This window comes from Falco rusticolus, chromosome 7 (genome assembly GCF_015220075.1).
Source record: "Falco rusticolus isolate bFalRus1 chromosome 7, bFalRus1.pri, whole genome shotgun sequence".
NCBI lineage: Eukaryota > Metazoa > Chordata > Aves > Falconiformes > Falconidae > Falco > Falco rusticolus.
In genome coordinates, this window is record NC_051193.1 from 33,508,156 (window position 1) to 33,652,334 (window position 144,179).

A 144,179-nucleotide genomic window follows, 5' to 3' on the forward strand; every position below is an offset into this window, starting at 1 on the left:
GCCTGGACAGGTGTCTCTGGACCATGGTCTCCAAAGATGACATCTCTGCAGTGTGCACTGAGACCCCAGGAGGAGAGGCAGCCACAGAAGGGATGGGGATCCCTACTCCATTCCCCTTTGAGCTCCAGCTCTCCATCACACCCCTCTGCTCCTTGGCTGGTTGGTGAGTGAACTCTCCATAACCCTTTTCAGGTATGTCCTACACAGCTCGCCCCATGCACAGCAGCACCATGTCATGACCCCAGGTCCCAGTGCCAGCCTGACGGCCAGCAAGAAGGTCATGTCCCCAGGGCCACTTGGAGGGAGAAGGGTGCCCCATCTTGGCCTCCGATGCTGATGGCAGCCCATCTCCTTGTCCTCCCTCTGTCCCCATCAGCAATTTCAGGGTGGTATGACACCCAGCGCCAGCAGGGCGAGGACGTGTTGGTGGCGTCGGGCAGTGACGAGGTGTTTTTGCCAAGTGCTTAGCACGGTGATTTCTCGCTGCCTGCCTTGCCATGAAGGGCAGCTTTCTGCCTGGCATTGTTCTGCTCCCTAATCTCGGTCATGTGCTCTTTGGCATCCAGATTCACAGTTGTAACCATCCATGCTTTGATATTTATTCTGTGTCATTTGATCAGTTGAGTAGGGGGTAGCTTCCCACCACCCCACCCCCACCCCACCCCCCTTTCTGTTCAGCAGCGAGGTGGCAAATAGGCTGGATACAAGGAGCCAATCACAAATATGCTGCCAGGAGGAAAACAGGAAAAAAAAAATCCCAAACCCAGAGAGTAACACATACAGCTATATTTTATTGAATGGACAGATACATCTCTCTCCCAACAAAGCCCTAGAAGGGTTCAGACAGAGCCCCTGCCTGTCACAGGTACCCCTGTGCCCTGCGGATGCCACCCCACACTCCACTCCCCAAGCGATGCTCGTGCAGGCAACCCCATCCCTCAGACAAAAACTTTTGCTGTCATATCACAGGACACAATAATCTCCTGTATCCCATCTCTGTAACCCAGAAGCCACTTCCCCCTAATATTTTACATATTGCCTAAATTCGTTTGCAAGGGGGCAGGAGAGGAGATAACGGTGGTGAGTTGAGCCGAGTGGGAACTGCTGACTGACAAAGTGTGTAGTGCAGTACGGGTGCTTTCTGGCTCTCTAATTATCCTTTTCCTTCTTGACTCCAGTATCACATGTAGCCATGTGTAGAATCATAAAATAATTATGCAGTGTACAAGCTTTCTGGGAGCATGTACCACTGTTTTCCTAATTCTTTATCGCTCCCATTGATCGTGGCGTGTGTGCATTGATCCAAGTCGGCCATCTGGTTGGGGAAGATAAGCGTGCGAGTGTCTTTGCATTGCACTGTCACTCAGGGAGGGGGGTACATTTTGGCTGTAGGGAATTACAGGGGCAGGATTAGCCCTCTTCCTAGGAGTAAACTGAATTTTAAATGTAGTGTTGCAGCTGCATGGACCATGTTGCTAACTTCTGTTTTTGCCCATAGACTGGGTAGATTTATCATTATTATTATTATTATTATCACCATTATTATTATTACTACTATTACTACTACTATTAATATTAATTTCTCTTTCCTGCTCAGACTGTATTTGGAGATAGAGAAATGGCTTGCATTAAATGGAGGGAAGGGAAAAAGAGGAATGTCCTTCTCTGCACATACTAGACTTGTGAGTGGCTGCTGTGTTACAGGATTTTGAAATGGCAAAACCAGCTTTTAAATGCAGGCAAGAACCTGCTGGATTGAATGCATTTCACAATAAGTATCATTGGTCCAAAAAAAAAAAAAAAAAAAAAAGGATGAAGTTATCAGCCCATGACAGGAAATTAAAGAGTAGATATTAATCAGCTCTCTTAACTTTGGCTAATCAAGACAAATAACCCTTATCCAACGTTATCACAATGTGTATGTTTAATAATCAGTGACAAAACAATGGAGATTTTTTATATATAATTTATTTATTTTTTCTTGCCTGCCAGCTTTCCCCCTAACAATGGGCATATCCTGCAACTGCTTGAACTTAGCTGCAATATTTTATCGAAATGGCTGTTGTGCATGCATGTGTGTGCGCTCACACCCCTGGTCGTCCTTTTGTAAAATGTGATGGTGGCCATTGTTGTCTCATATTCTGCAAATGTATGAAAGGTGCCTCAAAAGCCTTTCCTCTAAAATTGAACAATTCTGTCAAAAAAGATTAGTTCTATTTTGTCTGCTGCTTGCTGACTATTCATGAATGTAAAGAGAGAGGGCTTGGGTGTCATACTAAGTTGCTAAGGTGGCTGGCTTTCGGCTATTGACTTGAGGATACCAAACCAGAGCCTACAAAAGAGCAGCCAGAAGGAGAGGAGAGAACTAGTCTGCCATGTGTTTCAGCCATACCTTCTTTAGCTGCCCATTTATTTCTTTTGTTGCCACAACTTTTATTGTCATACAGTTGAAAAAAATGTTAGACACAGGCTTCAGGCTGCACCAAGCAGAAAAAAGGATTAGCATATCACTAGGATCATCTTACACTGAACCAAATTCTTTTCAGGATGTATAATTAGTGAATACAGTCTCCCCCCCCCCCCCCTTTTTTTTTTTTGAGGGTGTGGGGGGAGCCTATGGATAGGAAAAATTAGCTCAGATCTCTGCATAGAAACAAGAAGAAAGGAAAAGAAAAAGTTCCCTGGTTTCAGGGAGGATTTTATACAGGCTATTTCCTCATCTCAGCCTCCTGCATCATGTTTAAGAAGCTTTTTGCACATTCACAAAATGTGTGGGAGATGCTTCTTAAGGAAAAACTATTTTATTATTTTTTTTGTACAAGAGTATGCACAATCACTTTCCCCAAAGGGGACCAGGAGGAGAAAAATTGTTTTCAGAGCTGGCCCCAGACCTGAGCAGCTGGAGATGGGCAGCATTTCTGTGCCCACTCTCTCTGACAAGGGCTCAGCATAAGATATGATCCTGGAGGATGTATTACTTTTTTCTCCTCCTATGTGCTCCCAGCTCCCTTCTGCCATCTGGGAACCACAGACCTCTCCGTGTACTACAATTGAAAAATGCTGTTTCTCCTAATGCTTGGATCTGTATGACTCGGTCATAAAACTGGGGCTACTACTGAACTATAATGTATGGTATATGCATTTTTTTAAAACAGGAAAGAGCTGAATGGGAGAATTAATTTTTTAAAATAGTATAGGCCATTTTGTTGATGACAGAAATAGGCATGCACCAAGCAGCAGGACTGTGCGCTTAACATGTTCCTTATACAGAAAGCAGAAGAGCTCCCAAATGTGGCTGATATTGATGAAAACCACATAGCCTTTGCCATTTACCCGGACCGTTAGACTCCCAGATACTTGGCCCTAAAAATCTTTGATCCAAATTACATTTGCATCACAGTGTGCTTGCAAGATGTGCGTTGCGCTGCCTGGGGTAGAAGTGTGGTTACGCGTGAGGTTCAGGGGTGAAGAGGAGGCATTTGACTTTCTGCACCCATGTCAAAGCTCCCACACATGTCCCACTCCATGCTGCCTCCAAAACTCAGCTGCACCTTGCCCTGATAAGATCTGGGTGTTTCCTGCTCCCATCAGAGCAAAATTTGACAGCAGAATTACCCTGGGAAGGAAACAGAGCTTCTTTTTCAGCTCATTGCTGCGTTTAATCACTCCACACATTTGACATCATTGCCTTTTCAAACTGTTCAAACCAATTGTTCCACCGAAGTAGCAATTGGACGTGAATATTCAGGAGCTGCTCTGGGGTGCTCAGTGGTAATTGGTCACATCACTCACATGGTCTGGTTCCCATTCTAATGAGAAGAGGGTAGAAATTTGCTTCACGCGGATACTTGAACACCCACACATAAATATCTCATTTAGCACAACTGGTTGTTGTGGTGGTGTTTGTGGGTTTTTTTTTTTCCTGGGGGTTACAACAGCCGCTTGAGCGCTTATAATCAGAGGGCACAGAAGGGGAACAAATGAAAGAAGTCAATTAAAAAGGTGAACGCAGACACCAAAAAATGTTTTTCTTCACCCAGTTTGGTCCCCGCTGTTGGCCCTGGTGAGACGGGGCATTTTTGTTGGTTGGCTGTGATGTGATGCAATACACCATGGCCGGTGAAAGGGAGGAGGTTCAGGTGTCGATCCTGACTGCAGCCATACTGACGCTGCCAAGGACCCCCAGCTCATACTGGGAGGTGGTGGTGGCAACCCAGGTGTGAAGTTTAAGAGAGCGAGCATGGTGAATAATGAGTAGCCCTTTGTGTCTGTGTAACTCCTACACCATGGGGCTAAGAGAAAACACTGAAGAGCCAAGAAATATTTGAGGAGGAATTATCTGTATCATTAAGGGAAATTATACCAGCTATTTTAAGACTGGTGGGTCACACCAGTAGAGCAGGCATCTATTGTCCACATGGGGCTCCTCTTGACTTGGTAAGGGATGTCTGCAGAGCAGACCGTGGTGTAAAGCAGCCACGTCAGGCGCTGTGGCTTGTGATATTCTTCATTTCACTCTGGTACACTGAAGAGCAAGTGAAGTGATGAACGTGGGCGACTTGAAAGCTACTGTTTATTTAGAGTGCAAAATAGAAAGCCTAGTGTGATGTCCTTCATTCAAAAAAATTACTCCTGATGGCCGTTTTTTATTAGGAAGAAGGAGATAACCCAGGATGGATGGGTGGAGGAATCCCAAGGGTGTTATTTTTAGAGATTGATAAAGGTTCCTGGGTAGCTACTTGCTGAGAAAAAACAGTTCATCTTAATGCAGCTGTCCTCTTTCCCTTTCCTTCCAGTAAAACCTAACTGAAGTAGTAGCAGAAAAAGTAAATAAAAATCAGAGAACATTAAGGACAGAACCGCAGATATTGGGATGACTGTAACCTACCTTCTGTCATTTTGCAATTGCACTAAAAATGCAGTTAGCTTGCAAATGACCTAATTTACCCATACCTGGGCTTGGCTCCTTGTAGCACATACTAAAAACACGTTTACACCATTCACCTTGGGGTGGTTCGGTTGGGGCTGGAGCTGTGTCTTGGTGCTACGTCAGCCAGCAGGTGTGTCTCTCTGAAGCTTGCAGGATATATTTTCTGTAAATAAATGCTGTTTATTATGTATTCCATGTGCATTTTGTCATTAGTCTGATACTATGGAGCCGTGCGGACCCAACCTTGATTTATAAAGCTGTTAAAATGTTTGACCTTGTTTAAATAAAAGCCTCAAGGTTAATTACAACAAGCATTCTATATATACTCTCTCTGTTCCGGTCACCCTGATGATTTGTAGGAGGAAAGGGTAATAAATTCTCATCTTTTAAAAGTGGCTGCAGTGCAAAACTGTAAGAGTTTGCTTTTCTGACATTTTCATGTTTTACCACACTTTGATATGTGATATATTGAAGGATGCTGAACTGTCTCTTCGTAGGGAGCACTGGAAATTTGATATTTTTACTTAAAGTATAATAAGAAGCATGTGAGAATGGAAAGAAAAAAAAAAAAGATTGTTGGGAATAAAGAGTTGGAGCTTTGCTCCTGGATAGGATGTATCCATAATGAGGTAAACAAAGACATTGGTTTGTGGGGTTTTTTTCTCATTGCACAGAAAACAAATTTCACAAAATAAAAACTAATTTAAGTTTCTTTTAAAAGAACTGGGAAATATTGAGGAAAGTTAATTGAAGCACATTCAAATTACAATAAACACATACAGGCACAATTATCTTCTTTTGACTAGTGTGTGGCTTAGAGATGTTTTTATCTTTTGTTTATTGCACTATTAAAAATATGGAGAGGCATCAAGAAAGGGTAGATAGCCACCATATGGAATTATATATTTTCCCTATTTATATTTAAATAACTATCCATGAGAAATTATGCACAAATCATGCAATAATTCCCAACTGAAATGACTGTTTAGAAAATAAAAATTCTGAGGCACAATATTCTTTTCATATTAAATTGCCCATTTTCTGTACATCATATATGTTCGTACAATACCAAAAAAACACTGCATTACAGCCCAATACAATTTGTTCACAATGCTAATGAAGATGGATAGAGGACATTGTAATGTACTGTAGTAATTCATAAGCAGTGTGGGAAAACAAGACAAACAGGCTCAGAAAGCTGGAGCATAATTTTTTGTTCCCATTTTCAGAGTGAATAGTGGTAATTTTAATAACCTGCTGGTCTGACAGATTTAATGATGCTGATTAACTTTTATTGCTTGATTCATGCCATGCTCACATTTGGGGTGAATATTTGTGCTTGCAAAGTTTGAGTGGCCAGGTTTAGGCAACTAAAAAGAAGCTCCTAATACCCTGCAGAGAACTTGGCAAGGCTGACAGCCTTGTGCTTGGGATGCCACCCTTTCCCCGAAGAGGTATGCTTTAAGCCTGCACCTCACTTTGCAGTAGAGCCATCCCCCTTGTTTAGGGACAGAAGGTCCATCTGCCCACCAAAAGGACCCTAGACCACGCAGGGATATTAACTCTGACTTCACTTGCAGGCAGAAATACAATGTGATGTCTCCGATGGCAAGTTCTGATGAACTGGGACTAAGCTGTAAACACTGAGATCATTTTCAGTTGTGGTAGAGCCCCAAAGAGAGAATAATTTATCAGCAAAATATCCAGCTTTAATTTATACCTCCCTCAAAACAGAAAACTATGAAATCTTCTGACTTTCTAGAACAGGAGTGAAAACTTCCAAATTAGCTAATGTGTCCTTATGTGCTCAGAACATGCCAAATTTTGCTTGTCTGTCTGTCTCTCCGATAGTTCCAGTAATTTTAAGTTCTGTAATTCATTTAACATCTCTTACCCAAGTCCTTAGATGAATAGGTTTTAATCAGGCTTCTCTTTTCACATCCTCTAATCAAAGAGAAGAGGTAAAAAGGCAGAAAGCCCCATTCCCCAAAATGAGCCCTTCCTCCTCTTAAGATGCAAAACTACAAGTGTGGGGGTCCCATGAGAGGCATCATTCCACGAGGAGGCTGAAAAGCGCTGTACACCCTGCAAACGGTAAGGTATAAAGATCTGCAGCATCTGCTTACCTCCATCTAACCACTGTGCACGCCTAACGATGGTCCTGGCCTTGAAGGCACACACCCAACAGACAGCAGCAAACAAAGTAAAAAGTTTCTTCCCATTTCACTGGACTTCAGTTTTTCTCTAAAACCTGATATAATTTTAACAGGGTGTTCAGGGTCCGAGCATGCCTTGCATCAGCTGCCACATACCAACCTGCCTGGCCCTCCATGTGCCCCATCTCGCTGTGCCAGCTGTGCCTCCTCATTTTGGTCAGCCAGACATTGGGGGTCTCCCTCCCACCACAGTCCTGCAGGTACCCTGGGACGCCTCCTCATCAGGACATCCTCATCAGGGTCTTGCAGAATCATGTCTTGCAAACTGATTTACTGTAGGCATTTTGTTTGTGTATGCAAGTGAGTGTGTGTTTGTGTGTACGAGTACATAGAGCGAGGGAGTCCTGCTCTAGGGTTAAGATGGTGATTTATTTATTCATTTTAGAGAAAGCTCTTCCAAGAAATGTTCAGGACTGTCAGAAATAGGCAAAAATATGCACAGAGTTTGATCTGAGTTTTATTGCTTGTTTCTTTTTAAAATTTGATTAAATCCCCTCTTTGATACTGCCCTGTAGATCAAAAGGCTCAATTGTTGCATAAACTTCACTTTGTTTCCAAAGGGTGTTGCTGACTGGTATTTTGGGAATTATAAGGACTCTTTAGTATGCGAGGACTAGGGAAAAGATTTTTCAGTCCAGTCAAAAGTGGCCTTCATGGAGTGCTTCTGTCACACCCTTGTGGCAAAATACATCACTGTGGCCTTAGTACTGCTGATAGAGGTGTCTGCTCCACGCTAAACTCTTGGTTTTCATCCTTTCCTTATGCTCCCTACTCTCATTCATCTAATTCATATCCTGGGTCTCCATCTGTTCACATCAGCTTGAATGTGAAGTCAAGGAAAAGCTGGAATTGTAGTTAAACACTTGTGTGAAGGGCTGCAAGGAGGGATAGTGGCACCAGACCAGGAGGTGGGACATATGTTCTCGTGTGCCACCAGGCAACACCACATCCAACAACCATCTCCTCACACAGGTGTGGGTATATGGCACCACATTACTGAGAATTATACAGAAGGATCTATGGAAAAATTAATTTCTCATCTCACCCCTACTGCCTGATACTGACATCACATTGAGTTGTTCCCAATTTCCATCTGTAAAAATGCCTCACAGCCTTCTTTCCTCCCACATTTAATTAGCAGTTAGCATCAGTGTCACTGTAACCATGATGGTCTAAAGATATAAATGAAACAAGGTTGGCATGGAGGAATAACACCATTTAATAGGGTGACTGATACCAATTTTCATTTTTTTAAAATTGCCATGGACCACTGTAGCATTTATTTTAAGAAATGGTACCTCAAAGGGCAAAAGAATTTGGCCACAAGCCTTCTTATTTCACCCTTTTTTAAAAAATCTATTTTATTTTATTATTTTTTGTTTAATTTAATTTCTATTCCAACAAAACCCAGAGTTTTTTCCGCTACAGAACTAGTTTACTGGGGAAAACAAATTTTAGTTGAAAACTTTCAGCCAATCTATACCAAAATTGGGGAGAAGAACCGCCAAAATGTTGCCCAGATGTCACCATACTAAAATAACCCGGTGTTTTCATCTGCCCTGAATGGCAATGAATGTCAGAGGTGGAGGAGTGAAATGTGGACAGTCCAGAGTTGTGGCATGACAAAGAGTCCTGCCATGAAGCTGGCTGCAGGCTGGCGCCTAACGCTGCGTTGCTGGCACAGGCGGTTCTCTCCCACTCCATCTTTCTTCTCCTTCCTTCTCTCGCATTCCCTGATAATGCTGATGGAGATCCCTCCTGGCACTGGTGGAGGCAACGTAGTTTGGTTGGAGCCTGAACAAGTCCAAGTACGGTATATCTGCATATGCAGCCAAAGAGCATTTTGGTACCTGCTCTGCTCCTCGCTGCTCTCTTCCCCTCCCTGTTCTTTGGTTTCTCCTGAGGAGAATCAGTAGAGAAGAACTCTGCACCAGAAGCCTGGTTTAGCACTTACGGTTTATCTGGGAATGGACCTTCAGTACTAATGCTGGTTTGCTCAGTCTGTTGCCTTTGGTGATCTTTGAGCCAGGTGTGAAGGGAGATTATTTTGACCCTCAGTCCTTACCATCTCTTCTGGTTTCTCCACTGTTTTCTGGCAAGAGGGCAGGTGAGGACAATTTGGGTGGGAAATGGTGGTGCGGCACCTTCTCCCGACTTCCACCATGGGAAGGACAACAGCAGAGTCTGTAACACATTGCTTTCAGTTCTTTGCTAGATGCACACTCTAGCTCAGCTTGGGAAAAGCATATGAGAGGCAAGAGGTGTTGGCATGGCATCAGTGTTGGCATGGCATTGGCATTGGCATCATGAGTTCTCAGAACTGTATTTTCCAAGCAACTCCAGCTAAAAAGTTGCCCATGTCCTCTTTTGGGTTGCAGCCACGTACCACCATTTTGGCTGTGCATCTTTCCCCAGGGGAAGGGGATACGTCTGAGTGCCATTCAGGCAGTGGGGTGCAAAGGGATTCCCTTTGGCACTGCCCAGTAGAGCCTGTAACTGAGAAACACGGTGGGGTGAGCAGCCCCAGTGTCCACACACCCCCTCTTCATCCCATCCCTGCCAAAGAGATGCAAGTTTTATGGGGTTTATTTAGCAATTTATTTTATGTAACAATTACCATTTATTTCTCTCCCCCAGGGTAAGTTTTGCCTTTTTGTCTGCGACACTGTTAGGGGAAGACCCGGGTGCAGTGTTCCCTGAACTAAAATAAATCCAGGAATCTGCCCTGCGGGGCATGGAGCGTGGCGTTGTCCTGGGCCCTGGCCTCTGAGATGGTCAATACAAATAAATAATACGAAGCCTCGGAATGACTTATTTGTTGGGAGCACACCTGCATAACTCATCCCACAGCTGTAGGGCTGGAAAGGCAAATAAAACAGCTGTAACCCAAGCCTGGAGGGTGCTGGGGACTCAGGGGAGGGAAGCCAGTCTTTCAAATCACTGTAACCCAAGGAAGAAAATCATCAGCCTATATGCCTTTCACAGCATTTGATGACAAAATGGTTTGTGGCTTAGCCATTGTTTAAAGGCCATTCCTCAAATTCCGTGTTTACTGTCAGCAGGGTGAGTTGTGGACTCTGTGACTTTAGCTGTTAATGGGCCTAAACACTTCTGCCAACAGATTAAGCTTTGCTGAAACGTTAAGAAAATTGGCCCAAACAGAGATAGGGAGGACTCTTGTTTAGCTGTTGTTTCATTTGCATGAGAATCATTGTCTGCAGACAATAGCACTTCCATATCGCCCAAAAAGCGGGCAATTGGGTGAAACTCATTCAATTTATGTTAAATGACAGAAATTGTTTGTTTGTTTGTTTCTAGACAGAAAGAAAAATTCTCATTTTAAGCTGGGAGGATGAGTAGATCAGAAGTGAAATCCAACCCCCAAACACCTCCAGCTCATGATGGACTGGGAGCTAACAAGTTGGGATGATGCTGAAAGAAAACAAGAATATGAAGTCGTAAGTCTGTTAAAAACAATTACTGTCTGTGGAAGAAAAGGAATAAGTAAAATTAGTCTATTTACGGAAGGCGAAGAAAAAGTTCACTTTAAAAAAAGTGAGATGTGTTTTTACTATGACTTGTGCTACTGAATTTCCCAGATGATAGATATTCTCATATTGTTGCCATATAAATGCTGTCCTAACAGGTACTGCTGTCAGCTGAACTCCTCCCAAGTTCAGTGTTCAGAGAAGGGTTAATTTGATGGTCATATGACATATATTCTTTCAATTTCCATCTCCGTTGTTAAAAATAATAGCCTGGATCACAAGTATTATTTGAATTATAGCAGCACCTGGAGTCATCAGCCAAGATTGCAACCCCCTTGCAGGAGGCACTGGCCAGGAAAATGGCAGTGTTTCTCCGGTGAGCTCCCACCTCCCATGGGCATGGGCAGCAGAGAAGGACTGTCATGGGGATGGAGAGTGGCTCCAGGCCACCATCAGAACTGGGACAGAGGGAGGAACATTTGTGCACTGCCCTAAGCCCAGACACATCTGGGACCAGGCGTGACTGTATGCTCACAGCCAACGTCTACCACTTATTGGTGCAAGGAAGGATGAACCAGCTCAATCAATACCTTAGAGGTTATTTTCTGTCTTTATTGCTGATTAGTGACATGAGATTTAATTCAAACACCATTTGACATTTCCTTGTTTCAGGAGATCCTGCTGTTTTCTTTTATATTTTTTTCCTCTAGACCTAATACTTCTGGCCATCACTGCTATATTGGCAGTTACCTGTGGCTGCTTTAAATGCCACCAGATGAGAGGGGATGTTTACATTTCCCCAATTACATTGTCTTTGAACGGTTCTAAACTTGACTTTGATTATACACGCTAATAACAAGAGAGGTTCCTTTTTTTTTATGAATGTCACTTGCTTGAGTTGAAAAGACATGCTCTTAATACTCGCTTTTCATCTAAATCAAGAAAGCAACACTAAGCAAAAAAGTATTTAACTGTAGCATATAGGATTGTAAAGATGGTAATCAGGGACACTGGTAATTGAAGCTTTTGGGGTAGAACCTTTCTTCTGAATCCTTCAGTCTGTTTAATAGGATAAAATTAGCTTGAGTGGCTTGGTGTTTGAAGAGGTTATGATATAATTGGAGCTGCCTCCTGGGTTTGCTGCTGGACAAGGCGATCAGGTGGAGACATGGGAGGGCATGGGAACCTCTGAAGTACAAGACTCAGCTTCTGCCATACTAATTAGCCTAAATTAGCTATGCCAGTTTTCTGCTTGCTTTTGAATTTCCCTGATAATGCTTTTATCAGGAGTGTAAAGAAAAGGAATATGAAAACGCGCACAAAGTTCACTGCAGAATGGCAGAAGTGGTGGCGACTGCCGACGCAAGTCTCAGGCTTATTGCTGCAAGCTTTAAAAAAACAGGGGGAAAAAAAGATCGACTAGCATTAAGAAATAACAAACAGATATCAAGTACAACCCCTAGGGATTTAAAAAGTACTATGGCTTGCGCTCTTGAACACGAAAGTTTACAAAGCATCTGTAAGAAATTGATTATCTTGAGGATTATATACACATTATTTTCAGGACAACCCCCTCCCTCCAAAAGCCATCTCTGCTCTTGAGTGTTTAACCTAAGGTGAAGGAGGTGGTCCTCCTCAAGGCAGAATCAGCTCAGGCATCTCGGTTTGTGCTCCATCATCTGCAAGGCCCAAGAGAGGCTATTTGTATTTTGTTAACTGCTGCCGTTTTTTAATTTTCACTTCCAACCCCAATTAATCAACTTTAACCATGCAAAGAGATTTGCAGTGCATTCAGTATAGCTTGCACAAAGCTATTTCAATTGAAAATGTGCAAAGAAGAAAGAAAAAAAGGAGGGGGTTCTGTTTTTCTTTCTATCCTGGAAAGGATGTCTTCTGTTGCCAGTGGATGAAGCAAGCAGGAGAGGACTCCGGCTTTCAAAAGCATTTTAGGATGCATTTCCACAGGTAAAGACAGCTCCATCCCTGAGGAAGGCTTGAGGCCATGGGGAGATACAGATTTTTCCTTCCCAAGTAGTACCAGCCTTGGTTTGGAGAGAGCTATTTGGGGCCAGAATTGTTCATGCCTCTAATTGCACATATGGCCATTAAGACACTGCAGGAACAAGCCCCCCACACCAGTGTTCTGCTCTACTAATCGCCATCAGGGTCCACTGGCTCCAGGAGGCCTCCAGCCACTGGATGAGAGGGTAGAATCAGGTCCTGGGAGATCTGCTGGACGAGTTCAGAGGATTTCATGGCCCAGGAGCCATCAGGCAGGAGTATTCTTGTATTTCCCACCAGTCCTTCTTCCACCCAATGCCCTTGATGTCTCCCCATCAGGCTGTCCCAGGAATGTTTTGCAAAGACTTGTGTGACATTAGGAGAGGATCTCAACCTCATTCAAAGAGCAGACTTGTCAAGACTCACTGAACCTTTGGCCCGGACATGGTTTTCCACGATGTGTCCTGGATCACATCACAGGTTGTTAATTAGACTTGCATCAACTCCATACTTAGAGCCGTGATGGAGAGGGTAATGAGGCAGTGAGCTAATCTGAAGGACCATGATGAACAGGGTTGATGTGCTCCAGAGGACAGTTTCTAGTAAGACTGGACTTGTTCAGACACTTCCTATATCTCAGCACAAGAAGACCGACCTGAGGGCACTGCATTGTTACTATCCACCACTGTCCACTTTCCATGGCATATAGATAGCGATATCAGAGTTTAAAAACTCTGCTAAGCCATTTTATTGTATTTTACCTTCTTCTTTATGGAGGCATAGGTAACTGGCTGAGCTCACATGTCTAGCAATTGCTTGAGAACAAGTTCAGAAGGACCTCAGAAAATTACTTTGCTTCAGTCCCCTTCGTTCCCGTGTACAGGGGAAATGCTCTTGGGGCTCTCTCTTAGCTGGGGGAACCTGGTCCTTAATGAAAAATACAGTTCACATTCTGTTTTTTAGGGCAATGAATCATTCAGGGAAAGAGACTGAGTCTTGACTTGTCCTCTTCAGACTCCCTCACTCCCACAACACTTGTCCTGGCTTTTTATCAGGTGCAAACACCTGAGTCCTGTAAGCCCTTCAGCATTGGCACACACGCTTTATATGTTCACTCGAGTGCCTGCACACAGACAAGTGTTCGAACAGCTCCATCTCCCATCCCGGTGGGCCCCAAGGCACAACACAGGGTAATACCTGTTCTGCTCCTCCGTGTGCTATACTGGGAACTGGTGCCTGAAAATGCTTCTTCGCAGGAACAGCACTACTCCTGTGACCAAGTCCTCTCAGCACAGATCTTGCAGAATTGGATTTATATCAGTCCACTCAGTCTCTTTACATTCACAGGGTTTTCTTTTGCATGTCTTATCGGCTCCTCCAACTACAAAAGAGATACAGTGGAATTGTTTTCAAACACCTCTATCCAAAACCTGGATTTTGAAGCTTGCTGCTCTAAACTCTGCAAGGGAAGCATTCTCTTCTTGAAAGGTATTACACCCAGATTAGAGCTTTGAGTGCTGAAGGGAGTAATTTTTAATTAGAGAAATAAGAACCAGGAACTCTGTGGTTTTTTTCTGTCAGACTTTCCTCTTTGGAGCACTATCCTCGTTTGGTAGAAATATTTCACTGGTAGGAACCGTGAGGCAAACTCCTGAATGACAGCTGAAGAAGGGACCTCAAGCTGTTGTCCTTGAAACCAGTGATGACTTTGCCCTCACAGGGAAAACACAGGGCACAGCATCCAGCATAGCACAACTCCAGACATTTTTATTCTGCAGCCAGCTGTGGTTCCTGTTCAGAAAAGGCAGATCATTCCCTGGAGGAGATGTGCAGCATATAAAAAAACTTATACAGAGTAAAGGCTAGACCAAAGCCCCATCAGAGCCAGTCTGAAGCCTCTCAGGGGTCCCAGTGAAATGGGAGTCAACCATCAGTGGCCAGACGGACCACACTAGTGTCTGCTGCAAATCTAGGAAAAATGTGGTTGAGCACAATTCAGGTCTGACCTAGCCTTGCACCTATTTGAACACAGCGGGCTTTTGATCGATCTATGGCACAAAAAGGTTTGTCCCTTCAGCCCTTCTTTGCTCTTGCTCCTGTACCCAGCAGAGAGAGGAGCTGCAGAGCACAGCCAGCTTTTCAGGAGAGCACCCCTTCTGTGTTGGCAGTGTCTCCAGCTCCTGTAACAACACAGAACCACTTCTCTTGTCCTTTCAATGACTCCTGCAAACCAGATTAGCTTCTGTTCAGACCACATGACACATGACAAAGCAATAGTCATTTCAGCAGCTTTTGTTTATGCTTAACCTGAACCCAAATCACCCCACAGACCTGCCTGGTGTCTCATCTACAAGCAGCATATGCACTTTTGCCTGGGATGTCCCAGGAGCGTGATGATGTGAAGTCAGGACTTTTTCTCATCGGTAGGGAGTGTTTGAACCCGTACTGAAGGCTAGACCATAGCTGCAGAATGGCAGGAGAGGTGGGGCTCTGTGCGACAGGCACAGCAGCTTCCCCTGCTCCCGGCAAGACAGCTGGAGGAGAAGCCCCCCAGGCCGCCCTTCTCCCTTCCCTCAAAAACCCACAAGGCAAAGCCATATGAAACTGGTTTCCGTCTTCCACAAGGTGTTTTCTGACTCATGTCCCCGTTGCTCGATGTCATCGCACCCAAGACCTTTGGGAGACGGAGGTGATGCATGACCCTGCTGCAGATTGCTTCCTGCTCCCTTCCAGGGGCAAAAGGTTCCAAGCACAGCACACTGAACCTGTTGGGTGGGGTGCGGGGAAATCCCCTCTGCTTAAACCAATTCCCCCCAAGCCTCTGAGGAGAAGTAAACCACAGCAGTCTCAAAGCGTGTGCAGCATTCAAGAAGCTTTCAGCTCTGCATAGCACAAGGGAGGGCTGTCTCAGCGAGAGCCAGCAATGAGAGTCTCTCTTTGGCTCCATCAGGCAATACGGCAAACAAGTCATGTCTCTTAGAAGAGGAAAAATCTATTTTAGAGCGCTCTCTTTTTCTGTGTGGGTGCTTATCTCTGGTCACTGCTGTTCACCATGTAGAGAAGTCTCTGTGGCATGCATTTCTAAGAGGGCAAACTGTCTAAAATTAGCTGTTAGTTTAAAATAAGAGACTGCAGTTCTCCAGGGAGGGGCATTCATCCTCCAAAGAAAACTGTCAAGGATTGTTCAGGATTACTCTCCAGCTGTTCAGAACTGCTGCATCCTTTTAAATTATAATGTCAACATGTCGCAAATAATATGGAATGACAATGTCTAATTTCTGTCCTGTGAGGAATGAAAAGGAAGGAAAATTGCTAGCATACTAGATACATACCAGATTTAAGAGACCAGGTAACCTTTCTACATGGCTGTAGGAGAATAATTAGTCAAAACATTAATGAAAATGTAATTTTCTAGCTCGCCTCTGAAATCTAGATGCTTTGCATTATGAATTCCAGGCTAATGCTCTCCAGAATAGATTGTGTTATCTCTGGGGCCAAGGGATGTAGCAACTTCTCCACGGATTAGATCCTTTATGTTGAGTAGCTGGAGTTTTTTCCCAAAAAACATTTGTTACCAACATTACTGGCTTTGAGGAAGGAATTTCAAAGTCAAATTGCATGAGTGTGTAAGAGGCCAGACCAGCATCATAGTTATTGCTAACTTAACACCCATGGGCAGCCCACAGTGAGTTTATCCCCCCCAAAAAAAAAGACTGAAATAGCCAACTTGACTACATGGGCATACGAGTGGAAGCCATGAGGTTGTAGCTGCTCGTAGGCAACTTGCACCACGTACATGCATATCCCAATCAAATTTTAGAGTAGATTATCAAGAGGAGGGAGTTTTTTGACAGATAAAGGTTATTTGTTATTTGAGGTAGTTGTAGCTCTGAGGACTGAAGCAGACACCTACTTTGGGTTGTGAGATAGCAGTGAGTTTCTGGGACTCAGCTGATGAACAGTAACTCAGGAAGTTCTGGTAATGTGATCACTTCAATCAGATGCTCACATCCAGAGGTTAAATATTCTCATAAGCTCTCAGGGTGGCTGCCTAAAAAATATAAACAACACATTATGAACAAGAAGTGTCCCAAGGTATAGATTTTAATGCTCAGATTCCATGCAGCTCTGTATATTTTTCACATTAAGTTAAAGAAGTAAATGAAACAGAAAAAATCCAACATTCTCTTGCAACAGGAAACTATTTTGATAAAACCTACAAATGATCCATACTGATATTAACTTTTTTTTTTTTTTGTAAACTTAATTTGAATTTAGAAAGTCTCTAAATGATAATTGAATCACAAGTCTGGATTAGGATTCTAGCAGCAACACTTGACTTGGTCAAAATCACTGTTATGAAGAGATGCAATTTTTACACAGTACTTCACATTGATTAAGTAATGTGCGAAAATGGAAAAAAAGCATTCGAATCTTAATCATAGTAATTTCCATGAAATAAAAGTCTCTGTCAAGGGACTGCACAGTATAATAACTCCTGGGTGTTTTGGTTGCATCAGTGAGCAAAGAAGTTGTGTGCATTTTTTTTGTCCTGATATGCAAGAATTTCCTCTATTTTTAGTGTACCTTTGATTATATGAGAATTTAGAAATATGGCATTGTAGTTAGTGAGAGGCTGTGAGACAAACAGGCATTTTAAGAGAAGCCAGAGTTCACAGATGATTGACAATATATATACCTGAATTAAGTACAGAACTATAAACCAGTATGTTGTAAACATGGAAACTCAGTTTGAAGCTAATTAAGGTTCATTTGGTTTTGACCTTCATCAAACAATAGCACTAAAGCAGAAAAGCAGATGCATTTTGGATGCTACTGAATTGAAGAACCTTATCTGGAGCCCAGTGGAGTCAACAGAAACCTCACTGACTTCAGTCAATCAAGCCTTGGAAACACTTGTGTTTGTTTACACAAATTGGTCTGAAGTCTAAAGGGTTTTTAGATGCAGTCCCTGCTCCATTGCATGCACACGTCAATGATGCTAAATGCCGTGGTGGTGTCACTGTTATCTGTCACTGAAGCAGACCCAGGAGCTCAGACGCATTTTTCTGGGCCAGCATGACCATTGTGCAACCTGTTTTATTTTAAAGAGTTGCTATTTCAAAAATCAATGGGCATCAGCTGCTAATTACAGAAAATCTATGTCTTGTCCCTTCAGCAGGTTTTGCATTTTTCCCACTTGCCATGCTACCTTCGCTATGGGTTGACAGCAGGGCTCCATACCAATAAGCCATGGCCACCCCCATCCCCCTTTTGCATCTGTTCCAGCTTCCTCCAGGGTGGGCTTTGCCATGTGAAGTTTCTGGTGAATTGCCTTTACCACACCACACCCGGATCCCCCCACTGACCTTGAAATTAACTTGATGCTGTATTTTCTGAGAATGTAAGAATACAGAGGCAAGCTTTCTTTGGATATTTATAACACTTCTTGTGTGGAAGCTCATTTGTCCCAGAAATGTGATTTTGTGGAAGGGAGGCATCTGTTTTGAATGAGTATCTGAGAGCCGTGATCCCGTTCTCCATCTTCCAATGGCCATGAAGTAGGACAGGGACTCCTAGACATTTGTGAACAGTCAGAATAGCTGACCGTTTTACCTCCCTTAGAGGGCAGCAATTGGTCTGAATGCTCCTGGGCAAGGAACTGAGTTTCCTAGGCATGAATTTTTGCCATTCCCTCTTTCATTTCTGCAAGATGTGCTTATAATGGAGGACAGATTCAAAGACCCCTTTGGAGGAGGACCCTTTTTTTGAGGCACGCTGTGTTAAATCCATTGAGACCTGCAGAAGTTGCCATGATATCACTGCACTGTATCAGGAGGGATATTAAGTTATCCCCAGCCACAATATCATTTGGATAATTGCTTCTTGCAGGAGATCGAAGCAGGTACAGGAGGGGAGAAAAAGTGTTGAACAACTAAGCTTGGAAAGGAAACACAGGTTGAAGTTTATCTCTTGTTGCTGAAGCTGTCAGTAAAGCTAGGCACAAGAGGGGTGTTTGTTTGGGATTTATTCTGGGGGAGAAAGTCCCTGCTGTCTTCAGAGTGAGATGAGATCAAGTTCTGCTTGCAATACCTTTTACATGTTGTAGTTGCAGGCCAGGAGATTTTTTCACATCAAAATAAAGGAATGGATGGGCCTGCACTTATAAGAGAGTTGGCATTCCTACAACAAGCGTGTAGGTTGATAAGGATTTTCTTTATTCTTTTCAAAAATAACCTTTCCTGTGAAATGCAAGCTCAAGAACGTTATCGGTTACATAGAGAAATCACATGAAAGGCTGTATTACAATAATGAAGAAAAGAGATTCTGAGACGAGAGCAGCAGCAAAGGTATTCAGTGCCTCCTTGGTTTGAGCTGCTCCTTCACCACACAACTGATCTTTTCAAACCTTGGGTTTTGGCAAAATCCTACTTGAAGGGGAAAGTTAGTGCACACAAACCATCCTCCAGGCACGATGCTGGGATCCCATCTTGCTTCCCCCGGGGAATATCAAATGGGGGGGGGGGCGGGGATTCTCAATGTGTGAGAGATGTGGTATATTAGTGAAAGTATCTCCATGCACAAGCTGAAGGGAACAGTAATATGCTGTCCCGTGTTTCTCCTAATTTGAGGATGTGCCCCATATCAGATGATACTAAAGGGGCAGCGATAGCTATCGTCCCATCCCTAGCCCTGCAAAACCACCCCTGGCATTTTACTGAAGGCAAGCCAAACCTACCACTACTCGTAAAACAGCCTACGGAAAAGGGAAGAAGGAATTCATAAGAAATAATCCTATTAATTAATGCCCAAATCCTGGTCCCTGTGCACAGCCTGCAGAAACGCTATGCGTGCAAGGGAGCGAACAGCAGAAGGGAAAGAAACACAACCCTCCTCCTTGGCCGGAGCAGCATTCCTGCTTCCCGAGCTGCTGGCTCTGCTCTGCCTGGTGTATCCCCAGCTGCTCCCACCAAGCGCCACCCAGCACAGAGCTTCATGGCCAACTCCAGGTTGTCCAAGCAGGAACGTTGCCAGGAGCCCACAAGAAACTGTGATGAGAAAATAGTGCTTTCTTTTCCCAAAGTAGTGATGAATTTTGAGTGTCCTTAGAGAGAGGGGCAGCTGCAGTCCATACTCTCCCACTCTCATGTTCTCATTTTGCATTAAGAACAGTGCTGAACTGACGGGACTGCTGAGCAGAGTGTCCAAGGACCTCGTGGGTGGCTTTTAAGATCAGATTAGACAAAAATCTGTCAGGAGTAGTAAACTAGCCCTAATCTTGCCTTAAGGCAGAGGATGGGTGAGGTGGCTTCATGAAACCCTCCTGGCCCTACATCCCAGTGTCCCCTGGCTTTGAGCACTGAGATCCTTTCATGACAAACAGAGGAAGTTACTATAAAGAAGAGCCTGTGGTTATTGCTTCAATGACCCTTAAGACTGCTGCTAAGACTTATGTCTTCTTTGGACATATTTCAAGGGATGGTCCATATGCCTAGTAAGGAGCTATGGACCACAAAATGCTTGTATGCCTGAGATACTCTGATTACCAGAGGACATTGTGTGTGCCTGGAGTAGGAACAGTTCTGGTTTTGCAATACCCAGTTAGACTCCTGGGGGCAACAGGTCCAGCAGAAATATATCAAACTGGCTAGGACTCACTCTACAACTGCTCCCCAAAACCTGAAGAGTGGGGAAAGCTTTCTAAGTGTAGAGTCCTCTGCTTTGAAAATGGTATCTCCTGGTGGGTCTTCAAAAGTCACCTCCAACCCCACGTACAAGTCTTGTTTCCAAAAACAATGCTGACCCATGTCTTCTCCCTCCATGACTTGCAATTTTAAAATCTGCAGCCCAGTTTCAATAGAACTGATGGAGGGGCAAAAGATCTCAAAGACACTCAATTCCTATAAATGTTGTGGAATTTGCCAACTGGAAATGTCTGTGCTGAGCTCATGGGGAACACAAAAGGAAGGTTCAGCACAGAATGTGCGTGAGGAAGGGGCTGGGGACTTGGGGCAGCAATCTGTAGGAATCCCAATTTCATTAGTTCCCAGGCTGGGAAAAGAGCTTCTTTGAATGGTTTTCCTTTAATTGCAGAGGATTTCCACAAGTCCTAATCTGTTGGCAGCTCAGAGCATGATCTTTAACCATCAGGAACCATTCCCATGCAAGGAAAATTGTGCTCTTTAGATCCCAACTCTGCAATGCTGCCCTGTTAAGGAAATATGTTAAGTACAGCAATAAGCAATGTTGGTAATAAATAAATTACCCAGAGAATTTAAAGTCAGAGTGGCTACAAAACAGGAGAAATTTAGCTTCCCTGTGCATAAATGTAAACATGCTGTGAGAGCAGCTGCCCTTGCACAGACATACATATGGGGAACAATACTTGCCCATGGCATAAAAAGCAAACGCAGACAGTGCCAGGTAATATTTGGCTTCCCAGCATATATTTAGGAGGGCTGCACTTTGCATTCATAGGAGCCATCTTTCTTTTTGTCCTCCCTTTTCTGTTCTTCTTAATCCACAGATTCCTGCCTTTGTTAAACCAGGAATCTGAAGCAGATCTCCAGAGAATTGCCTGAGTCTTGGATCCTCAAGCAAATTCAAGCTGTAGTATGCCACAAGGGCAGTGTTATGCCTACAAAGTTTTTAGAAGCATGCCTTCTAACCCTGTTTAAGCAGCTCTGGTTTTAAGTGATGCAGCTACTGGTATTAAGATATTCTGAACCATCATTAGCTCTATTTACTGAGCCTTTAGATGTGTGAATCACTGCAAACATCTGGAATGAACAGGTGGAATTCAACCGCACTTAGTGTACTTTTCTATTTTAATGGTGTTTGGCTTCTCTTTTAATTGAACACCTATTCTTCCTGGAGACCCAAATGTTACTACAGGCATGTATGAATTTAATTTAATTGGCAATGAGTTAAAAATTATTATTTCACAGGAATTTTTGATGTTAACTAATGAGGTATCATATTCCCTACATATTCCTGCCATTCCAGCCTGCTTCCTGAAGGAAGCACAGGCTCTGCAGTTGCATCGTCTATCTGGCAGATTGCCCTAGAAAATTTTGACCTTGTTGGTGAGCAGACTGGGGCCAGGGTGCCATGGAGCAAGAGGGCGGTGGGCTGGTGGGAGATGCATAACTACTTGCAGGGTGCTTGCTGCTGAGCTGGGGTGCAAGCCCAAGCACCTTGTGTCAGTGCCTGGCATGCATAGTCAGCCACGTCAACAAACCAGGCTCTGGACATAGGAATCTCATCTGAGTGACTGACCCAGTCCAGCTCCACAACAGGGTTTTCTGGTCGGAGGAGACCTCTGGTTCTGTAGCTCTTTCACCTGGTACAAAATGTTGAGCTCTTGGCAGGGCCTGGAGCCTGATGTTTATCCCAAGATGAAAGCCCTGGTCCTGTGTCTGTTGTTCCTTCTTCACTTGACTTCACCTCAGTGAGGAAGAGGACTGATTCCCTGCTCCATGCTGGAGCAAGCATGTCCAAGCTGTTGTCTCTTTCATCATCACTCCATAGCTAGAGCATAGCACTTCTGGACCCAACCACATTCAGGCAAGTCAGCAATGAGAAGAGAAATATTATTTTTAACTTAAACTGGAAGAGAGCAGCAATCTTCAGTCTCTTTGGTGTGAATTATTCAAGCTGCCTCCTGCCTTTTGAGGCATGTTCTCCAAGCACCTATAGCAATGCTGCAGGAACAGGAGTTGTCTTATTTATACCACTCACCTTTGCTGATTTTTTTGAGATATGCCAGTCTTCAAAATACTGTCTCAGATACATTCATTTTTACCACGTAATTGTTTTCTTTTTTCATCATAACTAGCAAAACATCTGAAATCAAGAAAATTACCAGTGTCCACACATATGTAATGACTGTTCCCCACCACCACCTTTTCCCCATGTACAGGCAACATTGGGCTACTCAACACTAACCAATAAATGTGTACAATGGCCAAAACCTATTTCTGAAGGCAGACATTGGACAGGAAGAAGGAAGAGGAATGCAGCTATTGCACCAGTGTTTTGTAATATCCCTCCTGTAAAATTATGGTTAAATGTGTAGCACATATGATGAAGCCGTTGGGAGGGTGCTGCCCATCATGCTGACGGGATGTCATACATGATCTCTGGGAATCCTTTTCCCCTTCTTGCAAAGTGTGCCTGCTAATATTGACACACACACACCCTGAGGTGCTGCGATGCCTGATTAATTCATCTTTGTAAGTTATCTTCAGGAGATATACAAAATATTAATTGCTGGTGTGATAACAAGACGTTCAGATGCAAGGGGAAAAGCGCAAATCTCTGCACCTGTTTGCTTAGTTGGATTTCCATGTTCAGTGAAAATCACCCATATGTTCTGGAGAAAGCACAAGTTTTCTCACTACAGATAACTCGCTCCAGTCATTTTTGACATTTCAAGGAAACAATTATTTCTCATTACAATTTCTTATTGATTTTATTTTTCCTTAAATTGCGAGGTTTGCCATAAACTGTGAGTTTATTTATTTTGTGATGATAGATTCTTAAAATGGATTGTGTCCTTCCAGCATCACTTTTCTTTTTCCACCCCTGCATACCTAGTTCAGTTACTATTTCTTGCATCAAGGTAATACCAGCCCTGGTTCACAGTTCAAGTTTGCTCCTCACTTCACTCAAAGGACTGGACTGTAATGCCTCACATGGTGGTACCAAAATAATTAATTGGTGGTCTTCAGAGGTGGGTCCTGCTCAGGTTCTCCTTGACCTCCTCAGCCTAAAGCATCTCTCACATCTAGTGAATATTGAATTACTCATACAAAATAAATGGCACTTCTCAGCTGGGTTGGGAGAGCTCTGTGTCCAAGGTAGTAGTTCAGCAATCAGCATGCTGAGCTGCTTGGAGAGACACAGACTTGTGTCTTTCTGCTGCCTGAATCCGGCTGGGTATTTAAGCCTGCCCCTTCCTTAGCTGTAACTGAGGGATGCCTGTCTCATGATTAACTTCTGAAGGTCTCAGTTTCTCTCTGGAGCAAAACAGCAAAACCATTACATACACCAAAACATTTAAAAAAAAATTAAAATGTGAAAGAAAGGTCTGGAGCATGACTTTACTGTGCTGAATATGGTACAAACATGGCGTGAGATGACAGTCGAAGTGTGGAAGAGTTTGAGTTCTAAAGAATTTCTCTAAACAGAAAGTGCTTCTTTGACTGCCAGGCTGATCGGAGCGGGCTGGGCTGGGCTGTGGGTCCCTCCTTTCCCACGCTGCAATCACACCGGGGCCCCACCAACATCCACACCTGCTCCCGCACACATCAGTACTTCCCAAGCAACCTGGCCGGGGTGGTATTTTGGTGTTTGCACAAAAAAGGTGAGCAATTACTAAGCCACACCTCCGCAACTTCTCATGCCTCTAAAGTTTCTAAAACTCTGAGTATCAGGTTCCTGAAATCGCTGCTGCCCAGGAGGGAAGTGTTGCCCAGGCTGGGGGGCTTTCTCCCAGGCTGGCGGAGTTGGGCTGCTCTACACTATACACTACTTTTGGACTATCATATTATTCATACTTCTTTTCCTTCTAGCCTAGCTTTTAAAGAATATTTCTGGTTTAAAGAATATCTTTGGGTTTAGGGGTATTAACTAGGTGCTTTTTGCCTGCCCTTTCAGTGCAATGCCATGTCAGGGCTTGCTTGCTGGCTTTTATTTCTTTTTACCCATGTTTTCATGCAAACACACCCTTTCCTAGTAATAGGACTTGGCATCTGGTTTTCCATCTCTCTGAACCCAGCAGTGTTGCTGCTCCAAGACTCAGCTGCTTGGAAACATATAGACAGCAAACATTTACATTCAGCATGTCTAACATCATCTGGGACTTAAACCCAGAACGTTGGTGATGCATAGAGATAGATATTTAGTCACATCAAAGCTATTTGCTAATTGCAGACACTTCATTCTTGTTTAATGTTTCATGTGCAAGATTAGTTGGTTGATTTAATTGGTTCAACAAAACTTATGTTTTAAGGCAAAACACTAGTTAAGACATAATGTATTCCCTTATGGAAAAATCCCATAAAACTGAATACATCAGAAGTCAGTTTTTGCTTTGTAATTTTGTTTTTGATTCCATAGCCAGTCTGCCTACAGAATTGCACAGAAAACTACACTCTCCTATTGGAAAGTCTATCATTTAATAGCAATCCAGCAAAGTATTAAATCATATAGGATTGTTATAGATGCAAAAAGCATAGAGTAGGGCTATAATTGTCTTCAACAGTCTGTTTTAGTTGGGTTTGTAATATATGAATGTGTTTGTAATAAAAATTGATACAGAAAAGGAATAAAAAGGGATGTCAGGGCAAAATGCATATAGTTCTTATGTATATATGTCCAGGACTGCATATCTACATGAATATATAGAATTTATGTGCAAATATATCCATTCAAACATGTCTCTGTGCGACACACATCTAATGTAAACATGTACACTATGCGTGTACATGTGTATTCCTGTATTTATATTTACATACAACCTAAAACCTGCTAGTACAGTACAGACTGCACAGGACATTGATCAGACATCTCGCAGTGCCTCAGTACTTCACCAGAAAAGAGCCCAAATCTTTGCCAAGGTTTCCAGCAGCAGCAGAGCAGCGCTGCCCAACACACCTCCAGGGAGGAGCCGAATTGCAGATCCTGGTTCCACGTGACAGAGGATGGGCAATTTGACCCCAGCACAGGAGTCAACCATGAGCACTGAAACCCACAGCTTAACTGCCCTAAAATGTTTGGAGATGTCCATTATGAATTTTTTCCAGAAAAGCTTTGAGAGGTTTTGAACCCAGTTTGCTGCTAAAGGCACATTTTTGAAGCCCAAACCCTCTGTATGTTTGCATGTCTATATATGAATATTAAAACGTTGAGTACATGGACCACCAAAAGTTTGTTTAGCTTGAAGTTAGGGATTTGTTTTGCTTAGAATTTAGTCTCTTGATATTTGGCTGATCTCTTTGTACTGGCTTTTATCTTAATTGCTTTTTAAACTATAATTATGGTGCCACATCCACATGGCTATAACACCACTGTAGTTTAAGTTGAGCATGTTTATATTACAACTTCTATTTTTAAGAGTGTTTTTTTCAATTCAGATATAAAATTTACATACTGCAGCCATGAAACTTAGTAAATAAAGTCTAAGTCAGGGAGAAAATCCTTTTTTACAATATTTGAGAAAATAAAATAGTTTGCTGAATATTAAATTAGAGGCAAAAAATAATTAAATTAGTTCTCTCCCATTCTGCAATTACAAGAGAGGAAATATGCTCCATTTTAATACCCAGCTGAAATTTTGCATGCCATTACCCCATAAATAGAGACTCATGCATACAAGCACTTTAATGTGTGTATACTAAAGCCATGTTGACACTGCAGACTATCATTACTCCTTAAGGAAATGACATGGGCTTTCCTTTCTTATTTGAACCAGCTGTAAATTTATAAATTTTTCAGCCAGTTAGTTTTAATAAGGTATTGCTCAGTTATTCTCATTTAAACCGTTCTCTAAATACCTATTTGAAGACTAAACCACATCAATCAATTAGGCCAGTAACACAGCCCAGCTTTTAAACAGTCCACATAGGGCTGTTAGCATGGTGTCCTACCAACCCTATTCCCCCTCCCTGCAGAAACATTTCTTCTTTTTCTTCATCGGAGACTAACATTTTAGGGAAAGAAAAATGCAAGCCACTCTTTTGTAGCATCCCTTTCTCCACGCAAACACAGGCAAATAACATTAGGACTATGACCGGCGTGGATGAAAGAGGGAGACAGCACATTTCACCTGCCCGCTTCATCCTCTGTTATTAATCCCGCTGGTGCATATGCCATACAATTTCTGCAGAATTCCGGGGTAAATTGAGGTTTAGCCATCTATAGGGCTTGGGGGTGGGGGGTGGGGTTCTTACCACCTTACCATGTGAGTATAATGCTATATTATGCAAAACATTGTACAGCATCGGACCTGGCATTGAGTAGATCCTCTACATACGAGCACACAATATTGCATTTCCATGGGTGAGTGTGCTCCTGCCGCAATGTTATTGAAAAAGGGAGAGCTGTTGGGCTCATGTCATGTTAGGGGCCAGATCAGTTTTGAGCAAACAAAAGCTGTTCTTATTTTCAGTTTTCCCACTGCACTAATTTAAGGTCATTCTACGAGGTCCAAATGTTACAGACGAACTCCCTGGTAAAGCTTTTATTATTTTTTTTTTAAAACCATTTAAAAAAAGGAATGACAACAAATATTGCAGAATGCAAAAAGGAATGGGAAAACTCTCGTTGCGCACAATCTATTCAGGGTGAGATGAGAGAAAATATAGCACTCTTCTGTTTTCCTTCCATCAGAAAATTACTCTGAGCAGCTATTACTTCCCCAGCCATCATTTTCTCTTCCTTTTCTGTGTAAATAATGTGACTTTCTGGAAAGGGAAAAGGTGCCCTTCCTGGAAACACAGCTCTCGGCGAAGTGAAAACCTCCCCTCCCGACCCCCCCATTGCTGGAGACACTTTCCCCAGCTCCTCACGCTGCCGAAACAGCAGATGACGAAGACCTGAAACCTTCACCAACAATGTATTTCTCGAGATCGCTGTCACTCCATAACTCTCCCAGCCATTTCCAGCTCCGCGATATTCCCCCTCCTCAGCACCTCTTTTGTGCTCCATTCAAGGTTTTTCTGAAGTGAGACAATCTTTCCCATTTTTTTGTCTTCTGTCTGCATCAAAGTTAGGACTTTGTTAGGGATTCTTGCTATCGGCATCTGTTACCTCTTTTTCTCAGGGGCTAAGGAGGAGGCTGCTGTATGGCTGAAAAAGGCTCTCATTCAGCCTGCAATTGCTTCTCTTTGCTTTCCTGTCACACTGTCAACCTCAATCAGAAGGCAATGAAAGTGATACAGAAGCAAAGCTTTGCTGCCTCCTCCTAGAACAAAGAGCGTCCCATAGCCTAGTACAGATTTCACATCCAATTTAACTCTTTGGAAAAGGATTTCAGGAAATACATAGTCAAGAGTTGAAAAAATGGAGTTGGGTCTACTATAAAGGCTAAAAGTATTATCCTGGCTTAGATAAGCTACAAAGATAGGTTGATACTATTTTCTAGCATAAACCACATTAGCTGGCATTACACATTGAGCTTTCTTTACTCGTTAAGTTGCAAGGAGATTTGAGAGGAATTTAGCAGCTACATAAAATGACTCTTTCATGATTCTAGCTTTAACAGTCATTTTAGTTGTACAAGGTGCATGAATAGCAAGGACCTAAATCATGTTGTTTAACAAATCTGGTATTAGAGGGTTAGTCTCAGTTTACTTATTAAGAATTTAGTTGAGTAAAGGATTTTAGGACTCAGTTCTTTGTGTGGATGACAATGAAACAGGCCAGTACTTGTATTTTTGGGAACCTAAATCAGCTACACATGTTTGAACTATGCTTTTGGGCCTATAATTGCTCTTTTGCCTGGAGAATATTTTTCTATTAGGATTCACACTAAAAATAAGGCTCATTGCGCAGGTTGTAGAGCTACGAGGTATTTCATTGGGTTATCGCAAGACAGCATTTCTCAGGTTTACAATTAGCTTAAGGTCCATCTACTCCCTTTTGCTTGCAAACACAGAGCCCCAAGCACAATGATAAACTTTTTTTTACACTGCTCCCACTGGGGAAAAAAAAAAGAATTGTTATTTCAATGCATTTTTTTTATCATTAAAAGCAGTCTTCCTTTACAGAGGCAAGGTCCGCTCTAAATACTGATATTACCACTTTCTCCAAGGCAGTATTTCCAACAGACAACCTTGATCAGCGTGTCTTAGCATAATAACGTCGCTGCTAATAACACAGTCCAGAGCAACTTTTAATGAACTCAGACTGAAAAAAACCACAACTTTCCTAGCTAATGAAACATTTTTGCTGCAAAAGGGCAGGAAGGGGAAGCTGTCTTTTTATATTTCCATATAAAAACAGCTCAGCGTGTTCTCTGCTTCTGCAGCTCGGCAATAAGTAAAATGTTTAAGGAATGCTGACATCTCCTCTCTGAATAACTGCGAGAGGTTTCATATGTTATGATACTGATGGAAATGCCTCTTAACAGCTTCTAAAAGTCATCTTGCTAGGAGAGAACACATCTCTTTAGAAATTCCCCATGAACAAGAGATGATTACAAGGAAGCAATATGACAGACACCAACATTTCATCTCTGCATACAATTATGGTACAAATTAGAAATGCTATTATGTTAGTGCTCCATAATTAAGTAAGCAATTAAAAACAAAAACAGTTCATTAACAAATTGTCATAGCTATGCAGACAAGTGCCCAGCAAGGTCATGATAGGCAATTGCCTGAGACAACTAAATGCTGGGAGTAAACAGCAGAAAACTGAGCACAGTAACATTTGTGGGGGAGAACACACTATTTTGCAAATTACTCTTCCTTGGGAAGCATGACATATGACAATAAATATCATTATTCCTTGAGAGACTGCAGTAAAAAATCCAAATACAGATTGTTTCAGAAAGTTAGAAAAGCAACTGGTAACAAACTCTTTTCCCTACTAATTATACGCTATCTGGGTAGGGGGACCTAGGAGGAAGCTGAAATTAGTATGAACCTGTTTTTCATAACACCTCACTGTAATATTATGGTTATCTGACAATTTATTAGGTTTATCTGCTTTGCTGTATTCCAATAAAAGTTCCCAATGATATTAATTTCAGTGGCTGGTTGAATAAATGTAGTGGTCAGGGTTGGAAGGTCTAATTTTTTACCTTCTGCAACATCAGTCTAATGTTTTTTCTCATCTGCATCACATTTATTCCCCAGTTCCTTTTAAAAATATTTTTAGCTATGTCAACAAAGGGACTTAAAAAAAGCCCTATCACTGCTAAGTAGATTTGGTAAAGAAGGACAATAAAACAGCGAAACAGTTAATCGCCGTGCTAATTATTTGTCCTATTTTTCTTAATACAAATTAAATGTTTCACTTGGTTAATGACAAGTTTGATCAAACAGTTTCATAAACTGATGGATTGACTTTGAAATGAATTCAGGGGGAAAAAAATGACATGATGCAGATTTGGCAGAGGGCCGTCTCTAGTGGGAACAGATGCCCAACAAATTTGGCGACTAGTTTTGTTCTCTTCTATCTGTTGCAGTTCACAATCCTAATGAATGTTATGTTTAAATAACATGAATAAAGATAAAGTGAAAATGAATTCAACTCCAGTTTGAGCAGCAGAATAGAAATGAGCAAACTGTATTATCTTCTGCCACCTAATCTGGGTTGAATTTCCTCTGTATCTTTTTTTGTTTGTTGAAGAATCCTTTTCTTGAGTCTCCTTGGCCATTGACAAGGTCTTTTGAGATGAATATGAAAAGATAGATTTAAAGGTTAAGGCCAGGGTCAGATGGTTGCAGATGTTTTGTGAGAGATTGTTCGGTTCAGTTGTGGTACTTCTCCTGACTAAGGTATTTCAAACAGGCAGAGTCATGGCCAGCAACTGTCAATGATTTTTGTTTGTTTCACAAATGATCCATGCAAACACAAACACAGACGAGATGAAGCGTTTGGAGGTTTTAGGTTGTGGTTTTTTGGGGTTTTTTTTTCCACAGGCAGTCAATGTTTTCTTTTTTGTTTTCTTTTTTTCTTTTCCTCAAGGAGTCGCCTGAATCCAGAGACCTTGCTCACGTTTTGTTTGTTGGAGGAAAGGGAGGGGCAATGCCCTGCTACCCATCTGCACATCTGTGAAGATGTAGTTATAAGATGCAATGCGTGCTTTTGAAAGGAATTTAGCAGAGATGCTGGGCAGCCCCAGTCAAGGTAGGAACAGGAGGCACAAAAAAGATGCACACATGCTATACCCTCCCAAATTTGCTCAGGTGAGCAAATACTGTTTCTATCAATATATGCCTCTGTACAGGAGTAAAAGTCTGCAGGGTCAGGCTGGATGTGTTTGAGCCCGTAGGAACCAGGTCTGTAATTCCCACCCAGCAGCAGCAGAGCCCATTCACTGCTGCTTCCCTTCGCATTACACAAGCTGGCGGTTTCTTTGACCCTGGAGACCCAGGCAGAAATTTAGGCCTTGCTGACAGCCCATGATCCCACCATTTGAGAAAAGAAATTACACTGAAATGCTGTTTCATAACTGTCTTAACAGAAGAAAAAAAGAAAGCAAAAAAAAAAAAAAAAGGCTCTGTGATGCTTTATTTTGACTAACCGTGCTGAGCTATATTCCTCTGAGACCGTGGTTCTTACTCAGCAGAGCTTGTGGTGAAGTTGAGGGGAATCTGTGCTAACATCCTGACCCACCGGTCCAACATTTAAATGGTACAGAAATAGATGCATTTTCGCTGCCCTGGAAATGTGCAGCCTACCTGCTTCCTACTGGGTTTTAAATGAATTCGTCAAAAAAGCATACATAAAGTCTTCTGTAATACTCAAGGACTAAAATTCTCCCCCAAAACTGCCTTCAAGACTTCATGTCTTGTTCATCCCTTCAGCATCAGTTGTGTAATAATAAAGATTATTTTGAAACCCAAGCAATTGATTATCCCTGTGAATTTCTCTTAAAGAGGCTATCCTTTTCTGCCATTGTACCCAAAATTTTGTTTTCTATTTGAGTTGCCTGATGCAGAAGACAGAATGAAGATTTGGTACCAAAAGATTCTGTTTTCTCTACAGCTCCTTATAATACCTTGTTCATTGTAATTGATTTTAACTCCAGGGCTGACAGTCCTCCTCGCCTTCACGACAGAGGCAGTAGATCGTAGGAGAAACCTCTGCCACACTGGGTAGCTACTCTCATTTTCTCCAAAAGGCTAAAAAAGCTTGAATGGGCAGAAAAATACTTAAGTGGTTTCAATATACTTTCATAGCATGCCGATGTCCAGCATATTGGCAGTAAGGGAAATATATTTAAGATATGCTTTAGTCTAACTGGGTATCTCCTGGCTTTACAGGTTGGAAACGAAAACTCAGCCTGTCCTATATAACTTTCCCCTTCTCATTCAGGCATAACCCCACCCGTGATGTGAAACACAGTTTTCAGCTCTTAGCTGATTAAATACTGTTGCATAGTTTCTGTGTGGAAATGCAACATCACTTGAAGTAGCTGGTTTGGATTTTTTGTGCTGTGCTAGATGCATAAAATGTATGGGTTTTAATCTATAGCTCAAGTAGTCAACTGCTTGAAAAAAATGTCACTGACAGTTGTGGATTTTATGCAAGTGCCAGCATTAAATAGTATTATTTAAATTTGCCTCTAAATACTTGTTTGATAAGTAGGGATATGTATGATTTATTCATATCACAATTTACTGAAGCGTGTTAGCTGGGCTGGTTTTTTTCCTAATTTATACCCTACTGTCACTCTGTTTTTATATATATTAGTTTAAAAAGATTTGCCCAACTTAAATAAGAACAATTACAGAATTACAGAGCGGGATTACTTCTGAAGGGAAAAAAAAATAACCATGGCTTGTATTCTCAGTGGCTATTCTATTTGACTTCATCATTAAGAAAAGTATTCAGAGCATCTAAAGGGTAAAGAGTGGAGGAGTGTGTTTTCTTTTCGATATGATAGCTGCATTCAAGTTATTCTTTCCTTTACAATAGATTTTACCTAGCTTTATCTTCATAGGAAGCTGCTTTCAGTTGAAAAGCAGAAGTGAATAGGAGTGTCATGACATAGGATTAACAGTACAACTGGATAGTAAATCAAATGTTTGAGATGAAAAAATGTAGAATGTGACATGCATCAGGAGAATGAACCAGCAGCGTTTCACCGAGACGAGTGAACAGATAATGTATAATTATCTGTGGAGGTTCTTGAGACCTGGACTTTAATTCAACTTCCAGAAACACACGGCCCATTTTAACCAGTCAATCTCTGTAATGAATCTAATCACAATGTAAAACATTCCCAGGAACTGCGGGCCTTACAGAGTGCTAATTACAGATGAAACTAGCCTCAGCCTTCAAATAAAAAAAAAGGCATAAAGAAGGAAAGGCACAGTGTTTTAGCTGGACCTGTGACTGCAGTTTGGAGCAAGCAACACAACTAAAGAGAGATCTAACAAGTGCCAAAATGAAAGAACAAAATCAAGATTTAAAGTCTTGCATATTTTTTTGTTTGACAAAACAATAAGCAGGAATGGTGACCTCTTGCTCTGATCAACAATATTTATCAGAAAACACATATTGCCTTCAGTTTCTTCCGCAACATGGCACTACTATCACAGTAACAAACCTACACCAAAGATAAATGCATTTGATCTTGCTACATGATTTGAATGCATTTGCGACTCTGTACTTATGGCTTAAATTCACTTTAGAGAGCAACTTGCAATACTTTTAACAGGCTCTAATCTCTCTGGTTTCAGTTTGAGACCAAGAGGCATTTCATACCATCAGCAGTGGATTTATATTGTATGCTTAGAAAATAGAAATGGATTTCCAGGGGGTTTAATTTATCAATATCTAGTCTTTATGGGAAACATTAGTTTGCATAGGAAAAGGGGTTAAAAGAAGGTTTAAATTATGTCTCTAATATTTCCTGAAAACTTTGTACAAAAATATTCTATGCCACAAAAGCCCATTAAATATTCAAACTTTAATATACATTCCTCAGTAACAAATGTACAGTTAGATAACACATAAAGAATTATGAATGACTAATTATATTTTGCATATTTACAGCAAAGACAATTAGCAAATAGCTTTTATATGCAAAATAAATGAAAAAGTAATTAAGATGCACTAACTAGAGCAGCAATATCAAGTCTGTTGTCTTGTGATTCATTCCTAACAAACATAATAATTATGCATTCATTGTCATATAATTAAAACAGCTCTGTCCTTTAGAAAACTGGTTATTTACTGTATAATAACCTGAAGAGTGGCAGAAGTTCCTCATAATGGTGAGAAGGATAATTAAATATTTCTTCCTGGTGTCTGCTCACTCAGTTGAGTTTATTATCTTAAACTTGTTCAAGAAAACATTTCCTCTGCAGTTCCCAAAGCTCATCTATTCACTGCTGGGAAAGTTTATGCCTTTGCCATGCCCCACTCACAAGCCAGCTCTCCAAAACCTCTCTGGGTGCTGCCAGAAAGGGCATGACATTAAAGCCCATTCCAGGATGAGAAAGCTCAGGGGTCCAGCCTAGGGAGGATGGGGATGCTCTGGTTAGAGCCTGGACGTCCTTTCTCCTCCATGCTATGACCTGGGTTGAACTTCTTCAGTGTCATTGCCGGAGACGGCCACATGCTTCATTTTTTGCATTGAGAATATCCCCCCAACATGAATGCATGGGCACAGCAGTATCCTTGTAGTACCAGGAACTTACTCGCCCCACACCTCAGCTCCCCAGCTGTAGCACAGGCACCACCGCACCTCCGCTCTCTGTCCTTCCCTATTTCCTTCATTTCCCAGCTCTTATTATATCTCAATAAAACATAATAAATTGTCCAGTCTCGACTGGAACCCTTAATCACTACTGAACAGAACAGTAATATCCAGTGCTGTAAGCCGTCTTTATAATATTAATATCATCAAGCACTTTTTTTTTGTCTTAGAATTCTGTTTTCCTATAAACCTCCACTGCAGAGCCCACAGAGCTGCAGTGGAGGAAAAACAATGTAATTGCTTGGCTGCACGTACGGCTGGCCTGGATCAGTAATCGGATTTCCAGGGACTCAGTAGGTAAGGAGCAGGGCAGAGGGAGCCAGGTTCACCTACACAAGCTGGGACAGATGGACTTAGTTCATGCTGCAGGACAGACCTCATCCTCCTCTCCAAGACCTTGACATCAGTTCTTGCTCCTGTCCCAGCCACTCGCCTTGCCACGAAGGGAAGGGATGGCCATTCCTTTTAATGTTTCTCTGCCAGATGGGTTTTCCTTTTATTATTTGGGCAAAACTAGGTATGTTTTGCTGGTGGAGGGAGAACACCCAGATGTCAAAGGACATGAGGACCAGAGAGGTCCCCACGGGCAGAAGAGGACTCAGGATCAGCCTGGCATAGCCCTGTGCAGGGGGATCCAGGATAGCTTTAATTGCCTTCAGTCCCTATCGCCTCACTCCCATTGCTAGGAATATTTGGGATACCCTGATATTCGGTCTGAAGGGATGGGTCAGCTAGTCCCTGCTGCAATACACGCAGAAGGAAAGACTCAAAGGACCTCAGCTCCCAGACACACTGGAAATAGCACTGTGCTTTTCACACAGTGGCCTCTGGAAGACAAGGGAGCTTTGCACAGATTTCTTAATACTCCAAGGGGAAAAACTCCCATAGAGCCCCTTTGGGCTTTGTTACACAATTCATTTACTCAGACTTTCTCGTCTGCTTGTTTCCATGTCAGGAATGCAGTGGCATTTCACCTGACCTACATGGAGGGACCCCTCTGGCTGCACCCCTGCAGTGTAAAAAAGTTTCTTTTAAGAGAATTATGCATCCTATGAAACTCAAGTCCCAAAGGGTCGCCATCCCACCCCATTTCTAATTCAGCACTTAGTGTTTAGAACAGAAAAAGGGGAGAGGTCATATTTTCTATTAAATCTTACAGAGCAGGTCTTTGCTGCTGCAGAGATTTCAGTATCTTTAGGCCACACTTACACTCCATAAGGCTGACCTGTTGCTTAGGTGGATTTCTCGACAGCTCTGTCTTCCTTTTACCCCCTTCAAACCGATCTCAGGAATGATTTGTACATCTGCCGAGCAACCAGACTTACTTGCTTCTTGCATAACGAATACCTAGCCCATTGCCCGAGTCAGATGAGGATGAAGGGGAGGTTTGTGTAAGTACAGGCAATTCAGCTGTGATCCCTTTGAGATCCTGACCCATTTTCCCAGTCCTGCAAACCATCTCCACCACATATGGAAGAACAGGGAGCATTAGCCATCCTATGGGGAGTATTAGACCTCCTACAGGAACCGCGAGCTCCCTAGAGCCTACAAGGTGTCAGGATACAGTGGGTCTGTGCCCGGCTCTGCACAGAGCTGTCAGGATGATAGACTTAACCTCCCTCTGTCCCTGTTTACCCAAAGTAAGAAGATTGTAAGGCTTAGTTAATGTTTGTAAGTGCCTCAGGGTTCTTATACGATAGGCGTTATGTACATGCAAGTGTATTATAATACATGTCATAAGGAGAATTAATAAACCATAATGTATTAATTTTAAGGTAGCAGACACTCTTGCATGATAGCCTTTCCAGCTGCTTCTTTAAAGGCACGCAGAAAATGACATTTAAGTTAAAATCGGGTTAAATAAAAAGAATTCAGTCAATCACTACTGGGTACTGAGTCAGTAAATATCAATTATATAAAATGAGTCACTGATAAGAACTTTGATAAAATCAGGTATTAGGGAAAGGACACTTGGAGAGACAGATGTGACACATGCATTCATTTCAGAAGTCACGCTGCTCTTTTTGGAAACCGGGCTTTTATTTTGGGCACCTCTATTTTCTTCATGGCTTTTCAAAATACTGGGGACCCCAGCAAGAGCTGGGCATAAAACCAGAAGGATTGCTCTTTTGCCTCAAAATTCCGATGGCAGACAATATGAGCCCCCAGGAAAGAACCAGGAGGTCCTCTATGACCTTATCTGACATCAGGGTGAGAACCAAAAGCCCTTTAAGCATTCCCAAATGTAGAGGCATACCTGTGCTGTAGGTACTGGAAGGAAGTAAAGTGTAGGCAAAGCAGGGTGAGCAGGGTTGCCATGTAACCGTGGCTACTCCTAGATCTGTTAAATGAGGGATGACACTGAAGTAATACTGGCTTCAAGAAGTAGAATGGACTAAGATTTGCCTCTGGCCCGGATTCAGGAAGGCGGTGATGTACAAGCAGAGCTTCGAGTGGTGGAGGATCCCGTGGAGAGCTCCAGGACCTCACTGGTGCCTACAGAGGCATGTGTTAACAGAAGCAGTCTCTGTATTTCAGCTTTTTCTTTAATCTTAGATCAAAAGCTGGTTTCTTTTACCTTTCCAAGGTGCTGCACCACTCGCATTTCTCCTTTTGCTGGAGAAGTCACCCCCAGCCACATCCCCCTGGGCACAACCTCAGCATGGCGATGGGCCAGCCACTGGGCACTACCTACACTATAGGTACATATATCCCTAATTATGGGTAGGGATAAGAGGCCTTTGGTAAAAGAAAAATGAGCCCTTTCTCTCTCTCTGCGTAAAAGAAAGAGAGTAAATAAAATTCCAGCAGCTACAAGCTGGCGACATTATACTGTCATAATCCAGAAATGAACATTGATTCTGAAGAAGTCGCTTCTTCAAACTTTAACGCAACAATTAAGTATTCCATTGTCATGGCTCAATTAAATGGTATGGCCTGAGAAAATTGGGGATTGTAAAGTGAGGATGGAATGTGCTTTGATCCTCTTTCCAGGGTTATTGTTTCATTAATAAATGAACATGTCATTTGTCTCACCAGAGGGAGCTCCTGCCCTCCAGGCTTTTTCCCTTTTTTGTTCAGGTTTTATAAAGATGAATTTCCAGTGCTCTGAAATACCATGGATTAGTAGTTAAGCCTGACAGCACTTCGGGGAGTAGTGGGCTTAAAGTGCCTCACACAGGTCTCCAAAGCACTTGTTTACTAATAGAGGAAATCAGCGACCGTCTGCAGCTGCTGATATCGCATTACCATTTGGAAAGACAGTAGCTGAGATAACAAATCACACAGTTTTAATAATTACTCCTGCATTCCAGTTTTTTGTTTCCTGCGTAACTGCAAAGGCTGGATTTCTTCCAAATAAACAGATAAAAACAGTATGGAACTTTTATCTTTTAATGATAATGACAACACATCATGTTTCACTAAAAGTTTCCTGCTGAATTTTTTTCTGATTTCTAGAGTTTCAATAAAATGTAATTATACTTTATAATTCCACTCTTTTAATCTTCACTTCAAAAACTATTCACAGTTAGCAAGTTTGCTAGGCACGGAGAGGGGGTGAGGAGCAGAAGCGGTCTTCCCCCACATTGGGCTGTTCATAAATTCTGTCTGGGGGTAAACCTGTCATTGAAACGGCACAAACCGAGCTGCTTTGCATTCAAATTAATACCTAGTTTAATTTGAATATAAAATAGCTCCATTTATGTGGTTATTAAGAAAAAGTAACAAAACCGTTTGGCAATGAATGGATGTTTAAGATAGGATACACTTGCAACCTATTTCTTTTCCGTGCTTGGGGTTTTTTTCTTCTTTTCTAATCCTTTGGATACTTTGGTATCAGAATCTTCTCCTACCGATAGATTAGGCTTTAAAATGAAACAATACCTATGATATCCGAATGGTTAATTTTTGACTCTGGGAGTCAAAAAGTTCCCATTATCCCAATACTAAATCAGACTTCACAGGTTTTGTTCGAGTACATCTTCCCATCTTGTCCTTTGCAATGGTCAGAGAAAAGCCAGCGATTTCATAACCACTTTTCTTGCTAAATATTTTCATAGACTTAGGAGGGCAGAGAAGAGGAAGAAGAGAAGAACACCACAATTATGCCTTCCTCTTCCAACTGAAAATGTCCAGACTTAAAGGTAAGGTAAACTTTTCTCACAGCTTTTAGTTTGCTTACCACCAGCCCATGTTCCACTGGGTGATTAAAGAAAGCTTTTTTAAAGCATTACTTCAGAATGATCTTAATTGGTGCAAGGTTGAGCCCTTTCTAGGAGGGGAGGGAAAAGGTTGAATAGCCTTTTCAAGTCACATGAAAGTTTCTAGGATGAATGTACGATAATTAGATTAATAAGTAGCTTAATTTATCACAGCTAAGGATTTCAACAGCCACACATTAGAGCAAGAAAAAAAAGATTAGTGTGATTCCAGTTTGTAAAAAATTGTACTGAAACTCGATTAACCTTAAATACAAAGTGCCTTTCTTTTTGTGTGTAAATTCAGTAGTTAAGGAGGAAAAAAAACCACTAAAATAATCAGAAAAGTCCTGTTCTGTTCCTTTGTGTTGGCTAGCTAATGAGAGATATTGGGCTTGTACAAAACAACTTTTCCCTGCGAGGTTATTCTTCCTAGAACATGGATTTATTTAAATGAAATCTGCAAACCCTACCACTGTTGTGAACCCTGAAGATCTGCGTGAGGTGTGAGATGATGTGTGCAGGGGTTGAAATTAGCTCTAGCATCATCTATTGTCATCTTAAAATAAAAGTGAAGCAGCAAAAAAATAGGTGAAGTATATATTCTAGCATAATGCAAAGTTATAGCCACCTTAGTCCTGGCAATGAAAAAAGGGGTGAGCAGAAGCCTGCGTGCTGGGCAAAGATATGGAAAAAAAAAAAACCTGTAGCCAAAGCTAACGTGGAGCGTGCAATTAGGGATGACAATTAGCCGTGCAATATTTGTTCATGCCAAGCATGAGGTCTACAACACAGCGTCATTTCAACAGTGCTCCCCGTTGCTGGTATCAGCCTAAAATCAAATGTGGCAAACACAGGAGCAGAGCAGCAACTTGGTGCAAAAAAATCTCACTCGCTGATGGGAGATTTGTGTAAAATATTGCCAGACCATCCAGCTTTCCCCTTGCCACCGTCTCTGCTTCCTTACAGGACAATCCCTCAATAGAGAGTGAAATCTGCTGTGCTTTCTGATGTTGCCATCCACCACCAAGGTTGTTTTCGGTGGTGTCATTATTTATCAGTGCTAACGTCAGATTTCATTAATCTAACTCCTTAACACTTGTATCACAGCAGACAAAAATTCCCAATGCTTTTTATTAAGACAGCTGGCACTGGGGCTAGCAAAGCCCATGGAAGATTCTGGAGAGTGGTGGTATTGTTCCTGTCAACGCTCGACAGCTATCATCATTTTGAGGAGGCCTAATGCAAACCCAGCGGCAGCGAGATGTGAGATGCTGCTGGGTTTGTGACTCACTCCCTGTCCTGAATTCCTCTTTGAAAGGGGACGATAAGGGGGACGATCGGTTCATATTTGTAGGAAACTGCAAATGAAACTACAGAGCCTAAAAAAAAACAAAAAAAAAAGAAGAAGAAAAAAGAACAAAACCCCATAATGAAATGAGAAAGGAGGACGGTTTCTTTAATTTTATCTCGCACTTAAGAGATGACTAAGAGCGCTAATGAAAGGGAGCGTAATTATAGCCCAGATAGTGCATATTGCACACGCCGTAACGTCAGAAAGGTTAACTCTGGCAAAGAGAGATCATACAAATCAAAGTGGCTGAGGGCACTCATGCATCGGCCTGTTTGATAAGATTGATAACTGTAACCAGTAGCTTAGGAGAATCGATTTCCACTGCCGGGGATCTCTCTGGATGTTCTCATCTTTTCTTCTGTTTACATGAAAGTGAAGCTTTAAAGATGTTTTATCATCTAATGGTGAATATGACACACAGTTACAAACAGAATCTTTTTTTAATCTCAGAATGGAAAATTTAAGCGGGGCAGTGATTCGCTTTAATTATGTATATTGAACAAATTTGAAGAGATGAGAAGAAACTTGTTTTTCAGCCCACTGAACCCAAGTGCTTGCCTGTAATCTAAAATGGATATCTAATTATTGTTTAACATTATTTATTTAGGAGGAGTTACGACCTCTAATTTGCCTTTAAATGATTAATTTAGTGTTTAAATAAAGCTCCTTTTATTTAATAATGTTTCCTTTAACCAATCTTCACTAATGTCAATAAACTCTTTGTTTAACCTTCTTAAAGGAAACATTTTCTCAGCTCTGAGACAATTATGAATTACCAAAACCCATATAGAAAATGAGCTAAGTAATTATCTAATATTATTGCAGTGTGCTTAAGAAAAGAATATTCCACACCAATAACATAAGGCAGGAGACAGGAAACAAGCTTTTTCTAAATATTGAGCATTTTAAGCAATCTGCCTCTTTTTGAAGTGACAGGGCAGCATGGAAATACCAAAAAATACTAATAGCTTGGCTAAATAAACTTATCCACTTCTAGCAGCATCCTTAAGTGGTGCTTAGTTCAGGTCCCAGGCACAAACCAAGCAGCACAAATATCCCCACTCCATATGTAGAGAGATGGTCCGATGAAATGCTGGTGCCCTCATCCTGTCCCCTGCCCTCAGCAGGGTACCCTCCCCCACAGCCAGGGTGACTCTGCACCACCACGGTGCTCCCTCAGTGCCCAGGACCAGGCAAGGGAGCACCAGTCACTGCCCAAAAACTCCACTCCAGACCTTCGGCTGTTTTCTGAAGCTGACTCTCACATATAGATATAGTGGCATGTGTATATCATAGTAGAGTATATACTGGCCACTGATTTTGAAAGTGAGCAAGCACCTTTTGGGAGTCCAAGTGGTACTGCTGTGTTTTGACTATTGAACACCATTTCTATGCAATAAATCATGTTTGTGGTAATGCATAGGCTTTCCTGGTCTTGCTTAGATCCTCCGTACTTTGCTCCAAGTACACCGGAGCTGGGAAGACCACAGGAAATAATAGGTAATACCAGGGCAAATTGATGTCCAAGAGGCCAGAAAGTGGCAGGAGGTAAGGAGGGGAGGAGAAAGAGGCAGAGCTTCCAGCAGAAGCCAGATGAAACAGAAAAGCCAGGAGTGGGGGCAAGTGGTGAGAAGGAGTAAAGAGACTTTAAGAGTCTACAAAAAAATCCAAGGAGTGAGGCTCACAGGATCACAGAAGTGTTGAGATGGCAGGGTCGTTCAAGAGCAGCTCAGGCAGGGCCAGCTACAGCAGGCTGCCCCAGACCATGGCCAGCTGGGGTTCAAGTATCTCCAGATGCAGACTCCATAGCCTCTCTGGGCAGCCTGATCCAGTGGTCAAACATCCTCATGGCAAAACCAGGTTTTCTAATGTTCAGATTGAGTTTTCTGTGCTCATGCATGGGATGAGGTCCCAGTCTTGGGCTTCTCTTATTCCTGACCCAAAATCTCACTGTGGGTACCAAGGAACGTCCCCCACAAGTGAACACAAGGCAAGTTCATTTTTATAGTGGGAGAAAAGCCTGAAGCTGCTCGGTAGTGGGAAAGCACTGGGATGGAAACACCTGTCTCCTGAAGGTGAGTCAGGATGATGGTCCTAATAGTCTGGGAAAAGAAAGGATGGATAGATGGACCACAAACTGGGAAAGGGAAATAATTGCAGCAAGTTCTCAGAAGAGAGTAACGAATGTTGAGAGAGCGTGTAAGTCCCAACCAAGCATTAGCAGCAGAGCTACAGGACATACTGAGAAATGTCTGGCCTCCCCTTAACCACGTGGGCTACTGTCTGGAGCTTGAGTGATGGAGGTCTGAACAAAAGTTGTGATAATTTCTAACCTGGGAAACGTGCTGTCCTTATTATAGGCAGAGTTGAAAAGTTCCTCACATTGACAGCTGTACCCTTGAACCACAAAAGCAGCAGCAGAGCATGGGGGTTTTCTGTGCCATTACTCCTTCCAGGTCTTGTTGAAGACCCCAGGCAAAAGAAGGAGAGCAAGTGTCCAAATTTGAATGAAGGGGGCTGAGCAACAGGGAAGGGCAGAATGAAACCCATAGCACCTCAGATGTACAGGGAGAAGGAAGGGCAGGAAAATAGGTGTGCAATAAGCATTTATACAAACTCTTGGGAGTAATAAAGGAGGTACCTGGTCCCAGGGGCCAGATCATGGCTCCAAGCTGATGGTGAGGTGCACAGAGATGTGTGCTGGCACTAATCTGGGATCCAGGAGGAGCAAAGCTACATTGGTGTGGCTCCAAGCTCAGCTAGTATTAGGCAACTTTCACAGCATCTTGCTCTTTCTCTCCCTTTTGGGATGCTAGGAGCTCGGGAGCAACGTGATGGGACTGGCACACCCAGCCAGAGGCAGAGCTCCCTGCCCACCTGAGACTGAGGAGTCACCCAGGGGCATCAGCACTGCTGCTCCCGAAATCCTGAAAACACCCACAGAGTCCCTGCTCTGCTCTTAGTTTCTCCTTTCCCTAACACAAAAGATTCCCCTTTGGCCTTTTTCGGGTTTTTTTTTTTTTCAAACTGGCAAAAAGCTTTTGACCATTTATTTTCTGAAGTTTTGACATTACCATTTCAATATTTTCTTTCCCAACCAGATGGGCTAAGTAAGACCTTATCCAAGTTGTAGATCTCTAAACCAAGAAAAATCTCTAAACCCTGGTCCTTAGTTCTTCACAGTCTATAACTGGGATGACACACTGGGATGCCAATTTGCAGCCGGTTTGGTAAGAGGAGTATCTGTGCTCAGCTTATTCATTCTCTCCCATCTTTGTCCTGACACTTGTGAAACCCCATTCCCTGAAAAGTCAGAGTATCTGAGGCCACACAACAACAGAGTCCAGCCAATGCCACCAATACAACCAGGAGTGTATTTTAACACTCACCTGCAAGCTGACTTCTGTGTAAGTGATGATTTGGATCCACAAAATTAACAAGGAGTTGCTAGGAGAGCCCCAAACTCCTTTCCAAAGTGAGCAGACTTGGGATGAGCTGCCGCCATGACATCCCTTCGATGCTGGACCAGCACGTATGGAGTAAAGAAGATTTGAATCCCACCTCCAGCTTTGCCCATTGTTCTCCATGTGGGCTTCTCTTTCCAGGGAATGCATCTGTGCAGTCGAGATATTCAAGGAGGGACAAGACTCCCACAGCCCCTATGTGAAAGGTGAATGAAAGGATGGTGAGCAATTACCTGCCTTAATTCAGACTGCAACCCACCATGAACTGTTGTCCCCTGACATGTGGTAGGAAGCAAAGTACAATCTTAGCTGGGTTACAGGTAAATGGGCAGACGTGTTTGCCCTCAGACAGCCTGAGGACACACCACCCTCCTCTGAACACAGAGTGTTAAAAGAGGGACCTTCTTTTAAATAGCTGTTTACCTGCAGGCTGCTAACGCCATGAATAGCCAGCTGCTCATTAAGGGTCAAGAAGGGCCTGGTTAAAAGGTCCTGCCCCACCTTTGATGCAGCATGGAGAAGTCCCTTGGGACTTGCTTGGCAGTGCAACAACATACAGAGCTGACCCACAATACACACTGGAGCCCTCCTAACATTAGGTGACATGGCTTGCCCTAGCAGACATGGAAGGAATTTTCCCAAGAAACACCCAAAAAACCCTGCTGTGATATAAAGGAGACAAATTCTCTCTGTCAGCCTATGTGCATCCCCAAACAGGGATAGGACACATCCAACCTTTTTTATTCTTATTTTAAAACCATGGTATTGTGACTTTTTTTGAATCCCAGACAGGTAAGAATAAAGTGAAGGATTTCTTGCATCCATCACTTCTTTAAAGAGGACTTGCTCTGCACTCTGAGCTGCTAGAGAGCCTTACTAACCTAAAATAAGTAAAAATTTACACATCTGATTAGCAAAGAAATAATTTTGCTTTTTTAACTTCTGCTTGCTTTGAATCAGCCCTGTAAAATTCCCCCTGCCTTCATAGACGGGAATAAATAATACTGTTTGATGAATGAATAAAATATCAGGTAGGAAGTGTCTTGTTTGTCTGTGTCTTCATTATCTCCTTCCCTGTCCTGCTGAGTTAGTGCACGGACTGTGTGTCTGGACCAGCGTGTTCTTCTTTACTGGTCATTCACTGTTTGGTTTGTACTAGCAGCTACCAGCTGGGAGCCCTGGACATAGGTTAAGATCGAAGGTGTTCAATGCTGTACAAATAACAAATAAAAAGATAATCCCTCCAGAATAAGTGCAGAGTTTTGCCAGATTTTGGGTTTCCCTGGACGTTTTTCCTTGCTAGAACCTTCATACAAATGTTAAATATGAAGCAGGGAATGGTTCAGATGATAAATCATCATTTTTCTCTTTTTTCCTTTTGTAATTATTTAAAATGACAACATTATGTATGGATTTTTCTTTGAGCTGCCCGTCATTTAGATTATGTTGGTCAACTTTTACAGCCAAGTGCAGAATTTGGAGTTGTTCGGGGAGGGAGGGGAGGTGGGGGAAAGGCCAATTCCAGTCACAGGAGAGGAAAAATTGAGAAAAAATTTCAAAATAGAAGGCTTTTTTTAAGGACATGCAAAACCCCTAAAGAGATGTAACCACTCTTACTGGAAGAGGTGTGCAAGACTCCTTTCTTTCAATTCCCCATTTATTTCTCTCCTTTTCTAGTGAAGGCAGGTAATCTCAGATTATTTACTAGCATCTCATTTCCAACCCACAAGAAACCCCTCAAAGCCAGAAAAAAATACTCTCTGTCAGCCTGTTTTTGTTTTGCTCTCGTGTTTATTTTCATCTTAACATTAATTGCCCCATAATGTCTGCTTGGTTTTATCAATTAGCCTTTGCAGTGGGAAAATATTTTAGCGCCTAATACAGCGTAATGATTTTTTTCCCTATTTGCCAAGGGGGTTATTAATAAATGTCCCCACTGGGGTTACAACTCTGGTGCTCTGGTGTTTGCTTTAGGGGAAATGAGGGATTGGAGGAAAATCCTAACCAAACGGAGCTATAATTAGAGCGAAAGCAGCTGCAATTAGAAGTATATGTTCAACGACACCCACGGCACTCGGGGACAAACCTCCCCTCAACTCGGGCAGGGGTGGCAGCAGAAAGTCTGCCACTGCAAAAAGGAGAAAGCTCTTGGTTTTCCGGCTTTTCCAGGTGCTGCAGCAAAGATTTGCACCGGCTTCCCAGTGCATTTCTCCAAGGTTTTTTCAGCAGAGGAGTGCTGGCCCAGCAAAGCCAACAGCAGACTCCTCCGAGCCGGGATTTTACCCTGATCTCTCACTCCTCACTATTTATTTAGCCTGAACCACTGCCACCAGCGCTGCTGGGCTCTCTGGTTAGCTGCCAGCCCTGAGCAGGCCCTTCAAATGGCACATCTCGGTGCACATCAGACATCCACACTATTTCCCATGGAGTCCTCTCCTGTGGCTGCAGGTACTCCAAGGTTGGACAGCAAAGCCTGGCAGACCTTGTTCTCCTCCCTGCTGCCACAACAGACTTTGTTTGCGGAGAGAAAAAAAACAGGCGCCGTCCCTTTGGCTTTTCTGTCTGTACAAATCTAAATTCTCCATCACCAGGAAATGAGGCAGCTAATAGGCTGTCCTAGCAAAATTCAGTCCTGTCATCAGATACGGGTTTCTGGAAAGCCAAACTGGAAGAAGTTCTGCAGCCTGTCAAGAATTCAGGCTGAGTTAAGTATTAGGGTTTGATTTAATCAATTAGCTGAACAACAAGTTTAATAATAAACACTTTCATACAGCAAGGACACATACAGAATTAAAAAATGCAGCAGATGTGCAATTCTGCTTAATATGGCTTTTAGCTTAATTCATCTTATTGCAGAAATCTGTAATTCTCATGGTTTGGTTTCTGAACAACAGCTACTGATGTAACCTTTTGTCTTTCCCTGGCTTTTTTTGACCAAAAAACCTCCAAAACAAAACAAAAACAATTACTATTATAGCACTTTTAGCTCTGAGGATTTACAGCTTTGCTTCTTTCACAGCAGAGCTCAGAAGTAATAGAATTTACTCTGGGAAAACCTGATCGTGTCCTTGTGAGTCTCTCTAGACCTTCTCATATTGGGGTCCCATATAGGCACCCCATATAGCCCTTTGTAGGAAACAGGTTATTGCCAACATAAGCTGGCTGGCTATGGAAGCCTATGTTTGAATGACACCTCCCATTCCACCACACTTTAAAAAAAAGATACTTTTAAAAAATCCTGTTCTGTGTTAGACTCCAGATAAATGCCAACCCAACAACATCAACTAAAAGTAAATCATGGTCACTGGAATGGATCCAGTATTTACACCTGCAGAAAGCAGACAGAAAGCAGCAGTAAAATGCAAGGATGTGCCACACGCCTGTCCACCACCTATATGTGATACAGGTGGTACATCACGGTGCTGGGACCACAAGAAAGCAGATTTCCCTAAACACCCAAAAAGATGCAACCTCATTCCTGCAGATTGCTGAACACCAGAAAAGTCACCTGAATGAGGACAGGGCTTGTTGCCTGATTTGCCTCTTCCTCCAGATCCTGGATCTCTGTTTTAACCAGAAGAAGAGCTCTGGTGGACCTTGGGACTACTGATTTTCCAGTGTGAATGAACAGAGATTAAAGGTAACCAAATGAAGAATCCAGTGATTATTTGTGTTGCAAACCGGCCTGAGAACCATGCACAATGGCCACCGTGGCACAGCAAGAGACAGCCCTGCCCTGCTGAACAGCCACTCTGAACACGCGGTCCATAGGGCTGTGTGGGAGAAGCAGGTATCCACCAGCATTTCTGCAGCAAGGAGCACTGTTCCCAGAAGGTGCGCGTATTTTATACCCTATTTGTACTTCAAGCAAAGCATCCAGGAGCTGCACAGAGGAGTTGGGAACTGAGCCTGCAGGACAACATCAGAGCACCTTTTGCTATAAACCAAACATTTCTGTCCTGAGAAAACCAAAGACATCATTTCCACCAACTTCAGGAGGGCCCAGGCCCAGCTGGTGGCTGCTCTGATTCCTGGCCAGGCATTCACCACAACTAAATATTTCTTCTAAACCAGAACCTTTCCAAATTGCCCTCAAAGTACCAGTTCTGCTTTTCTAATTCTGCAGGACCAAGTGCAAGGTCCCACACGTGGGTGGGGGCAATCCCAAGCACAGACACAGGCTGGGCAGAGAACGGATCGAGAGCAGCCCTGAGGAAGGCTCGGGGGTGTTGGTGGACGAGGAGCTCAGCATGGCCCAGCCCGGAAAGCCAACCGTACCCTGCGCTGCATCACCAGCGGCGTGGCCAGCGGGTCGAGGGAGGGGATTCTGCCCCTCTGCTCCGCTCTGGTGAGACCCCTCCTGCAGTGCTGTGTCCAGTGTGGGGCCCCCGGCATCAGGGGAACACGGACCTGCTGGAGCGAGTCCAGAGACCACGGAGATGCTCAGAGGGCTGGAGCCCCTCTGCTGTGGAGACAGGCTGAGGGAGTTGGGGCTGTTCAGCCTGGAGAAGAGAAGGCTCCGGGGAGACCCTATAGCAGACTGCCAGTAGCTAAAGGAGCCTTATAAGAAAGGTGAGGATAGACCTTTTGTTAGGGCCTATAGCAATAGGACAAGGGGGAATGGTTTTAAACTAAAAGAGGACAGACATAGATGAGATATGAGGAAGAAGTTCTTTACTGTGAGGGCGGCGAGGCGCTGGCACAGGCTGCCCAGAGCAGCTGTGGATGCCCCATCCCTGGGAGTGCTCAGGGCCAGGCTGGATGGGGCTGGGAGCAACCTGGGCTGGTGGAAGGTGTCCCTGCCCGTGGCCGGGAGTTGGAACTGGATGGTCTTTAAGGTCCCTTCCAACCCAAACCATTCTACAATTCTGTGAATTCTAGAGACATCCAACAATTTTGTTTCTTCTATTTCCTTCTCCTTTGAGTGGAGGGGTAATTACGTGTCTCCCCGTGCATATCTTTAATCACACAGTATTTGCACACTATATATGTGTATTGTGGACCTTTAATACTCAAAGAAGCTTATAATTGATTTTAAATGTTGTTTTAAAGGGATACACATTACACTAGGGATATGTGTATGTATACATGTGTATTAGTACACCTATAGGTATACATATACAATAAACATGAGACCCTCTGCAGCTAACCGTAGAGCTCAGCACTGTACCCCTTCCCCACTATGCTTAAGGGTCTAAAATAACCACCAGGCTTTTAAAGTTACTTTTATTACCTTACCACCACCAGAAACAGCACAACCTTGTGCAGCTGCTTTGACACAGACGTTAATTTTCACTTGCAGCTGTGGCAATTAGAAAGTGTACTTAATAGAGTGTCATGTTAATTGTTGCAGAGTTAACCAATTTCTCCATTTAATTGTCGATTGATTAACCTATTGAAATGGTAAGTGACTCAGTTTCCTTCCAGAACAAACAGCAGCCACATATTGTAGCTTCATCCAGCTGGAGGGGGTACTCTGTGATTTGCTCAGCCTCAGTGTGCTGGTATTTTTCTACACCTCCCTGAGCTTTTAATTAGATGAGCCAATTTTACATGTATTTGTCTGCTGGAAAGGTTATCTGTGCCTGAGTTGACCTGCAGAGACAAGGTTGAGCCTAGCAGTCTTAACAGAAAAGGATTTCAGCTATGACTGCTGTACTTGATTGCATTGTAATGGTAATTAACTTAAGACTTTGCCTCCCTCAATGTTTTTTGTAGCTAACTATGCAATGAGATGTTTCCTCTGTCATATATATGCACTTATTAAGCTCTCATTGGATTCTAATATGCATGCAAATAGTCAAGAGTTTCTTAAGGCTAATACTACACTGTGTAGATTGTAGTGTCATTAAGTCACTACAAAGATGTAGCCTGCAGCAAAACTTCTAAGTTTTTTTTTCTTTTTCTGCTAGTGCATGTGAGGATTTGATTTTCCATTTTTGTGCTTTTTTTTCAACCTAAAAGAGGAAAAATTCCCTCTACACACTCTTGCTCCTTTTTATCTGAAGGATTCTGTGTGAGAGTGCCCGTTTTAACAACTTTCCCAGCGAGCCCCAAAATGTACTTGTGTTTTTAAAGGAAGATCCCGATGTCCTTAATTCCATTTTTTCAAGTTGGTTTGTAATCCACCCCCATTCCTACTCCTTTCTCTGGGTGGCTCGTTTGAAAGCCCTCGGTATCTCCTGTGTTTCTGCATGTTCTTTTACAGTACGGCGCTGTCATTTAATTACGAGACAATCCCCCACAACTGAGCAAGCATTTTCATCATTGATAATGTTGGTAGCAGGCAAATGAGACAAAATGATTACAAACCTATGTTGCGCTCAATAGTCCTTTAGAGGATTTCTCTCTTAATAGTCCTGGCTCATTCATGTTTGGTCCAGTACATTTGTTCTTTAAAAAAGGCATAGATTAGAAGAGTTTCAGGGTAGGTTAATAACTCAACTGAAAATGGCTGCTTGCATTGTCAAAGTCTGTTCCTGCAGTTGCCTGGTGCTTTCTTCAGTTCTTCCACACTGCAGCTTTGGCCCAGTTGGTAAACAGCTTAAGTCCAGACATCTTTTCATTCTCGGCGAAGCAGATTGAAATAAAAATGCATATAAGTGGCGACTGACTGGCGCTGGCCTGACAATAGCCTGTAACATTATGCAAGGGTATTTACATAGGAATAAGGCCTTGGTAAAGAAGACGGGGGCAATTAATGACTAGGGCCACACATATAACGAAAGTTTGTCCAATCTTTTCTTCAATAAAGATCTTTTGTAAAGTACTATGGAAACTCATGGAGGCCCCCAAACAGAGGAGAGGGACTTTTGTGGTGGTTTTTTTTTTTTTTTGTTGGATAGGTGTTTTTGTTTCAACTTTGAGTTAAAAGGGCCAAATTTTGTAAAGATAAAATGTAATTCTTCTGTGGTTTTGGATTTTTACTATTATGACTTTTTTTTCCCTCCTTTTTTTTTTTTCCATAGGAATTGGGTTTGTGTGGCTTTCTCCCTAGGAGCATGAGTGGAATAAAGAAATAAAGTGAATGATGTGCCTCAGCCAGGCAGGGTGGTGGAGGTGAAGTGTTCCAAGGACTCCTGTTACAACGCTTGACTTCTCCTGCGAGCACAGGTTTGGAATTTTAGCTAATTTGTAAGCATTTAGAGCCTGATTCTGATCTCTCTTACACCTCAGCAGTTCTGCTGGTGTTGTCAAACCGCTTCCCAGCAGATGCAAGATAGGCAGCTCCGCCTTCCAAATTTGGCTTTTTCCTTCATTTTGTCCTGGTGGATTTGGGCATGAGTGATTTTGACAAACCGAGGAAGCCCCATACTCTGGCTCCCGGCTTCGGTGCCAAAGGCGGAGCAGTGTCAGCAGTGGGTGTTGCGGGGACATAGCCCAGGGCAGAATCTAACCCCAAGGCTTCATCCTGCCAGATGGGATGCTCTCCCCCAGGCTCAAAGACACAAATAATGAGCCCATTTCTCTGGGAGAGACCAGTAATCTCCCGGGGCAAGGACAGCACAAAAGAGTCACAGCTGATGATGCCACCCCCAGCGGACCTGAGTCAGTGGGTTTGCATGTTTTGGCGCAGTGTAGACACACCACTTTGGATCTGAAGCTATTGCCACCATGATGAGGCTCCTGAAAGGCTCTTCATCAACTCTGTATCCTCCTTCAATGTCTCTTTTTCCTTCTCAACAAATTTAAGCCACTGTCCTCTTAAGTCTCACCTGTCCCCATGGAAGTGTCGATATTTTTTTCCGTGGGCTGCCACGGCATGTCTGTTGATGGCAGTTTGATTATGACCACACCAGCTAGGCGATTTTAATTTCAGGCTCATCCATTGGTCTTTGAAGACTTTGCTATTATTCTAACGACTGTGGAGGGCTCCTTGGTTTGGGTTGATGCTGTAACTTTTTTAACATGCTGTTCAGCACACCATTAGTCTCTTTCTTGAAAGCAGAGCAGGGATCCTACTGCTCAACCCGTGTTATGTGTTCAGTAAGTCAATCCTTAGGCAGGCATGAATGAGAAAAGCCCCACTGATTTCTCTACAGTTCTGCCAAGATTTACATCATTTCATGATCTACTACGGAACCCTTTTCCTCTTAGATAGAGATTTTTATAGCAGCATATAACTCAAAGAAGACAGAATTACATTTCTCAAGACACCCTATCATGTCACTTTCTTTCTCCAAAATAATTCTAAAAATCAACTCTCCCATGGGAATTAACTCCTAAAATGCTTGCTGGACATTGCAGAGGGGAAAATAAATGTTAATAGCACAAACACATGGTTCATATGACAGAAGTGTGCATGGAGCACAGAATGTGTTTCTGTTGCAGCCCTGGAAATGTGTTTCTGCTGCAGAAATCAATGTTTCATTCAAGGCTATTGATCAGTACTAAATTAATTAGACTTCAAGGCTTATGGCAGTTGATAAGACAACTTGTTAATTTAGTCAATGATAGTGTTTTCCCTAAAGCAGCAAATACCCTCTTTCTCAGAAAAGACATTTCTGGCACTTGCTACCCGACTTTCCCCCCCTCCTCTTTTATTAAAAAAAAATCACTTTACATTTAAATTAAGATAAGAATTGGATGGGGAGATACTTCTGTTTACCCCTATTTGCCTTCTTTTGCGCTAGCGTCAAAGTAAGGTGTCGATAACATCTGATGTAATTTAATAGGACAGCAGCATAACATTTAGCTTCTCCGACCCTGGCCCATTGACAGCAACGTTCATTTGGAAAAGCTGGTGGGGAGAGGACAGAGGAGGGAGAAAAACTACTTTCTAAATACAGCGTGGGTTTTTTGTTTTCTTAACTGGCAAACCCAGAGCTTTTGCTTCCCTGTCGAGAAGGATGCTCGTGGCCACTGACAAAGGCATGGGCACTGCCGGTGCTGCGAGCGGTGAATGAGACGAAGGTATCCCAGAATACCCCGGCCATGGGGCCGTACTTCCTGCTGGCTGGGAAGGACAAAAGGACAAAACCGAAGGAGTGCCGGGGTCCCACCACCAGCTCTTGGAGGCACCAGTCTGCTACCAGCAGCACTCCAACCCTCGGAGAATGCTAATAAGCCACTGAAGAGCTCAGCTTTCCTGCCATAATTCTATAGCGCTGTTGAGGACCCCATAGTGTTCACTAAATAAAGACAACTAATTGAGAATTTTTTGCACATTTTGCTCAGTGGACTTGTTGTTCAGGCGGTTGGTTGGGGAGAATGTCCCCCTACTGACAACAGGGGCTGATTGTTTTGGCAGCCGCCGGGTTAGCGCCATTTCCCGGGTCTGAGGCTGACTTTTGAAGTATGACAAAAATGTTTAATTTGGGATATTTTTTTTTTTTAATTATGTGGCTGGGAATTATTTGGGCTTCACGAAGAATAGGCTGTCCGGTGTTCATGTGAAAAAAAATATTAAAAATAATTGCTGGCAGAGTTTCTCAAAATAAAACCTTTGGTCTTGCTCTCTCTTTTTTCTCCTCACTCTCTCTTTCCCCCCTCTCTCCTGCTTTTTTTTTTTTTTTTTTACTGTATTTTCTGTGGCAAGGCCTACATTTTTGTGTCTGCAGGTGACACTTTGATTGAAACTAAAATTAATAAATCAACTGAAAAGCTCACACCTACAGCTCACAGCAGGGCCTTGAAAACACGGTTATAAAGGGAGCTTTATGCCCTTGTGTAAAGAAGGAATAAATTACAGAAGCACTTGTTGCCCTTGGACTCGATTTTGCTTTGCAGGCTGGTATCTTATTTTTGGAGCTTATTGTTAATCAACAGGTTCCTTGTAGGTTTAGCAGGTGACTTTGCTATTAATCTCCTATTTGACCACTATAGCATATTAATGAGGTAGGCTTCTGGATGTGGCTATGTCTCCAGCACAAGGAATTAGTTTAAAAGGTGCACTCTTTACTCAATTGCTCGCAGTTAACGATGCTGCAGCCCAAATGCAAAGTAGCATTTTCTACAGCTTGTGTAGCATTAAGAGTGTTTTACTAACATTATGTTCCTCACTGTGCTTTTCTTCTGTTGTATACTTATTTCTTCTCCATGGAGAGCTATTATCATGCTTACTGGTCCTTCCTTCTCTTTATATTTTTGGGGGCTTTCTTCATTTTTTATTCCCCTAACAAAATAAAGAAATTATGTATAAATGACAAAATGATATCCTTTCTTATTAATGTGCACCTTGGTTTTAATTAAACAATTCCAGAGCGCTTTGGAGGTACCATTGGATTTAAATGAAATGCTCAGCTCAACATTTCTCTTCAAAACTAGCTTAATAAATATCATTATAAAGTGCAGGAATTCAACCAGCCCTATTTCACCTTGTATTTTGGGTCTGATTTAAGCTTGGAGTGAGGATACCTATAGGGGTACTTTAAGAACATAAAGAAAAGCCAAGGATTTAAGACTTAAATTTGTAATTACAAGGATCTGCTGAAATACATAATATTATGAGCCAGGCTACAAAACACCCTGGTGGAAACAACAGCTTTGTTGTAATACAGTAATTTCCACATTCCAAGGAACGTGCTCTGCCATAGACGGTTATTATTGGCGTTTCCTTTCATAACTTTCAGATGTGTGGTCTACCTCCCAAACAGATACATTTTCCTATTTAAATTAGCGCTGTCAGGCTTATCCCTGCAGATTCCCAGCATTTTTTTCAACAAGGACTCTTACACACAACAGCATATTTGTGTCAGGTTAGATGTCAGCCTTGAGTTTTAGCCTGAACCGTAAAATATCTGTCTTTTATGGATTAAGGTCAAAGTTATCACATTACTTTAGCTTGGTATTTTGGTATTTCTCTTCTTTCTCCTCTTTTAATTGGGATATATATTTTTTTAAAAAAAAAAAAAAGGTAGAAGAAACAAAATCTGCTAGAGGGGTATGTTGAAAACCAAAGATATTTAAGGTATTAGTAACACCTTTACCACAGGCAGCAAGGGTTAGGTGTGAGCCCCCTCCACCTCTGACAAAAAAGCATCTGGAAGGAGATGTACAGCTCATATTCAAAGTTACATTCAAAATTATATCTATATTTCTAGAAATTAAAGTCAGTTTCAGCTGCAGTCATTGCAGGATGCTTAGTCTGAGCCTCTGATAAGGGCTGGGGGCTCAGCTGGGTTGGGGTAGATGCCCCAAAATGATGCACTGGAGTGAAGCATCCCCACGGGCAGCCACGCATCCCCAGTCACAGGGGAACAAACTATGGGGAAAAGATTAATTTCATCTGCAGACCTCACAGCACCCTGGCCTTGGAGCAGATACATTGAACAGTCATGGTGAAAAAGCCAGAAACAGGATCACAAGCTTGGATCTGACCCAAGGTGCTTCCAGTGCAGGACGCGTCCAGCTCATGCTTGTACTTCTATGTCTGCCCAGGACAAGTTAACTGTGCTTATTTTCAGATATCCACAACTCGATCTGTCAGTCTGTTAAAACCAAAGTAAGATCTTCCCTATCTCAGGCTAACAAATTACCTAACTCCACTTGGGGGGGAGAAGAAAGGGAAATAGGTGTTTTTCAGCTCTGAGGAGGCACACAGTAATTACCACTGACTTTATGTTGGTTGCTGTGGATTTTTTAAGGAACCACCATTTAAACGGTTTTGTCAGATTTTTGTTCAGAGGTTTTGTGTTGTGGTCTTGTTTGTCAGGGTTCAAGGAAGAGTGAATTTTTACCGCACAGGCACAAACCCCTATAAATCAGGGTTCGTCGTTAAAACACTGGCAAACTCTTCACTGAAGTGGTGTTAGCAGGGGCTGCTCTACAGCGTATTTCTAAGGAGGAATAGTTAATGTAACACAGTCTGGGAGCCCTTCCCATCCCCAGCCCCCATCTCCCCCGAACTACTTACAGCACAAGGAGGTTTGAGCTTATTTTGTCTTTTCACAACTTAGCAAGATCAGACACATTTCTGCAATGCATATGCAGATTTTACCTCTTGTTACTTTCTCTAATGAGCTTTCACTTAATCAATTTGACAGTAGCCTTTCTTCCTTTTTGCTTCATATCCACTAGGAAAGTATTCAGGAAAAAGTGTTAACAGTTTCAAGGGGTATTAGCAAAATGAAATGGTGGCACAGCCAAATTTAGGAAGATCGCAAGACCGCTTTACGAAAAGAAAAAAAAAAAAGAAGTTAAAATGGGGGATGTGGATTTAACAAGAATGTTTGTCTAGGAAATTAGCAGGGCTGCAGACACCACTTTTACGTCCCTGTAAATAATTTAAAAATAATGTTAATGATGAGTAGAGAAATTGTTTTTATGTAATTATAAGGGTATAGAAACAAGCATTTTCCTTCATAATGTGTAACTCTTTTGAAAATAAAAATATCCTCTTTAATGAGCTATTGAATGGGGGCTCTAGCCACAGCCAGTCATCCAGGACAGGGAAGCTGGAAGTCCCAGTGACCTGCAGAGCCATGGGAAGGGATCCGCAGAGCCATATCAATCCTACACGCCCAGGTTATCAAAGCCAGCTACATCTTTAATTCCTGCGTGCAGAAATTATGCAGGGGTTAACGCAGAAACCCCTCTGAGGACCAGGCACTGCTATTTTCAACAATGCGGATGGATCAGAGTAAGGGTGATCCCTAGGAAAGGACAAGGGGTGAGGATGGCCCAACAGCTCTGCGTTCCCTGGGCCCAAGGTATGTCTGTAGAGGATATTTGATACTTCATGATACTCTGTAATTTATTACTTGTGGAGTTGAATGGACAATGCTGCAGTCTGGGACCCCCAGGAGGGAGCAAAGGTGCCCAGGACTGGTACTGCCTTGGCTTGCAGAGGGATGCTGCACCCCAGTGCCCAGCCAGCCAAGCTGCACTTGTGCCTTCTCTTAAATTTGCAGGCTTTGCCAACCCTTCATGGAAAGGACCTTCCCTCCTGGGGTGGGTGTCCTTGAGCGTGGCAGTGGATTTCTCCAAGAAACTGCCAGCTCCAAATGCATCCCTCATTTAAGGGTCTCACTGGCCAAGGAGAAGCCAGGGCACACTGGATTTCACAGCATTTATGGGCACTTGACCCCTAAAATGTACATGCAGAAACAGAAGGCAGTGCTCTGCACAGTATGAAAAGCAAAACCAGGCAAAGGAATTACCCCCAAAGTGGAGGTGTTACATCTCTCTGAGTCAGCGCTTATGCGCTCAGTGTCAACACTAAGCTGTGTCATCGCTGAGGACATCACTTAGCCATTAAGTTCATAACAGTGAAGTGGCAAAGGACTGCTGACGCGTCCTTACTGGCAAAGAGCACAAAGCTTTAGCTGGGGCTTTCATGAGAGCAGGAAGGTGGCATGGGCAGAAGGAAAACACTCATGGGCAAATGCTTTGGGATGCTCCCCAGTCAATAAACCCACTGGAGACTCCTAACCTGCTCTGGTTTCAGAACCCAGTTCCTGCTAACCACGTCCTTCATGTGAAGTTACCAAGTTACTTCACAAATGCTGGCTCATGGGATCAAGCCCAGTTTGCAGGATCAGACCACATGCAAGGAGTGGGGCTGCACCTAAGGAAAAGGTTTTCCTTTCCTTTCATGGAAAATTTGTATCTTGATGCAATAGAAGATGTAGCCTTTATTCATGGGTTTCATCCTTGGTTACCAGCACCACAATGATCATATTCAACAGTTTGCTGTGAGCCAGTTCAGGACAGCACTAAGGAGCACGGAGTGCTTGACACGAGAAAATCAGCTTCTTGGCTGAAAAAAAAACCTCACCCCAAATCATTACTGAGGTGGTAAAATAGAGAATCATATTGCCAAGTAGAAAGTCTCCTTTGAACTCAATATGAAGTCTACACTAGCTTCGCATTACTCTTACGAGGGATTTGAGCATCATGGAATGTCCTTTGCTAAACAAAGCCATGGTTATGTGATATGGGTATTACTAGGTGTGAGCTACAGCTGTGGTTAAGGGACATGCCTAAGGATGTGGGGGACATGGGTCCTGCTCCTCATGGTGGTGCAGGCCTCCTGTACAACCTCAGGTGAGGCCTTCAGCATTCCTTCCTCACTTGAAAATAAAGATAATAGGGTTTTCCTGCCTTGCTGAGATGTGAAAATAAATGTGGAAACAGTGAGGTGGTCACAGAAATGGGAATTGAATGAGTATCTGAGTGTCTGAAGACAGTGACATTTCTAAGGGAAGATGCAGGCAATCCTCTCTCCCTAGATGATGTTTTGTTTCTTTTCTAAAATGGATTCCTCCCTGCCCTCCCAAGCCACGAAAAGGCCAGTTTTCCACCTAACACTGACCAGTTCCCTCATGAGACACATAATTACCAAACCTAGTAAAACGTCAGTTTCCCCTCTGTCAGACCAAACTGCTATATCCAGAAAACTGGTACAAAAATTTGGCTGTCATTAGACAACACTCAATCTAGTTTTCAACATCATTGCCTGCAAACTGAAGGATTATGTCCCGATAAAAGCTCCAAGTGCCCGCTTCAGTAAGCGGGGCACTAATGGCATTGCCTTTACATATTTCGATGTAATTTTGCCCTGTTATAAATTAAGGGTGGTGTTCAGACAACACATGCTCATTGGGACAAACGACCTGGCATTGCGGAATAGAACCTTGCAGGACTCAAGAATAAAGGGGGGGACACACAGACCCTGACATGATTTAGCCGGGCTTTGCTTTCCTGGCACTATTTCCATCCCGAAACAGGGGACCACGCCACTGTGGAGCCAGAATATGTGCTCCAGCGTGACTTTTCCAAAATCACTCTTTTCAAATATTTTATTCTGATCTTATTTTTAAGCTGGGGTCCAAAACCTTTAAATCAGAGGCAATTTTGTTTTCCTAGCTGTCAGCAATATTTTGGCTATTTTAAGAATGTAGGACAGGGTTAAGGATTAGTACCAGCATTTCTTTTCTGTGTATCAGAGCTGCTTAGCAGTAATTAATTAGGACATTGGGTTTTGTACTCTTGGTTCAGGTCATTTGCCTATGAGCAGCTCAAGCCTTTTACAAAGGCACGCTGCATATGTTTCTGGGTACCTTTTTGAGAGAAGATTTAAATTGGCCAGATGAATAATACTTTGCTACAAGTGTTTTGCCCTAGGCAAAAAAGGTTTTCTTCATATTATCATCGCCCGGAGCTGGAATCCTCAAGCTTGATGTGACTGGTGTTATACTGTCACATGGCAATGATGTAAGAACAGGAGCTCTCTGTGTCAGACAAATCTGGATTTAGGGGAATTATAGCAGATGTTGCAAAATGGCAACAGTTTAGCAAGTTCCTTTCATCCCGCAGTTGGGAGGCAGGTCCGCAAAGTACACCCAGACAGAGAAGAATGTTATCTTTGATCCCTTTCTCTCGGGGGCAAGGAGGCTCCACCCGATGAGGGATGCAGGGAGGCTGGAAATAAAAATAAATTTACAGTAGCTGTTTGTTTTGCAATATGGAAATCGGCCATTATTTATTCATGCTGTTTGCCCAGACATGTATAAAAGATTTTAATCGGGGAGTAGCGTGTATTGTGCACTATAAACAGATTAAAGCACTCAATATTAAGATTAATGGCACAGAAAAAACACTTGGAAATTTGTGTGCAGTTAGATTACAAGGAAGACCTACAGCTCCTCCGCACCACACATACATGGACAGTGGCACAGCTGTAGTTTCCTGCCAAGGAAATGAAGGAGAAAGGAATATAACTGCCCCTGATACAGTGATGGAAAGCAAAAAGTTATACATTATGGGATATATCCATTTTATGTAGGATTTTTTTTTTAATGAAAGAAACCAAAAATGTCTCTATTCATCTGCTCCTCCTTCACTGGGGTTAACAGCTCATTTATACCTATGCAGAAACCAAACACATGATGACAACGTGACAGATCCTGCTTACGACATGAAAGAACCACCTGCGGTGAACAAAACATGCCAGTGTAGGACAAATGGTAATTCTTTTCATGAGTTTAAATCTGATTGGAATTTGGTCAGAATTTGCAGGATTTTTCTTAAATTGGTTGGTTCATTAAATAAAAAAAACACCTCTATTTGGCGACAGGCACAAAACCACCCCAGACTTTGATTAATAAAAAATCCCTCTTGCCACCTGACAGTAACAGGGAATCAGCGATGTACAGCACGTGGGCACGGCTGCTCACGCTGCACTGGTGAGGTACAACCCTCTCACCCAACGTCCTCACAGACACACTACCCAAAACCACCTTCCTCCATGCACCCTTGGGCTGTCGGACCAGATTCCCATACCCAGAGGAGCTGAACCGGAGGGTTTTGAGCGCACACTTGATAGCAACTGTGTTTTGTATTAAGGTCTCTCTTGCATGCAATGTTCATTTTTAAGATTAGAAGCACAACTAGACTACTTTCAGGAAGGTATTTAAGGGCACACTTAAATTTAAATATTGGAGTCATGGCACTGCACTTCAGATCACACACAAGCTTAAAATCTGCCCATCCTTTCTCATACCTGCCTGAATTTGGGTTCAGCCCTGCATATGGTGCAACATGCCTGATTCATACAGGAGACACTGATGGAGAAGACGGTGTCAGTCTTCTGACACATCTTTCCCATGGGTGCCTGCTGTCATTTGGGTCCCTCACATATGTGAGATGTGAACAGGACCAAGCTGAGAGACAGCCATTGTGTCCACCACCCACACTGATGGCCTTTTGGTACTATCTTAGGGAAAGCACCCCCAACCAGTTCTGCCCACAGGAGAACAAAAAGCCCTTTCTTCATCTCCATCCCCATTTTGGATGTCCAAACCACAGGACACCTGCAGTAGCCAGACCAGGGTGATCACAGCACCCTCTTGTTTCTGTCCCTGCCCTGGCCTGTATCCAGGGGGGTCTCCTACCCTGGTCCTCCAAGACCAAGGTGGTGTTTGCAAGGCAAGGTCCTAACTTTTGTCACTCCAGACGAAATACCTACCCTCATCTGCTCATCAAACTGAACTGCTTGTATAGGCACTTCTGCCCATGGAGAGCACCACAGAACCCATGCCTGCAGCTCCTGGTCCACGCAAACAGTAAACCCATTCGGCAGGAGGCCCTTGGGGTAACTTTATAACAAGTATTGACCCATCTGTGTCTTCTGCATCCTTCTGCAGAATCAAAATCCTATGAGTAAAAGGCTGCAATGAACATTTTGCCAAGCACAACAGAGCCTAAATCGGCCGAAGCCTTTAATTGTTGCCACCAGGTAAGTATCAGTTAAAGCAGCTCAATGCCACGATTATGGCACGGTCAAAAAAAGGCTACAGCACACACAACAGTCATAACACAAAATTGGTAGTGCCACTTAGGGTCCCAGCCCCGTGTGCTGGGAATCAGAGGTGTTATAAGGAAAACATGGGATCAGCACACATTCCCATTCAAAATTCCTAATCTTGTCTACACTCAAAATGGTACCAGCTAAAATTGGTTTTCAATTGATTTAAGTTCACTGGCACAAAGCCCTGTGTAGACATTCTTAAATGGGTTTAAAAATGGCTTATCAATTTAGCTTAAGACACTTAGTAGCTAAACTAAGCTAAATCGGCATAAGCCAGGTTTAAATTGATTTATGATGTCCACAAAGAGTTTTGCACTGGTTTAACTAAATTGCTTTAAAAACACACCGCCACTTTAGCCTTCAAAAGTGAGTGCCTATGAGTGTAAGGATTTAGGGTAAATGTCTTTAAAAGTGCCTAAATATCTGAGGAGCTTATGTCCCTTTTCCCTAAACAGACTTAGTCTTTTCGAAATCAGAAACTGTCCCTTGTAAATGCTACTCCAAAGTGCTAAAAAAAAAAAAAAAAAAAAAAAGGAAAAGGAAAAGAGTCAGACCCTCCATGGAGTAAATTAGGGAGACACCCCATTTTGCATGAGCTGGAGGAAAGCCAAGCCCTGCCCTAAATTTTTAAAGGGAAGGCAAAATTGTCTGAAACCCCAGGTTTCAGGAGGTTTGCGCTATTTTTTTTCTGCTAGGTGTTTTTTTTTTTTCCTTTACCTCCTTAGGTATAGTAGTTACATATGACACACATGTATTGAAATAATCACATCACTGTTCACAGCATCTCTGCACACTACAGTAATTCAGGCTTTTATGTTGATGTGCACAGACACAGTTTGGAAGATATTTGAGCGCTCATAGCCACATCTGTTGTTTTCTCTCTTAATGATTTGTAGTTAGCCAAAATAATAGAAAGCAGGCAGAGCTTTTTAATATTGGCTTGCTTGACGTGAGCCTATCTTGTTCAAAATGTTTATTCTGCAGTGCTCCCACTACCTCTGGAAATTCATGTCTCTATATGTATTTGCGTGTTTTGCTTGACTAGGCACAAATTATGCTCTCAACTGGAAATATCACAAGTGTAAATAATTTGGAGACATAAGTGTCTGAGCGAAACTCATGTAAAAGCTATTTGTTTTATGGATTTTGATCTCCAAAGTTTAAAATATGAGCAAACTTTTCATTAAGGGTTTTGCCATTTGTTTGAACACTCCTGTAGTAATTGGAAATGCAACAATTGTTTAAAAGTGGCATTGTTCATGAAAAGATTTAGTGAGGGATGAAGAAATTTCTTGAACCTAAAGACATAATCTGGTGATCCAATTCTCCCCACTGTGTCCATTCCCGTGAAACTCCATTTACTTTCTCCTATCCGTCACCAGCTCCCCCGCATCCCACCTAGCCAATCCTCTAGGTTTCCCACATTGTTTCCCCTTTTGTCTTTTCAGTCCAAACAGAAGAACAACAGACAAGGTTTCGAAGGGCAGGGAGCATCAGGGGCTGGAAGAGAATGGCTAAGATGAGGGTCAGAGTCCTAGCCCTACTGCCAACAGTTACTAGGGTTTGTGCTGCCTGGCTGGGCAGTGTTCAAAGACTTTGCTGGGCTTTGTTCCACTGTGTAGGGATTAGGCCTGGCGGTCTGAGAATTTGCCTTCTAATTAAAAAGGATAAAAGATAGAAGTAGCATTAGACTAAAACATAGCAGTGATACTTCACAGGCTTTTTTTTTTTTTTTTGCTTTTTTTTTTAGTCACAAGACAACGCACGAAGTTGTCAGGTTGTTTTATTTCTTTTGTTTTCTGTCTGCATGAAAAAAAAATCATAATAAAGAGAAGGGAGGGGAGGAGGAAAAGTTTTGAAACTCTTCCCAGCTGTTCCATATGGTGAGTGAAGGCTGAATTTCTGTGTGCACTGTGGCAATTTTGCTCGCTGACTATTGCGTTTATTGACAAGGATTACACCAGCTCCCTATCATGTCCTTTAATGCTGTACCAAAAGGTGAGGGAATTCCCCGCATCATCCTCCCTGGCCGAAGGAGCCTACAGGAAACCTGGATTTCTTCCTGCACAACCTCACCTTTTTTTTCCCTTGCACTTAGCCCTCATTAGGGACACTCAAAAGCAGCCACAAACCCTCCCGTCAAATTAACCAGGACTTACTATTTTACCCGTGCAATGTGAAAAATGCCAGAGGCTGCATCCAGATAAACATTGCTTATAGCGCTGCTTTAACTATGCTTAAAAAAATCATGCATTTCAAGCAGGAACGAGAGGCCAAGGCCCAGCAAGCTGTTACTCGTGTGAGTAATCCCGTCTCCTGCAAAAGCCCTATTCAGGGCAGCCGCCAAGATCCAGCCCCACGCAGGATGGTGAGGACGGGCGTAAATCCAGGGTCTGCCAGCCCGACAAGGGCCGTTGGAAGAAATCCCTGCCATTTACAACTTGATCCGCCTTTAAAAACATCCTCCAAAGCCGTACCCGGGGCAGGGGGAGCAGTAGTGTTTCAGGGCAGCTCTGCCGACTTCCCAGGACAACCGCTGCTACCCTAAGAGAGAAGCTGAGGTGAGCAGTTGCGTAAGGGCTGCTGATGAGATTATATTAATTACTTTTCAGAAGAAGGAAAAAAAAAAGGGAAAAAGAAAAAGAGGGGGTAGGAGTCTGGTGGAAGACTTGAGAAGCTTTCAAAGCCTCTGAGCTCGGGTTGCAGGCAAGGATAAAGGAATGCCCTTTTGTTCCCACACATCTCCTGTTACGTCACGACGAGCCCAATTTCTTCTGAATTCTGGCTGACTTTGCACATAGTAAATAATTTGGAAGAAACGACAGACCAGGCGAAAATTATTCACAGCAGAGAGTCGTTGCACTTCATCATACAGGATCCTAATGGGAAAGCATCTCTCACAGGAAAGCATTTTCATTCATTAAAATTTTTGCATGACTTTTCTTTCCTCCAAGCCAGTAAAGATCATATTTGTCCTGTGCCATAACATAAGACGAAAGGAGAAGACTTATCAGCATCACTTGGGCAGAAATGTTGTTGTCTTTACCAAAAATAAGCACTGTTAGACTGCTGTGAGTTAGCTCGAAAGCAATACTAATGTGGCACATTATCCCATTGATTTTAGGCAGGGTTCTTCATTGATTTTTGCTTAAAAAAAATGGTAGTATGATACAGCCCATGGTGACTAACTTCCTAACATCAGTGCATTTCTGCAAGGTTAGAAATGGACTTCTGCTCCTGTCCTTCCACTGAGTTTTAAGGACACGGAAATTTAATAAAATGTGTGCTGCTTTCTGGATATCAGCGTTTGAAATGAGACCTGCTCTTCTTTGGTGGATTTAGAAGCAAATAGATTCAAAGACCCCGCAGGACAATATTCCCAATTCCCTCCAGGCCTGCAGAAATCTCCTTTCTACCTCCATCCTGGAGAGCCAGGCGCAGGATCAGGCCACGCTTTGGTGCTGCAAACCCTCTTGTATTGATTTATGTGCTTAACATCGTTTCAGAGAAGCTGAAGCAAAGGCAAAGATCCCCCCTCCCATTTTGTATTCCAGAGGACCGGTGATAACTGGAAGGAAATTCCCAGTTTGCCCCATGATGGGGGTCACTCAGAGGAGCCCCCTCTGCTTTTTCGGCTGGCTTTGCAGTGAGGAGCAGGAATGAAAGCCCCTCAGAGGAGCGCTGCTCGGCTGCCACGCATCCAGACCTCCCCACACCTCCTTCTCCTCCTCCTCTTCCTCCTCCAGCACCGCTCCTTCTGCAGGGCTTAGCCTGCGTCCAATAACACAAACCGGAGGCAGGGTCCTCTCATCCATTTTCCATGGGGCGAGGGAAAATATGCAGGACATAAAGAGGAATACCATATTTTTTAAATACAGAATCCAGGAAGAAATAAAAATCTATTTCCATGGTGTGTCAGAAGCACTTAGCACGAGCGGGGGTCTTCTTGAACACCCCCAAGAGAGGTGTGTCTATGGGTGCTATTTCACTATTACTCTTCACTTACCGAAGGAAGGTGACGAATCTAGGGGGCTTTATATTTGAAAGAATGTTCCTAATATTTGCATTATCATCAACAAAAATATTTTTAAAGGCCAAAGGAATATTCATTTATATTTATTTGCTTAATCTAATGATCTATTGTGATTCTCCCTTTCATCTATTCTTCCCTTGATGAGTGTGTGGCACTCCCATTAAGATTAATAGCGGTTTCACATGCACAGTCAGGGGAGATTAGACCCCTGCCCCGGCCTCCTGCCAGCCCCATGTATGTCTTTGGATTCAAGCTCCGAACCCTCACTGATGTCAGTGAAAGCGCCATGTGTACAAAAAGGCCCAATCCTGCCCGGCGCTGAGCCTCCTCCCAGCCAGCCAAGGCATTTAGAAGCGGCAGGGCACAGCATCTCCCCGAACGCATTTATTATGCTGTAAAGTCTGGGACTGTCTGGGGAGCATATGTTTATGTGGGGTCACTGTTTCTGTGAGCACAAGCAGGGATTTTTATGACAGACTAGTCTAGAACAGCATATGGGGACCAGTGTGGGGTGCACAGGAACCATATTCCAGCAAAATAAAACACACAAAACCTGCCTCTGAACATGCCTGTTACCACCCTTCCAGGCAAAGTTAACTCCGTGTACAGAAATTACATTTTGTGACCATTTCAATTCTTCCTGGGCACGCAGTGTGAAATACCTCTGCCATCACACAGACTGGCCCAGAGACATATTTGAGGCAACCAGTTTCGAAAATTAGGTATATAATATCTCACACTTCTTTACCAGGCAGGATCTGCTCCAAAGCCCTGGCATGGGAGCCTCCTGTCGCCTTCAGTGGGATTTGGAGCAAGGCCTTTCTTCCAGTGGCATGAGAAATACTTCTGTTGTAAGCTGCAATCCCAGTCTTGCAAACATTTATGGTTTTGAAAGGCAAAAATCTTCTGAACAGTCCTGATGCAAAAAAGCTGCTCACAGGTGTAAGGGTTTTCAGCACCTGAGCAGACGGGGTTTATGTTGTGTATAGGGCCTGGTTTAAGAAAACACATTTTTCTGTTTCTGCCTAATGAATTTGTATCTTTTCATTTGCAGCAGTTCACCAATATCCCCTATTACACCCCAGTCCTGACCTTGTCAGATAAGTACACCAGCTGCCTTAGTCCTTGTACCATGGAAGATTTTTTTCCTCCTATTTCCAGGGTATTTCTGGGAAGGGGAAAAGAAGGATTTACTGACTGCTGGCAGAGAAGTCTGAGCAACAGCCTCCTTGTGTGACTTTCTGAAAATTACTAATAGACCCTCATGCCTCAGTTTCCCCAGGCATATTGTGTGCATGGTGATACCTCTGGCTTTCCAGCAGTACCTTAAGAAGTGGAACATTTATAAAGCTTTTTTGAGGCTGACAGGCATAAAGGGCCTTTATAATGAAGTTTGTTAAGTGTTTCCAATATTCATCCAGACTCTTTAATAGCAACACTTACGATTACTAATTTGACTGCCGCAAAGCACTGAAAAACACGAAGATCCAGCCTAAGCAACATGACCAAAGTCAGACATAAAGAGTAAGGAAGGGCCAGAAAGTGAGCAGGAGTCAGAGGCTAGCATGGAAACTGCTACACCATCTGTCCTCTCGGCTTGCTCAAAAGACATTTCACAATTGGAGTATAACTGAGTATATGACATTGTTTTCCCGCATTGTATTCAGGCTTCTTTCCTGCTTGTTGTAATGACCTCGATACTGATGTGTGGGGCTTGGCCTTAGAACTCCTGCATCTTGCATAACACATAGCTTACATACAGCCTATAAATTTTATATTTACATCATGCTAGCTATACCACAATACCCATCATATATTATCATACACTGAATAATCATGTCCTGCCAATATTTACAGGTCAGTTTGAATGTAAACATTTTGATAACTCTTATTTAAATATGACTATAGCTGTTAACAGTATCAGGCACTAAATCTATTTGATGATTAGAAAGATAGGAGCAAATTATTAATATGCTTGTTTATCAGATGTTTTCTTGAGCATTTGTGTGGCAGTATCTTTCTTTTGGATTTTCTAATAAGTAGTAATAATAATAATAATAATTTAAAAATATATTTAATTGCAGCAATTTATGGTCATGGCTTATGAGACATTTTAATAAGAGAAAATAATCTGTAGAATTTCAGCTATTTCAGTAAACGCCTAGAATGTGTATTTTAATCTCTCCAAGATCATCATCCTTGTTCTAAGTATGAGTTCCTAAAAAGCCTGTGTTGTGATTTGCTTTTATTTTCATTTTTGGCTTAAGCAATAGGCTTGAAAGTGGCAGCTCTGAAAACAGATTTCTTTATCCAGAAGCCAGTTTGGAGAGCATCCACACAGGCTGCTATTCTAAGGCACCATTTCGAAGACTGCCATCTCTATGATGGCATATGAGATGTAATTTAGTCTCTGTGTTAATTTAGCCCAGGGTCTCTCCTGAACAGAGAAGACTGGCCGTGCCAAATTGTGTTAAACTAGGGATGGTGCTTTTGTGATACGGACAACTGTCTACCAGGGATTGAGCTGAGACCACCAAACTACTTTCATTTAGATTCTCAATTTAGTCTTGAACCAAGGTCAGAAGGTAAATAGCCAGGGCTTTATCTTCCCAGCCAAGCCCCTGGTAGAGGGTGTCTTTGAAGTGGAGTGTGATCACTGGTGGTTTCAGAACTAATGTCCAAGACACTGATGTATAATACATTTGCTTCCATTTTACATCTGCTGGTATGATCGCAGGTTAATTTAAGTACGGTTTCCCGACAAAGGACTGTTTCTACCCAGCTGTAGTCTTAAAGACAAATCTGAAATTAACTCAGGACACCCTGTCAACACCACCCCCTTCCCAAAGCATATATGTTTGGGTTGGGTTTTTTTTCCCACTGCTTTGATTGCCAGTTGCTTTGGGTCTGATCCTGCTCTTACTGAAGCCAATGGCATCATCCACATTCACTTCAATGAGCAAGGCACTTTGAAGATGCTCCCTATGTCAGCTGGTGTTTGTGGCTGCACATCCTCCAGGTGGTCAGAGGGAATAAGATTTCCATTTGCAGGGAAGGAGATTTCCACTTGCCAGGTCATTTTCTGCCATGACACACCGACAGTACTATGTCGTGGCAGATACTACTGTGCAGGCAAGCTCTTACACTTATCATTCAAGCCAGTCAAGCCACAAACCTTGAGAAGAGGGACACATTTGTAGTTGTTTGGTGATAATTTAAATTTCACCAAAAAATAAATTAAGATAATAATTTAAGAAGCCCTGTGACTTTCCTCCTCTGCCAACCCATTCACTCGTACCAATGCATTTGGGGTTTTTTAAAGACTGGATTCCACACCCCGAACAGTCCTGCAAGGTTTATTCCCAGATCAGCTCCCTAACACAGTTCACATCCTTGCCCTGCAAACAGTTGTGCCAGCACAGGCACTGTCCTGTGTGGGGCACAGTGAATGGTTGGGCCCAAGGAGGAGATGGCCACCAAAGACCCAATCTCTTCCAACCATGCCCCAAAACTCTCACAGATTGTGCCATGATGACCATGCTTCAAGTAGTTACTCAGCACAGCAACGCAGCCATCCTTCTGCTGATGGCCCCTTGTACCTAATGTGGCTGCATCTGGCCTGGGAGGCCTCTGGGCAAGAATAGACCACTTCGCTGTGCTGCATCTCAAAGCTGGGGGAGAAGGGAGGTTTCATATACTTCCCCGGCACCAAAAAATCTGTAGGGCTATCTTTCATGCTGACAAAAACATCCCAGAGATACCTATCCCATGGTGGCATGCTGCTGGCCAGACCTAATCCGATGCCAGCATTAGTCACATGTTTGCTGCCATGTGTCTGCAAACCTTTCACCTTGGATTGGTTCTCCCCATCAGCATCGTGTAGGATCAGGGCTTGCATGAAAGGGAGGGGGAATTGCTACCATTTTGCCTTTAGCAATCATGTTTTGCTGTGAAGGGCTGCTAGAGAACTGGATTTGTATCAAATCATCCCTTTTTATCAATGCTTTTAATTGAACACACCTGAAAAATCTTCCTTTTTCGTGCTGCAATTTCTAGATTGAAAGAGAACCAGACTTCACCTGACTGGGTCTGAAGTTTTATGGCTAGCCAAGAAGTGGACTAGAAAGGAAATAAAGCCCTGCAAACTCTGACTGCTATCAGATGTATGCCATGCAACACTCTCCATACCTTGCACCCAAATACTGACAGGCAATTCCTTCACATGGCATGAAAATTTTCAGCATTTAAGCACAATATGCTGAATTTGAAGAGATATGTTTACTTTCCCTTAGTAATACTGGTAAACATACTGTAAGGGATGGATAAAGTAGGTTTCTGTGCAGATGCATCCAAACAACAGATAATTTTGCAATACCCAGTGAAACTACAGAAAAACAAGTCTCAAAAGGACATCAAGAAACCTCCTAGTCCATCCCTCTGCCCCAGGGAAGGGTCACCTATATTTTTCAGACTGATGTTTATCTAACACAGTTAAAAAGCTTTCACAGCCCCTCCAGGCAGCCTGTCCCAGCACTGCACTGCCTCTGCTCATGGGAAGTGTCTTAAGGTCTAAGCTGAAACTCAGGGCTGCACCTGATGCCCTTTCCTTCTTACCCTAACCCCTTGGACATGGAGAGCAGAGTCAACCCCCTCATAACAGCCTTATACACGTTTTACAACTGCTGCCATCTCTCCCTTTGTGACTCCCTGCTCCAAGTTAAACTCACCAAGACTTTTCCAATTCTGATCCTCTGCTTCTGTGTAGCTGTGGTGCCTCCCCAGGCTGGTGTCACTTGTAACCACCCTCTCTTCCACTAGGCAGAACAAGGTGAAAACCCTGAAGGCCTCAACGCAGGACAATCTTCCTTTTTTGACAGTGGCTATAGCTAATTTGTTTCTGGTGAAGTTATCTGGCCAAATCATACAATATTTTCCTTTAAAGATTATTCCATTGTTTTGAAATTGTCTGTTCTTGTCAAATCCACATTGACTGTCATTGACTGCAAAAGTTGTATTGCATTTTATTTATATTCTGTATTATCATCATTTCCATCCCATGACTTTGGCATTTCAGAGAAGACATCCCCATTAAAAACATGCCTGATCCCAGTCACAGAAGAAACTCCCAGAACTAGTAGAAAATAAATCCAAAGGACGACTGATCCATAGGTGTTAGGCTGCAAAATAAATGGCATGCATTTCAGTCTAGGCAGTGCTAGTACTGTCCTGCGTGGTCTAGGAAATATCAGCTACTTCTGAGGAAGCTTCATCCTTTTAAGACAGGAGCATATGATGCTGCTTGGCAACTGGGGAAAGAACTCCCTCCCTCAGGTTCTCTAAAGTCTCTGCTTCTACCCAGTAACTATACCAGGGGCTTAAGTTAACTGCCTAAATTAGACAGTGTGCATACAGCTTGCAACATCCCTGATGGGAATTCCCCATCTGTAAAAAAGAAAACAATTTCTACCTAACAGTGGGCTATGAAGGAAGAATTAATAAGCCAAAAAAGATGCACTCCAATAAACAGTCAAACACTGTAAAGGGCTGCGCCGGGTCACTGCTCTCCAGCTGGAGGTAGCAATCCCACAGACCCCTCAGCACACTGGGATAACATGTTTGACCAGACCCTTGACCACCCAGCTACCCCTCATCTTGAGGTGTCAAGGTTTCTCACATCTCATAGCTGTTATCAACTGAACGAGTGATGTTGAAGTCATGACATGTCTACATTGTGAGCGCAGAGCCACCCATGCCTTAAACCCAGCAGCAGAAGGAGAAGACTACGAAACACAGCTTATCAACACAGCTGAACTACTTCCACAGACCATCTAATACACCTGCATAAATCCGGTATAAATGGCTTTTACATCACTCATCATTAGAAACTCCTTGGCTAAATGTTACTGGAGAAGACAAGAAGATGTGGGACCATCAGGCCCCATGACTGGAAGATGAATAATGGGATCCAGTACCTGAAAACTGAAGTTAGACTTACTGAGCCTTATTTAGCCTGTCCACATTTCCTCTTGAATAGCTCAAGGCCCTCAGAGGCACCAGCCCAACAGGCACCACCAGGTTTAGGGTCCAGGGTGGGAATGGTCCATTGAGATAAAGTGGCAATTGGGAAGTAATTAATGGCCAAAACAAATTGTCAAGTGTTGCAGTGGAGTCTCCACTGCTGGAGATTTCCACCTCAAGACTGGATATTTTTCCACATGAGATTCTCCAATCCAAACGTGCATTAATCCACAGACACCCTCTGGATTGCATTAAACAGCAAGGCAGATTAGACAAGCACAGTTGTCCCTCTGGCTTTTAAATCTGTGACTCCTCATCTACCTGGACACCACAGAGCATCACTCTCCCAATGAGCATGACCAGCCTGATACAGGCATTCCAATTCTTTTCCACAAGACCTCTCAACATAGCAGGTTTGCAGTAATTAATGGCACATAGACAACCTTGCTTCTCTCCATTCAGGAGAGGTGCATGACAACTCGATCTCATTAGGCCTAGAACCACAAAAAGATGCAGTCCTTCCAAAAATGCATGCATCCATGCCTACCATTGGAAACACAGCCATCTGATGGCATCCCCAGACCAGATTAGGCATTTTGGCTGCCTCTAGCAAAATAAGAGTGAAACAGGATCCAAAATAGCCATGCTGCTGTGTGGAGAGTTGTCAGCACTGGCTGGGAGGGGATATCTGCCAGTTAGGAGAGTCTCAAGACCCTCCTCTGGGTTCCAGGAGACACCATATCTCCCACTTGGACTCAGAGAACCACACACCCTTTTTCTAGCCAAGGTAATGTGGATAAAGGTTCATAAATCTGGGTTCAAAAGATGGCAGGGTGATGCTTAACTGGACATCTTGGTGTTTATAAAGCATGAGGACCTGCTGTGCTCTCCTTCTTAGCCTGAACATCTTTTACATCCTCAGAGTGCGCTAGTCACAGACAACAGCCAGGCTGTGCTGGGAACACTCATCATTGTCCTGTGGAAATTGGGTCACTGTGCAGAGGGGACAGCAGAAACCTTCCAGTAAGAGGGAAAGCCACTGTCTCTGATCACAGCTGAGCAGAGACGGTTGAGAAGAATGCTCTAAAAACCCAGTACGTGACCTTTTGAGTGCTCTGATACCTGTGCATCTTCTCCTCACGCATAAAATGCCATGCCACTTCTTATTTTGGGCACTGCCAGTTTTGAATGTAGCAATACCTGATGGTTGGTGGACACTGATGATGACGGCAGGGGTCTGAGTGAAGAGACAGTGGCTTCCTGCTAGAAGACACATAAATTTGCCCCACCATGTGGTGCAAGTAGGGCTGATAGGAGAGCTGATGTGAAATGGCGTGAAGTGCTTTGTGCCAAGCAGGAACATCAGTCCACACCGGACAAAGATCTGCCCTTATATTTTAATACAGATGAGCATAGACCAAGCCAGAGCCAAGTAACCATGACTTTTCCAGTTCAGATCCAGCACAAACCAAAATAGTGGTGTGGCTCTTACTCAGGAACAGACTGATCCAAACCCCTGCAACCACCACAACTCTCAGAAAGACTGCTGCTAAATCCAAACTGTGAAATTGGGACTTGGCCCTAGACCAAGCCAGCATCTTGGCTGGACTGAAAAAAGCCACCAAGTAGACACTGAGAAATGAGTAGTCTGCTCCCTTTCTACAGAAATCTTTTCCAAGGTCTCAGTCAAGTGCCCCAACTTGTCAAACCTTTATCACCTGGTATAAAATAATAATAGATTAATAAAGAAAAAAAAAGAAAAAAAAAAAGAAAAAGACAAAGGAATGGAAGAACAGTGTTATACAAACATAAAGGACTTCTACAGATGGTACATAGGAATTTGTACAGATTTTTATTTGGAGTAAAGTGTGGTCTTATAGCAAAGCACTTGGACCCAACCATCTGCACTACCTCTTTCAAAAACTCAGCCTTCATATAATTCTTCTCCTCCCTTCCTCAGCCTGCCTCCCCTTTCCCCCCACCCTGCCTCCCCGTTCCCCCCACCCACCAAGAAAAATTCAGAAATCCCATAAAAGTTAACTGCTCGAGCTTGCAGTTTAAGTCCTGTTAGGCAGCCAGTTCCCTTTCAACACACACACACACAAAGGAAGCCATGGGAATTTCTCTGGAAATTCAGTGGCGCTGGTGCAGCATTTTTACTGGGATGTAAAGATACAGCAGAATTAAGGTACGTCCAGGAAATTTTTCAAATGTGCCTGGAAGAGATGGCAGGGATTTCACTCAACAGTGTTGAATTCAAATCTGAGACACAAGGTTGGGTGAAAAGGACTGCTATTTTTAATAGCCACAGTTTTCTTGTGTGATTCCAGCTCTCTAAGACCCTAAGACCTTTAAATTCCATCTAGTGTCTATCACATGCCATTGAATTGGCATGTTTGCAAATTGCATGCAGTGAGATCCTTCCATACCAGCAGCTCTGTCTCAGATTCCCCACCATCCCTGCCAAACTAGTATTGCCTGCACATTTTTTTCATCTTTTCATTGAGTTCTGTGTGTCAGCCAACACATTCTTTAGAATAGGCTTCAGTAGGCATGGTAACTGGTTCCTGGTTGCAAGCTGCCTTATGCATTTGCTCCTGTTTCTTTCTGGATAATTTCCCCCCTCCTTCTTCTTAGGTGAGGACTTAAAACGTGTTTAGCGTTATCCATTCCATCTGTTGTGTTTGCGATAAATAGCCGAGATATAATAAAAACTCCTAATTGAGGTAGTGATGCGGTGAATAAGCAAAGCTTGTTCATCGGGACTGTGAATCTGGACTGTTGATAGCTGCAGGTACCTCGGGGCTGCTCAGCCTGACTGCTATGTTGACTTTGTCTAATTGCAGGGGAGGAGCTAGAAAAGCAGTGAAGGGCAGTGGCACACACAGCAGGATAGCTGAAAAATACTGGCATAACCACGCAGAGCTAAACAAACTGACTGACAAAGCTCTTGGCGTATTATTAAAAAATCTGGCAAAATGCTCATCTCTTGACAAAAATGTAGAAAGACTAGTAATGCATAACTTTATCCCATGTTGGATTTTAAAGTGGCTAATGCCAAGTTGTCTGTCAAAATTAATAGGGCATTGCTTCTTATAGGATAGGAAAAAGAGTGAGATCGCGCATACATTTTATTCATTTATTCATCTCTAACAAAAATGATGTATCTGCTAAAAATTTATTTAGGGAGGGCTTTGGTAGATGCTAATGTGAATTCTGGAAAAGCAATACTCAAGGAGTGATGCTAGCTTATACTTACTGGGGTTAATGGATAAAACCTTCCAGTAATATCAGAAAAAGCCTGCTATCATGTCAAATCTCAGTACGAGGAAGCTTCAGCCCAGAGATACTGTTACCATCTCTACCCAGATGCCTATTTTCCTTTTCTGATTATTTTCATTTAAATCCAACAATTTCATTTTTAAATGTGCTGCTTCGGTAGAATGACATTGATACTCAGGGTCTTCACAGGCACTAATCCATAAACAGATTTGTTTACCATCAGCCATAGTTAAATTTACTCTGCTTTAGTGTTTGCAAGAGATTTTTGTCTCTGCTGCTTTAATGATGGATACCTGACACCTGAGCTACATCTCCCAGAATATACTCTGATGTTCTTGTTTTTCGCAGAAGAATTTGCAGGGACTTTCTCCGAGCACCAGCTTGATTGTACAAGCCTATCCACCCAGTTAAAAGAAAAAGAAAAAAAAGAAGAAATTTGCCTAAGTTGCTTCACTATCTTTCTAATGATCAGTTACAAGTCCTGAAAATTTCTGAAGACTCTCACTTTCTATACAAAACCCACGGGTGCCGATACTGTCCTTCCTGCTCTGGATAAATGGCCACACCAACCTGCAAACCCTCCAGTGCTTCTGCCCATGGTGCAGAGCACCCAGAGCTCCATCCAGAGCACAGGCCACCGTGAAATCAAAAAATGCCAGGATCAGAGCAATTTAAAAAGAAGCCACAGCTGGCTTCCTTTCCGATTAGAGTTGATTTCTACATAGCCTGAATGCAATCTTACAAAACGCTACTGAAAATAGCCTGGTGTATTTGGGGGTTTCCAGGAGGGACCAGTCAGGAAGCCATTTTATCAGAGTACCCAAATAAAGAAAAACCTTTCCCTGCCTTAAGAAGGCAACAGTCCAAGTAACGATGAATTTTCTTTCCTTTTTTTTATCGTAGGCTGTGACCATTGCACACATCTATTGTAAAGCTACAGGGGACTCGCCGGTCAGTACTGATGAACCGATGCGCCCGTGGGGTGCAGCACATTGTATCCATAGTTCATACCTTGGCAAATGCGGCCCATTTTGTTGTGCTAGTGCAGTCTGGGCTTAACCTTTTCCCAAGGAGCCTAATACGCATCACTGGGCTGTCCTCACAGCAGCAATAGAGAATATGTTTGAAAGCACAAGCATTTTCAACAAGGACAAACATCCTGCACCCCAAGCACCCCCAGAAGCCACCAGCCTGGTGCATGACCAAGTATTCCTGCAGCTGAGATGGGCATACTCAGGCTTTGCAGCTACTTGGAGTCACCCTACATATTTCAGCATTTTAAACCCCCTGCTTCCAGATGGGACACACTGAATCCGGGTGTCTGTAGGAGAGGCAAAGCCTTTCGTTGCTAACGAGTCACCCCCCGGGAGGAGTGTGAGCAAACGCTGACACTCAACACACACAGAAAAAAAAAAAGAATTGTGCAAACGTTCTTCAAAGGCTGATGGAATAAACATGTAAATACAAGATGGGCTGACTTCCTACTGTTCATGTTTGCTCACTGTGAACATTTGGTTCACTTGGCTTTCCTCATTATTTCAGCTGGGGAAAGTCACTATATGAATTAATAGCAGATTTCCCCGCTGAAAATAAATGTTTACCAGTATTATTTTTTTTTCCTTTTGGCAGAGACCAGGCTTTTTTGTCTGACTGCCTCCTTTTTGGCCTGCACATCCCTGAGGTGTGTAATTAAAGTGAGGGAATTTGTGCATAGTGCTTTAGGGGCTTAATGAATAGAAAACACAGGATATTTCATTGATTTGGTGCACACGATATTGTCAGAGTGTACATTTCCTTTGTAAATAGCAGAAAGAGAGCCATAATAATATATGTGCATTCAATCCTGTGTGTAAAAAAACCAAATTTAAAAACAAATAAAAGAACTGTATCTGTTTCCAAATTCTAATATAAAATACATTCAAAAGAGCAATTTAGACTAAAACAGAAAAGCAGGAGCTTCAACATGGTTCAGAATTAACAATCAAGCTATAGTTTCCTCAAGATATAATTTCACTTAGAGTAGGTACGGAAAACTTTTAAAAATTCATTATACAAAGCCACATGTGAAAATAAGATCTGTGTTAGTAAAAGATTCTTCGGCTGCTCTTAAAAAAATAAAAAGTACCTTAAATATCATGTGTGTATAATGTATAAATAGTGTACAATCTGTGCAGTGAGTAGACATCAGTGATATGTCTCACATGTTCTGTGGATTGCGTGTTGAAATAATGCTGTGTGTTGAAATAGGAGGGGATAAGAGAAAATAAATTCTCTTTTCTGGAGAGGTCTGTTTTGAGCAGATCTAAACAATTCACGCTGTGGAACTGCCATGATGGTCAAATACATTTTGTCACTACAAAAAGGAGATGGATATCCACGACCCATGATGTGCACCCTTTGGACCTGATGAAGACATGCAGCCACAGAACAAGAAGCACAGACCACAAGGACAGCCTTTCATGCGACCCAGCTCAACCCAACCCAACTCAGCTTCTGCCCCACCAGGTGATACAGCACATGGAACATGCTTCCTGGCATTCCCTGTCCCATCTCCAAATGCAGCAGCATCTCAGACATCAAGGACAAAGACAACTGAAGCAGTCCATCCACATCTCCTGAGCACCACTGACAGGAGGAGAGCCCTCCAACACATTTTCTGTACTCTGTTTATGTAGGTTGTGCGTACCAGGAGTCTGGCCAGGAGTCTCTGTGCTGCGCAAGTGCCAAAATACAGATAGTCTGTGTGCAAGGACCAAAGCAGGTTCACCAGTCTCCCATTCAGCGGAGAGCAGTCCTAGCCCGCCTAGGACCAAAGGCCCAAGGCAAAAGCTGATGCTGTGATCCTCTGCTTAACAGATGGATGGTGACATGCTGGAACAGATTATCTGGTGAGACGGTGCAATTTCCAGCACTGGAGGTCTCTGAGGTATCTTCCAGCCCTATTGCTCAATGAATTTATAATTCATCATTTCATGAGCGAGTCAAGACACTCCCTCAACTCTCAAAACAGCATGCAAAGGACAAATTGCTCTTTTTGCATCTCTTCCCACTAAGCAGAAAGGAAAATAAGACATGGGATGGGAATGCAGAAAGAATGGAGGGAAGTTCAGCATCTCCCCACAGCTCTATTCTGTCCAGGCTATAAAGCTTTGTACATGTTTATTCATATCCAAAAAAATGCATGTGAAAATATAATTTTTCTTTTATTTCCTTTGACCCTTCTGATATCTTCTTCACAGCAGAAGATTAAGTTCAATTTCAAGAATCCATTGGAGAAGAAATGCATGTAGAATTGAAAAAGAAGCATTTTATCATTAAAAGAAGACATCCCAGGGTGTGTTAGGGGATACCAGCAGAGCGAGGCTGTTTTGTTGGGACCTCAGTCCTTACCCTCCCTGAATTTCCAGCTCTGTCTGGCACACTTGAAAAAAACAGTTAATTCAAAGAGTTTATTTTAGGTCAGTATTACTATTACAATGCATTTCTATAACAAGCAGGATTTCAGGACTGGGATTATGAATTATCTGAACTTCAAGGTATTTATTCTAACTGTAAATGACCTTCCTGACCTTCTCTCATTCTCACTCCATCAATGTGCTGGACTTCATCATTTAAAGCCAAATCTAACATTACTTAAAATCCAAAGCAGCAAGGTCCCACTTGTAACAAAGTTATTTGCAAACTGACAAATAAATTAAATATTTAATTAATCTACTGACACCCCATCCTGTTATTTCCCTGATCTGGAAAGACAGAAGTAAAATCCAAGTACATCATCCCAGCTTTCTGTGGACATCTATTTAAGTCTTACAGTCATATTCCAGTACCATGTGAGTCAGAGCCATTTCGGTCTCTGCTCAGTAGATCCTCAAACTGCTGGCAAAGTCAGTCTTTTGGGGTTCGCTGGATTGCCCCCGTCCACTAGCCACCCGCTTGCCAAGCAGTGGGGTGTTTCCAGAACAAAAATTTCCATTATGAAGGTAATGTATTTTACATCAGGTTTGGGGTTGTCTTTTTAAAGAGAGTAAGGAGAGAAAACAGCACAAGTATGCTCAAAGAACAGTGGTGCAAGAAGTACAACGCAATATGCACAGACCTGGAAAGGAGAAGTGTATCTGATCTCTCCAGCTGATAGGGTTTCCTTGCCTGCCGGCCATGCAGCAGTGTTTGTGGGATGTGGGAAATGCTTCAGGAAGGCGGATTTGTCTGGGACCCCCAAGGACAGAGTTAGCAATGCTCTTCAGCAGTCAGCACACACAGAAACTTTGCCATTTATATATAATGGTTATGTGACATTCCCTGATCTTAAAATAACAAAGCGTTTTAATCGCAGTGACTTTGACCTTTTGGTCAAGTGGAACGCTTGCTATTTAATTTCTTTACTTTTCATACAACACGTTAGATCCTCCCTGTAAAGCAACTTGGGAGACTGCTCAGCAGAGAATGGCTGGTTTTGTGGTAACGGCAACCACAAAAGGTTCAGCTCATGTCTGTGTACAGCCTTCCCAGCTGGATTCAGACAATTTGCTCGTGCTTTGACCCATCCGACCGAGTTATAGCTGTCCAAGGGGACACACAAGTGTCTCTCTGCATCCTCTGGGAAGTCAGCAGAAGGGAAGGAGCATGTCCCTAGGATAATTCAGACTATCCAGAGCCTGAAACACATTTTAGAGGCACATCTTTCTCCAGTTTCTGATTTGAAATGGACTATTGGGACCCTACATGCAGAACTTTGCTGCCTTGGTTACATGCCTGAAGATTCATGAGGTTTTTTTATCTTCTTCCAGTCAGGAAGATCCAAATGACACAAAGCAGTCAGATCTTGAGGACCAAAAGCAGAAATGAGACCAAGAAAGAGAGTTCCATGTTCTCATATGAGAGGTGGTTCACACAGACCTGTGATCTCAGTCGATCCAGGCAGGCAGGACAAGCCTGGGCTAACAACCCTAACTGCGATACCCCCTCTGATTCCAGGCTGTGTTTGGAACCTGCTGAGGTTTGACCACCTGTAAAAGTCACCCACACAAACTACAGAACAAATCTGTCAGACTGGCTGAGCCTCTTCAAATAGCCCATTCCTACATTTGCCTACCCACCAGGTAACAGTGTGATCTATATTTCTTCACATATGGTCATTGAATTTTGTCAAGCACCGCTAGAGTGGCAGTGATGAATTGGAGTTTTGTAGCAAATCCACACAACAGCAGCAGCCGCAAAGGCTAGATGAACCACCTCCCACCCTTCAGAACCACCTCCCTGCCTTCAGAAGGACCACACCATAGCCTGATGCATCCCAAATCAGAGTTTTGCTCCTTCAGCTAAAGGAATTCCTTTTCAAGGTCACTGCTGGTAGGTTGCTCATTCTAGGAGATGGTCTAAAGAGCTGACTGTCACAGTGACATGGACACATCTATGCCCAAATGGGCACAGCAGCTATGGTGGCACTCCTGGTGACAGCCAGAGGAAGGGATGACATGGTGGCATGGTGAGTCCCCTTCAGAGTACTCCCAGCTCCCACCGAGTGCACACTTCTACTCATACCATGCTTACAGTCCCCCCTTGCACATCCACCCCATGCCATCTTCTGTGGCCACCAGGAAGAAATTGTTCACACGCTAAAAGCAGTACTGAATTGTTCATTTGATGCTTAGTCCCTTCCAAATAAACCTCTGTAGCTACTAGCCCATGAAGGAATTAAAAGTCCTTTGTACTGTACTGCCAGGACATCTGATCAGGGGAGAGAGGAGAAAAGGGACACTCATGTCCACTAAAAGCCAAATTAGACATGAGTACATAGCACCTCTTTTCTAACGCTGCTAGAATTGTTTCTCATATACAAAATGGCCTCATACGCAACTTAGAAGTAAGTTATTGCTGGTCTGTCAGTGTCCACAAAGAATGTTTCAATGCCAATAACAGACGCCTTCAGAAGGCTGTCAAGAAAAAAAGCCTTCCTGCTAGACATTCACCCACAGTGCTGACCAGGTTCCAAAGTGATCCAGCAGCAGGGTGGACCAGGCACACCCTCACCTCCATATTCCACAATTTCATAAGAGCACCCAGCTAGACTAAAGGAAGGTGCAGGTCCCCAGTGCACAGACACAAACATTCACCACCTCCAGTGGAGCCCAGTTCCTTCTGGGGAAGGGGCTGAACTCCCCTCATCTCAACTCAGCAACAGCGCGGTCACCTAAACAGGCACTAAAAACCGTAACAAACATAAATGCAGTAAAGACAGATGTTGATGCTCTCCTCTTTTTAAGCAGCTTTATATCATTTAACTCATTACAAACTTCTGCCCAGTCCCTCCTTCCTCTGTGGCCACCCAGCGCAGTTGGGCAGCAGAGGAAGCCGCTCCCCGGAGGAAGTTTTTCCATTTTCCTCACAGCCAAGAAGTGGGAATGTGAAGGCAGCATGACTCAGGACTTACAAAAAACCTCACCCCACCGTCTGCTCCTCAACTTTCAGCCTTTCACTCTTCACCACCCCCCCTTCTCGCAGGGCTCTCATTGCAAGCTGATCATGTTCCCGAATACCACAGGTCATTGTCTTCCCACAGCCTCAGGAGCTGCAACCTGCTGAGGCCGCAGTGCCAGAAGGCAGCTCTTTCCCTCCTTGTGGTTTGCAGCTTATTTTTTCACATTTTCCTAAAGGGAAGAAGCGCTCTGACTGAGTGTTAACCACCACACACATTTTCATCTCGCCGTGTTGGCGGCAGCTCTTAGTCATGTAAGCGCCAGGCTTAAATTCAGCAAGCTTTGGCTTTTCCCCCTTCTGCACTTTTCAAGACGACTTGCAAGGAATTGGTATGCATTTGTAGCTCCGTTTTAAAATCTAACTACTGAGCAGAGACTGCCAAATTTCAGCCCACAGCAAATTCTTACAGCCGAGCTGTAACCCTTCAAAACAGAGACTGCTAACATATGGTTGTGTCAGTGGGAGCTTCTGTAATGCAATTTATTGTTGTGTAGGCTCTTTCAAGCTACTACACATGAAAGGTAAAAGGAACATTTACTCTTCGATGGGAGTTTAATCTTAGATTTACCTCATTTGAAACAAAACCATCATTTACATCTCTAATACATAAGCAATCACCTGTGAAGAGTGCTTGTGAATAGATATATTTCTTGACTGTCATCAGAGCCTTTGTTCCTGACTGGGGGTTTTGCCTAAGAAAAGGCAGTAGAATTCGGTCCCCTTCCAGACAGTATGCACAAAACCCACTGATATCACTAGAAAACAGTGATAAATAAAGGAAAGTGCTCTCATGAAGTGGAACAGATATTCACAGCTAACATGGGGCTTGCGCTAGGTTCATTCTGTTGCATGCATACATAATTTAATTCCTCTATGCTTTGCCTTCTGTGCCCTTTTTATATCTAAGCATTACAGTGTATGGTTAAGGCTTCAAACAGAAGTAATCTCCTGTGAAGTGAAAGTGCTTGATCCTGTACAAGCAATAAAAGATAAAGCTATCCCACAAGATGGTGAAGTGTGCTCACTACTCAGCCTCCTCTTCTCCACAGCTTCAGCAAAGGGATGCCCAGTGGTGCATGATCCTTTTGTGTGGTCCACTCCATCTCAATCAAATTGGCATCATGAGCTCCTTGACACCACAAAGCACCTCTGCTAAACAAGGATGCAGAGTTTTGGAATTGAGGATGTCTAAAAACAAGTCCCTTCACTTGGTTTAGGCTGGGTCTAGCAAGATGACAAGTTTTCTCTCTCAAATCCAGTCAAGTACTTGTGCAATGTCCAGCTTCAAGCCTGGCCACAGTGCAAGGACTTTTCCTATAAGAGAAGAGCGGTCAGCTCACCACTTCCACCTTTTTTCAATTTTTTTTCCCTGGCGTAACTTCTACCTGTGAAGGCACATCATTAAGTAATTGGGTGACCAGGCCATAATTCAAGAATGTGACCTCAGGCTCTGACCTACCACTGCCTCCAGCTGAATCCCTCAGTCTGCATGCAGGATGAAGGCACCTAAAATGCATCAGCTTTGGGAAGGGCTTGCTCTGAAGTCTTGTGCTCCTCTTGAGGGGTTCTGAGTTGAGACACAGATTGCAGAAAATACTATGGATAATTTTTCCCCCTCCAGGGCAATTAATTTAACTTGAAATTTCAGTTGGGTTGATACATTGAAAGATAGCTTAGATATTCTTCTGTGGCTCTGAAGTGGGACATAGAGAAGCACATAGATTACAGATTAAAGACTAGTAATTGGGGGGGGGGGGGGGGGGGGCGGGAAGGATATTTTAAATAAGAAATTGAGATGGTCTTGTTTTCTTTCCATGATGTGATGACTCTGAAACCTATCAATTGCCACCAATGTTTACCTTTCTGAGCTGATCTTTTTAGTAGAAACTCCTATCCAATATGTATATCGAGAATCTCCACGTGACTCCTCAATATCAAATACCCAGGAGACCCAGCACCAGCTTCCCTGTACAGAGGGCCATTTGCAAAGAACACCAACTCTCTCTCTCCTGTAATACATATTCTCTTCTCCAGTTAAAGTAATAAGTTACTTAAAATTGCCTTTTTTTCCATAGTTTACTTTGCTGTCCTCTGACTACCAAGCAATGAGTGCCCTGGTTACTATAAAAGTCATGCACACATGTCTTCTGCCAGCATGGTGTCATGTCTTCTGTCAGTGTGTTATTTAGTACTCAGTGTTCCTATTATCTTCAAACTGGCTCTGGATTTGTTCCAAAGATTGCAATGTTGTTCATGATAACTTTGGTGGAGGGTTCACAGTCTGTCTGAGCATAGATTGAAACAATGCAGGGTTTGGCAAGGGAAGACATGGAGATTGAGTTTTGGGGGGGAAAGACAGAGGGAGTGCATATCTATATGTGCCAATTATCAATCTGAAAGTCCATGTTAATCTGCCTGGATAAAAGAAATTCTGTGTGGTGAGGAAAATGTGAAGCACTGATACATGGAAGGAGGGAAATCGCTCTTCTAGACAGGAATCACCAGAGCTCCCATCCAGGTTAAGTCCCCTCTCTACTTTTGATTATTTGCCAATTTATTACCATGTCTGCTTTTCCAAACAAACAGAACAGAAACCTGAAACATACCCGTATCAGTCTTCAAGATGAGACTTCAGAAAACTCTCATAAACGATAAGTTTTCAGAGCTAATTTGGCTACTTCTTTGTCTCCCCAAATTCTGTCTCTAGATCAGTGTAAGACCTGCCTTGTCTGGATGGCTCCGTTTTACTGTTACTTGAAATATTTAAGCATATTAGCAGACTTCTAGCCAAGAATACCTTGTGGTTGATGTAAAGTCTCGTTTCCCTTGTTTTCTTATATATGTTAGAACAAACAAGCCATTTCATATTTTATTAGAAGGAATATGATTTATTTTTGTTAATATATTTGCTCCATGGCAGAGCCTCAGTGGATGAATATTTTACTCCCTTGACAACCTAAAAGGGTGACACTTGCAGTCTGATCTCAGCCTGTTCTAGCAGTCTGCAAGCCACATTTTTTGCAATACAGAGGCAAATTTTCAGATGCTAAGAGAGCTTTTGATCATAAAAAATAAAAAGCCCACATCATTTTCACACTCCTCTGTAGGTATTGTGGTTTTGGTATCTGCCTCCTTGTGTCTGAATTCACATTTTTCCATGGATAATCAGTGCTGTCAATGTGATAGCAAACCCAAAGAGGCTCACACACAGGTAGGAGCATTTGTTCCCAGTGTAAGCAGGTTGTAGGATCTGTACTGTGGAGAAGGCTGGTGTGCAGACAGGGATCATGACTTAGGTATGGGGTGAGAACCTATAAAACATTCATTCTCCACCTGAGTCCTGTTTCTTTTTTTCCCCAGATGTGTAGCAGTAGGTGAAGGGAGACCTTGAGTCTTTTTTCTGGCCAGTGCACACTACACACAGATGCTCTCTTCTTACTACTCCACACACCCTACATTCACTCTTAGCTCCTCACTGCAAGCCCTTACAACAAAGGCCCAACATTTTCTTCAGAAGAGATCATCTAGATACTTGTTTTAGTAGGACAATTATTTTATCTCAGCCTGAGCAATCTGGGCTTTGACTCATAACGTATGTTTGGACTATTGGCAGTAAAAGAGTAAACTGAGTTGGTGCATAGCGTACTAATCAGAGATAAAATACCAATGCCACACTAAATTTCCAATCAGACCAGGACCCACTGAGCTGGGTATGACATAAACACAATGTAGGAGACAAATGTAGGAGACACTGTACTATGGAGATTTTAGAGTGTGACAGATCTAAACACACAAGGGTAGGAAGGGAGTGTACCTAGGGCCACACAAAGGTCCAGTAGCAAAGCCAGAAGAAAATCCAATATCTCATGCCTTCCCTGCTAAAGCATCCAGAGTCACCCTATGAACTTCAAAAGAAAAGCTGTAAAAAAAGTATATGAAAGGGGATCCTATTTAGGTTAAACCAGCATGTTCATTTTTACACTATCTAAGCCATGGACCCAACCATGGAGCGCATGGAAAACGCAACTTCTCCATGACCCACTGCATGGAGAGGTACCAAGATGAGCTGCAAGGATGAAGACAGAAACAAGCAGAGTAAGTGATTAAACTGGGAGCTTCTGGTTTGTTCCAGGCAACCAGGGCAAAGATCAAGGTCTTTCCCAAGCATTTATCACAGGTACACATCTATGCTCTGCACATCACCCAATATTGCAAGGGCAAGTTTACCCAAGAGGCTGTAAGCTCTGCCAAAGGCACTGTTTCATTAAGGGCTTGCTTCCTAACAAAAGTGATGCCAAATAAAAAATTTAGTCCCAAATGTCTCTAAACCCTGGGTATACATACTTCAGCTGCCTGCTATCTCTGAAATCAGATCTGGATTCAAAATGCACAGCTTCTGCTTGTCTTTTTCTTCCCATACTATAAGGGAAGAGGCAGTGTATTTAACAAAGCTGTTATGCAGTTTACTGATTGTGATTATTCAAGGCAAATGCTTTGAAGTAACAGCTTAGTGCAGAGTGACAGTAAACAAGATATAGAGATACACCTAGATGAGAAGAAAAATAAATGGCAATTAGAATTGATATTCTAGGTGTAGGAAATGCCAGTAAAACCTCAATCTCCAGCAATGACACTCTGCATTTGTATTGCCACTTCCCTGCAAGATCTTCAGGATGAATTACAAACGGCAATTAGACATCACTGAACCCCCAAATGGCATGTGAACATTATCCTAGCTACTGTACGGCTGAAGCAAATGAAAAAAAAAAAAAACCCAAAGAAAAGGGGAGCCCTATTTAGACCTCCTATGCTAATTCTCAGGGCTAACCCAAGCACCTGCAACAGCATTTAAGTTCAAGACAATGATAAACAACTCAGACCAGCTCTTAACTTGCAGCACAGTGAATGCAGAGGAGTTGAGGACTGTACTCAGGCAGGTCACTATGAGGATGTTTTTAAAATTGTCACTTCCCCTCCCCATTCATTGCACTGGGGACTAAGGACTGACAGTCATGGAAAAACATGGAGCTGAACTGTTCCTCATTGTCTTGATAACATGCAGCTATATTCATCTTCGGTATGGGTACCTGAGTCCAGATCTAAAGCATTTGCTCAGGACTGACCAGAGAGTCCAGGGCAGACCCAGGAACAGAATCCAGCACTCTTGACTCTGAAGTACAAGGTAAATGTGCAAACTGGACACTCCGGTACCTCTCTCAAAGCCCATGTGGGATGGAAATCCTCACAGGAAACATGGAGGTCCCTGCACAGTGTCCTAGGAGAGGGGGCAGTTTGCAAATTTATAAACTGAGCAGAAACTGAAGAACAGACAGTAGAAGAGGTATAATTTTATCTTTCTAGTCTCTTTTGGCTCCTCTTACATTGGTTGTGAACCTGCTTGCCATTAGGTTTGAGTATTGAGGACAATGACTATACTAATTTTAATTTTCTGATTTCCATAAATATCTCTTCTTTGACACAAGCCACACTGGTTGTATTTGGTGGTGAAGCTATTGCAACTCGATTGCTTTCAGTTGAGGAGTTTGCATACCACCACCAAAGCGTGTCTATACAAACTTTGGCATGGTCAAGGAGCTACCACAGTCTCATAGAACTGCAGGCTTCTGCTGCAAGTTCCTAGATGTGCTTAACCCACCAAAGTCATATATGTTTTCTCCTCACCCAGAAACCCCCTGCTCCTGCGGACAGCCAGAGCTGTGGCCAGTACAGAAAAACAGTGACTTGCCTTCAAGGTGCCAACAAGACTCCTTCCTAGCACTGGCATGAGTGACAGCCTGTAAAATACTGCAGAGTTAAGATTCACCCCAGTATTAACTTCCTCACTTATATTTCCTCCTGAGCATTCCTGCATCTGAAGTCTGTGAAATGCCACCATTCCAAAGGGTAAAGCAAAGAATTACAACTTATCATGAACACTGTACACAGAACATTGCTCTCTTTTTTTCCTTTTGTTCCTACCTAATTCTACTTTTTAGAAAAATTATTAAAACTAATTGCATTATTTAATCCCATCACATAAAATCCTCCAGTGTTTCATTAATCAATGTAATCAAGCCAATCAAACTAGATAAAGGAGATCTTTTAGCAGGCTTTGATGAGATTTTATCAAAATCTCAGTGCATATTGTAAAGTCTTCACATTCTCAGAAGCAAACTAACTGTAGAATGTGGAAGCTTTATCAAGCAGACACTAATAAAGCAGATGATGCTTGGACCATTTTATGAGGTTCTTCATATTAAACTAATAACCAAAATGCTTTTGTATTATATATAAATATATAAAGGCATATGGAAATAGCATTGATTTTGTATACATAGAAAGATTGCTATAAAGCAATCACTTTCTTTTTTTAAGTAATGATGAAGATGCATGTCTGTAAGTCAGCAGACCACAAAGCCAAAATACTGTCAGGAAAATGCAGTGGGTAATGCAAAAGTTTTAACAGCTGTAAGTGAAGAGCCTTATTAAAAGCACAAGCCATTTCCTTTTAAATGTAGTACTCTTACCCCACATCTGAATCATAAACAAATACAAATTAATCAGCTCTGTCTTGCACCACACTGATGTTTGCGTCTCTTCTTCCCCCTTCAGGTCACAGCTCCCATTCTTCATGGTTTTGTGCTGACTAATCAGGAGTATAAGCTATTGAAGTACTACCACAAAAATAAAATTTAAAGAGGTGTTGATGTAATACAGCACCATAAAACCAGGAAATGTGTACAGTTGGTGGATGCTACACTAGAAACACAGACTGTTACCAGGTTGATTTAACTCCTTATAAAACACTTTGGCCAGAAGAAATACCACCAGGATCCCATCTAACGGGCTCAGAGAACACAGTATAAAATGCCATCGGTGTATCCCTATGGCTTCTGCTCCTTGCAGTTAACTTGGCTTCTCAGATATGACAGTTGTAGCAGCTACTACCCCGCAAGCACAAAGACTTGCCAACACAGAAAATCCTAAACTCTTGGGTTAAACAATCCCTACTTAATCTAGATCTATAAAAAGACGCAAGGTCACTGCTTCTTGAGGGAGGTCCTCTCCTACCACTGGGTTTCTAGCAGTAGTAGCAGGGATGGTGTTAACAGACTCTCTTGGGCATCTTGTGGACAGAAATATCTTTTACTCACCCAGACTCCTCCAGCTCAGCTAGTATAGGGCATCCATGAAATTCACTGACTGCATGACTGTGAATATTGTGCCACACTTGCATCCTTGTCCTGCCTTCATTTCATGTGTGCCTGGGGTCACCAGCACAGCTAGGATGAGGAGACACTGTGAAACACCCAATAGTTAAGTGCAATATCCCTTAGGATCTAATATCCCAGGAAACTTCAGGCAGTTACTCTCTTGGGTCAGTCCAGCCTGGCTTAGGAGACCCCCAAAAAAATTGCATTCCAGAAAGCAGACCTTGAAGCACCAAAGAAATCAGCCTGACAAGTAGCACACACTGCCTGCAGAGCAGGGAGAGTTGAAAAATGAGTACTGCTTTCTCTCACAGCTACCTCAACATTTGTTCCAGCCGAAAACATTAGAAGTTTCACCGCTTTCTCTCCTTCAGAGACTCTCTGGGCCAAATCCTCCCATCCCAGCTGGAGCTGTATTCACCCTCCCTTTTTTCTCTTAGGCTACTACATGGAGATAAGCAACAGGTAGAGTCAACACTGGCCATTTTCACAATGAGTTCAGCACTTCAAGAGGCACTGTTAGAGCTGAACAATCCAGAGGAAATAACGAAGGAGGAGGATCTTGGGTTTTATTTAAAATCAGGCAACATGGCACCACTTGCTTGCTTAGAAAGATGCTGGGCTGACTGTGTAGGTAGCAGCCCAACAACAGCAGAATCTAATGAGTGCTGTAATTTTGCCTTATCTTGTGCTTCCATTTCAGTTCTGTGTTGCAAATAGTTTTAGATGGAATTAAGCTTGTCTCCCTCACAAGCAGACTTTGCTGTTTTTTCCTTCCCTTTCCTTTATCCAAGCTCCCAACAAATACAGCTCAATTTAAAAATAAAACCAGGGCTGAGCAAAGGAAGTTAGTCACGGGAGTAGCCGAGCTCTGCAAGGTCTGTAAAAAAGCGTGGGAAGCCATGGATGAGCAGCTGTGGGCACCTCAAGCCTGATCCACCTGTCTTGGCTGTGTACTCAAAGGAGCAGCCCTGCTCTACATCTGCTGCAAAATTGGACCTGATATGCCTAATGCAATCCCTTCAAAAATGGAGATAGACTTTTGCTTTGAGAGAGTTGTTATATTTTTTCTTGAAATCAACTTTGCATTACCAGACCTCATCCGTAATCCCTATGGTGCCAAAAAGTCACTTCACATTAGCTGAAATCAGAGCTTTCTAGTTACGGACACACAAGGTCAAACTATTCTCAAAACATTTTCCAGCAAGTTAAAACATTGAAAATATTCTCTGTAAAAATCAGCGTAGTTTGCTGAACGGAGTAGTGTGTGATCAGCAGAGGCTTTTGCTCATTCGTTATAGCCGTTACAATCAGGATGGGTTTATTATGTTAACTGGTTAATTAACCAATATAGCTGGTCATGTCCTAACTACTATCATCAGAAGGAAAATATTTGTTTCATCTTGATATTCAGCAATTAGAGGAATAAATCCAGCGATTTGGGGTTTATGGAAGGGCGGTTCCCACTGTCACAATTCTGTACCATCTTTTTCATTCCACTGGAATGGCTTTTATTGTGCTTTTTAAGTTGTTTAATTACTTCAAGAGGAAGTATAAAATTTGTATTTGATTTTTTTTTCCACATCTTTAATTTAAAATAAAATTATCAGGAGGAGGAGAAATTGTAGTGGGATGCTGGGTTCCCAGTCATCCCAGCACACCACATCTCTGCTCTTTGGACAGCAATCACAGGAGCCCGGCAGCAAGCTGTGGATGAGGTTCTTCCAAGCAGCAGCATCTGGCTTTCTGGCAAGCGGAACAGGCGGCCGCACCGACCGCATTGGAGTTGCCCGTGGGTTTGTCACGTGGGGAAGCTGCTGACGGACTATCTGGGTTGCTCTGTCCTTGTCTCAATTACATTTCCTTTAGACACACACCTTTGAGGGTACCAAACCCTACTGCTAGAAGGCTCCACTTGCTCCTCCAAGCGTGACCTGACAGTCAAACCAGTGCGTTTCCCTGTGCCCACACCCAAAGTGCCCCACAGGTCACACCCGTGCAGAAGGACAACCAAAACTGATGTTCCTGTGAATTTAAGGCTGTCCTCCAGGATGCTGAACTAGCAAAAACATGCCTGACATTTTAACATAGTTGTGTGTTTATGAATAGCTTGTTAATCAAAAGATTTTTTGATTCTTTTCCCTTTTGCAGAAGCTTTGCCAGCTCACATTGGGGAAGGTAAATGTCTTCTTTCTTGCACTGTCAGCAACACAACTGCAGGTGGTGGTGATTTCTAGAGTGCTGGGATGGACGCTGCCAGATGCCAGCATCGAAGACAAGCTCTGAGCAGGGGATATGGTGCTCCACACATGTCTGCTCCCTCTCTTCTTCACCCACTTCCCGCTAGTGAAACAATTATGGCAGCCTTGTACAGAAGTGGACTTTTTTTTAAAAAAAAAGTATAAACACAACCTAAACCTGCTCATATTAAAGCAATTAAGGAATTAAGGGATGTCACAGCATGTGGGGAGAACTAAACTATTATTTTATTTCTTGATAGATAGTAAGTTCACTGAAAATTTGAGTATCATGCCATTCAAAACTGTTTGTTAGTGTGGGTGAAATGTGGAAAATAAAAAAGCCTTAATACATTTGGATATTCTTTTAAGGAAGACTTTATTTTGAAAATGCAAGTGTTTGAGATTGTTTACTTCTTCCAAATATTTTTTTTAAATTTTCAAATAGCATTTTTCTTACCAAAAATAAAATAAAAGGAGTTTTCAAAGGAATTATACAGCCTATAAATAAAATATTTTATGTCAGCTACACAAAATGTCTGTGGTTGATTCAAAACCATATTTCCAAGGGTTTTTAAATTATCTGTAAAATCTAAGAAAACGAATAACTGTTTTCAGTTCTGTATAGTCCACTTTTATCCTGACTGTTTTCTGCCTCAGTCACCAAAAAGAAAACTCATTATCCACCCAGCTCCATACATAAGGTGCAAAACTCTACTGAAGGATTTTGGATTAACGCAACAACCTTTCCATCAGCCAGACAACTCCCTTCTCTGTCAACTCAAAAGAAGAAAAAGTTGGAAACTCAAGTCTAGAGCAGATGAATAGGTTGGTACTGTGTGAGTTTTCTAAGAAGCATCCAAACAAGAATCGGTTTAGGAAGAAGTTTGGGCTGAAAGCTTGTCTGCAGTGCTGCGCAGAAAAGGGAAATCCCAGCTATGGGCCGGGTGACCACTTGGGGAAATCACAGGAGGAGGATTTTGCGAGTGAGAGCCATTCCCAGGTGGTTTAAGGCCTTTATAAGGATTTAGCATGGAGTGCTTGCTGCCTTAAACAAAACAAAACAAAAGAAAAAAAAAGAGGGGGAAAAGAAAGAAGAAGGGGGAAGAAGGAAATGCAAGTATAAAAACTGGTTTTTACCATAAGATTAAGGAAACACAGAATAAATAAAGTACAAACTGACATTTGATGGATTTATAAGTGTTCCATCAGGACAAAGACTTGAAAGTATTGATCCATGCTGCAGTATTTTGGTTTGGTTCAATAAATTTGGAATCTCCTTCACCCTCCCAAGCCACACGCATAGGCAAAAACTGGCTCTGAGAGGAGGGCATATCCAGTGCCACTGCCACAGCCACTGATGCCATATTCCCTGTGAAACCAACAGCCCGGCTCTTTTTTACTTTCACTATAAGGACATGGGTGATATTAGTGCACAAGAGGAAGAAGAAAATATTTCAGTGAAAGGAGAAAACTCTCAAGGTTATTAATTCATATAAGCCAAGCTATCCTATATGCTGGGGACATATGCAGGAAGGAGCCCATCTCTCCCTCAGGATGCCACTGCTTTCTCGAGGAACAAGAATGGGAGGCTGTGGGGAACTCCGCCACCTCTAGTGAATTTGGGCAGATCCCTCAATATTCTTCCATCTTTTAAAAAGGGAGAACTTTCCAGGGTATAAATTTGCAATTCTTTGGTTTCCAGGGAGGGAACTGCTTTTATAAATACAACTGGTTCTAATTAAGGCAAGCAGCCAAATTAAGCCCTTGAAGCTGCATGGCCTTGTACGTGCAGCAGAGCCTCCTCAAGGTCCAGGATCATGAGGTGAGCAGAGGGCAAAAGCAACTCTTTGCAAATGCTTATGAGGCTTGCTATTGGAATGAGCACCTTGCACTCTTGATCTGTCTCAGATGTGTAGCCACATGAGTTTTTACACATCCTTCAGTTAAACCTGAGTAAAATTTAGCACTCTGGGACATCATGTGGAGTTGTCCATTTGCCCGTTTCTCCGTGGGTCTCTAAACCATGTAAATGGTGCTTCATCAAGGACTATAGAAGTGTCATTTGAAATTCCTTCTCTGGAAGACGCTGTGAGTGTTATTTCCTTGGATTTTTAAGGCAGGCAATAAGAAGCCTGAAATGCTATATTAATTTCATAACTAATGATAATTAAAGTATTTAATAATATACAAAGCAATAACTAGAGTTTCATTCAGCATGAAGTTCTCTGATCAGCTCACCCATAGATACCCGATTATTGGTCAGCCTTTTTTTTCCCACAATACACGACATCCTTGTCCACATTTTTCTAAGGTCCCCAACTGCATCTCTCAAAACCATTCTGCCATTTCCATTCCATGGTGATTTTCTCATCAAGATTTTGAGTCATGCACAGGTTTGACAAAATGGCCATACTTGAAGCAAAAATGTACAAACTTCCAAGGCTTAGTGCCACAATGTGAAAAGCATCTCTGTGGGAGCATAAGGAGACCTGTTTCTCTCCGAAATATTTTTCCTCAAAATAAAGGCCCACTTGGGATGCAAAATTAGTTTGTCTGCCTGAGAAACAGCTTGCACATCTATTTACTTTAGTAAATGGTCTTGGATCTGTGATCTTAGTGCATGTGCAAAATCTGGAGTGTTAAAAGTCCTGTGTTTCATTGATAATAATTTATATATCTCACACTGAAAAGCTTTTCTGAATAACAAGTGCAGGGTAAAATACAGCCAGTGGTGTTTATATTAGTTCTTTTTTTTTTCTTTTTCTAATAGGCTTTATATAATAACTCCTGTAACAATTAATCCAAGCACAGAGGCTGAAACTATCTACAGTGCAAGAGGATAGCACGAAAATAAAGTATTTTATTAAAAAATGCACTCTGGTTTAAAAATCCTTAGTTATGTGAAGGGAATTGGCCTTCTTCCTTTTTATAGTGTTTCTTCAATAAAGAACTGCAGTAAGTTAAGGAGAGTTGGGTAATTACACTATTATACTATAATTTGCATTGCTTGATAATGCTTATGTCAAAAAATGTTGGGAAGTTGCATTTCAATAAAACATTTAAATCGCTGACAGCCTGCAGCTTCCTGTACTGTGTAGACTAAAGACATACAGCAACTTGTTCTGAATTTCCCATCAGATATCAAACGCGTAGATTTATGGACTGTATAGACTAAATCACAACAAATGCCTTAAATACAGAATTGTAGAAACCTACTCGCAGCTCCATGCTTGGGTAGGGTTCCTATAGCAGTAGTCCAAAATCCTCCAGGTAGTCCAAAAGCAAAGTATGATACAAGAAAAATACAGTGGGGATAAAAGCGCAAAAAAAAAAAACCAACCCAAAACACAATGGGGCTGAAGTTACCGCTTTCTTATCTTTCACTAAAGAGTATGAACTGATGAAATGAAATGAAAATCCTGTCCTATTTCTCAAAGACAACACGAGGAAAAGACACATGGCACAGCAAGTCTTAGCTGGACATCCATGCCCCAGCCTACTCCGTCTTCCTGCACATACACACACACACACGTGCACCAGCCCCAAGGACTCTCCCCACACACAGGACTTGTGTATGCTGTGCCGAGCACCATCACAGCTCCATCCTCCTCCTCTCAGCCACAGGCAGGGCTGAAGAGCCAGTTTCTGCTCTTCCAGGCTATTGCCTTTGCACCAACCCTGATCCCAGCAATGGCCAGATAACCAGAGCAGAAAGACAAGCCAGAGCATTGGCCGTGGCCCTCCTCCTCAAAAGACAACCTGCAGCCAGCCCCACTCTCACTCATCCTTACCATAGCAAGCTTCAAATAAACTACCCGCATTTTTTATCTGTTATCTTATCTGCACCTCATCCTGATGACTCTAGGTTTACACAGAGGAAGAGAAGAACTTCAGGGCTTGGAGGATATTCTCATCCGTAGACTCAGCACAAAATACTTCCCAGGCAGACACCAACAATGCTTCACGTGGCCAAACTAAGACACCTCAGAAAGATTCTGCTCTCACTAATTGAGTTGTCAGCACCTCCTGAACTCAGACCTCTCTTGGTGTTCAATGCTGCCACGTCAATCAAGACACCACATCAATTGAGGCAGCCACATCACCAGTCCGCCTAAACGAGGCACCAAGAAATGGTCACAGTGAGTACGGAAAAATACATGGGCAGGGCTGTGTTATTTACAGGTGCCTGCATTTCAGCTGTGGATGCAAAAAGCAAAAGGAAGGTGTCACCTTGCACCAGCAAGGAGCTGAAGAACTAACCATCACAGGCTAGAGCAGCTCAGACTGTAAACGTGGTTTGTTTTGTTGCATAAATATAGGTGTCTAGTGTCACCTGAGATGCCCCTGGGTGTCCCAGCTGGCCTCCAGCTACTGAGCCAGGAGGGCACAGATCTCCTGCAAGTCCTCTGCCAGACCCACCAGTGCTACATGGCCAACTCAGGGACTCGAGGGCATCTTGGATCCTCCTGACAACTGTGTTCAGGCAACTGATTTGAACCCTGTGCCACAGCAGTGTGCGGGGGCAGGACACAGCTAAGAAATTACAAAAATCCACCCAGAAGACATTTATTTTCCCGAGAAACTTCTCACCAAAAGATCTCATTGCAGCATTGATCCGTGAATGCACATGAAAGGAGGCTTTTTCTTCTCAACAACCTGTTGATAACACATTTACCTGCACCATTCGTACAAAAACAAACACAGAAGGCAGGCGCACTTCCATGGAAAATACTGCTACATCTGTTTCAAGTTCCTGCTTCCTAGGCACAGGCATAAACCGGTGTGTCATTAACATCCCCCTTACAGGGACAGATTTTAGAGAAATCAACAGACAGCCCCTAGCACAGCTGTCTCTGGACAGGAAAATGAAAGCTCCACAAACTCCCTTCCTCCCGTCAAAATTCCCTTTGCAAGCAGCCATCTGAGTAGGCGCGGGCGAGCGGGAGCTGCGGGAAGAGCAGTGCTCCGGAGAGCGAAGATGAGAAGAAGGAGGTGGGCGTCCCAGGGGACTGCATCCTCCTGTACCATTAAGCCTGCGGGCAGATCAGCCAGGGCTCTGGGAGCAGGCAGGGGAGGGAGATAAAAGGCTCCTGGAAGAAATCAGGTGCAGAGGGTGGGCAGATGCTGCTAAAGAGCAAAGAGACCCGGCCAGGCTCATTTGTCTGGAAGGGAACCAGCAGGAACTTTCTTTTTATCTCCGATTGCGGATGTTAGGGTAGTTCCTAAAGGCCACAGCCAGTTTGGACCCCACCGCTCTGCCTCTCCCTGCCTGTACAGGGAAGGAAATTACAGCCTTATTTTTTTCCACAGGTAGAAAATCCCCCACCATGACAGCCTCAGACCCATTAACTCCTCTCTGCCTGCAGGACCCACTTGGGCTCTACCTCCCCCAGCAGCAACCCGGCTGGGTGGTGTTGGGTCTGTTTGTCCAACAACCAGTTGAAGGTGGCCAGGTGTTTCTGGCCTGACCCAGGGCTCTGCCAGAGCCAGCCCTGCTTGCCCGCACCAGCCACAGCTGCCTCTGCCTGAGGATTAGCTGTGCTCCACCTGCTCTGCCCGGGATTTCATGGGGCATCCCCTGGCACATCCCTGTCTGTCTGTCTGTCTGTCTGCCCAGGGATTAGCCTGACCCTACCTGGGCTGCCCCCAGCTCTGCTTGCCAGGGTGGACCCAGCCTGAGCAGCTCTCCTCTGTGTGGGCTGGTAGGCCACAGCTGTCCGTCCATCTGTCTGCCCAGGAGAGATGGATGGGCACTGCTCTGCCCATCCAACCTCCACGTCTGTCTGTCTGTCTGAGAGCTACAGATGGGCACGGCTCTCCCCATCCTACCATCACATCTGTTTGTCTGAGAGGGGAGGCTGGACACTCTCATGTCTGTCGGTCTGTCTGGGAGAGCAACCACACGCTGCCATGTCTGAGGGGATGCTGGGCACAACCCTGTCCATCTGTCTGTCTGTGAGGGGATGCTGGGCACAACCCTGTCTGTTTGTCTGTCTGTCTGTCTGTCTGTGAAGGGATGCTGGGCACAGCCCTGTCTCTGTCTGTCTGTCTGTCTGTCTGTCTGTCTGTCTGTCTGTCTGTCTGTCTGTCTGTCTGTCTGTCTGTGAAGGGATGCTGGGCACAGCCCTGTCTGTCTGTCTGTCTGTCTGTCTGTCTGTCTGTCTGTCTGTGAAGGGATGCTGGGCACAGCCCTGTCTGTCTGTCTGTCTGCCTGTCTGTCTGTCTGTCTGTGAAGGGATGCTGGGCACAGCCCTGTCTGTCTGTCTGTCTGTCTATGAGGGGATGCTGGGCCCAGCCCTGTCTGTCTGTCTGTCTGTGAGGGGAAGCCGGGCACTGCCAGCTCTGCCTGTCCCTGAGGTGACGCTGGGCACAGCCCTGGCCGCCTGTCCGTCCCTGAGAGAGGCCGAGCACCGCCCGCCCCCCCGGGGAGCCGCCGTGCCCGGTGCGGGGCCGCCCGGCCCCCCTGCCCTCCCCGGGGGCGGCGGCGGCGGCAGCTGCGGCGGCGGCGGGGGAGGGCCGGGGCGGGGAGGGGCGGCCGCCCGGCGGGACCGAGCCTGGGGCGGGCAGCCCGCGCCGCTGGGCACCGGCACCGGGGCCGCCGGCCCCCCCCCCTTCCTTCTCCTCCTCCCGGCGGAGATGAAAGGCTGCCGGAGGAGGGGGGCCCGGCCGGGATTAGGCCCGGGGGCCGCCGGAGCTGTCGGCCCCGGGGAGGGGGCGCGGGAGCCCGCCCCGCCGGGCAGCGAGCGGCCACATTGTCTCCGGTGCCAGCCCGGGCGGGACCGCGGGCAGCGCGCGCGGAACATCCCGAAAGGCCATTTGCACCCACGGGAGGCGGCTGACAGGGACCCCCCGCTCCGCTCCGCTCCGCTCCGCCCCGGCCGGGCGGGGGTGCGGGACTCCGGCTGGGAACCCCCCCCAAACCACAGCCGACCCTGACACCACCCCCTCAAAAAACCACCACAGCCGACCCTGAGCCCCCCAAGTCACCGGCTCGGCTTTTGCAGGCTGGGGGGTGCCCCCCGCCCGGTGCACCCCCCGCCCGGCGCATCGCCCGCCCGAAGGGTGCCCGCGGGGCCGGCGCTGGCTGGGGGAGCAGTTTGCGCGGTTATCGTATATATATATTAATTAGATTTTCTTTTCTTTTCTTTTTTTTTAGGGAGAAATTGCGCTGCTCTAGTTTAATTATTTTATTTCTAATTATCAAAGCAACTTCGCTTCCAGGAAGGGGGTTTGAGTAGGACTTTTAACTCGGGGAAGGGCGCGCACCGCTCGGCACTGCTCCGCGACCCCCCTCCGGCCCGCTCCGCAGGCGCGGAAACACCGCCCGGCCCCGAGCGCACGGGGTTTTACCGAGCCGTCCCTCCTAGGGGAAAAAAAATAAAAATAAAAATACAGAGCAAACCCTCAGCCACCAACGCTCGGCATAAATACACGTTATCAGCAAATTGAGCAAATGAAAGTTTAATTTTTTTTTTCCCCCCAAGCCCAAAGAAATGCCTTAAGCGAAGGCGTCGCTCAGGCGAACGCTGGCGCTTGGCAGCGCTGGAAATGAGCGGGGGGGAAAGGACTTTTCCCTTGGCTGTGGGGCACGGATTCGTTTGCAAACTGCAGCTTAACCGCTACCACCACTCCGCATTGTCATGCTCTTAAATATCCTGAATTAGGCAGCTCTTAAAAGTCCCTTTAAACCAGGCGGCGGGGGCGAGCCCTATTTGCACAACTTCTTGGGGTTGTGCTGCCATTACAAAAAAATATTAAATAATAATAATAATAAGGGGGGGCGGGGGGCAAAGCGGCGGGGACGGTGCTGCTGGGTTTATCGGTGGAGCGGGGGAGACGGCGGCGATGCCCGGGTGCTGCTGCTGCTGCTGGAGGAGGGGATGAGCTGTGCCCGGGCAGGGCGGAGGGGGACGCGGGGTGCAGCCCCATCACCTCTCAGGTACGAGCACTTCCATTGACATTGATGTAACTACATTAGAGTTAATGGCAGCAGCCTGGTCCTCATTATTAATTGTCTTTGTGTTTGGATAAAGTATGTAATCTTCTCCTCAACCACACCATTAAAATAGGTTGCCTTTTCAATTAAGAACTGTCTTGAGCACAGCAGTCAATTTTCCTAATGAAGATGCATTATATTTTCACTTTTTTTTTTTTTTTTAATAATGGAAAAATCCCACGTTTTCATTAGGCGTGATTACGGAGAAAGTACAAGAGGGGGTTTGTCTAAACTAAATGTGGCCCGTGTAGTGTATTAAATACCAGGCTTTTAAATAAATTGAAATTTCATACAGATAAGACGTGAGGTTGGGGTACAAATACAGGCAGATTCGCTTCCTTCAGATTAAAAAAATGCAGTATCCATTCTTTAAAACGCACTTATCAGATAGAAAATAATGATTAAAACAACTACAGTCCACTCTTAGCTGCAATTACTCGGGTAAACTTTTCACTCAGCCTAGTTTGCTTACATTAAACCTGAGGATGATGCTTTAAAATAGACTTGCACTTTCTGCTAATGTGCAGCTTTGGGGAACAAATAGCACAGTTTAATCATGCAGAAACACACAGGAGCCAGAATAGTCTCACAATTAATTTACCAAAATAAACCCGAAGCTGCCTGCATTGTTTAATATTTAGCTTCCACTCCCCTCCTTCCCCTGGAGAAAAACAGCCCTAGTTCTTTAGAAAGGAGGAAGGTTGGGGGAGCTTTGGAGTTGGGATTTTTCCTCCTTTCTTTTTACATTGGAAAAGAAATACTTCATCGTGTGAAAGCAAAGAATTAAATTTTACATAATATAAAACACTTGGGGAAAAAAAAAAAAGGGAAAAAAACTCCAAAGACTGTAGGGGGCGGGGAAAAAAAAAAAAAAAGTGCTATATTTGTGAGCCTGAGAAGCTGCAAAGGGACGGTGTCTGCATTTCACCGCAGCGTTGTACTTGTGGGATCTTTGTTACCGGACACACAGACACTCGCGGGCACACAAGCCAGACCCTTCCTGCATGGAAAACACCATCACCCATATGCAATTTAAGAAAGGAAAAATTAGCTGTAGTCTTCGGAGCTAGTTCTAAAGTTCCCAATATGAAAAATAACTGCCCGCAAGGGAGAATGAAGTTAAGCATAAGAGTAATTTCTTATTCACATAGTAACAACAGTTGGTTTCTGATCTTTTGCAAGCTTTCTGCGTTGTGGCTTTGTTTGGTTGGAGGTGTGTGTGCTTTGGGGGTTTGGGGGGTATTTTTGTAATGAACATTTGTTTCTCCACCAGCCAGCGGCTAAAGAAGATCTGCAAAGAATGGCAAAGAAGATTTTCGATTAAAACCTTAGCCCATCTCCACGGATTACTTTATATCGATTCCTATATATATGGCTGCAATTGATGGGCTCTAATTAAAAATCCAAAGGGAGGAAAAAAAAATAAAAGTTCTTTCTGGGTCTCGATAAAAGGAGCTTTTCATATACGGGAAATAAAGGTTGTAAAAGGTTACAAACGAAAGACTAGTTTAAAGCTTCTCTGCGGTTTTCTTTTCTTCTTTCTTACAAAACCCCTTTTCTGGCTCTTTCTCTCCCTCCCCCCCCCCCCTCCCCCCGACCCCTTCATTTCTCCCAAGTTTGCCAACACGCAAGATATGGGACTGTAACCGTTATTTTAATATCTGGGTTGGGAGCTATAATCTGATTGCTGCAGAAAGCTGCTCATCAAGGTAACTTCATGGCCTGGAGAGAAAAATTATGTAAACTGGCAGTATTAGCGCCTTTCATCAACACACACACACACACACACACACACACACACTCACTCACAGACACACACCCCTTCCCCAGCCTCCCGCACCGGCCCCCGGGGACGCCCCGCACCGGCCCCCACGCGTGAGCCCCCCCACGCACCGCCTCCCCCAAAGACTTTTTTTTTTTTTTTAATTCAATGCTGTTGAATTATTTCTCTGTTTAAGTTGGTTTGGGATATTATTTTTTTTTTGGAGGGGGTAAGACACACACACACATAGAGCCCCCCACCCCACCCCCGCCGGTGCACATAAGACTTTCGCTCAGGTGCAAGCCCTGACCTCACTTTCTCTGCGCTCGGGATAGCATTTTTAGGACTTGTTTGGCTCCCAGATGAGCTGGGCAAATTGCAGATCGCCCCTAAGTGCCTCCAACATCCTCTCCTCTCCCCCTGCCCCGGGCCCCCTCCATCCCAATTATGAAACTTGGTTTCATTTAGGCGAAGATGCTGCCTTATTTTTTTTTTTTCCTTCCCCAAAGGAGGTGACGGGTCTGCCATTCCCCTCCCAGACGCTTGGAAAAGGAGGGGGATTTTTTTTTTTTTTATCATTCCGGCGTTTTAAAACGAATCCGACCCTTTCTCCAAATGATACAGCTTTGCCAGTATCTCTGGCGTTACACCCCCAAAAGGGAGATATTGGGGTGAGGGGGACTGTCGAACTCAAAAAAAAAAAAAAAAGGCAAACCCTAAAAAAAAAACAACCCGCAATTGAATTGCAGATAAACTTCAATGAAAGTCTGGAATATTTTAACTAGACACAAATCCGATGAGGGAAAAGCTTAAAAGTGCGTAGCATGCATCGCTTTCCGGAGCCGATCAGAGATACAAAGATGACAAATTATAAATCGGTTCTTTGGGAGGGGTGGGGGGGCTGGGGTTGCTTCCTTCCTTAACTTTCACCCGACCTGAATAATTTTTTTTTTTATTTTATCCCCCCCCCCACCCGGTCATAATAACCAAGGGCAGCAGCTGAGCGCGATCAGCCTGGTGAGCGATACACACGGCAATAAAACCACTCGCGAAACGGTCGCGTTAGTAAGAAGAGTCGGAAATTAAATCAGAGGAAGAAGTAAAGAGGGAGAAAGAGAAGAGAGAAGAAACAGCTACACAGAGAGAGAAAATGGCTCTGTAACGCGATTGGCATCGGAAAGTTGGAGAACTTACTGAGAAGCAGAAGTTACAGTTTCTTTTCATCCCAGAAGCAGATTTTGTTTCTCTGAGCACAAAGTTCTTAGAGGGCAGAAAATCACACATCTCCACTCACTCCCCGTTAGCCCCAGCTAGTCTGGCTCTCTGGGACTGTACCTGCTCTGAAACGCTTTCCAAGTGGACCAGAAGAGATTGGAAAGTTAAAAAAAAATTAAAAGAATAATAAAAAAAACCCCAAGTTCCTACAGCTGCAACAATTCTTATTAATTTTTTTTTTTGGCGACTTTTCCCCGAGCTGCAGAAGGCTGAAGGCAGAGGCAGCTGCAAAGTGTGTGCAGGATTGCTCCAGGAAAGAAGGTTCCCCCTTTTTCCCCCTCTCAGATCCAATCTTTGCAAGAGCCATTCCGACACATTGCTAAGCTAAAGGGAAATTCTCTTTGATAAAGCGGTGTTCCCAGCTTCTGGGTTTTAAAACCTAAATCTATATTCAAATCTGGCTGAAGGTGTGTTCTGGGATTTATGAAAGCCTCTTAAAGGGGTAAATTTACCAAACCGTGACAAAATCATCACAATCTTACTTTAGACATCTGAAGTGGATGAGAATTTTAAAGAGACCCTTGTTTATTTAAGTAACACTGTCCATCTCCGCCACTTGTTTTATTGGCCGCGTGAATTATTCCCAACTTCTCAGGCCGGGGGGGGGGGCAGAGGGAAAGCCTGGGATGTCCCTGCTGCCTCTGGCAGGCTGCAGGCAGGGCAGAGCGCTGCCTGCCCACTGCCCCACGGCCAGGCAGCGCGGGCAGCTGCAGGCAGGGCTGTCAGCCCGGCTGGACTGCGAGGGCTGCGCTTCCAAACCTGCTCTCCCAGCTACTTTCTTCAGGCACTGAATTTTATTTCTCTGCTTTGCTAAGCCCTCCTCTGACACAGCCCGGCTTCCTCCAGCCCCCGAACACCCATTTCTTTCTTTCTTTTTTTTTTTTTCCCCCCTTTTATTTTTAATCGATTTCGAAAATACCCTCCTGGTCAGGATACACGGGGACGAATTATCTCTCTCATTCTTCCAAGGTGGATTAAGGTTATTAAATAATATGTGGGGGCGGGAGACTATGGCAAAGGCGGGGGGTGGGGGTAGGGGGGGGAAGGGTTCAATCGGGATATTTATTACTGGTGCTCTGCTAAAGGAGAGGCTGAGGGGTGGCGTGGCCGTGCCGACACGCGGGGAGGTGAAAGGGAAGGATTTGCGCTGGTGTCTGCGCAAAGGTTGCGGGAAGACGGGGGGGGGGACGTGTTGCAAAGGGATGGGGGGCTGCAGCCGCCCCTCGCTAAGCCCCCAAACCCCCTCAACTAAACCAAACAAAACAACAAAAAGTCCCCCAAATGAGTCTCACGGTTCGGGGGAGGACGGGGGACGGACGACAACAAAACAAAAAAAGCACCACAACTCCAAGGACTACAAGGCCTGGGGGTCCTGGGGGGGTCCCGACCGGGGGTACCCGGGTACCAACTTTCCGCGAAGTCGCCTGGCGAAAAAAAGAAAAAAAAAAGCGGCCAAAGTGGGAGCGGCTCCGGCGGGCAGGGCTGCGGCTGCTTTTGTGCAAGGGGTTATTTCGTTTGTTTGTTTGTTTGTTTAATTTCCCCTCCTCTCCCCTCCCTCCTTCTCTTCTGCCCCCTCCTTCCTCCTTCTCTCTGGAAGGAAAGAGAAAAAGAAAAAAAAAAAAACCCAACCCAAAACAACAAACCCCACAACCCACAACACCCAAGCACCCAGCCCAGCCCCGAGCATCCCAAACCTGCTCCTGCAAACCGCCAGCCCCGGCTGCACCGACCGCGCTCGGGATTGCGCTAAAGTCCAAGGACAACCACGTTGGATTGCACGCAGCCAGGCTCAGAGAGAGCCACAAAGAGGCGAATTAATTGCTATAACTTCATTAACATAGGTCACCCCATTAAAATGATCGAGCCGCTGCATTTTTTTCCCCTATTGTCAGAAGTGAGGAAAGTGTGTGAGTGCTCCCTCCCTCCCACCTCAGCCGTCTCCGTCCTCCTGCCTTTCGGCAACGCTTTATTTTCGGGTTTCTTTGACCCGGGAGAAGTTGAACGGGGACGGGCGGTGCGGGAGGCGCGTCCCGGTGCCCATGCCCGCTGCGCCCGGCTGGGCTCTGCTCGGCGTCGGGGCCCCCCCCGGCCCTCCCCACCCATTCGCTACACCGAGCTGGTTTCTATTAAAACACGTCCATGCCCGTATCTGCAAATCCAACGCGGCGCCGCTAAGTCCCATTCTACACCACCAACCACATATATATCTTAAAAAGAATAATAAAAAAAACACATAACCCCCCCAGGTGACCCAATTCCCCTCGCCCCGGGGACACTTGAGCCCCGGGAGGTGGGACGGAGGGTGCGGGCCGCTCCGCGGGTGCAGTGGGGGGACCCGGAGCTGGGGGCACCCTGGCACCCCGCTCCCCGCTGTCCCGGGGGGGATGTCGCTTTGCTCCCGCGGGTTTCCTCTCTCCCAGTTTCGTGCTGCTCAGCCAAGGGTTCTTGGCAGGCTCCGCGTCCCCCCCTGCCCAAATATTTACTTATATATTTTAATATATTTTGCTGTTGTTATTATTATCCAGCACACACAGCTTTTTGCACCCCCCCCTCCCCCCGGGCAATACACTAACGCCATCGCCGCTGTCCATCACATTAATTTGTACAATGACTTCATCCGCTCCGCTCCATAATGTATATTTTTAAAACCGAGCAGGTTCTTTTAATGTATATTCTCGTGTCATTTCGGTGGCTGTTATTCTCGCTTGATTGTCCCCCCGGTACAGCAGCGGCCTGTTTTTTCCTCCCCCTGTTGTGTGTTTTTATTATTTCCCCCCTGGCTTAGATGTGTCAATCACTCTCTCCCTGCCATTGGTTGGAGAGTTTGCGTCAAAAAGTTGCCAGAGAGGCGCTTTCTCAGCAAAGCTCCCCGAGAGAGGTAGAGACCTCAGCTCCAACGCACCCTGCCACTATTATTAAAAATAAAATCACTTGACCAGCTCCGGCACCGGCCAGCTCTGTATGTACCGAGCCCAGACCCCGAGCATCCCCGCATCCCTCTCCTGCACCGTCCCCTCCCCTTTCTCCCCCATTTATTCTTCTTTTTCAAACATTTTTTTTTCTACACACCCCCCCCCCCGCCCCCTTTCCGATGTCGTGGGCATGTGCATGCGGCGAGCTCTCTAACCTCCCGCTTTGTGCTTTCTCTCCCAGCTCAGCCCGACCCCCGAATTTGGCGAGGATCCGGGCGGCAGGTCTCGCCCCTCGCCCCCAGCCCCGTCCAGCTCCGGCGAGGCTCGCAGGTAAGTCAGACCCGCTCGCTTCATCTTTCCTGGGGCATTGCTCGGCGGGCAGAAACACAGGGGAAGGGGGGTGGAAATTAATTCTTTTGTAAAATGTTTTTGGTTTAAACAGAGTATGTGTGCAGCGAGCGGGGGGGCACGGTGCTGGCGGCGGGGAGCGGGCGGCTCCCCGGAGGAGATGCGGGGCTGCCCGGGGAGGCCGGGCCAGGCCGGGCGGAGGAGGGAGGCGGCCCCGGGCCTGGGGCAGCGGCGGCCGCTCGGCCCTCGGCGGGGACCGGGAGCTGGTGGATGAAAAGGCGAAGGGCCAAACCCGAGAAGCGGGGCCGCGGTGCCCGCTGCCTCCCCTGCCCGCCGTGCCCCGCCGCCGCGGCCGGGCCGTCTCCCGTGGGCGGGCGCGGAGTCCGCTCGCTCCTCCGCAGGCAGGCGCGGTCCTTCACCGCGGTTTCGTTGGGTACATGATTTTTTTTTTTTTTCCGGCCTGATCCTTAGGCCTTCAGTTATTCCCTGGCCCTGAGGTGGACTTTTAAAATAAGAAATAACCGGGAAGAAATTTCTTCCCTCTCTCGGCTCCTGCCTGCCACTCCCCCCCTCCCCTCTCCATGCAGGGACTCAGCAAAGTAATTTTGCAAAGGGAACCAGGCTGGAAAGCGCAGGGAGAGAAAGCTTCCAGGCGTCTGGGGCCGGAGCTTCATGGCTCGGTGAGGGTGAAATGGATCGCGAGAATGGCATCCAGGTCGGAGAGGGACTGGGGCTGTTTCCCACCTCCCTTATCTTATTGTTATTATTTTTTTAAAGCTGTGGGAAAGCTCTTCCCACAGACGCCGCCCGTGTATAACGCGCATTGCTCCGCACCCCGGCCTCCCTGCTCTAAATTGCACCGCGCTGACAAAGAGAAAGTCGGGAAAGTCCTTGTGCACTGGCACAAGTTTCTTTAGACCTAAAAATCTCCTTCGCTGCAGAGATTTATTCAGCTTTCGGCTGCTCCGAGAAGTTGAGCTTTATTATTTATTTCTTTTGAAAAAATGCAACTCCAGGTTAACAAAAAAAAAAAAAATGGAGAAAGGGGAAAAAAAGCAGTTAAACCATGGGACCGGCTGGCGGTGAGGAGGCAGCGATGGGTCAGGCTGCTTCGCGGCCGAGGTCGGTGCCCGCCGGCCCGGCCCCGCTGCTCCCGGCCGCCCCTGTCGTTTGCCCGCGCCAGGGGCCGGCGGCCTTGCAGCTGCGCGCAGGTTTGGAGGGCGAAGCGCGGGGGGCTGCGCAGCGACAGAGCCAGTGGTGGGTCCATCCCCGGTGCGAAAATTCCCGTGTTGGGGAATATCAACCCAAACCCTCCCTCCGGGAGGGAGAATACAATAAAAAAATAACCTAAGAAATGCGGTGGAGCCCGGTGCGGGCAGGGAACCGAGCTCTCGTTTGCAAAAGAAAACAAAACAAATTCCCTTTTCTATCTCGGCACCTTCCCCCCCTGCCTCCTCGGGAGCCTTTCCGCGCTGCTCCGCGGCCCGGCGAAGCCCCCCCAGCCGCCCGCGTCCCCCCGCAGCGCGGCCAAGGGCAGACCGCAGCCTGCGCGCACGGCCGCGGATCGCTGCCTTGCATTAATCAGCCGGGGCCATCAGCGGAGCTGGGGCCGGTGGCCCGTAATTAGGGAGCGTGTGCCGCCTGGATTATCTCGTTAGTTTATCAAGAAAACATTTATTATAATTAATTCTCGGACGGGGTAATTATTATTGAGCGAGGGCAGAGCAACTGGTAGCCGGGATCTTTGCGGAGCGGGGGGGAGGAGGGGAAAAGGTGACAGATTGCGGAGCGGAGCCGTTGCTCCGCGGGCTGCGGGGCGGCCCCGGGCTGCGCGGCCGCGGCCAAGCGGCTCCGCGGGCGGCCGCGCCGGGCTGGTGCCTCGGCGTGATGCCGCCGAGTTTAACGGAACGGAGGTTTGGCGTTGGTTTTTGTTGGTTTTGGGCTTTTTTGTTGTTTTTGGTTGTTTATGATCGGGTGTTTTTTTGGTGTGGTTGGTTTTGTGGTTTTTTTTTGGGGGGGAAGGGGAAATGTTGGGCTTGTGTTTTATTTTGTCTATTTGTTTGCTCGTTTTTAAGCGGGCAGCAAAACCAGTTTTACTCTCCCGCTTATTTTGCGCTGGAACAAATTGGCGGCCGAGGCTGCTCCGACGGCGGCGCGTAGCGGGACTCCCCCCTCGCTGAAGCCTCCCCCCGCGGGGGGAATGTTAAAAGCGGGGCCCGACCTTGCGCTCCCTGCGCTAGATGCGCACCCGCTCCGCCGCCCAGGACGTTTGAGGGCGGCCAAGCGCTTCCCCGAGGGGAAAAGAGGAAACTCCGCTCCGCGGAGAAGAGAAACGGACGGGGGGTGCGCCTGGGCCGGGGGTCCCGCTGGAGCCCCCAGGCAGCGCGCAGCCCTCCCGGAGCGGCGGCTCTGCTCCCGTGTGCGCTTGTTAACCGAAACACGGAATTTTGGGGTGTTTGGGGAAAAAAAAGTTGTGCTGGAGTTCGTTTTTCCGATGGGTACCAGGAATGGAGGGAAGGGAGAGATTTTGGCCAAAAAAATTGCCCCCCAAAAAAAATATTTTCACGGGAAAACAGTTTTAACCCTTTCAAGAGCCCCCGGTTGTCCCCTTGTCGGCCATTTTTTGGCGGAGTGTGTGTTTGGGTCCCCCTCACCCCCCGCTGCGGAGAGCACGGCCCCGGGGCGGTGAGCGGGGCCCGGGGGAGCCGGAGCCGGAGCCCGGCCCGGGGGAGCCGCCGGGGCCGTCCCGGGGCCGCGCACCACCGGGGTGTTTGTTTAGCTTCAGCTCCGTCATCAAGAGTTTCTTGAAAGCCTAATAAATCTGTTACTTGCCTCCAAATCTAATTACCCGGAGTACTAATTAGGTGCAAATGGCCGGTGGAAATTACTGCAGACGTGGACTGATGGCGGTAGAGCAGAAAAGTTTGTCTCTTCTCGAGCGGGCATTTGAGCTCTGAAATGCAGCAACGTCGGGGGGAAGGGGAGAGGGGAGGGGGGGTAAAGGTTTGAATGTTGCCCAAACCTGGGATAATTAAAGTCCTTGCAAGAGACTAGGGGAGAGATAGGTTTCTTGAATTGTTTCTTTGTTTCTCACCCTTGGGCTTTGTTATCTGCATTATTTATTTAGCCGAGGGGTTCTTTGTGTCTGCCAATGGCCCCAATCAAGTTTTGCTTGAGACAATTAGCCGGTGCCCGGCCGGGAATCCTATGCAAATGCCCCGGGCTGCCGTACAATGCGGGCAGTTGAAGGCATGGGGGGGTTTTGTTCGGGTAGTAATTACTGGCTGGGATGTGCTCCCCTCCCTCCCCTCCTCGCCCTTTTTTGGGAGAGATGCGTTTATCTAGTCAGTCTCTCCCAGCTCCCAAATCCGGCCGGGGTCCGGCTTTACGAGCTGGAGGATTGACGGGGGAAGGCGGCGGGGATAAAAGCTGGGGGGAGGGGGGGGGCAGCGAGCTGGCCTGACCCCCCCTTCCCCGTCCTCTCTCGCCTCCGCAGGCACCTGGCGGCCCCCCCCGCCCGACGGCACCCCCCGGCAGCTCCCGGGGCAGGCAGGGCGCTCGGCCGGCTCCCCCTCGCCCGGATTTCGGCCAACTCTCCTCCCCGCCACAACTTTAGCATGATGTCTTATCTTAAGCAACCACCTTATGCAGTCAATGGCCTGAGTCTCACAACCTCGGGCATGGATTTATTGCATCCGTCCGTCGGTTATCCCGGTAAGCCACGTTTTTCTTCCCTCTCCCCCGCCCCGCCTTTTTTTTGCCCCACGGAGGAGAAGCCGCCGGGCTTGTGGAGGCACAACGTGCCCAGGGACCGTGATGGCTGGGGCGGGTGGGGGGTGGGGGGCGCGGGGCCCCTTCTTTCTCCCTTCATGCTCACTCTCAACTTTTTATCCGGGGAAGGGTCTGCAAAGAGGGGACTCGCTCCTGCTGGAGAGGGGGGCAGATGCTCCAGACCCATCCGGGCGAGATGGGGAAGAGGCATCGGAGGTGGAACTGCGGCACGGTGGTGGCTGAGGATGGGGATACGGGTCGCCCAGGAGAAGAGGGAGGAACGGGGGTGCCCCTCTGGGTAGGGGGCTGGAGGGGACACAGGGGGCTGAGGGGCCGCTGACTGACAGCCAGGGCCTCTGGCTCCTTTCGCAGCCACCCCGCGAAAGCAGCGGCGGGAGCGCACGACCTTCACCCGGGCGCAGCTGGACGTGCTGGAGGCCCTTTTCGCCAAGACCCGCTACCCCGACATCTTCATGCGGGAGGAGGTGGCGCTGAAAATCAACCTGCCCGAGTCCAGAGTGCAGGTACGAAGCGGGGTGGCCCCGCAGAGCCCTGCCTGCCCCCCACCTCCAGCCCAGCATGGGGAGTTTGGGCTGGCAGGGAGGTGAGGGGGCTGTCATAGGGGATGGGGTCAGCCCTGGAGCAGTATCTAGATCCTGTGAGACGAAGGAGGCTCATAGATGGGTGAGGGTGTAAGGGGGCGATGGAGTGGCAGCTGGCCCTCCCCATGATTGGAGTGTGCCCCTTGCTCCTTCCTCCCTGTGCATTGGAGGGGGGATTCATGCAGCTCCCAGCTCCTTAGCCCCCCACACCACTCCCCAGTCCTCTCGGTCCCTCTAAGCCGTAAAGGACTCCCCAGCATCCCCAATCTCTGCACGGCACCTTGCCCCGGGTGCCAAATTCCAGTTCGTCCTGCAGGCGTTTGGGGCCCCTGTGGAAGCCGTAAAGGATCGCTCCTTCCCCAGAGATCACGGCATCCCTGGAGCAGGGCCAGACCGGGATCCCCTTTCACACCAGTATAGACTGGGGGCTTCCTCTCCTTTTGAAGGGACTTCGATGAGAGAGTGGATGCCGTGGCGGGGGGAAACCCTCTCCCTGGGGCTGGGCTGTGTCTCCTCTGCAAGCAGCTTGCAGGGGCCCAATCCCGACAGCATTTTGGAGGTGCTGCTGGCAGAGCAGGAGGATTCAGGACACCCCTGCAGCCTGGGCAGGGCAGTTCCAAAGCCATCCCTCCCGCTTGCCTCCCTGTGAGGCTTCCTGAGACTGCATGGTGCCCCAGCAGATCGTAGCCACCTGGGACTGGGACCCCCCCATGCCAAACCCTCGCCTTCTCCCCACGAAACCTCCCCAGCACCCCTCTCCCCTAGAGCCAGCCCCCTTGGTCCCTGCTAAGAGAGGGTGAGATGGGTTGGGTGGTCAACCCTGGCTGGAGTAGGGTGGGGTGGGAGAGCAGAGAGCCTATTTAGAGGGTAAATGGGACACCTTAACCCCACCTCCTCAACCCTTGCCTGTTTCCCTGATTGTTCCCTCCCTTTCTGATGCTCTATTGTTTCTAATTAAGGGCTTGACTTCAATAGGACCTAAACAGTGATTCCTGGGGGTCCCCAGCTGGCAAACAGCAAATAGGTAGCGCTTCCCCCCGCCTTTTGCCCAAAAGTGACTTTATTAAGCAGTTTGATTTGCCCATTTCCACTTGTTATTGCTGCTAATGATCTCAAGGAGGGGGAGTCTGGGAGCTTTTCTTTGTAGCAGCCTGCAACCCTCCGCACGTGGGGAGCCCTTTTAGTGCCCCCTCCCTGATGATGTCTCCCCACCACCATCTCTTTCCCTCCTTGGGTTTGCCCGTGCATCCCTAACATCAGCCTTTTTCTCTCCCTCGCTGTCTTTCGGTCTGAAGGTATGGTTTAAAAACCGCCGAGCCAAGTGCCGGCAGCAGCAGCAGCAGCAGCAGAATGGGGGCCAGAACAAGGTACGGCCAGCTAAAAAGAAGAATTCGCCGGCCCGGGAAGTGAGTTCGGAGAGCGGGACCAGCGGGCAGTTCACTCCCCCATCCAGCACCTCGGTCCCCACCATTTCCAGCAGCAGTGCGCCTGTGTCCATCTGGAGCCCAGCATCCATCTCCCCGCTCTCAGACCCCCTGTCCACCTCTTCCTCCTGCATGCAGAGATCCTATCCTATGACCTACACCCAAGCATCGGGCTACAGCCAAGGATATGCTGGCTCAACCTCCTATTTCGGAGGGATGGACTGTGGATCTTACTTGACCCCTATGCACCACCAGCTTCCTGGACCAGGGGCCACCCTGAGTCCCATGGGTGCCAACGCGGTCACCAGCCACCTCAATCAGTCTCCAGCCTCCCTCTCCACCCAGGGCTATGGAGCCTCCAGTTTGGGCTTTAACTCCACCACCGATTGCTTGGATTATAAAGACCAAACTGCCTCCTGGAAGTTAAACTTCAATGCTGACTGCTTGGATTATAAGGACCAGACGTCGTCATGGAAGTTCCAGGTTTTGTGAAGAACCTTTGTGATAACGAGAGAAATTGCGATGAGAACGAACAAGCTGGGCTGAACGCTCCAGTTTTAGTCAGGTCTTGGTTAAATTAAAGAGAAAAATAACTCAACAGACAAACAAATGAACAAAAAAACCAACAGCAACAAGAGGGGGACAGTGTTGGTATGATCCTGTTCAGATTCATCTCCTGCTCAGACACTCTGGAAAAGGAATAATAAAGAGGAAAAACGGAGAAGGAAGGCCTTAAACGGACAGATCATCTAGTGAGCAGAAAACAGACAGACCCATCTGTGTTCTTTCTAGTTTTAGGCAATTGTTGGGTTTCTTTGTTTGGAAGAGGTAGGAGATCGTCCTACCTATGGGCCAGTTTAAAAAAAAAAAAAAAAGTAAAAAAAAAAGTCTAGATTTTTATTTCTTTTTTTGTGTGTGCGTGGAAAGATCCTTCACCCAGAGGTTTCCAATGTGTTAGCCAACCCTCGGTTAAAATATTCGGAATGGACAACATCTCTCTTTTTCTCCCTCCTTTTCTCCCTCCCTCTTTCTTTCTCTCTCGCTCTCGAGCTCATCCAACTGTTTCATGCCCAACTTGCTCAAGTTGGCACCCGGAGAACTTGGTTCAGGGCTGTGTGGGTTGTGTGACTGATTGTCCTAGCTGCACTACTTTATTTAAAGATTAAAAAAAAAAAAAGATAATGTTCATAAGGAGTCAATATGTAGTTTTTAAGAGACAATCAGTGTGTGTCTTATATAAATGGTACATCTGTGGTTTTTAATCTGTGCTAGACTTCAAAACTGTGATCTCCTGTATTGTATGCAACTATGAACTCTGCACCAGCGGGAGTTCTGCTGTGATTTAAATAGGTTATAATTATAAGTGAAATTCAGAGCAACTGAGTTACCTATTATCATCTTTTTAAAAATAATTAAAAAATATATATTAAAAAAAATGCAAAAACACGATCTCCTTTCACCTGAGGTGAACTGCACTGAAACTTTTTACAACAAACTGTCTCTGAATGAAAGTGGAAAGACCGAAAAAACCCCACCCGAGGACATTAAACTCCTCTGGAGCTCACTTACTGCTGGCCACGCTGGCAGTAACCGTCAAATCCAACAGGACTTCGGGCAGTTGCTCTGACCTGGATGAATTTAAACCGAGAAATTCATTGTCGTTTATGCTTGCAGATGTTAACTGAAAAAAAAAAAAAGATATATATGCATAAACCTTTTTTCCTGGATTTGGCAGATATGTATAATTATATTAAAATGGTTCTAGCACACTTGATGGTTGTCTTCCATTTTAATCGCATCCGGCGAGTGATGGAGAGGGGCGATGCCGTCTGCCGCAGGGATTTCTCGGTTGCAGCCAGGCACGGGGGACCAGGAGGGTCTGGCTGCTTCTGCAGGGCAGAAACAAAGGGAGTTTTGCTGGTGACTCCCCAAGGTGAAGGAAGCAAAATGAAGGGGGGATTATTTTATTGTTAATAATTTTTTAGGCAAAAAACATTTATTGCAAACAGACCTTGGATAACGTGACATTCCCCCGTCCCAGCCAGCTTTCCCAAATCTCACTGTGGGGAGGGCAGGGATGTGTTCGCTCTGGCGTCCCAGGAGGTGTGAGTCCCCAGTTGCCTTGGGGAGAGCCCTAAACCTTCCTGGCTGATCCAGGGAGGAGAAGGGGGCACCTGGGAGTTATCAGACAGGATCACCTGAGCAGAGGTGCTGGGGAAGGAGGGGGACAAGTGTTTAAGCTCCAGTTTCACAAGTTGAAGCCACAGCACCCTGTGATGCAGGATCAGACCCTTCTCAAGCATCCCTGCTCTTGGTGGCTCTTTCTCTGTCTTTCTCCCTTTTTCTCCCTCTCTCCTTCCTGCGGGCATCACTGGCATGGTTTGAGCCCTTAACTCGGTTTGGATTTAACGCAGCAAAAAAATGAACCTCTGGAAAGAAAAAGACAGAAAAAAGCACCATCACTGTCCCACTCCCTGTCACCGGCTGTCCCCCACGGCTTGTCACCAGTGCCCAACTGCCTGCGAGTCACCTGGGGCCCCAGATGTGCAGCCACCATCACCCCAGCGTGGTCTCCAGGACCGGAGAGCACAAACGCCTTTGTGGTGCTGCTCTGGCCATCCCTTGGCTTCGCATCCCTACATCCCAAACGGGCGTCCCCTTCCGTGGGCACCAGCAAATCCTCTCCTTCCAGCAGCATTTATGTCCCCCGCCACTGTGAGCAAAGATCAGCGTTTAAAATAAGCAGATCAGCCGGCTCTGAACGAAGGCGAGTTTTTACGCTGCTTTGTGTTAGCGCTTGTCAGTTGGTGATTTTCTCAATTATTGTATTTTTAGTGTTGGATATGTGCAGGGAAGGTTTGGGAAGCGCCGGGCAGCGCGGAGGCTGGGGCTGCTGGGGATGGCTCAGCTGAGTCTCTGCCGCCGGCTGCTCCTGGGCAGCAGCGTGGAAAGTTTCATTTCTCTGCTGATTTGGTTCAAACCAACAAAGTTTACCCCCGCAAAAAAACTCTTCAAGCAAAATACATTCCGAAAAAGCAAGTCCTTGTTGAACCGGGGTGCAGCATCCCACCTGCCTGGAAAAGCTCTTTGTTTCCTGGGTTTTTGATGTGTTTTTTTTTTTAAAGCCTCTTTCAAACCTCTTTTCCCATTTTGCTTTTCTCATCTTATCTTTTATTTTTCTTTCCTGAGTATTTCCCTGCCTGTTAGGGATGAGCTCCTCCAGCTAGTGCTCATTTTTATCAGAAAAGCCAATTCATGGCAGGAATTTCCGTGGATTTCCCCTGGCTTTTTTTGCACTTTCCACATTTTCTCTACCAGTTTGTTTCTGATTTTGATTTAAACGGGCACTCGCATGGGCAAAGGGCAAAATCCCAAGGTAAGCTGGCAAATGCAAAATATTATGTAAAAAGCATTTTAACTCCTTTTTAGTTTTTAATGTTTTATATCTCCCTTCTGGCTGAATTTGTTTCCTCTGACTTCAGGCTGTGGGAGGCAATTCTGGATCCAATAAAACTGGGGGGAAAGCTGGCAGGACCACATCCATTTAGTGTTGGAAAGTGGGATTCAGGGGCAAAGAGCTGACCAGAAGAGTGTTTGATTGGAGGCATACTCCCAGCCCCCCCAAAATATACATATAAGTGAATCCTCCCCCTGTTCTGCAGGGTGACGTTTCCCACCAGAGGAAAAAAAAAAAACCCAACAACCCCACAACAAAAACCCAAACCAAAACTGAAAAAGCCCCAGGAGGGAAGTCTTGACCCCGACAACAGTCAAGCTGCCTCAAGTGCTGGCTCCGGCACCTCTGCCTGCTCCTTGCCTGCTCGCTGCCCGATGCCCTGCCTGCACTCTGCCTGCTCCTTGTCTGATCCCCTCCTGCTCCTGCTCTGCTTCCTTGCCTGCTTCCCCCTCCATTCCCCTGCCTGCACTCTGCCTGCTCCTTGTCTGATCCCCTCCTGCTCCTGCTCTGCTTCCTTGCCTGCTTCCCCCTCCATTCCCCTGCCTGCACTCTGCCTGCTCCTTGTCTGATCCCCTCCTGCTCCTGCTCTGCTTCCTTGCCTGCTTCCCCCTCCATTCCCCTGCCTGCACTCTGCCTGCTCCTTGTCTGATCCCCTCCTGCTCCTGCTCTGCTTCCTTGCCTGCTTCCCCCTCCATTCCCCTGCCTGCACTCTGCCTGCTCCTTGTCTGATCCCCTCCTGCTCCTGCTCTGCTTCCTTGCCTGCTTCCCCCTCCATTCCCCTGCCTGCGACCTGCCCGCTCCCTTGCCTGCACCTTGCCCGTACACCTGCCTGCTCCCTGCCTGCTCCCTGCCTGCCCCTTGCCAGCACCAGCCCACACTGCCCAGTCCCTCCCCAGTAACCAGCCCTTGCTCTGGGGCTGAGCCAGCCCAGGGAGCCCCAGAGCAGGGACAAGTTTTGGGGTGTCAACGGGATTTTCCAGAGGAGCCTGGGACTGGGGAGCACTGCCAGTTTCCAAGGAGATGGGGGAGAATTACTGAAAAAAGCCAGATTTAGGGACTCATAGCAGACCTTCACCACCTGGTGCTGGAGGGTGGCCAAAGGACCCCCCAAACCCCACCTCACACCCCTGGCACTGCCTATAGCTGTGGTTTGCAGGGTGGCAGGTGTAGGGCTGGAGGGCTGGGGTGCGGGTGTGGGTTTGGGAGGGCTGAGTTTGGGTCTGGAAAGGTTAGAAAGAGGATTGGGAAGGTTGGGTATGGATATGGGGTTGTGAGGGCTGGGGAGTGGCCTTGGGTTGGGTCCTGGATCCCACTCACTCTTCAGGATTAAAAGGGGAGCCCAGAAGGGGTGCCCAACCCCTGCACCCCATTTTCCAAAGATCAGGGGAGGAGAGCCCCCCCAGCCCCTGGGGCCATGCAGGGTCAGGGGTGTCAGGGTGCAAAGCCAAGCCCACAGCCCACAGCGGTGGCAGGGGGGCCACGGCCTCCCTCACCCCCTGCCTGTGCCGGGGCTGTCATCTGGGGAGGGGGCACCTCTGGCCAGGGTGCAGGGTCTGAGGGGGTGCACAGGGCTCGGGGCCTCCGCACACGCAACCCCTGCCTGCACACACCCACCCCACGTATACACGCATGTACACAGAGAGGATTGCGCACATCTGTAAGTGCATATAGCAGGAATGCTGGTATCACTGCATATGCATAAATGGATATAAGCGTACAAATGCATACATAAGTGCACGTCAACAAATGCATATAGCCTAAATGCACATATTGGTACATATCTATAAATGTGTGTGGCACCAGGGCATATGGCATAAATGCAGATATTGATGCATATCAAAAATGCCTATTGCATGAGTGCACGTATCAGTGCGCATACACAGGCGGATATAGCACAGACAGGGCTGGGGGCACCCACCACAGCAGTGCCGGCGGGTGTGAGCGGCTCTGCCAGGGCAGGGGGTCTGCTGGGGTGGCTGGGGGGGTCAGGGCATGGTGTAAGGGCAGGGCTGTGAGGCACAGGGGGTGGGAGGGGGGAAGAGGAAGAAAGGAAACAAAAGGGAAGGAAAAGAAGGAAGGGAGGAAGGGAGGAGCAGCGGGGGAAGGAGGGAAGGAAGGAAGGAAGAAAGGAAGGAAGAAAAGAACAAATAGAAAGAGACAAAGAAAGAGGAAAGAAAGGAAGGAGGAAAGGGGAAAGGGAAGGGATGGGAAGGGAAAGGGAAGGGATGGGAAGGCAAGGTGGGAAGGCAAGGCAAGGTGGGGAAATGCAAGGCAAGGAGAGGAAAGGAGAGGAAAGGAAAAAGGAGAGGAGAGGGGAGGGGAGGGGAGGGGAGGGGAGGGGAGGGGAGGGGAGGGGAGGGGAGGGGAGGGGAAGGGGAAGGGGAGGGAAGGGAAGGGAAGGGAAGGGAAGGGAAGGGAAGGGAAGGGAAGGGAAGGGAAGGGAAGGGAAGGGAAGGGAAGGAAGGAAAGGAAAGGAAAGGAAAGGAAAGGAAAGGAAAGGAAAGGAAAGGAAAGGAAAGGAAAGGAAAGGAAAGGAAAGGAAAGGAAAGGAAAGGAAAGGAAAGGAAAGGAAAGGAAAGGAAAGGAAAGGAAAGGAAAGGAAAGGAAAGGAAAGGAAGGAAAGGAAAGGAAAGGAAAGGAAAGGAAAGGAAAGGAAAGGAAAGGAAAGGAAAGGAAAGGAAAGGAAAGGAAAGGAAAGGAAAGGAAAGGAAAGGAAAGGAAAGGAAAGGAAAGGAAAGGAAAGGAAAGAAAGGAAAGGAAAGAAAGGAAAGGAAAGGAAAGGAGAAACACCATTTTGCAGATCCAGCTGCTGGGGCTGCCCAGTGTCTCCCCACTGCTGCTATTGCTGCTGAACCTCTGCACAGGGGCAAGCTGGAGGGAGGCGATGGACGTGGGGAGAAGAGGTGGTGAAAATATAGGTAAATACATAAATGCCACACAAACTGTTAAAATCTGCTCTGAGAGTCAATTTTGACTTTTAGGCTCATGAACCATTAATAAAAATCTCCTTATACTCAAATGGCTCTCAAATGCTGTGATAGCGGATTACAAACTCCTAATGGAGATACTGTATGATCAAATATTCTCTAAGCAGCAAGGTCTAACGTACTGGGGGTGGCTGGGACACCTGATTATCAGCTTATCAGCAAATACTTCTTAGTGCGGGATGTGCCGAAAAGAAAGTGTCTTCCTCGGTGCTGTCCCTTCCCTGTTCTCCATTTAAACAGATTTGGGAATGGTGTTATATGGTCTGGGGACCATAGGATGACCTACGGCAAAGACATCCCCACATGCAGGGTCGCACTCCGCACTGTCACGGGGCTTGACCCTGGTTTCCCTGTCAGAGATGCGGAGTTGGAGGCACCAATGGAGACTCCCCTTCAGGCTCCCAGTGCACAGAGAAGACGCTTTCCTTGGTCACAAATACCTCCTGGTGACACTCAGCCCTTGCCAGGTCCAAGCCACTGTATGTGATGTGTAATTACTTGGTAATTAAATTTGGAAGGCCAAGGTAGCATCATTATAGGGAGAGCAAGAGGAAAGGAGGTGCCTCTGTGAGACCAGAGATCTCCTTACAGAGATCCCTACAGAGCTAATTGCTGGAAAAACTGGACTGTATTTCTGTTGTTTTCTGTTTTCAAGGAGGAGCTGGTTCTCTCCCTGCCTCCCCTCACATGCTCACAGGTAGGGACCCTGTTATTTATTCTTGTGTGGATGCTGGTAATGAGAGATGCAATATTTCAGCCAGAGCAGCTGTGGCTTAGAAAATGCATCATCTAGCGCTCTGTGGGGGGCAACTTGCCCCACAGAGCCCTGTGCCCTGGGAGGGTCTGGGACTGGCTGGAGAAAGAGGAGAGGGCATCTGGGAGCAGGGAGGGCAACTTACCTCCTTTATGCTTCAGAAAATACATTTTAAAAGTCCTTTCTGGTCTGTAACCATTCCAACAGGGACTGCATTTTGTGTGCTTGCACAGCACCCAGCACAGCGCTGCTGCGGGACTGGCAGCGGTGCCTCAAACCTCCCTCCCCGTTAATGGCAGTTCACAGCCTGCTGGGAGATGACTTAACTCCCACTTTGCAGGTAATGACACAGGAGAATTGTCAAGACTTGGGTCATTTTTGGCTTTCCCAAAGGAGGTTGTGAGGTTGCGACTTTAACACCAAGAAGAAGAAATTTCCTACTGCTCTGCTTTGATACACTTGTGACTTTTTGGTAAGGTTTGCCACGTACCTTGTGTTTCCAAGCACCAGCCTTCAGGTGCAGTGGGGATGCCCACGCTGGGCTACCTTACTCATCCCTCCCCTGTGCAGCAGGGAGAGGCAGCTCTGGTGCCCATAGCATGTTTCCCACCTGCATCCTCATGCCCTTCCCTGAAAACAAAATTGCTTTTACTTTCAGACACAATTTAAAGCAGAGGTGAAGTTGATTTATATCCTGATGTTACTGTTAAAGGCAAAGTGTCCCTCCATTCATGCAAACTGGTCCCTTTGGGCCACAGTGGTGGAAGGACAGGTAACCATGCTCTGCTGTGACTCACTGATTTTGGGGGACCCCATGGGCCATGGTGGCTCCTCCATAGGATGTGGGGCTGCAGGTTTGACCCCTTGGGATAATCAGGCTCCTCTACACTAGGGAAATACCCAGAGCCACCCCACAGGGAAGCTCATCTGGGGAGTTACCACAGGCTGGTCCACGTGAGGGTGTTGCCCCAGCGGCTGCAGAGCTGCAAATGAGTGCAGTGAGTTGTGAGGGTGTTAGTTCAGTGTCATGTGGAGGAGGTAGAGTGGCTTTATTTAACATTTTTATTAGCAATGTGAAAGAGCATGCATGCAGAATTGTTAAACACCGCACCGCCAGAGCTGGTGAAGGGGGAGAAGTGATAGAAAGTGGCACCTGAAAGATGGAGATCCTGGCAAAGAAAAGCAGGGCTGGATGGCAAAGGGCAAGCAAATGCACCTAAAGACATAACCAGAGTGATTCAGCATCCCTGCACGAGGACGGTGTTTGGAAAGCCCGGCCATGCATGGGTTGGTGAGTGCTAAGCCCTCCTGACAGCCATGAGATTGCAGGAACTGGGGTGGTGAGATGGTGAGAAGGGTGATAGGGTAATGGTGGGAACCCAAAAGGCTTCAGCCCTGGGTCAGTGGGGGGGTGAGGACAGGGATGTTGCCACTGAAACCCTGGAAATCCCCAGATCAGGTGAGAGAAGAGACCTCTACTGAAATAATGTTGTCCAGACTCAGGACCAGGCTTTGGAACCAAAAGCAGAGGATTAGGAAGGGTTCTGGAAGAGCTGTGAAAGCAACGCAAGGAATGGGGAACCTGCTTAGCAGAGGGGTACCAGGGGAGATCCAGTCAATATGTGAGTTATCCAAGAGAAAGCTGAGATAATGGAAGTATATTCGGTGAGTGGATTATTACATGGAAGACAAAAGTGCGTGTTCAGCCATCTGGTAACAACACCCAGGCTGACAAGTTAAAATAAGATTAATCCAAACTGGACATCAGAGAAAAATAAAAGTTAACAGCTGAAACAAATTGCCTGAGGACATAGAAGGTATTCAGGTTTTTTTGAAGTATTAAAGTCAAATAACTGTGTGCCTTTCTAAAAGATATGCAGCAGGTATTTGCTCCTGTCCATTATTACGTAAAATACAATATGGCACATGTTTCATCCAGGTTACTCTGCTGTTTCAGGGCCATGTGCAGGACTCTTTAGAGGATGTAGAATTCACCAGATGGTTCCTGGGGAAATTTGCTTCTGGATCATCTCTGGACATGGCAAATCAAACATGGTGTAGGAGACAGCCAGGCACCAGAGATCAGGTACCAGTGGTCCAGGTGGTTTATACCTCTGTGATTAGTATTGTGGTAGGATCTCCAGGTTGATGGCTCATCCAAGACAAGTGGTGCAGAAGCCCACATCTGGCCTTTCCCACACGCATGGGAGAGGCCATCTGCAGTGAAACAAGGGCACTCTTCCACTGCTAGTGCAACACTGGGATCCCTAAGATAACTCAGTCTTGGCAAATGTCTTGCAAGAATTTCCTGGAGCACTTTGGGTCATCTCTGTTGTACTGTTGGTCTTTCTTTACTCTTTGGCTGCTCTGTCTCCTGCTGCCTCCCTGCTGCTGGGACACAGGGCCAGCCTCTCCAGGTATGCGAACTATCCGCCTCCTTTGCCAGGTACTGCCAGGGGCAACCTAAACTGCTGAAGTCTGCCAGAGCTCCTTCCTGACTCATGGCCTCCCGTATCAACAGGGAGAGAGAGGACTGCAGAAGTGGTCACAGCAGGGACTTGTGAGTCTCTTTCCCTGTGTTTTGGGGGGTGCCTTCAGCATTTTGCAAGGATACCAGTGCTTGAATGCGTCATCCACATCTGCTGCAAGTCTGTGACATTGCAAGGGATGGTGGTGGATTGATTGAAAATTAGTAATAAACAGAGCACTGGAGCTATTTGGAATTTGGTGGGAACAACTGTGCAGCTGCAGAGATCACCCTGTGGCATTACACTGGTCCCTATATAACAAAATTAGAGCCTCACTGCATGTATTTAATTACTTGTATTGATGCAACCACATTAAAATAGTGCCTACATGTCTGATTTCCCAGGGAAAATCCTGGTCTCTGACACCTCATTTTTTACTTTGATGGCATCACTGGCCAGTGAGGGCCTATTGAGGCTCCCCTCACCACCGTACCATCAGGCCAGACTTCAATAATCAAAAAAGAGCATCGAGTAGCACCTGGGGGTGCCAAAGGTTATGCAGGTCCCTCCCATCCAGGGTGACTCTGCAGCATCCATTTCTCACGCGTCTGTCCTGGGACCTATATACAACACAAGAAGGCCATCATGGCTGAGGAGCCATCTATGTGGCTTTTATGCTTCTGTCTGCAGTGTCTTAATTGCCTCAACCTTTGCATAGATACTGCAGCAAGAAGTTGTTATTACATGACCACAGCCTTTAATATTTTTTGTAAGATGATGTTTGGTGTTTTCTAAGACTTCTGTGAGGCTCAGATTTACTAAATCCAGGAACTGAGCCTTGCAGAGGGTATCTTTAGCCCAGCTGGGAAGGGGACAAGCAGAGAGGACCCAGGGACAAGGGCAGTGCTTACTGCTGGCAGGGCCTGGAGGACCACTGATGATAGGGGCAGAAGCAATTTGCTCTGCAGTCTGGGTTGGCCTGAGGATTAGCTCTGTCTGTGCTATGTTTGTGAGCAGTTTTGGTGTCAGGGTGATAAGGTGCCTGGCAAGGAAGCCTGAAGAGACTTTGGCTGCGGGTGTTATGCACGCTGGGCTGGGGGCAAAACAGCAGGGTGGAACAAGGGGCCTTCCCCCAACCCATCAGGGTGATGCCACAGGTGGTCACACGTAGGTGGCTTGGACAAGGTGAGCCATGAGGTTGGTGTTCCCATGTCAGATACAACACCTCGATGGAGCGTGGGCCAAATCAACCAGTTGTGTCTGGCACTTGGGCACAGAGGAGCTGAGGTGTTGCAGACGCAGGAGATGGGCTGAGCTGCTTGGGGAGAGGGAGTGTGAGACAGAAATCAGCTGTGTGACACCCGGGCAGCACCGAAGACTTGTAGGTCTCCTGTTAATCAGAGAACCCAGTGATGCTTGTGGGCTCCTACTGGGAATCTGTGGCTGTTACTGTCCCCATCAGTATTAACAAGCAGCCTCTTTACTCACTCCGCAGTTTAATAGACAGTGATTAGATACTATACAGAGTCAGGTTACTCATGGAGACCAGGCATGATGTACTTATTTTTTTATTTGCCTTCAAATCACAGAAATCCACAAGCAGCCTTAATTCTAGACCCAGCCATACCAGCCTGTTCTGGGAGATTTAAAATTAAATCAATCACAAGGCTGCCCTTAGGTTTCCAGTGACTTATGCAAGAAACCTAACACATAAGAACAAAAGGACAAATGCAAAACTGAGGTTTCAGGCTGGAATTCAGCCTCCTTTTGATTTGTACCAAGAGTGATGCGGTGGAGTCAACTTTCCTGTCAGGAGAGGGGAGGGAGGGGGTTGTCTGATTAGATCTAATTTCCTACCTGTTTACTGTAGACATTTGCATAATGATCACCCTGCAAAGAGTGGTTAGCATATGCTAACAGCGATTCTTGAACCCGTTAAAACACAAACCCCACACAGACTGCTGCTGTTTACAGCACATCTCTCCTTCCTGATTGTGTCCCAGCAGTTGTAGCCAGTGTGTGCCCCCACTTACCTGAGATGGCTGGAAGTCTCTTCCAGATGTCATCAGGACAGGATGCAGAGAGATAAACACAAACTATTTTATTTTCACCCATAAAGAAAAAATCAGAGGTCTGGAAAGAGACCTAAAGGCCTTTTAGGGGTCATTTTCCATTTCAGTTCATTGTTCAGTGTTGGAAAAAAAGGGAATTCTCTGACACCCCATATTCCTGGCCCAAGAGCTAGCATGGCGATAGCAGCTGACAGATTTTGAAGCAGTGCAAATTAGAAGAGATGGCAGATCAGAAGGACAGTGATTCAGTCCTCCCCAGTTATTTGAAGCCAAGCAGGACACATGCTTCACCAGAGCTTTCACCAAAGCAAATCTTCATGTATGGAGTGATGATTCACAGACTCTCACCCTAACATGGTGGGAAGTTGAGCTCATTTGTAAATCATTTGCTTTCAGTGAGGACAGGCACGAGTGAGCCATTGTTTTGGAAGAGTTCCTTGTCAGCTGAATTACAAAAAAAAAAAAAGATAAAGGAGAGGGGTGCAAGGCAGAGGTGACTGTGCTATTGCCGAAGGGTGGCAGAGGATTGCAAGGTTTGAGTAGCCAAGCAGAGAGGTGTCAGCAAACAAACCCAAGCTGGTTCACCTTTCAGCAGATCTGTTCAACACCTTGGTTTGACAAACAGGGCCGTGATGTCCCTCCCCACCTCCCCCTTTTCAGTGTCTCCCATGTGCATTTTCACAGGTTGGCAGCCATCGGCAGCGGTCACGCATGCACACTAGCTGCTGTGTGCTAAAGAGTTATGCCCCCTCCACGTGCACACCTTTGCACGGAAGCATTCTAGTAGCCTGGGTGACTGATAGCTTAGAGATCAATCGCACGTGGAGCTGGCCAGCAGGTCTCTGAGGGGATGGGAATATCCAGGGAAGGCGTAGGGTGCAGGTGAGAGGCAGTAACCTCTCCCCTGGGATGAGAAGCAGCCCAGTGCATTGCAGTTGCTCCCTGCTCTGGGTAGATTTGTTCTTGATAAATTCATGTTGGTTGCTTCTTGTTAGACAATATTCTGCATAAACTGGATAATCACAGAACAGAAAAGTCAGAACAATTCAAGTTTGAAGTGACCTCTGAAGGTCTCCAGTCCTAGATCCTGCTCAAGGTGGAGCTAACTTCCAAGTGAAATCGCATTGCTTCAGTCCATTTTTTAATATCTCCAAGGATGGAGATTCCTCTCTGCTTCTCTGGTCCCTGCCCCAGGGTTTAACTACTCTCATGGAAGAGAGTGTTTTCCTGCCTGTCCCTCATTGCAACTTCTGTCTGTGACTGAAAGGAGCCTGAGGAATCGCTGTCACCTCCCATGCGAGTCCAGACCTCCAGTGGAGCGAGGCATCATCTGCCCCAGCTCCCTCAAGTACTGCTTTCTCCTGCTTGGTGTCCACAACACAGAAATACAGCTTCCAGAAACATGGATGTTGATCACTGGCTTGATTTGGAGGATATGGGGTTATAATCAACAGCCAGTTGTATGCAGTGGTGGGACCAGGTGGTCTTTTGCTCTGTTCCGTTGTGAATCACTGAAGCCCTTTTGAGCAATCCCACAGTGTGTCCCCTAGCAGGGACATCCATGGGCCTTGACCTCCAGCCAACTCATTTGGGAGCTGATGCACCTGGGCATTATCCTCTTGGACTCATCTCTCTTCCACACCAAACGTGTCTTAATGATCCTTCATGGTGCCTGGAAATCCTGTGGGACAATTGCAAGGGTGTCCCAGGGATTCCCATTGCACCGCACTGGCCCAAGGACAGCAGAGATAGTCTTGGTACCTGTTGTACGTTCACGTGGCAGTGTGCCTCATAGGTGTTTGTCTCTTCACTGCGTCCTCCGTTCACATTTCCCAGCAGTGGTGGCATTGAGGTGTTAAATGACTCTGTTCCCCATCACTCCTGTGGAGCATTTTTTTTCCCCTTTCTGTCATACACAGGACCCTGATGCTGCCTTTCCTAGTTGGAGTCATTGCTGTGGGGTTGGTTCTGCTGCTTGGCACCCTCTCCCACACCCTGGCCGTGTCTCGCAGGTGAGCCTGTTCCTAACCAGGGACTTGGTGGTGCCTGCAAGGCAATGTTACGATGCCAGAGTTCCCACCTCTGTCGTGCAAGTACCTTTCACCTCCCCTCCTCTTGATTTTGTGTAACAAACGGTATCTCATCCTGCTGGGGTTCCTGCAGCTTATCAAATACCTTTATCAGCTTCTCCAGGATCCCTGGCAGGATTCCTGAAGATGGTGTTTCACTCACTCCTCTTCCCTTTTCCTCATGAGAATGTTAAGATTTCTGTTTTCTCATATTCTTCCCCACGGTCAGCTGCCTATGCAGATGCTCCCATGCTTGTAGGAAGCTCTTCATCTAGAAATCCAGCATTTCCAGTGGTCTGAGACCTGCCTATTTGCTTTCTTCTCTAACTGTTCTTCTGTCTGTCATTGTCCTGTGCTTGCTGTGACTCACGCTGAATGGTGGCACCCATCGTGTTTCTTTTGCTCTGTGCTGGGTAGGAACAAGACAGGAAATCACATCTGGTGAACTTGAGCAGTTTTTCATTTAGTGACCAATTTCCAGTGCTGCTGCTGCTGTGGCCATCCCAGCAGAGTGTTCCCAAAGCTGCTTCCAAACACCTCCTTCCTACGTCTCAAGCCACTGTGGAGGCTGACACGGGTTGCCCCATCCTATGTCTCTTTAGGTTTCCCAATGATGTTTCAAACATTTGTATTGCTATACCAGCTCTGACTCCCTTGGACAGCACGGCATGAGCAGAGAAGTTACAAATCTGTTATGTGCTCCTGGCAGAAAGAGAAATCTTAGCATCCCTGTTTTACCAACAAGGCATGGAGACACTACAGGCAGGATGGGCCTCTGGTGGGATTGGTTTGGGATCAGCCAGGTATTTCAGGTGCATCCCGAGCCTCCGAAGGCAAGCTACTATGATACCTGAAAACTGTGCTTTCTCCCTGGCAGTCAGAGCTGATGGTTCAAATCCTACACCTGGGAAAAAGGGGCTGCCCTTGGAAGCCACTCTTTTTCTGCCTTCACTCGATAGCTGCAGTGACTGGAGCAAGAGCCCAGCTCTCATGCTGGAACCGCACGTTGCTTTCTCATTATGCAACCGCTGTATTTTAATAGAAACCTCTTTTTAGGCAGTCTCAAAAACAGTTGGATTTTTTTCCTCCTTCTGTCAAATGACCAACTTAATAATTCACTAGTTGTGCTGGGATTAGGCACTTTGGGCCACACTCTGGATTTCTTATCTTTAATGTAGTTCTCGACGACATCTTCTGCACTTAATCCCCTGACAAAACTCCCTTTGATTCCCGCAACAGTCGCTCACAGAGATCAAACGCAGAACGCTTCTCTGTCAGGTAGAGCTGGGTGAATAATTTGTGACAAATAATTTACCCACAGACTTTCTCCTCATTTTCTGTGCACAAATTGTCCATTCGGTTGAGGCTTGGGACTGCTGATGGATTTGTTTCTGGCTACACGAGTCTGAGTTCAATGACTTGCTCATGAGAAAGAGCCTGCAAGTACATTTAAAGAGCTTCAGCATTCGTGATGCTCTGACCTCGCTCAGCATCAGCTTTGGTTTTCAGCAGCACAGAGCCCATCTCACCCCACAAGTGACATCAATGCACAGCCTGATGTGCTGAGCGCTCATGAGTCATCGTGCTGTATTTCCATGTCAGATTGGAAGAGCATGACTTTCTGAGCCGGGAGTTGCAGTGCAAATAATCTCTAGTATCAACTTAAAATTTCCTGTTCGGGGGATGTGCTGTAATGTATGCGCCTGATATGAGTTTTATCGCTTTCCCTTGCAAGCATAGTCTCCAAAAACCAAGCAGAGGTGAGACGGGGATGTGCAGAGATAACTAACCTCTTTTCTGTGTGGGATCAGCTCTAGCTGGGATGAGGGGCACCCACCCCTCCAGTAGCAGTGCCCAGGGCTGCCTGCACCCCACACGGCATGACTGAGGACTGAACATGCACCCTGTTTTTACCTTTGCGTTGCTGTGGCCTCCATACCAGTTTAACCATTTAACTGAAGATTAATAGAATGCCTCTGTGTGTTATATTAATGCAGTCTGAGTGATTTAGGTAAAGAAAAAATTAGGAATTAGTATGAACTAAGAATTAGCCGTAGGAAAGTTCTGATATAGGCTGATTTGAGTGATATTTATGACTGTAATTTTACAGACAGGAATGTTTTATCTTCCAATTTTTGTCAACTTTTGGGTTTTTTTTCGTTCTTTTGGGGGGGGTGTGTTGTTTTTTGTTTTTTAATTACATGCCTGCAAGTCTCAAAAAGCACAAAGGTGGGAACTTGAAGGTCTCCATCTATTTTCCAAACAGCCCTGGTAACGCCTGCAGGGAGCAGAGAGCAGTGCTGTCTTACCAGAGCCCACAGAGACGCTTCATTAACCCAATTAAGCAGGTGGATGGAGAGGGTCTCTCTGATAATTTACACCTTACTAATGAAGTGTGTGACTCTTAATCTCCTCCAAACAAGATACACTCATGAAACACTGGTGCAAGGAAAGGGGAAATTAATTAGGTGAAAAAACTATGAGATTATAGCAGAGGGATTCCAACGAGGCAACTGTAACATGGCTGGTGATTCATTTGTGCCTGTCTTAAATTAATGTCTGAGCTGTCAAGTAAATAAGACCCAGCATTATTTTGGCTTAAAAGCCATTCTCACCAGGACTAACATGAGGCACCTGATTTTACTGCATGACACACCATTTCCCATGCCCCAGCTGCCTGGATGACCCTGGGGTAAAACTAACCCACTCTGAGCAGAGCCTGGCCTGTTTCTGAGATGTCTAGCAAAGAGTTAGAAGGAGCTACTGATTCCATGCAAATATTTGCAATGTAGTAATAACTCGGTGTCATATACGTACCTGCCTGGCTGCCAAGCCTACGTTTGGGCTGCAGTGGGATGGCAGGGAGGTGGTGTCTTGGTGCAGAGCAGTTGTCCCACCGAGTGACCCAGCTCTACTAAACACTCGATTGTTTGCTTCAGTTCAGCGGTGAGTAAGATGGGAGGGTGATTTGAGCTGTTGCTTTGGTGATGCTAAGTGAAAGCCTGGAGTCAAGCTCTTTACGGCATAGTTATGGGTCGATTTCCTTTATTTGTGTGCTGTGCCACAGAGCGGTGCTGCCAATCAGCATTCATGATAGAGCAGAGAGGTTCAAATCGTGCTCAGTGGAGACCCTCAGCAGCCTGAGAGCTGGCTGCTCCAAACAGCACGACTTCTCCAAACCTCCAGTGGTGCTGTAAGACCCTTGAATGAGTTCATGTCCTGTTTGGGTGCTGGTGGGTGATCCCCCCAAAATGGGGTGTGAACATGACTCAGGAAATGGTCTAGTTTTGTCCCCAGGAGCCCTTTGGAAAGACATTGTTCATCTTGTGGTCATGTATGATCACTCTGCCTCCAGGGAACGGGGTCATCAAAGTTTCTAGAGGGACTGTGCTACAGAAATGCATTTTATCAGTTAAATTAAACTGCTGGCTACTGAAACATTCCCAGAATAGCAGATCTGAGAAGATTTAACATTGTAAATTGTATTTTGTCCTAAAAGGAACTCAATGAATCCAAGGACTTCGAAGCTTTTGGCAAACATGAATTAAATCAGCAATTAATTAAGCTCTGTGGTACTCTTGTTTGATAAACAAGAGATACATTATGATCAGTCAGTATTGCCAACTGCAAACATTCACAAACTGTGAGTCCAGCTCCCCAAAATTATGAGATTGGCTTAAAAAACCATGAGATTAAAACCCAAAATTGTTGCATTTTCTTTATCCACCATCTGGCTTCTCAGCCTCTAGGGTAAACACGCCTCGTGTTTTCAACTACAAGGGCTAGCCACTTACTTTAAAACACAAAAACTGAGATCCTTGTGCTTCATAATTATGCCAAGAGCTAAGGCTTTAGGAAAAATACTAAAAATCCTAAGACGGCGCATAAAATCAGAAGAATTTGCAATACTGATCACTTGTAACTGAAACGTTTTTGGCTCAGCAACTATTTCTGAATGCAGCAACCCTATGCAAGAGCTGCTAGGCAAGGAATAACAAAGACTATCCTTCCTGATCAAAACTGCAGGAGAATTTACTTGGATGAAATACAATTACAGAGGCAGGATGTCATGTAGTCCTTGCTGGAATTTAGCCAGGGCATGACAGATAAACACATCAGTTCTCATGAAAACTCTTCTGGGATTGTTAATTATTACAAATGATTGTTGCTGTCTCTCTGGAAGGCGATTGCAGGCAATACCGTGGCATCAGGCACTGGCCAGGGGCAATAACTTTGTACCAAAACACAGATGTGAATGCCACCCCTGGAACCCCCGCTCCCCTGGTTCTGCAGCCCTGACAGACAGTTTGTGTTAGGAAAATCCTGTCTCAGGCTGATCCGACTTAGCTTGTGAGACAGGGCCATTTTGGTGGCAGGGCTGGCAGCCACCGCATTACTGTCTGGAGAAGAATTTACGCTGCGGTGGGAATGGCAAATTATCTGGAGGGAAAGTAGCTGCAGCAGGGCCATGGCTGGCCGAAACCAGGAAAACAGATTTCAAACTAATGTAAACAGCTTGGGTTTATCACCGGTTTCGCAGGTTCAAAAATAAATATCACCGGGTTTGTGGTTCGAAAGTTGGTTATTTTCTACTGACACTTCAAAAATGTAGTTTTCCAGTGACCTTGAAAACCACTTTAAATATATTTTTCAGTAATTTAAAAACCTGAGGTTAATAAAAGAGAATCAGAAAAAGAAAGAAAGTTTAAATTCTTTAAGCGGGTCTATTTGTCAAGGAAGAGAAGATGAACTTGCAGCCACCTGAGCATCCAAGCATATGTATTTTAGAGAAAACTAGCTCTAATGACTTCACCGTAGCAGGATCCTCACGGCCATCAGGAAGCTGTTTTCTCCAAGGAAGAACATTATAGCTGTGCTTAGGATACACTCTGATCTTTCCACCTAAACCTATTTAAAGTGACACCAAGGGCTTTTGTACTGCTATGAAATTACCTTGGGCCAGTGACAGCACTTTCTGGCTGTGTGCTCCCCTCTCCTCTGTGGAAATCAGATCACAAACAGGTTGAGAGAGCTGTAGACAAATTCATGAAGGGAGCACTGGCCAGGGCTATTTCAGAAAAAAAGATACAGCCCCTGATTTGGGAAGCTCACTGCTGCAGGGAATAGAGGTGATTAAGGAGAGGGCTTACCTTGGTTTTATGGTTTTTCTCTAAGCATCTCTACTAGATGGACCTTCAGGCCAACCCACACATGGTTACTTGTGTTGTCCTGTCCCTCGGGATTCCACCTCCCAGCCCAGCCCAGAGCAGCATCACCAGGAGGAGCTCCCAAACATATAGGGCTGTGGGAAGAAGCAGCAATGCAGGTGCAGAAGAATATTGGTTAACATGGGAGCCATGGACCTCATGACGCTGCACTCCATTTGCACCTGCATCCCTGAAGTTTGGGGTTTTTTTTTTATTATTTTTATTTTTCAAGTAATATTTGCATATTAAATAAAGCATTTCCAAGGGTTATGCTAAATAGGTATCTGGGGCTCAGTAACTAATGTCAACATACATAAATAATGTGTTTCTCACTCTGGTAGCACCCATGCCCTGATGATAGAATGAAGTACCTTATCAAGTTGCTTGTTTTCTCCAAAAGATGTACCAGCAGGTCATGTATAGGTTAAATATGGCAGCTCTCGGGAGCTATATTATCCTGTGTGCAAACCTGGTTCATAAAGCTTATCAAGAAGAGAGGCTTGGTATCACAGTCTAGTACTCATAATTAATCCTGGAGACAGCACGGATTTAGGTTCATTGGGGCTGACTTCAAATTAAAAAGTCACTATTAGCATGTGAAACAGACACCATATGTTACTTATTAACACGGTAGATGTTACAGAATGTTGTGTATTTTTTGTTTCAAGTAAGATAATGTCCTGTTCAATAAACAGTTTTTTGGTTATCTATCTATATTTCTTTTATGTAAAGTAGCCTCCATAATGGATGGTGGCAGACGTCTCTATGGAAATTGCTACACCTGGATCTATTCATATGCACACATCCATATAGATGAAGCCCTTGTTTACAAAGTCATTTATATTTGTGCATATAAAATTATACTTATTTGTATGTGCATTTTATATGTTATTATTACAGTTAAAATACAATACTGATCAGTACACATGCCAATCGAAGAGACACAGCATGTATATATCAAAATACACAATATATTTACACATACAAATAAATCAAAATATAAAAGGAAATGCTGTCTAAGAAGGTATTTGGCAGCGTCCTGTAAAACCTCATTGTACTGGGAGTTAATACAATGTTCTCAGTGTCTTCAGTCATCTGAAATTTGAGTTTAAAGTTTTTGCACAATCACAGTTAACATAAAATGCAGCAGGAAATCGCCATTAGTCAAATGTGTTCGTCTAATCCCACTGCAAAATGGAGCTTTTTCATTTTTATCCTGCCACGGGTTAGTTTGTGATTTCATATGTCAGATACATCAATTCTGCCAAGGAGAGAAGATGGGCAAGTACAAATTAAAAACATAGACTTCTTTGCTTCGGGGGAAGTAGAGAGGGCAGGTCTTTGTAGGGAACAGTAATAATGATCTCATTTAAGAGAGTTTATGGGTTTGATTCTTTGCTGCCCTTCCTCATAGTTAATTACTCCCTGGCAAATTGGGGGCCTAGCCAGCAAATCCAAATGAATACGTGATCACTCTTCTCTGCTGACATTGCACAGGGAGAGTACAAGTAGGGAGACATCAGCCCATGTCCTCTGATATTTTCAAGTCAGGGATGAGAGCACCAACTGGTCACTGATGGGAAAACCTGCCTTTTTCTTTTTCTTACTCTTTCTGTCCTGGTCTCGTTTTGTTTCTCATTCTCTCCCACTTTCTTCTCTCTAATTCTCTCCCTTCATTCACACAACCACTGGGATAAATACAGCAACAGTCCCTCTCTTCCCAGAGACTCATGCTTGGGAGGATATTAGTGTGTGCCACACTCCGCTTGCCGGTTTGTCTTAAGGTAATTATTTCTAATGGCTGTTGTTGGTTTTCCTGCAGAAACTGTAATGTAGCCCCTTTTGTATCACTGGCTGAAGCCTGTTGTTTCTGTAAGAAAAACAATAGGCCCGCAGATTAGGACTGCATATTATGGCTCTACTAGCACAGCAGGCTTTTGGTATTGGTACCAATCCTATCAATTCCTGGCACCCTTCCCCCTTTACTCCTGGTAATTAATCTTTTCATGAATGCTGTCACATTTAGAGCCATTTCATTAAGTTTCTGGTTCCTACATTTATGTAACTCGCTGCGTCTCTCATCTGCTCCATCAGCTGGAGAGATGCGGAGAGAGTTGATGCTGGGCAAGGGTTCACTCTCCCCATCGGTCCTTCCTCTCTGCACAGAACACGCTGTCCCATAAGTGAAGTCACACGCAGGTGACAGCCAAGCAGCCACACACTTCAGGCGGTCTGAAAGGGGCAAAATTGAGCCATCAAAAATTAGGAAAAGCTCCTAAGAATGAAGTCCATGGAATGTGATGCCCATTTCCCATATGTATATATGTACCAAGGGCCTGATAGGAAAGGGCTTATACACTGTGCAGTACAAAACATTTTTTGTGTAAAACATGGCGGATTTCTTAAAGTAAGGACAGCAGTTTGGGGCAATCAGCTCCTCCTGCTCTACAGACGTTCACCCTTCCTCAATAAATCTCCAACCCACCTCCCACAAAACGCACTGGCTTCAAACTGTTTCTATAAAGCAGGAGACTTTCTGGGTAATGGAAGGAGAAAGGAGGTTTAAAGCCACTTTTGCTGATATCGCTCCAGATTGTTATTCCTGGTTTTGAAAGGGAGCTGGGCCCGATGGCTGCAGACAGCGTGAGGCTGAAGCGTGCATATTCGGAGGATGCAGCAGCGGGGTGAGAGACAAAAGCTTGTATTCCCAGCCCTGCCTCAAGTGACCTTGTGCAACCTCTTAATTACTGCAATTACTTGCCTCCTGAGATGACATTATTAGGCTGTGCTCGGTAATAAGGGCTGTGAAGTTCACAGAATTATTCGTGCTGGTTGGTGAAAGAGCAGCAAGTAAAACATCCAGCCATCTTGTGGCTTCCAAACCAGCTCGGGGTCAGAAGGGGATGGCCACTGCCTCTTCTTGGAAATTCAGGATTGGTGGTGTCTGGTGGTTTTACATTTGGGGCTGGGATTTTTGCAGTGAGACATCTGCACAGCTTCACTCAGGGTGTGCAAAAAGCAATGGCTGCATCTAAATATGTTTTACCGGGGAGAGCAGAGAGTAACTGTCCCCCTCCAGTACTGTCCATCTGCCAGATTCCATGTTTCTCCCCCAAATCAAACATGAGCACTCCTAAATGGTACAATACTAATTATAAAATAAGAAAGGGTTAAAACTGACAGTTGCTGAAGCCAATTTTTAGCATTAGCAACACTAATTCAAAACTCAAAAAGGCTGGGACATTTTGCTGTCCTTGGAAAAAAAGAACAAAAACCCAAGAAAACCAAAACCAGAAAAAAAATGCAGAATTCACCCTAAGGCAGAGAATAAACATCAAGGATCTCAAGTGAAGTAGTTAGTTATTGAGAAGCAATAGCAACTGAAAACAGGAGACTAAATGGAAAAAAATTAAACAGCCTTAACTGTGATCATTGTTACCTACAAAGGCAGATGTAGCTGCATTTGCCTGTAGCCGAGGATGCTGGGATGGGGCAAGAGTCCCCCCCTCTCGATGTCTGCACCATGTGTGAGATGTGGCTGTCACCGAACAGCTTCTGCTTCTGTTGTGGTCAGTTTTGACCTGGGGGTCCCTCATTTGGCTGAAACAATGCACAAGGATGCCAACCCACCTCCCTACCAGCTTGGATTAAGCCCTGATTTCCCAGTCCCGGAGGAGGGCTTCGTCCTCCGTCCTCCAGCCCAGTGTGATCTGCAGTGGGAAGCAGGGTTGCTCTTGCTCCCACCACTCTGTCTCCTGGCTGAGGACATGGGAAACTCCCAGGACGGCTCCTGCGCTCAGGTTCCCCCACTGAGCACTGCTGCAAAATTGCCTGCTGGGTGCTGAATGGCCTGTTTGGGGAAAGGGTGGAGGGCAGCAGGGAGGGGGTGGGGGGGTGGGGGGGTGGGGGGTGGGGGTGGGTTGTGTATGTGTGTGCATGCGTGTGTGTGTGTGTTAAAAGAGCTAAGTGGAGGAGAAGGATGCAGTTGGCTTATCTCCATGGGCAGGGATGCCAGTCTATCCTCTGTAGTAGTTCTGGATATGGAGGGGCCAGGAAAAACTCATCTCTGATTTTTGAGTGGAAGGAGGTGCCATGGCAAGCAAGGCAAACAGGAAGGGAAAGGCACAAGACACTCGCTGTGGGCTGCAGGGAGTGAGTTTTGGTACCCTTTATTTCCTTGTGAATAATTCAGCTGATTTGCATGTGCATTTGGTTGAGCTCTTCTCTGCCAATGCAGTCCGAGAAACACTGCCTTCCCTCCAACATCTGCTTTGCAATTGCATTATGTTACATCGGGTTTTTTTCCGTTTGGGCTTTTGGGTTTTTTTTTGTGTCCACTGACACTTCTGTAATAGAGGAGGTAAAATATTTTCATTATCCTCTCCCCAGAATGTGGAAATCTTCAAAGCGGAGGTAGGAGGGAGGTTAGCTCGTCTAGCCTCATTTTCCTACCGCTGCCATTCCTTGGCTGTTCATCACAAAATGAGTCTACACGCCCATTGCATCGTGGCATTGAGCCTGTTGTATGATTTGCCTTTTCTTTTTTTTTTTTTCTAAAATTATTTCACGTTACAAACCTGGCGATTATTTCATGCTGTTTAAACTATATTTGTAGTCTTTGATCATACATAAGTAGACTGAAGTAAACTGCTGATAGAGTGAAGATATTGTTCTTGGTGTTTCTCCTCTCGCTTTCTTCATTACATTATGCCTATAAGCTTGCATAAAATGTTCATTGTGGCAACGCGCCTTTGTTATTAATTCTTGTGGTGCTACGTATTTTCATGAAATATTTCATTCACAAATGGAGTGATTAGGTAATCTGTGCCAGTCTGTATGGGTGTATTTTACACACAACATGGACACAAACAACACACAATTACATGCACCCTGAACACATACTTATCCGTACAAAGAGAGGGACCAAACCATCGTGTCCTATTTATGTTTGGCAAAATGCTCATAATCCAGTTTCCAAGGTTCATACTCAAACTAAAATCTTGTTGACTATGGGCATATTTTGCTGCTTGAGACCTGGCCCAACAGCAGAGACACAATGCCAGACAGCAATATCCAGCTCAGGATTTCAAAGCAAGATACTGACAACAGCCCTGGATATCCCACAGGACACTTGTGTGACTCCTTATCATCAGTATTGTTATCTACGAGGAGGCAGAGGAGTTAAATGGATACCTGTGTCATGCAGCAAGGAGACAGGAGATGGGAACCTGTTCGTGGTGCTTGAACCTTGGGTTGGCTCCTGCTTGCTTCATTTATAAACCTCACGCGTTAGGACATGGCCAGGCTAGAGGGTTCGGCTTTTTTTCAGAGAAAACAGGTACCTAACCCCACTGATTGCCCTCGTTTAGTGGCAAACAGATGTCTCATTCCCGGTTCTCTCTGCAAATCACAGCTAGTCATTCCATCAAGTAATTAAAAAACTGTCCATGTGCAGGACATGGTTAAGCTTCCTACCAGCCTTGATTCTGTTCCATGTCTGTACATCTATTGTATGCAGTATATAAAGGTATGATTTGTGCATGATTCCTCCATTACTCCAATATATCTTCATCTCACTTTTTCCCCCTCTATAATCTATATTATTCTAGTTACTACAACAGAGAAAGAAAAAACCCCTCCATTTTTTCCCCCCAAACAACAGCAATCCTCCCCCTCCAGCTCAAGTCCAGTTGAGCAGGGCAGGTGAAATAGGAGCGCAGATATGATGTATGATGATGAGAAGCTGCTGAGCTACATCCCCCTGAGTGAGGTGACTGGACCCCCTGCGTGGGATGACTGGAAGAGGCCCCAGAGCCATGCCTGAGCAGGAGACCATGAGGTCCCTTCCAACCCATGAAGGAAATAATTGATGGTAACATCAGAGAGTATCAGGGGAAGAGTGGCACCATGTGAACATCAGTCTCTACTGAAACCAGGAAGGTTTTCAGGTGTGAGACCTTCAAGAAATTGTTGGGCAACTCAGCACTCAAAGCCTTTGATTCTACAGTGGCCACCACCATCCCTACTAGTGACAACATCTGATTAACCTGCACTGTCAGAAAGGATCTCTTCAACTGCCAAGAGGAGGAGGAGAAACCCATGAGGAAGATGAATGGGCGGGTGATGGTGCCATGCCACATCTGGAACAACGACCACTGGACAACACAGTCCTCACCAGGATATGCTGGGATCTGGACAGGAGCTCTGTGAGAAGTTAAGAAAGTGAAGCTGTGGAAGCACCTGAACTGATGAAGGTTCAGCAGAGTGAGGCAGGTGAATATGTCCCATCCTGCCTGCCACATGCAGCCCTGTTACTGTGGGAAGTCCATGGACCTGCACCACAGGGCTGGCTGTAGCACCTCCAGCCCATCCAGCCCTGACAGATCCATCCTTTTGGCTCCATTTACAGGATCTGCACAGCTGGTCTGGGACTGGGTACTCCAAGGGATTTCCCTTCATCAGCTTCTTCATCAAGCGAGGTGGGCCCATGCTGTTGCAGGTGTTCCCAATAGCTCCTGCTTTGCCACTTGAGGGGAGCTTTTCCACCCCTAAATGGCTTCATTTTGATGTGTGGGGCAGCAGATACTCTGTGATGGGTTCCAGTAACCCAGCTTGCACCCTCCAAGTTGTGTTTTAATGCCCCAAACTCTTCCTTGGAAGGCGTCTTCTTTTTCTAGCCTTGGTAAATACAGAGTGTCCAATTGCATAAAGCTGATATTGTGCAGCATGGAAAAGGCTTTTTTCCCCCTGAGTTTTATTATATACAATTGATTATACACCATTTTTCTCTCCTTCTGAAACCTGCACAATTGGACTCATGTTGCCAGAAGAACCTGCTGTTACCCAGCCCCAGGGAGAAGAAACAGAGAACAGGAAGAAAGCCATGTTTTAAAGCTCTTAAAAGTTTATTTATTTTTTTTTTTTTTTAAATTCTCTATAAAACATCTTGCAGCTGTATGTAGTAGGGGCCTTGGGATTGTCACACAGTATCAGGGCCACCACAGCAGTCTATGTGCACTTCTGTGTAACCATTTCCAGGCAGAGATGAGCTCGTTGCTCTCCCTTTCCCAGGCCACTGCTTCCTTCCATTCTCAGGCTACCAGTGTCTTTTTGCACCTCACAACCTGCCAAGACACAACGTTCCTCAGTGGACCAGAAACAACTGGGAACCAAATGAAACTGAGGAAAAAAATGGGTTTGCTGAATCTTGTCTTCATGCAGGGTTTGACTCCTGGTCTGGAGGCTGTGAAAGAACAGAAGATGTCTAACAGCAGAGACATGGTGGAAGAGAGAAAATCAAGCCAGAGACATGCCCCCGAGATGTCAAAGCTTGGGTCATGCTTCCTCAGCAGACTGGTTTGGTTGCACACACTGTGCTGTGTGGAGCTGTTTGGGGTCAGGGAGCAGAGTAACCAAACAGTGATGGCTACATTGGGATTCACTGGCCCAACATTGCTGATGAGGGTCTGTCCTCCAGGTCCTGAGCTGGCCTGGCCAGCACAAGCTCTGGACTCTCTGCACCTCACTGCACTTCCTTGGGGTAGATGGGCCAGGAAAGAACAAGAACACAGTAGGAGATGCGGTATTGATCACCTGGGATGAGCAGGGAAGGAGCACGTGGGACATTTCTTGGCGTGCCAGAACTGCAGCGTAAGTTTAAGGCCTGTTTCCCAGGAGGCGGCAGGCCGGCTGGAGGGCCTGGCTCAGCCCTACCCAGTGCCATGCGCACAGAGCAGCTCCTGGCGGTGCCACGAGCGGTAGCTGGGACCAGCGCTGCTCCTAGCTCTGCACAGGGAACGTACAGCACATAGCACATGCACACATAAGTGAGCACTTGCAGCTCCACTCCTACCTCATAGAGCCCCTGTCTGCACCTTCCCGATACAAAGCCGTCAGGTGAATAATCCCCACTGAGCATCAGGTGAGCTGAGTTTAACTGTGGAACACTACAGCTGGTGGAAATGGCTTGAGCCTCCGAATGCTTCTGGGAGGAAGGGGAAGGATGCTAAAAATATTCTAAAAAACCTCCAGCCTTCCCCTCACCGACCTTATTAACATAAAAATAAGAGTATGTAGAACAGGAGCCATCCTTTTTTAGTATGGGGGTTCAAAGACTGGATTAACATTTGGGTGGCTATTACAGATTATTTCTTTATGTATATGAAAAAGGGGCCTAACGCTGGGACAGTGTTTTGTTTGTAAGACCCAAACTAGCCTTCCTAACTGATAATTTCCATGGCTGAAAGCCCCCAAACTATCTTCTAATCACAATTACATATAAATACATATGCATACATACTATCCTTTCTAGCTATGAAAATATCCATGGCCAGGAGCCCCCAGATCATCCTCCAGGCATGGTTATGTTTAAACACACACTCACACACACACACAAATAAGTCAATAAATAAAAATTTTGCTCAAGGAAAAAAAAGCCCAAGAATTTCTCCATTCTTTTTTTTCGGACTATTACAGCTGATAAATCATTGTGATTTCCAGAATTATTGCTGCGTAGATCAGCATGACAACAGTCTTTGCATATCTCAGTGTTGCTACCCAAAAATGTAAAAACACTTTCCGTGACTTAGCTATTTTTTCAGCGCCTGAGAAATGCTAAGCGATTGGGAAGGAGCAGTAAATACACGCTGCTGGTATATAGAGTAGCCTTCCGAAAAGGATTTCAGGGTCAAATCCTGTCTCTGTTTACACTGTGTAAATCAGGTGTAACGCCAGTAAAGCTAATAGAGGTAGTCTTGTGTCAAACCCACACGGATAAAAGGATCAGGCCCTCTAAGCTTTAAAGTTATGAGTCTTTTCAAACTGCAGATCTACTGTCAACATTTCAGTGATTACTTCTCTTTTTTTTCCAACACACAAACATAAAATAGTAACAAGATTATCAGATTAAAGAGCCAAAGAACAGCCAGTTTATTATACTCTTGCGTCTAAAACACTCAGATCTTACAGGTTTCCTTCCCACTCTGCATCATGAGGGGGGAGATTGGTATGTTTGTTTTTATTTGGTTTTAATTTTTTTTAATGGCTGTCTAGTATAGCTATGTAGGAAAATAAACCAGCCGTAATATTATGAATTGCATGGTGCAGTCAGCAAGAAAAAAATACTCTCGGACCCCCAAACCAACCCTTCTGAACATTTTAACCTAAAAAAAAAAATAAATCTTTGCTTTCTTTCTGTCAGTCCCCATGAAGAAGAAATGACAGGACAAACAGGATGAAAAGGACAGAGCTGTTTAAAGCTAAAAATGTGCAAATGTTGCATTCCTTCTGGGAGAGGGGAAAAAAATACAACCCACCACCTCTGCATCAGTATAAATTATTTAAATCAGAGATGGTTTGTGTTAAGGGTCTTGAACAGATCGCATAACTGTTGCACAACTAATGTGTACAAGTGTGTCACTAATTTAATTTTAATTTTACTGTATGAGTTTGTATAAGATCCCCCAGCTGTCATGTGCTCATCATCTGTCACAGAACTATCACTAAGCCATGCTGGGCTAAGACAGGATTATAAACGATGAACTGCCATGTGCTCTAAATCTTCTTATTTGCCTAGCCTGGAAGGTATGCCCTGTAAAATTTGATTGGCAGCGTGCTCTATTCTGTCAATTGACTTTGAAGGCCTTTTCTATTGGCGCTTTGAGCGGATCTCAGTAGCTGTATTGACTGTCACCTGCTGACTCCAGCACGTGCCTGACCTCAGCCCCGCGCCGAGGCTCCTTCCCACTCGTCGCTGCATCGCCGGGCAGGCTCGCTCTGGTGGCACGTGCGGCACATAAGGGCATATGGCTGCCTAGTTGTGTGCAGAAAAGAATAACTGAAGCCAAGCAGCCCCGCACTGTTATTACAGCAGATGGGGGAAGCGTGGCATTCAATATTAAGACAGATGCCACCTCCTTATTCCACCTGTCTGGAACTTGGACATGGGACAGAATGAACTGTCTGCCTAATAATTAAGGAAACAAAGACTGCATTTATAAAGCTCAGCAGAGCACCATATCTGCAAAGCATGCACAGATATAATTGTCGACTATAACAATAAGGAAATGTAGACTACTGCTCATCAGATGTTCAGATACGTATACACAATTACAGTAGGAAACTGCACTGTTCCCAGCTGCTTTTGTAGTCTTTTATTTAGGCTGGTTGTGTATTAAATTAAACGGGAGGAACAAGTTGGCTGGCATTATTACTATTATAAATAACGCTTTAAAATTACAGTGAAGTTCCTTAAATAACAAAGCGCCTACCGTTCCCCCTAACAGTCACTGCTGCTATTGTGCTGTGCCCTTTCTTGCAAATTTGCTCTTTGCTTCTCAGTAGTCAACTGTTTTTGTAACAGCCAGAGAGAAGAAAAACATTCTTTCCAGGACTACTATTATTTTCACGTATTTTTACACAACAATTTGCCTCTTTCTTTGGCGTTGTTAAAAAAATGATAACTGTGTAAAAAAGAAGGCCTGGCTTCTTGGCATTTATGCTACATTACGTTTCTGTTATTTAATCCTACTTAATTTGGGACCAATTATTGTTGAACCCGCCGTGCTTTGTGATGGGAATGATTGTGCTGGAGAGGGCCTGATCCTTCCTGGGTTTGAGCATGGGCTTGCTGGGGTGGCAATGGGGTTGGGCTGGTGGTTGTGGTCATGCTGTGCAATTGCACCAGGTCTCTAGCCCTTGTGCAGTCCATGTGCCTCCAGGGTTCTGCCGAAGCTGAGGCTGGGGTTTGCGATTATTTTGTAGGCTCAATAGCACCTGTATGTTGTCTGGGCTAGGGCCTCAGCCCTCCTGAATGGTGGGCATCAGGCAGGCCCAAGGTATGCACCCATTTTCAGGGTGAATTCTTCCCTCGTAAGGGAAATCCCAACCACGGCCAATTCCAGTGGTGCTGCTGACAGCACCAGCCTCCCCCTTATGTATCTGCACAACCCCACGAGTTCAGTGCAATTAGGGGCTTGGATATAAAATTGAGCAGGTGTGGCTGTGTTGGCTGGGCAAAGATATTTCCTTATAGAAGCAATATGCAATGAATTCCTATAATTGAGAACCCAATGTGATCTAGGAGATATTTTTAATATCTACTTACCTACCTCTGATCCTTTTCTAAATGCTCTGTACTAACGTGATCACGCCCATCCTTAAATCTTTCTAATTAATTTTATTCTCTTTTGACCAAAAGAATTCAAAGGCAGCTTAAAAAAATCATCTGTGTGTCTGTCCTGAGATTTATCTCTAGATGGCAATTGGAATAAAGATGAATAAGTTGCAGAGAATGAAAATGCAGGAGCAAGTGTTAAGGGCATGTGTACTGTGTATACATTATATACAAGATTAAGGACACTCAAAGTGCCTATTGTCTCAGCGAGCCATGAAAGTGGGCTTTATGTTTACGTACATATATTTGTATATACACACTGGCATAAATATATAATCTTTATAAATAAAAATGAATAATTGAATTTTTAAAGGTAGAAAGATCACATACAACACAACAGCAAAGCTTGATCTTCACATGTATGTGCATATATAAATACATATACTCATTCAGAAACATATTTAAATTTTTGCAGTATAACGTGATTAATTAGACATCATAGATATATGTATGTATTTGAATATATACACACAGACAGGCAGGCTGAACCTACTGCAGTTCTGTAATAATACCAATAGACTGTTCTATACTAATTTATAACAGATGTATTTAAATCAGACAGGTCGTCCTTGGGAAAAAACAACTAGCAGATGTATTAGATTCTCCAAAGCACAGAACTCACATGCAACAAATTGCAAAAAATAATCAAAGCCTGAACTTTTTTTTTTTAGTGGAAAAGACAGCATTAAAAAAGACACAGATACATATTACAAGATGAGGATCAATTTGAAAAGATCGCACAATATCTGTTACCAAGAGCTTTGTTAATCTTTAAAAACCTAGAATGATTATTTATAGTGAAGCTGTGATTTAACTAGGCTTTAATAAATAGCTCACAGGCACGTGTGTCAAGATTGTGCTTTTTGTTTTTATATGTCTGTATGTGAAAAAAAAAAAGAAAAAAGGAAGCTATTATTTGTTAATTTTTTCTGTAACAATTATTTCAAATTAAAAGCCCATCTGACGAAAGGCATATGGATGGAGAGGGGGTTCAGTCCTAATTGAACAGCCCAGGACTCGTGAGGTTAATTACAGATATTAACGCTGTTGTTCTTCAGCTTCTTGCCCTCACGAAGGCTCCAGCTTCCAAATGACCTGGCTCCAACAATAAGACTCTCTTTAGCCCATTAACTAATTGATAAAAATGTGAGTGTTTAGAATGAGTCTAATTAAATCACCGAGCCTTACAATTACGAGTCCATTTGGTAGCTGTCGGGAGATGGGTAACCTCAGCTGGCATTGTAGGCGAATAAAAGATAAAAATAAAAGGGAGCTTAACCAAAGATCATTTTGAAAGCTGTTCATTTGAAGACAAAGTACACATTTGCCTGAAATGTATACATACACCACTTCAGACTAGCACAGTGTCTTGAAAAGAAAAAGGAGCGTTTAGCAATCATGATTTTTTTTCCAGCGCATGCATGAAATTCTCTCCCGCCTGTGTGATGGAATGAGCTACTTTTATAGTCATTTCTGAGTTACAGTGAATACCTAGATTCTTTGAGAGCACCCAAAGAGCTGATACCAGGTTCCTGTCTGTTATTAACATTTTTTTTCTCACTCTCTCATAACTGCAAGCTCTCTGCAGACTGCCATCCCTAAGTCCCTGTTCTGGTTATGGCTGCTGCTGTAGGGACAGTCACTGGTTCTCAGAGGTCCCATTTGTGAGGTCGGCTTGGTACAACAGGGCAGATTTTCTCAACCACATCACAGGTGTCCTTGGTAACGGACCTGGAAAATATCTTGCATGTAAAGACTCCTGTTGAAAGCATGCCTAATGTCATAAGCATCACATGTAATTCACGTCTCACCATGCCAGGCAGAGATTTAGATCTAAAAGAGGATGAAGAGGTGGGTGATAATGTTTGCTGAAGGAATGGCTTCCATAGAAGGAATCCTAAACTGATAAAGACTTCACAGGTCGAAAAAGAAAAGGTTGAAGTTGGATACAGCAAGAGTCTATAATGCCAAAGAATGGATGGAGAGGGTGAGCAGGAATGAGTATGCACTGTCGCATGGGAATATCACACGGGAGTAACACAAATGAATGCAATAACTTTTTTGCTGTTAAACTGCTGAACTCATTGCCAAAGGAAGTTTTGGATGCTAAAAGTGTAAATCAAAAAGCTCCTAAACAAATCACTGGAAGAAAAATCCACTCCAAACTAATAAACATAAAGACACTGTCTCTGTCTCAGAAAGTTTCTGAGCTGCAGATGTCTGGAAATTGGAAAAACATACAGAGGAATTTTCACTGTCTGTCTGACCTGCCTCTGTAGTCTATAGCCATTACCAGTAACAAGATACTGGGCTAAACTGTTTTTTGGCTCACTCCAGGCCTGCGGTTTGTACAGTCTTAAAGTGCTGCTTCAGCGAGTGGACTAGAAAGACCGTGTCCGTAACGGTGTCACAGGTACTCAGGGAGACTGGCAGGAACTTTGCACAGTCCGTGCATAGCAGAGAGTGAGAAGACAAAGCTCATCAGGTCAGTGAACTATGGAGATTGTGCTTTGGCTTCTGAAATATGGCCAGGGAGTGAACCGCACTCACGGCATTTCTTCGCTCCTTGCATCTCTCTGCGACAGGTGGCTGGAGTCCACCAAGATTTGTCTCTGCCCAGTGATGAAACGACCAGCACAATGATTTGCAGGTAGTCCTGTGTGGACTGGGAGTTCCTTCCCTTAGGGGATGTCTTCCCATTATTTCCCAGGATGGAAATCTTAAAAAGATAAAACACAGTAAGACAAATCCCAAACACCTTTCTGTGTCACTACAAAGAAATCACACTGCTTGCTGCCTGGCATGCCTCTTTGCTGACTCTTAAAACGTACTTAGGAGGATATTGGGGGAACTTGGAGGATGAACTAGGTAATACGCATATTTGATCACAGAGTGCGCTATGCATCAGTATTAAGACCAAATACACTAAATCACAGCTCTCAGGTATCCTCTATTGCAAATGCTTTCTGCACAAGCAGGGAAAATATCTGTCCTGTGTTAGCATAGCAGGAGAAGAAGCCATCTCCTCATCTTCCATTTTCATAGCCTCTCAAACCTTTCTCCTTCTTCCTTTGATGAGGAAGCCTAGTTCAAAGATAAGAATTCATCCTTCTCTTTGCTTTTCTGCTCCTGCTTCATCCTCTCTTGACATAATGGTCCTGTAGCTAATGCTCCCCACTTTGCTTATGGGAAAACTCCCCTTGATTTCCCGGGCTTTGGGTTTAGGCGCCACAAAGCAACGGGCTGTTAATGGAAATCCTTAACCAAGTGGGGCATCAATCATGAGGATATGGATCTGGGCTCAGATGGTATTTCGGGTGTTGTGACGAGGCAAGGCAGAAAAGCAGACTTGGATCTAGTCAGAGCTTCGTTCATTTCCGGCTTTATCGATATTTAACCAGTCTTGGACGCCACCCAGGAATGACTTGGCAGCCAGTTCAGAGCAGGAAGCACAGGTGGGATATGCTCCTGCCAGTTTGCCTTTCTCAGAAGATGGGCAGCTGTGCTCTGCGCTAGACGATGCTTCCAAGCAGCCTTCCAGGGTAGCCCAAGGTAGGGCCTGCATCCTTAGATTAGCCTTGAAATGCCAGAGACAAAGATAACCATGCAAAGGTCCCAGAGAAAACAGGTGATCTCTTGGGTAGACCAAAATAAAAGACAGCATTTCCAGACATTGCTACTATTGGGGTATTCAGGAATTGGGCTACCTCAGTTCACAAACCACTTGAAAAGGACAGAGGTCTTTTAATAGATGGAGTAGGCACTGTCTTCCAATTCTTCAAGACTGTCTCCCTCTGCCAAGCACCACGGTTTCTGCCTTATCTGGATTGACCTTCAGCCAAATGGCAATGATCCACAGCTCTGTCTCAGCCAGCCTTTGGAAGAGGAGGGAAATGGCACAGTCAGGCAGGGGTAACTGAGGCACAGAGCTGGGCACTGTCAGCGGGTGAGTCTATGGCACAGAGAGCTTCCCTGCCCCTTTTCGGGGAATTCACACATCTTTTGAAGAATATAAATTGCAAGGGCAAGTCTGGTGGATGAGACAAGCTGGAAATGGAGGAGGTTCTGGTCTAGCTTCTGACAGAATGGAGAGGTTGAGTCAAGGTCCCTTGAGCTCTGCTCCAGATGTCTGTGTATGCACTGACACCAGGATAAAAATCTCCATGAAACTCGATTAATTAGTGAAGAGATTTCAGTAGTTAAAAAACCCAAGGATTGGAACTGGTTGAAATTTTCTGTATTTTCCATATTTTTACACACCCCCCCCCCCAACTTTCCTGAAATTATTTCACA

The 144,179-nt window shown here is 45.0% G+C and overlaps 1 protein-coding gene and 2 long non-coding RNA genes across 5 annotated transcripts; 2 read left to right on the plus strand and 1 right to left on the minus strand.

Annotated features, from left to right (window-relative positions):
• Positions 1-3,910: 3,910 nt before the first annotated feature.
• On the minus strand, positions 3,911-101,623 carry LOC119151514. Of its 2 annotated transcripts, XR_005105450.1 has the most exons (4): positions 100,562-101,623; positions 43,023-43,292; positions 16,549-16,686; positions 3,911-15,918 (listed from the first exon to the last, which is right to left on the minus strand). It is a non-coding gene; the product is annotated as an uncharacterized LOC119151514 (long non-coding RNA). The 2 variants fall into 2 exon arrangements; XR_005105449.1 differs by having other exon boundaries at positions 3,911-16,686.
• LOC119151513 lies at positions 96,128-100,567 on the plus strand. The gene is made up of 3 exons (XR_005105448.1): positions 96,128-97,548; positions 98,879-99,314; positions 100,359-100,567. It is a non-coding gene; the product is annotated as an uncharacterized LOC119151513 (long non-coding RNA).
• Positions 101,624-103,465: 1,842 nt separating the features above from the next.
• OTX2 (orthodenticle homeobox 2) lies at positions 103,466-111,468 on the plus strand. 2 transcript variants are annotated; one of them, XM_037396059.1, is made up of 5 exons: positions 103,466-103,601; positions 103,796-103,884; positions 107,399-107,616; positions 108,046-108,197; positions 109,571-111,468. In XM_037396059.1, the coding sequence occupies exons 3-5, from the start codon at positions 107,520-107,522 to the stop codon at positions 110,189-110,191; spliced, it is 870 nt and encodes a 289-aa protein (XP_037251956.1). In that variant the 5' UTR covers positions 103,466-103,601; positions 103,796-103,884; positions 107,399-107,519; the 3' UTR covers positions 110,192-111,468. The 2 variants fall into 2 exon arrangements, with proteins under 2 accessions (XP_037251956.1, XP_037251955.1); XM_037396058.1 differs by lacking the exons at positions 103,466-103,601; positions 103,796-103,884 and adding an exon at positions 103,899-105,815.
• The last annotated feature ends 32,711 nt before the right edge of the window (positions 111,469-144,179 follow it).

Coding starts and splice junctions, on each gene's coding strand:
- OTX2 (XM_037396058.1), top strand. CDS start 105,790: ATGCCGCCGAGTTTAACGGAACGGAG. Junction 105,816..107,398: donor CCGAGTTTAACGGAACGGAG/GTTTGGCGTTGG, acceptor TCGCCTCCGCAG/GCACCTGGCGGCCCCCCCCG. Junction 107,617..108,045: donor TCCGTCCGTCGGTTATCCCG/GTAAGCCACGTT, acceptor CTCCTTTCGCAG/CCACCCCGCGAAAGCAGCGG.